This window comes from Bos mutus, chromosome 4, assembly GCF_027580195.1.
Source record: "Bos mutus isolate GX-2022 chromosome 4, NWIPB_WYAK_1.1, whole genome shotgun sequence".
NCBI classification, from domain to species: Eukaryota; Metazoa; Chordata; class Mammalia; order Artiodactyla; family Bovidae; genus Bos; species Bos mutus.
Window position 1 is genome coordinate 90,390,478 of NC_091620.1, and position 144,179 is coordinate 90,534,656.

Genomic DNA, 144,179 nt, shown 5'->3' on the forward strand with positions numbered 1-144,179 from the left:
GCAGCAGCAGCAGTCAAGGGAAGGAAAGAAATGTGTGCACATGGAGGGGCGAGTAGAGTCAAAAAAGTTCCATTGTTTTATTTGAAGATGAAAGACATGAGAACATGTTTGTATACTGATGGGGAAAATCTAGGGCAGTGGCCAAATTTGATGATGTATGAGTGAGAAAGAGGTGCTGCCCTGATGTTCTGAAGTCGATGACAGAAGTAGGAATACAGGGCTCAACTGAAGAGTTTGGCCTTTGTCAAGAGCATAAACAATTCATCTGGTGACACGAGAACAAAGCAGCGTACTAAGGCCAACACAAGCTAGGATACGATGCATGACAGAAGAAATGGATGTCCTCTTCCACCAGACCTTATTGTCTTAGTAGAAAGAAAGTGGTCCTCAGCTAAGACTGGAATGGGAGAGAAGGTGTTGGAAGTTTAAGCAGAGAGGAAAGGGCATGGGTGCAAATGCAAATAGTTAGGGAAATAATTACTGTGATTGACTGAGGATTGGATTAGGTTTAGTGATCAAAAAATTATTGTGTGACTATCTTTTGTCTTACTTCCCACCATACTCAGCTGTTTGGGTGCATTCAAACAATTGACAGCGGAGAAGGCAATGGCACCCCACTCCAGTACTCTTGCCTGGAAAATCCCATGGGCGAAGGAGCCTTGAAGGCTACAGTCCATGGGGTCACAAAGAGTCAGACACAACTGAGCGACTTCACTTTCACTTTTCACTTTCATGCATTGGAGAAGGAAATGGCAACCCACTCCAGTGTTCTTGCCTGGAGAATCCCAGGGACGGGGGAGCCTGGTGGGCTGCCGTCTATGGGGTCCCACAGAGTCGGACACGACTGAAGCGACTTAGCAGCAGCAGCAGTAGCAAACAATTGACAGAAAGTTAAACTTAACTTTAAATGTTCAAGGGACTTAAAATATTTACTGTACTTTTATTTTCAGTTGCACCATCATTTGAAAGTGGCAAGGAGATCCAACCAGTCCATTCTAAAGGAGATCAGCCCTAGGTGTTCTTTGGAAGGAATGATGCTAAAACTGAAACTCCAGGATTTTGGCCACCTCATGAAAAGAGTTGACTCATTGGAAAAGACTCTGATGCTGGGAGGGACTGGGGGCAGGAGGAGAAGGGGATGACAGAGGATGAGATGGCTGGATGGCATCACCGACTTGATGGACATGAGTTTGAGTGAACTCCGGGAGTTGGTGATGGACAGGGAAGCCTGGTGTGTTACGATTCATGGGGTCGCAAGGAGTCGGACACGACTGAGTGACTGAACGGATATGAAATGTTCTTAATGAACATTAATTTCATCTTGATAAAATGTACTTGGTGAGTTATTGCAGTTCTGTAAGTTTTTTAGGCTATAGTTGGATTTGCCTAAGTAAACTGATTTAAATTGTTTCATAATGTAGTATGTCTTAAAACCAGGGCTGGCAACTTTTTTTCTGTAAAGGGCTAGATAATATTTTAGGCTTTGTAGGCCATGTGGTCTTTGTCAAAATCAGCAAGCCATAAGGTTACTGTAACAGTTACTCAACTCTGCTGTTGAGTAAAGTCTAAAGCTGCTATGGACAACATGCACATGAATGGGTGTGGCTATGTTCTAATAAAGCTTTATTTACCAAAAAGGTGGCAGGCAAAAAAGTACAGCCCTGAGGTTGCCAACCTCTCTTTTAAACTATTGTAATATAGCTCACTTAAATCTTCTATGAAAGCAGTTGAAATGTATTCAATAGCTATTAATAAAATATTTACATAAAATTTGTGAAAGCATCTTCAAGTGTGTCCAGCATAAACTAACCTATTTATAACATTCCTTTTCAATGGAACATGTGGTTCGAATCCTTAATACTCAAGAATAGGCCACATTTCAATAGCATCATCACCAGCTGGGAATTTCTTAGAATCATGGGTTCACCTCTGACTTACTAAACCAGAGTCTATGTTTCAGAAAGAGCCTTATGTGTTTTATACACACATTAAAGTTTGAGAAGCACTAGTTCAGAAGCTAAGACTAGGATTTTCCATGTGTGAAATCAAGTAACATATAACAAATATCATAAGGATAACAAAACCCAAAATAACACAAGGCAGAAGGGAGGGAGAAGGAATATAATTTCCCTATCAAATGTCCATAAAATGATGAAGGGATGAATAAAATTGGAATTTCCATACAATGGAATATTATTCAGCCAATATATGAACATTGAAAACATTATCCCTAGTGAAAGAAGCCAGTCACAAAAGGCCACATATTTTAGATTCTACTTATATGAAATGTTCAAAATAGAGACAGCAAGTAGACTAATGGCTTCCAGAGGGGAGAAAGGGGAGTGACTGCTAGTGGGTAAAGGGTTTCTCTATTGGATGATGAGCATGTTCTGGAATTAGACAGTGGTAAAGTTTGCACAACTCTGTGAATATTAAAAAGCACTGAATTGTACACTTTATATGGTGGGTGTTATAGTATGTGAACTATATTTCAAATTTTAAAAGCCAAAAAAATTGGAAAACAAAGGCAATGATTTTAAAAAGTGATGAAAGTTACTTATCAGAACAGTTTTGTGGCAATGGGGTTTAAAGAGTTCAAGGGTTTTGATAAGAAGAGATAATGAGATACTGCAGTTCCTACTAAATTGAATAAAATAAGTGTAATTAGAATGACTTTTTATTTAAACTTCAGGTGGGTTAGACTGGAAGGATGAAAAACTTTAGAGGAATTGTTTTTCTAGTTTACCTAAGGTAATCTACTTTGAGTTACATTGGCAGGAAGGTTAGCTGTCTACTAAGTGAGAGAGAGGGAGCGAGAGAGGGCAGGAAGAATAAAGGGAGGGGAGGGATTTGGGCAGAGGGGATTTTTTTGTGGTAGTTACACTGGATGTAACTTGAGTATCTTCCTATGTTAACTAACACCCTAGTTAGTTACCACCAACTCCATAACACCACATAACACCACACCCCGAAACCACAGACCGCCTTCAGGTTTTCCCTCCCTGTCATCCTAACAGTCTTAGGCCCAACCACATAATGTGAACTGGAAGATCTGGATTGTTTGACTGCGTTCCAAAAGGAATCCCAACTGTTGGGAGTGTTTCGCATAGTTGGGAGTCAGTAATAACACAAACAGGGCGATGATGGAGTGAGTCACATTAGGGAAAACACAGGCTCAAGCTGAATCTAGGTTACAACTTGCAGATGTGCTCTAAAACCCACTTACAGGCAGAATCTCCATTTATTTACAGCCTTTTATCTGTAACTTAACACCCATTCACTTGTAGTCACAAATTAGAAAGCCCATGGGTTTTCCAAGTTGCAAACTGATTCTCAAATCACGCTGAAAATTTACGTAGCAAAGTGCTTATGTTTTGAAAACTATAAGCAGAATATTAATACATTAGATACTAATTTCCATGAGGTGTGATTTTCAGGATTATTTTCTCCCTTAAATCAATAACATCAAAGAGATCTATTTATGAGCAAATATTATTTCTTCTTTTCCTGCACCTACAGTGAAACTTATCAGTAGTATAAACCACAATAACTTCACAGATAAAACCTAAGATCTTACAGAATTTCATTTTTTATTAATTCAAAAGTGGATTAACTTTTTATTACAGTGAACATAAGATGAGCAATAGTGATATAGAAATAAAATAGAAAATATGCTAGGGAAAATTTGATAAAGCATCTTTTCATCATAATGGGTTTATCATTGGGTAGTCCTATAGCTTTAGAAGGAAAGATGAATTATGTCTCTATACATCCTTCCCTAAGGACTCCTTAAGCTAGAGAAGCAGAGAGTGATGCTATCATCTCCATGGAAGAGAGGAAGAATAGGTACTAAAGCTTAGAACATGAATCTATGCAGGATGGCAAATCAATTTCACCATTTGTGCCAGCTTAAGAGCTTAATTGTGGCTGCCTGGAGTGCAGAATCAAGGAAGACTCTGAGGCCACATCCAAGTTCTCTAATCCATTAGTTATATCTATGATGGGCTTCAGAAGTGGAGAAAATGTCAGATTCCTATATGGTGTGGATTGCTCTGGTTATAATTTCAGTTCGTAAAACAATCCCTCTCTATCTAAGTTAGCCCTTGAGAAATTGTCTTCTTAGAAAGTCATACTCCTGGTGAGAACACAGCTTTCAACTGAAAACCGTTTTGTAAGAGAGAGAAATTTCAAGAAACCTAGCAATCATCAAAATGAAAATCTCTTCATCAAACACATGTTTTTAAAAAACTACACATCTGAGAGGTGGGAGCCATCCTGGGAGAAAACCTTCCAGGGAAATGATATGCTTAGTTCATTTATGCATGGTAATGCCTCAGAATGCAAGTCCTTAGAAAAATAATCAGCCATATTGTCCATCTTTATTTACATGTACTCCCTTCTCTTTTCATTCATCTTTTAAGATCCCTAAAATCAAAGTTTTTCTTAATGTTTTTTCTGCTTAGCCATTTTCTCATAAAATTTCCCATTTCTGTTAAGGATTTTTGTCATCTCTCCCAGCAAATCAGTGTTTTTGACATGGAAAAATTATCAATCAAAACTTATGTTTTGGAATACATAATATATAGGCACACATTCTTGGTTGTCTACATAGTGTTATATAGCTGTGGTCACTAACTAACTTAAAATATACATATTTTTGTTTTACTTGTGCAGCATTTGCAATTTTAGTCATTAAATGAGCTTTGCAGGTGTGCAAATACCCTGTTAATCCTGGTGTTTTCTGAAAGACTGCTAGCCACATCAACCAATACTTTGGAAGATTGGCAAAATGGAGAGGCTTTTTCAAAGCCCAACAATAAATTAGTAAGATGAGTTATATAACAAGTGGAACTTTGTTGAGTTAAAAACTAAGACCACCTGAAGTTTTATTTTTTTAAGCCATCAAGGATTGGATTTTTAAATGCAAAACCAGATATGATCATTCTTGTCTGCCTTTTGCTTTTCTTTTCATGTAAACACTATTTTCTTGATATGGGGAGGTGGGGAGGAAGAGTTTCTAACCTGTATTTCTCATTACAAAAAATAACACTGAGTGCTCTGGTGAGATTTAGTCAGGCATATTTCTCTTAAGATCATCCCCATGGAAAAGAAATGCAAAAAAGCAAACTGGCTGTCTGAGGAGGCCTTAAAAATAGCTGTGAAAAGAAGGGAAGTGAAAAGCAAAGGAGAAAAGGAAAGACACAAGCATGGGAATGCAGAGTTCAAAAGAATAGCAAGGAGAGATAAGAAAGCCTTCCTCAGCGATCAATGCAAAGAAATAGAGGAAAACAACAGAATGGGAAAGACTAAAGATCTCCTCAAGAAAATTAGAGATACCAAGGAACATTTCATGCAAAGATGAGCTTGATAAAGGACAGAAATAGTATGGACCTAACAGAAGCAGAAGATACTAAGAAGAGGTGGAAAGAATACACAGAAGAACTGTACAAAAAAGAGCTTCGCGACCCAGATAATCAGCATGGTGTGATCATTCACCTAGAGCCAGACATTCTGGAATGTGAAGTCAAGTGGGCCTTAGAAAGTATCACTACGAATAAAGCTAGTGGCGGTGATGGAATTCCAGTTCAGCTATTTCAAAGCCTGAAAGATAATGCTGTGAAAGTGCTGCGCTCAATATGCCAGCAAATTTGGAAAACTCAGCAGTGGCCACAGGACTGGAAAAGGTCAGTTTTCATTCCAATCCCAAAGAAAGGCAATGCCAAAGAATGCTCAAACTACTGCACAATTGCACTCATCTCACATGCTAGTAAAGTCATGCTCAAAATTCTCCAAGCCAGGCTTCAGCAGTACATGAACCATGAATTTCTAGATGTTCAAGCTGGTTTTAGAAAGGCAGAGGAACCAGAGATCAAATTGCCAACATCCGCTGGATCATCGAAAAAGCAAGAGAGTTCCAGAAAAACATCTATTTCTGCTTTATTGACTATGCCAAAGCCTTTGACTGTGTGGACCACAATAAACTGTGGAAAATTCTGAAAGAGATGGGAATACCAGACCACCTGACCTGCCTCTTGAGAAACCTATATGCAGTTCAGGAAGCAACAGTTAGAACTGGACATGGAACAACAGACTGGTTCCAAATAGGAAAAGGAGTACATCAAGGCTGTATATTGTCACCCAGCTTATTTAACTTATATGCAAAGTACATCATGAGAAACGCTGGGCTGGAAGAATCACAAGCTGGAATCAAGATTGCTGGGAGAAATATCAAGAACCTCAGATATGCAAATGACACCACCCTTATGGCAGAAAGTGAAGAGGAACTCAAAAGCCTCTTGATGAAAGTGAAAGTGGAGAGTGAAAAAGTTGGCTTAAAGCTCAACATTCAGAAAACGAACATCATGGCATCTGGTCCCAGCACTTCATGGGAAATAGATGGGTAAACAGTGGAAACAGTGTCAGACTTTATTTTTCTGGGCTCCAAAATCACTGCAGATGGTGACTGCAGCCATGAAATTAAAAGACGCTTACTCCTTGGAAGGAAGGTTATGACCAACCTAGATAGCCTATTGAAAAGCAGAGATATTACTTTGCCAACAAAGGTCCGTCTAGTCAAGGCTATGGTTTTCCAGTGGTCATGTATGGATGTGAGAGTTGGACTGTGAAGAAAGCTGAGCACCGAAGAAGTGATGCTTTTGAACTGTGGTGTTGGAGAAGACTCTTGAGAGTCCCTTGGACTGCAAGGAGATCCAACCAGTCCATCCTAAAGGAGATCAGTCCTGGGTGTTCATTGGAAGGACTGATGCTGAAGCTGAAACTTCAATACTTTGGCCACCTCATGAAAAGAGTTGACTCATTGGAAAAGACCCTGATGCTGGGAGGGATTGGGGGCAGGAGGAGAAGGGGACGACAGGATGAGATGGCTGGATGGCATCACCGACTCGATGGACATGAGTTTTAGTGAACTCCAGGAGTTGGTGATGGACATGGAGGCCTGGCATGCTCTGATTCATGGGGTCACAAAGAGTGGGACATGACTTAGTGACTGAACTGAACTGATTTCTCTAAAGGGCACTTGTGTGCAGGAGATAGAAACCATCATTACATCTATATACTGATGTGCAGTGCTCAGAAAATGTCAAGGAAACTCTGTAGATGATAAGCGGTAACTAGTCAAAAACTCTCCTACCATCCCAGGGTGTTTTTAAGAGACTTTCCACATATGTTCCAGGTGATAGAGAGCTTTTACAGTAATTTTTCTCTATACCATTTCTACAAGAGAAAAGTAATTTGATACCTAATTCCCATTATAGAGTCAGCCTGAGCTGTGAACTTCCAAAATGTGTCAGTAAGAGAAGTCAGGTTTTATATTACTTTGTAGTAGCTAAGGATACAGGTTATATTTTGGACCCAAATTCTGTGAATTATATAGGGGAATAATTCACTGGGGTCTACACAGGGGCCTCATATTTGGATGTCATGAAAATGACTTGAATGAATAGCAAGTTCTTAAGTATTATTGCCACTGCAATGGTGCCGAGACTTCAATTGTTTTAAAATGATCCCATACATATTAGCTCTTATGAATTTACAATAACTGTCTCACTACAAATTTAGTAACACTTTGTATAAACATTTCTCAAAAGAGAGTATGAACTTAGCACTAAGAAGCATATAGGCATCTTAAACATCCTTTGATGGTCAGCCTAAGAGAATAGTGTTTATTTTTTTGCTACATGTGAAAGTTCATTCTCAGTATCAAGTTTATTTTGTCCACTAACTTTGTTAACCTTTCCAATTTTTCAGTATTTGGTGTCCTTTCACAAAGAGCTGTTAGAACAGTTGCATCAGGGTTAAAGGTCAGAGACGTTAGTGTGCTAACCTGAATCATATATGCTATTCCTTGAGCTCACAATGCGTTTTTGATTACTTTTTAAAAATAAAAAATGCCAACAGAAGGATACAGCAATATATGGGACATTTATGAAACCCATATCTACCATATTTTTGATAAAACACTTAAAATATTTCAGTTTTTAAATTCACTAAGAAGGCCAGGAAAATGCTGTGTTTCATTAAAAGAATCCTTTTTGATGATTTAATTTTAAATAAAAGAGCTAAACTTGTGATAAAACTCAGAAATTTGAACTTTTTCAACAAATAGGATATTATTTCTGATCTTTTAAAATAATATTTATGTAACGACATGGTTACTGAGTGCAACAATATCCATTTTTATTGAAATCATATTGTCATAATAAATAACTGAGAGATATTTTCCTGTAAAGATTTACTGCTAATCCCTTAGTTGAAATTCATTTTACTCGAGACATTCAACCCATCACCTAGAAACAGTATTTGCAGACTTCACCAGGGTAACAGCTCTAATCCTTAAGGTAATCACTGTCCTCTCCAGTTCTTTCTCCTTTTAAGTCCTCACTGGTCTTTTAGAAAAACAGAAAGTAGAAGGCAGCTGTTATTTTCCTCCATGGGACAGTCTACCCTGTTCAGGCAAGTAATATCATTTTCTGTTTGCCCTCATCTACAGCAAGTACACAGGGTCACTGTCTTCATGCTGATTTTCTCCCAGAGTGTAAAGAATGGCAATGTCAGCAGACAGGCAAATCAACAACTATAAGAACCTGAGAAGTAAATTCTATTTGTTTTTTTTAATTTTTGTATTTAACACTCATGGAGGAGGAGAGAGATAAGATGAAGAGGAGAAGAAGTAGGAGAAGGAGAAAGAAGAGGGAAAAGGCCATGTTTCTATGTCAGAATCCAAATCCCAAGTCAGTCTGAATATCTTCTTTTAAGTCTGTTTATATTAACAACATTTCAAAGTGTACCATTGTTGGCAATAAGATTAAAAACAACCACCAAATACCAAACAAAACACCCACCACTTCACTGTTGCTTTCTTTCAATTCCAGCATTTTACAATAGGTCAGGTCAAAGATGTATTAGGACATAAAGAATGGACTAGATCCTTTCATACACTATAGCAAATATCAGGGCTACTTACAGATTGTGTGTTTACTGTGCCAAAGAAACACTCGCCTAATTAATGAAGGGGATTTCACCATTTTGTAACAGAAGTGAGATCTTTAGAACACTGAAACTATTTGGTTTCACATTCATATGTGGCTGAAGGAGTTGAAATCATTGATAGGCATAAATAATATTACACAATTGACTAAAATCATAACGCTTGCAACTTGGTAATGAAAGTTAGATTTTCTCCAGATAATTAGACATCTGTCATCAAAAAGCTGGCTAGATAATACAAAGGTAAAATTTTGATTCTGAATCTCAAATTTGTGTTAGGTTCTGGAAGTTATTTGAATTGCCATTATTAACAACATAAACTTAGTCCATGTAAATTTAGAAAAAAAAATCTCTACCACCAGGAAACTTGTTTGCAAACTACTTCTATATGATACAATAAGAATTCATCTACATTTCAGATTTATCATATGCTTCCAAATGTTGCTTTCTCCTATGGCTTTCATTTTAATTTACCCATGGTTCTAAGCTGCTGCTGCTGCTGCTAAGTTGCTTCAGTCGTGTCCGACTCTGTGCGACCCCATAGACGGCAGCCCACCAGGCTGCCCTGTCCCTGGGATTTTCCAGGCAAGAACACTGGAGTGGGTTGCCATTTCCTTCTCCAATGCATGAAAGTGAAAAGTGAAAGTGAAGTTGCTCAGTTGTGTCCGACTCTAGCGACCCCATGGACTGCAGCCCACCAGGCTTCTCCGTCCATGGGATTTTCCAGGCAAGAGTACTGGAGTGGGGTGCCATTGCCTTCTCCGTGGTTCTAAGCTAGAAACATGCAAATCCCTGACCCTTTCCTCTGCCAGTTAATCACTAACTTCTTTCAACTCTACCTTTTAAAATTTCCTTTGTCTGTGCATCCCCACTGCTATTGCTTTAGTTCAAATCTTGATGGAACACTAGACTACCCAGGTATAGTAAAATCTGTTCTTAGGGTGCCAATAAAAAATATATATAAAATATGAGGAGATTTTATATAAAATTTTTCCAGATTTTAAAAATTCAGAATCTCTGGAAGGAGGTTATAATAATGTTTACATTTTAAGTGTTCTTTTAGTTTCAACATTTGCATATGCTTTCTATATTAATTTGAACTGCATAAAGGGCTCCCACAGAAACTAATGCTTAAATCTTTCAAAAATTCTGATGAAGACTTCATCTGTCCTTCTTACTACCACCAATGCAACTTTTCCAGAAACTTACCAATTCTGTCATTCTGCTGCTTAATTAATTTTACTGAGATCTTAATCTTAGATTATAAGGGGTCCTTACCACCCATATAGAAAGGTTCACAGTCACTGGCTTCATGATAAAGGCCCTCAATATTACATAGCCGGAGCTGTCTTTTAGTCTCATCTTCATACATTGACCCTTTATCCTTTATCAAACCAAACTACAAGTTCTTTAAGCAGAGGGATAAAGCGATTATATTTTATTTCTCTGGAAACTTCCAGTAGGATCTCATATGTAACTCTTCTCCTGAAAGGCAACCATAAAAAAATAACTGTATGGTATTTACTATTGATTAAATTTACATCATTTTTCTTTGGACAGTACTGAAGCCACTTTTGGGTCTTCTCATTTGACATTTCATACTTAGGTTCCCCAATCCCACCTTTAAGTTCAATTCAGTTCAGTTGCTCAGTCGTGTCCAACTCTTTGCGACCCCATGAATTACAGCACGCCAGGCCTCCCTGTCCATCACCAACTCCCGGAGTTCACCCCAACTCATGTCCATTGAGTCGGTGATGCCATCCAGCCATCTCATCCTCTGTCGTCCCCTTCTCCTCCTGCGACCAATTCCTCCCAGCATCAGAGTCTAAAGATAACATTTTAACTCAGATACTTTGTTATTCTAAAGGCAAGGTGTGGCTTCTTCAGCCTGTCCTTTGGACATTCCTATTATTATGCAAGTGAATAAGGAAATTATAAAAATCTACTTATTGACTCACAAGTCAGTTCACCATAAAAGAATCAGCAAAAATATCACCACAACTTCTATGTACCACACCTATTAAGAAGAAACGTCAGGCACCAGCATACTATTAAGTAGCCTCAGAGATCCCTACCGACTGTTCTAATGCTGAGTTCCACAATGAGGTCATGTGAATCAAGACTTCAGATGCCCACAGAGTGTGGTTCTCTCTTGAAGGAAAAGGAACTTTCATTCTCTTGAGTTACTGAGGACCACATGCACAAACCTTAGGAACAAAGACAGACCAAGATCCATGGGTGCTCAAGACTAATAATTGGGCATCTCTTGAAACCTATATTCTTCAAAGTTTGGCTGGCTTCCTATTTGGAAAAGAGGTTGAGAACTCAGTAAGAAAAAGACAGAAAAAGGAGTACTCATGCAGATTCTCTTTCTTTTGTCATGAAAAATCAACACAAAACCAAACCCAAAACATAGAAACTCATTTTATGTATCAATTTGTCTGGGGAACAGATATTTGGTCAATATCTGGTGTGTTGTTTTTAAATCAGATTAACATTTAAATTGTAGAAATTAAAGCAGACTGCTCTCCCTAATGTGATTAAGCTTCATCTAATCAGTCAAAAGTCATATTAGTACAAAATGGCTGACTTTCCCCCTCTATTCCCACCTACCTTGAGTAAAAGAGAATTCTTCCTGCCTGTTGTCCTTCAAACTAGGACCCTGGCTTTTTTTCCTGCCTTCATACTTGAATTGAAACACTGGTTCTTCCTAGGGTTGGAACCCACCAGCCTTCAGAACAAAACTACACCAGCAGCTCTTCTGGGTTTTCAGCTTGCCTACTCACTTTGCACATCTTAGAACTTGTCAGCCTACATGGTCATAAACCATATCTAACCTATATCTATCATCTATCTCTTTGTCTCTACCCATCTCTATCTCACACACATGTATACACACTTCCTACTTATTCTGTTTTTCTGGAGAACCCTAACACAAGACCCTAATCTATAAACTTCACTCAGCAGAACATGAATCTTGTAACTCCTAACCTCAATTCAGAAGTGATTTAGCATATCTCTCTCGTTACTGGGGATAACTGAACCTATGTTCCCAATTCTTCACAGCCTTCTATGTTAGAATTATATATCACACCTTCAGCCCTCAGACTCTCCAATTTCTGCCATTAGACATATAGGATATTTCCTCAAATCATAGACTTGGTACATGACTTGCTTTAGTCAACAAGATACAGAAAGAAGTGACAATGTGAAATTTCCAGGCCAGGACCCCAGAGGAGATGACATGTTTCCTCTTGCTTTCTGGGAAGCAGTGATCATGGCCCTGGCTGTCAATGTCCCTTTCATCTGGGTCCCAAAAGGCATGCATGTTTTGCAGAAGTGAATCCTCAACTTAGAGCCAACCCAGCTGAAGGCCCTCTTATACAGGCTGAACCTCAACTGGAAGACCTCTGAATATAGGAATAGATGCTTGCTGCTTCTAGCCAATAAGGTGTGGGTGGTTTATTATACACCATTTGCAATACCTGCTAATTGTACTTAAGCCTTCCCAGGGCTTGAGGCCTCATTCCAAGGGTTGGAGTGCTTTTGAAAATGCTCTTTCAACAACATACATACAATACTTCATGAAATACAAGTTTAAAAATCATTCTAGATTTCTAATACAGTTTACAGACTGTAGCAATATCCTGGTACTTCTGGTAGAATGATGTCTTGAGCAACAATCTGGACAACCTAACCTTAATTGTGACTATGATTAGAAGATAGGCAGCAACTTTCTCCGTGGTAGGACACGACATCCAAGATTCCCACCAAGACTGACTTTATTTTCCCTACTGACCCAGAAAACTCCATGAAGTTGCCACAACAGTATCTCTTGACTGCAATTAACTTTCTTTTACAAAAGGAGAAGAGGAAGGACAATTATCTGAAGATCTTAAACAAAAACTGAGTTAAATTTAAAATATTTTTTAAAGTCTCCAGCATTTGAATGAAAGTGAAGCAAGCATTTATAAGTTGCAAGTATTAAGAAGAGAAATGAATTATTGTGAGGGGAAATGACCATAAAATGTACAACCAGTATTTATCAAACACCTACATATTTTGTATAGTATTTAGTCTGTTTTTTGTCTTATTGTTTAATCTCTTCCTTCCCCACTCTCAGACTATGTGGTCCTGGCAACTCCTAACTTCAAGGCCTAGGCATGAGCTTAGCCCTAAGTCAGACAGAGTACTCCTGGACATGGCAACATTGACTGGCTGATGGATTGACTATCTGAGGCTAATAAGTCCCTGTAGCAGAACGTTATGGATTGGGTGAAGCTGAAGCTACTGGAGAACTGGACCTGATCCTTCTCTCAAGACTTAAAAACAGAGAGAATATAGCTCTAGAGCTGCTGTTCATTCAACTTGACATTAACACAATGGAAGCAGAGCCAGATTCCTGATTCAAATGATTTGAATTTTACCTTAAGCAATTTCAGGCGGGTTGGTTACATGGTCCAGTTTTGGCTAAATGAATCTTTTACTCACAAATTAAAGAGTTCCAGCTGATATATTGGATATTTAGTTTCTGCTCCCAAAATGGTTACTGTATTGAATCAAAATTATTGTAATAACTTAAAAGTTGATTTGCACTGCTGACTGTAAAGGTGATTAACTGGTTTTTGACTAAGTGGTACATGCAATACTCTTATTCAATTAACAAACATTTTATTGAGCATTTACAATATTCCAAGACCTATGATAGGGATCCAGGATATGGCAGTGAATAAAACAGAAAGAAAAGCCCTTCTCTCATGAGGCTTTTATATTAATAGGGGACATCAGGTGATAGAGTATATTAGAAAGTTAAATACAGCTGTAGAAAAAAACAATGAAGGAAACCAGGGAGACCAAAAGGTGAGAGTAGAGATTGGGAAGATCAATGTTGCTTTTTGAATACTCAGAGAAAATGTCACTGCAAGGGTAACATCTGGGCAGAGAATTGAAGAAGGTGAAGAAGTAAGCCATGAGGAAAGGAATTCTAGCTATAGGGAACAGCAAATGCAAAAGAGGTTTCAAGTCTAAAATAAGTTAGTCATGCTTGAAGAATAACAAAGAAGCCAGTATAGCTGGAGTAGAATGAATGCAGGGCAGGCAAGAAAAACAGGAGACAGGATCACAAAGTTAGTAGGGTGCAGTCCATGTTGTGTCTTGTTGGCTATATTAAGGATAACATCAAAGTCAGTGTGTTTAGATCTAATATAATTTTTTTCATTTTAAAGGTTAAAAGAATATCCAGCAGTATATTTTGGAAACAAATGAATTGTTCATACACTCTTTGTCAAAATAAACATCTAATGCTTTTGAACAACTGAATCAATAAAATGATTAGTGGCATCAATAATTGGTGGAAAATATACTTTAAATTAATGTCCCTCTTTCCCAATTAGTATACTATAATTACTAGGATTGTAATTCTCTTGTTGGTGGAGTTTGGAATTTTGAAAATAAGTTGAATATATTTTGGCTAAAGTAAACAATCTGTTGTGATGTATGTTAAAGTGACTGCTGAGCTAATTAAGTTACATGTCCTATTGTAGAGCTGAGACAGCTTGATGCAAGAAGAGAGGAGCAAGATCATAATTTTATCTTGATATTTATTGCTTAATATCTTCAAAGTGTGCAGTCAAAATTCTATGAATAGAATACTTGACCCCCATGAAAACTTCTGGCTTGAAAATGGAAAAGCCCAATGTTCACCTTTCCTTCACAGAAAATAACATCAAATCAACAAGGACAAAATCAAAGGCAAACAAAATATTTACTGAAACTCAGAGACATCTGCAATTATGAATCACAAGTAAGTGCAAAAGCAGTGAATAGTGCAGAATAAGAAGTGCAGAAAGATTACTAATGGCTGTAGATCTCAGAAAGGGCTGGCAGAATGTACTGCTGCCTGGAGAGGAGAGGCAATCTGAGTCGCATGGCCATAATCTCTTGATTGGAAAAGCAGTAATGGAACACATGGGCTAATGGCTGCAGGGTCCCTGGACCTGGCTTGCTTTTAAGAAACAGAGCAGGCAAGATTCAATTTAGCAATCCCACTGATGTGTAAGCATGGGTCAGTCTATCAGTTAACAGCTAGAAGGAGTGAACTCTCCATTGTGAGCAACCCAACAACTGCCAGGCTCTACTAAGGGGGGTGAAGTAAAGACTCAAAAAACTCTTCAAAAAACTGAGTTATATCAAAATTTCTGCAAGTCTGCAGCATGAGCATGACCCATCCATCATGTTAAACACCTGTAAATTGCTAATCCAGTGACAGAGGGGACTTTCAGAATTTTGAACAATTAAGAGAAACAAGTACAGGATATACTCTCTGGGTATTCCTGGCTGCAGAGAGTTGTTTCATCATTAACTTAGGAGTTTTATCTTCTGTGCTGTATGGATGGAGAAGTCTTGAGGCTACTGTAAGAGAAAGACCAAAAGCCAGAGGCAGGAGGCTTAACTCCAAAACTTTAGAAGATCAGAGAACTCCTGACTCCAGGACACATTAATAGATAAGATCTAACCCACAAGTCTCCATACCTACACTGAAACCAAGCTCCACCCAAGAGCCAACAAGTTCCAGTAAAAGACACACCATGCTAACTCTCCAACAAAACAGGAACACCACTCTGAGCATTAAAAGTTGAACTGCCCAAAGCCATGACAAACTTATAGACACCCCAAGACTCACTACTGGACACTTCATTGCATTCCAGAGAGAAGACGTCTAGCTCCACCCAACAGAACACAGAGGCAAGCTCCTCCAACGAGGAAACCTTAACAAGCCACTACTCCAATCCCACTCACAGGGAGCAGATTCCACAATTAAGAGTAAACACAAACTTCCAGCCTGCAGAAAGGGCTGGAAACATAGTAATCTAAGCAAAATGAAAAGGCAGAGAAATATTTAGCAGGCAAAGGAACATGATAAAAAACCCACCAAACCAAACAAAAGAGGAGGGGATAGGGAGTCTACCTGGGAAAGAATTCAGAATAATGATAGTAAAGATGATTCAAAATCTTGAAAACAAAATGGAGTTACAGATAAGTAGACTAGAGACAAGGACTGAGAAAATGCAAGAAATACTTAACAAGGACCTAGAAGAAATAAAGAAGAGTCAATCAATAATGAACAATGCAATAATAGAATAAAAACACTCTGGAAGGAACTGACAGTAGAATAACTGATGCAGAAGAGCAGATAAGTGAGGTGGACGATAGAATGGTGGAAATAAAAGAAGCAGAGGGGAAAAAAGAATTAAAAGAAATGAGAGCCTCAGAGACCTCTGAAAAAATGTTAAATGCCCCAACACTTGAATCATAGGTGTCCCAGAAAAAGAAGACAAAAAGAAAGGACATAAGAAAATACTTGAGGAGATGATAGTTGAAAACTTTCCTAAAATGGGGAAGGAAATAGCCACCCAAGTTCAAGAATCCTAGAGAGTCCCAAACAGGATAAACCTAAGGCACATATTAATCAAACTAACAAAGATCAAACACAAAGAGCAAATATTAAAATCAGCAAGGGAAAAGCAACAGATAACACACAAGGGGATCTCCATAAGGATAACAGGTGATCTTTGAATAGCAACTCTTCAGACCAGAAGGGAATGACAGGACATAATTAAAAGTGATGAAAGAGAAAAACCTACAACCAAGATTACTCTACCCAGCAAGGATCTCATTCATGATCTTATTTTGATTACTCATTGATGAGGAGTAATCAAAAGCTTTACAGACAAAGCAAAAGCTGAGAGAATTCAGCACCACCAAACCAGCTCTTCAACAAATGCTAAAGGATCTTTTCTAGACAGGAAACACAGAAAAGGTTTATAAAAATGAACCCAAAACAACAAAGTAAATGGTAATGGGATTACACTTATCAATAATTTAAATATAAATGGGTTAAATGCTCCAACCAAAAGACAAAGATGGGGCAAATGGATATAAAAACAAGACCCCTATATAAGCTGTATACAAGAGACTCACCTTAAACCTAGGTACACATAGGGACTGAAAATGGAGGGCTGGAAAAAGATATTTCATGCAAATAGAGACCAGAAGAAAGCAGGAGTAGCAATACTCATATCAGATAAAATAGGCTTTGAAATAAAGACCATGATAAGAGACAAAGAAGGGTACTACACAGTGATCAAAAGATCACTCCAAGAAGATATAGCAATTATAAATATATATGCACCTTAGGAGCACCTCAATATGTAAGTCAAATGCTAAAAAGTATGAAAGGGGAAATTAACAGTAACACAGTAATAGTGGGGGACTTTAATATCCCACTCACACCTATGGATAGATCAACCAAATGGAAAATTAGCAAGGAAACACAGCTTTAAATGATACAATGGACCAGTTAGATCTAACTGCTATCTATAGGGCATTTCACCCATAAACAATGGCTTTCATCTTTTTCTCAAGTGCACACGGAACATTCTCCAAGATAGACCACATCCTGAGCCATAAATCTATCCTTGTTGAATTTTTTAAAAACCTGAAATGATTTCAAGCATCTTTTCTGATCACAATGCGGTAAGATTAGATGTCAATCAACTACAGGGGGGGAAATCTATTAAAAATACAAACATATGGAGGCTAAACAATATGCTTCTGAATAACCAACAGATCATGGAAGACAAAAAAAGGAAATCAAAATATGCATAGAAAGAAATGAAAATGGAAACACGACAACCCAAAACCTGGGATTCAATAAAAGCAGTGCTAAGAGGGAGGTTCAAAGCAATGCAAGCCTACTTGAAGATACAAGAGAAACATCAAATAAACCACCTAACTATACACCTAAACCAACTAGTAAAAGAAGAAAAGAATAACCCCGAAGTTAGGAGAAGAAAAAAAAATCATAAATATTAGAGCAGAAATAAGTGAAAAAGAAAGGAGGGAGACTAGAGCAAAAACCAACAAAATGAAAGCTGGTTCTTTGAAAAGAAAGATAGACAAACCAGAGCCAGACACATCAAGAAAAAAAGGGAGAAGAATCAAATCAATAAAATTATAAATGAAAATGGAGAAGTCACAACAGTCAACACAGAAATACAAAGGATAATAAGAAACTTCTATCACCAACTATATGCCATTAAAATGGACAACTTGGGAGAAACGGACGAATTCTTAGAAAAGTATAACTTTCCCAGACTGAACCAGGAAGAAATAGAAAATCTTAACAGACCCACCACAAGCACAGAAATCAAAACTGTAATAAAAAATCTTCCAACAAACAAAACCCCAGGACCAGACGGCTTCACAGCTGAATTCTACCAAAAATTTAGAAAAGCACTAACACCTATCCTACTCAAATTCTTCCAGAAAATTGCAGAGGAAGGCAAACTCCCAAACTCATTCTATGAGGCCACCATCACCCTAATACCAAAACCAGACAAAGATGCCACACACACACACACACACACACACAAACTACAGGCCGATATAACTGATGAACATAGATGCAAAAATCCTCCCCAAAATTCTAGCAAACAGAATCCAACAGCATATTAAAAAGATCATACATCATGACCAAGTGGATTTTATCCCAGGGATACAAGGATTCTTCGATATTTGCAAATCAATAAATGTGATACACCATATTAACAAATTGAAAAATAAAAACCATATGATTATCTCAATAGATGCAGAGAAAACCTTTGACAAAATTCAACATCCATTTATGATAAAAACTCTCCAGAAAACAGGCATAGAAGGAACATACCTCAACATAGTAAAAGCTATATACCATAAACCCACAGCAAACATTATCCTCAATGGTGAAAAATTGAAAGCATTTTCTCTAAAGTCAGGAACAAGACAAGGGTGCCCACTCTCACCACTACTATTCAACATAGTTTTGGAAGTCCTAGCCACAGCAATCAGAGAAGGAAAATAGATAAAAGGAATCCAGATTGGAAAAGAAGTAAAACTCTCACTGTTTGCAGATGAGATGATCCTCTACATAGAAAACCTTAAAGACACCACCAGAAAATTATGAATCAATGAGTATAGTAAACTTTCAGGATATAAAATTAATACACAGAAATCCCTTGCATTCCAGTACACTAACAATGAGACAGAAAGAGCAGTTAAGGAAAAATTCCCATTCACCATTCCCATGAAAAGAATAAAATATTTGGGAATAAATTTACCTAAAGAAACACAAGACCTATAAACTATAAAACACTGATGAAAGAAATCAAAGATGAAACAAATAAATGGAGAAATATACCATGTTCATGGATTGGAAGAATCAATATCATGAAAATGAGTATACTACCCAAAGCAATCTATAGATTCAATGCAATCCCTCGCAAGCTACCAATAGTATTTTTCACAGAACTAGAACACATAATATCACAATTTGTATGGAAACACAAAAAAACCTCAAATAGCCAAATCAATCTTGAGAAAGAAGAATGGAACTGGAAGAATCAACCTGCCTGACTTCAGACTATACTACAAAGCTACAGTCATCAAGACAGTATGGTATTGGCATAGACAGACATAGTTATCAATGGAACAAAATAGAAAGCCCAGCGATAAATCTGTGCACCTATGGATACCTTATTTTGACAAAGGAGGGAAAAATATACAATGGAAAAAAGACAATCTCTTTAACACGCTGGGAAAACTGGTCAACCACGTGTAAAAAAAATGAAACTAGAACCATACACAAAAATAAACACCACACACAAAAATAACTCAAAATGGATTGAAGATCTAAACATAAGACAAGAGACTATAAAACTCCTAGAAGAAAACATAGGCAGAATACTCTGACATAAATCACAGCAAGATCCTCTGTGACCCACAGAGTAGTGGAAATAAGAACAAAAATAAACAAATGGGACCTAATTAAACTTAAAACCATTTCCACAACAAAAGAAACTATAAGTAAGGTGAAAAGGTGGCCTTCAGGATGCGAGAAAATAATAGCAAATGAAACAGCTTGACAAAGAATCTCAAAAATACACAAGCAGCTCATGCAACTCAAAACCAGAAAAATAAACAACCCAATCAAAAAGTGGGCCAAAGAACTAAACAGACATTTCTCCAAAGAAGACATACAGATGGGCTAACACATGAAAAGATGCTCATCAATCATTATAGAGAAATGCAAATCAAAACCACAATGAGGTACCATCTCACATTGGTCGGATGGCTGCCATCTAAATGCTAGAGAGGGTGTGGAGAAAAGGGAACTGTCTTACACTGTTGGTGGGAATGAAAACTTGTACAGCCACTATGGAGAACAGTGTGGAGATTCCTCAAAAAACTGGAAACAGAACAGCCATATGACCCAGCAATCCCACTGCTGGGCATACACACCAAGGAAACCAGAACTGAAAGAGACACATGTACCCAAATGTTCACTGCAGCACTGTTTACAATTAGCCAGGATATGGAAGCAGCCTAGATCTCCATCAGCAGAGGAATGGATAAGGAAGTTGTGGTACATATACACAATGGCATATTACTCAGTTATACAAAAGAATGCATTTGAGTCAGTTCTGATGAGGTGGATAAAACTGGAGCCTATTATACAGAGTGAAGTAAGCCAGGAAGAGAAACACCAACACAGTATATTAACACATACATATAGAATTTAGAAAGGTGGTAACTACGATCCTATATGCAAAACAGCAAAAGAGACACAGATGTAAAGAACAGACTTCCGGACTATGTGGGGAAAGTGAGGGTGGGATTATTTGAGAGAAGAGCATTGAAACAAGTATATACATAAAATAGATAACCAGTGAAAATTAGATGCATGAAGCAGGGCACTCAAAATTGGTATTCTGGGACAACCCAGAAGGCTAAGGTGGGAAGGGGGTGGGAGAGAGGTTCAGGATTGGGGGACACATGTGCACCCATGGCTGATACATGTCAGTGTATGATAAAAACCACCACAATATTGTAAAGTAATTAGCCTCCAATTAAAATAAATAAATTACTTATAAGAAAAAGGAAAGAAAGAAAAATTAAAAGGCTTGATCTAAAGAAATATATAAACATTGTACCCTACAAAAGAAAAACTATGCTATTTTTTCTTTCAAGGAATATTTATTTAGAAGAACTGATTATATGTTAGATGAAAGCAATGCTCAATAAATTTGAAACATTTAAGGAAAAAAAAGTACAGGATCTACATACACTTCCTGAGGAAAAAAATGAGAAAAGGAAAAGTAAAAAAAACAGCAATCAAACAACATTCACCAGAAATCAGAGGAAATATTGCACAAATACTATACTATATATTTACAAACTTTCAATGAGGTTATTGGCTATATAGAGGAAAATAGAGATAAGAGTTCAGGAGGAACAGGTCTAGATAAAAGAAGATGAAACCTGAGGTAGAAGAGTTTAGGAAAGAATTGGAAGAATTTAAAAATCAAAGAAATGAACATGATGCTATGCAAATTAGTACTAACAATGCTGAAGACACAGTAAAGAATTCAGAATACCAGAATCCTAAAAAAAAAGCACAGAAAATGATAATAAAATGTTTAAAAGTTTGAAAGAAAATGATAGATATTGAATGTAAGCAAAAGACATCCAACATACACATAACTGGCATTCCTATATTAAATTTTGATATGGAAATGGCATAAATATGTTTAAAGTAATTTAAACTTCAGGTATAAATAAATGATTTGAATTTGCAGATTATAACAACAAACTGTGACCCAGAAAAACCTATGCAAAACTGATCACATCAAGAAACAAAACTACTGGATCTAAAAGGTAAATAAACACATCACTGGACACTTTAGAGAAGAATATGAAGTCACATTAGAAGAGAAAAATCATCAAGATGGCCTTATGAATTTCCAAACATTTAACCAATAACACAAGATATTGAAGCAATGCCTGAAAGAATCCTTCAAGAAAGAAGTTAGGATCCAAGAAATGCCTACCAATCCCAAACAACCCAACTATAAAGCCACCTAACAAATATTTCTGAATACGAAGGATCTTCAACTATTAAACCAAATAACCCTTTCTCTAAAACTTACCAGAGGCTTGTTTAACCAATAAAAGATTGAATTAATAAAAAACACAGCAAAAACCTTGGTATCAATGAAAGAGTAATAAAAATAAGTCTAAGGATTTCAAAAAGAAAGAATATATTTGAAAACAAAAAGGAGTAGAATAAATAAATCTAATTGCTGCCTCCCTGGGAAAAATGATAATAATATCAATAATAACAGTAATAGTAACTAACACTGTACTTAAAAACACATTTCTTGTCAACTTAAGCAATCATATACAGTAAGTAGCATACTACTCCTTTTTAGCAATGGGGAAACTGAGGAACACTGAAGCTAAGGAAATTTCTCCAAGGTCTCAGAGATTGAACAATGCTTTTAACCATTGGTTTTGCTTTGTTTTTGCGGTATATTAACATATAGCATTATATTAGTTTCAGGTGTACAACACAGTGCTTCAAAATTTGTGCATATTCTGAAATGACCACAATAATCTTACTTAACACCTGTTACCATACATAAATACAGATTTTTTTTTTCTTGTGATGAGGACTTTTAAGATTTACTCTCTTAGAACTTTCAAATATGCAATACAGTATTATTAACTAGAGATGCCATGCTATACATTACATTGTATATGTAGTGGTGGTGGTGGTTTAGTCGCTAAGTCATGTCTGACTCTTGAGACTCCATGGTTTGTAGCCTGCTAGGATCCTCTGTCAATGGGATTCTCCAGGTAAGAATACTGGAGTGTGTTGCCATTTCCTTCTGTTGGGTATATGCAGTACATGAACCTATTCATACCACTTCACCAACAATATTTTAGCTAGATTAATACTTTTTTAAAGGGGCCATGAGAAAGGAAGGACAGAAAACACACTTTTACGAGCTAAGAAATTCTGAGGAACCAACAAAGTATAGTTACAGGAGAAATAAAAAAATTCTAAAAGTGCTTTGCTCACCCAAGTTTATACAAAAATTCTGGAGAATTTGAATGAGGAAGTCACATTTTTAGGGATGGATAATTTATTTAAGTTTGCTCCAAAAAGAAAAGAAGCTATGAGTGGGCTAATTTTGTTATTAAAAGCAATAGGAAAACTTGTCAAGCAGCTACCTCCAAAGATGTCATCCAAGCCAAGACTATTCACAGTCAAATTCAACTGAACAATTATGGAAAAGAAAATGCCAGTGACATATGTAATTTCACAAAACACAGAAGGAAAAAAAAAAACCTTCTAGTTATTTTAAATTAACTGGAACTGACAGAGTAGAAAGATAAAATCACAATCTCACTTATGAATACAGCTATAAAAATTTAATAACATATTTTAGAAAAAAATACAATGCGATATTAAAAGAATATTACATAATATCAAAGATGTTTATATTAGGAAATCGCCTAATCAGTTAACTTTAATTTATCCTGGATAATCTTCATGACTTGATTGAATCTATTCAGAGGCCAAAAAAAGCAGGGCTGAGATTTCTCTGAGAGAAAAAAGAAATTCCACCTGTGGAAAACAGCTTCTGACTGTGCCTGTGGAGTTCCATTCTTTTCACAATACTCCTTTCCTGACTACTGACAGGCAGTAGTTCCAGCACATACCAGTGAGTTTGAGTCTGCCCATTACATTCCCTTGACTGGTTGCCATAGACATTCTGGGCTTGTTTAGCTGGACTCCACAATCACATAAGAAAATGCCATGTGACAAATCTCTCTATATACATATGTTGCATGGATAATATATATATACACACACACACACAAATATACATAAATATATACAGGGGAGATTTGAGATAGATTATCTTTCTGCCACTATCAGTTTTGCCACTTTGGTTGAACCCTGGCTGATACAGGAGGGTGACTGTGCTTGATGACAGACCTGGGAGGGAAATATTTTTGCAATCTTTAGAATTGGAAAAAATGTGAATATATTACTAGTATACTCCAACAAATAACCAAGTAAATTTAGAAAATGTGCCCTAAACACAAAGTATTAGAACTTATTCATCAATGAATAGAAAGTAAGCCTTTCAAAAAGGACTTACAAATTACTATTTTGCTATTTTATATCAAAATTCTATTTCTCAAGACCTTGTTATTTGTTTGCATACACATGTTTTTATTCCCAATTCTATCCCAAGTGTCCATCATTTTAAAACTATTTGTGTTGGAAATCTGTCATCTCTCTTGGCATGTAAAATTAGCATTGGCTTACGCTAGCACTCTACCCTTCCCTACCAGCATGAATCCGCCCTTCATCTTTCAACTTGTTTTACTCTCCCTAAGCCCACCCCTCTGCCAACAGCAGTACAGAATGGTAGAGAGCCTTGTCTTTAGCGTGGGGACATCTAGGTTTCAATGTAACCATAACATTTAATGATTCAATGATCAATATTTATTTAAACTATTCTGAGTTTCAGGATCATCTTCCATGTAACAGCACTAGTAATAGCTGCTCTGTCCACACCAAGTGACATCAATAAACATGGAAGCTTTTGCAAACCTTAGAATGCTAAGTAAATACAAATTACTGTTCTTACTATTGTTAGTTATTTTACATCTGAGTCTATTTATACTTGAAATTAGGTTGTAAATAAAAATAAAGAGAAAGGAAAGAAAGCATCTTCAGTTACTTGATGAGTATATGATCTGCATAGGCTGCTTTCCATATGTAACTTCGTTTAAGGCAGCAGCCCTGGAGAGTAGATTAACTCTATCAGAGTGCCAGAACTAGTCAGGAGAGAATATGAATTGCAAAAATAAAACTGACTTTAAAGTTGGTATTCCAAAGGAATGACCACACAAAAACTTTCTCTTGCTTATTTATATGCTACAAACCTAAACACATATTAAAAAGTACCAAAATCCTTACATCCAAAGTACTATAAGATTAAAATTAGTTAAAACAAATTTCCACATCAGAACAACTCAATTAATGTTTTACTTTTTTTTTTTAACTGAACCAAGAAGAAATATAAAATTTTAACAGACCCATCACAAGCATGGAAATCAAAACTGTAATCTGAAATCTTCCAACAAAGCCCAGGACCAGGTGGCTTCACAGCTGAATTCTACCAAGAATTTAGAAAAGAGCTAACACCTATCCTACTCAAACTCTTTCAGAAAATTGCAGAGGAAGGTAAGCCTCCAAACTCATTCTATGAGGCCACCATCACCCTAATACAAAAACCTGACAAAGATGCCACCAAAAAAGAAAACTACAGGCCAATATCATTGATGAACATAGATGCAAAAATACTTAACAAAATTCTAGCAAGCAGAATCCAACAACATATTAAAAAGGTCATACATTATAACCAAGTGGGCTTTATCCCAAGGATGCAATGATTCTTCAATATTCACAAATCAATCAATGGGATACCCACATTAACAAATTGAAGGAACATACCTCAACATAATAAAAGCCATATATGATAAACCCACAGCAAACATTATCCTCAATGGTGAAAAATTGAAAGCATTTCCCCTAAAGTCAGGAACACGACAAGGGTGCCCACTCTCACCATTACTATTCAACATAGTTTTGGAAGTTTCAGCCACAGCAATCAGAGAAGAAAAAGAAATAAAAGGAATCCAGACTGGAAAAGAAGTAAAACTCTCACTGTTTGCAGATGACATGATCCTCTACATAGAAAAACCTGAAGACTCCTCACCAGAAAATTACTAGAGCTAATCAATGAATATAGTAAAGTTGCAGGTTATAAAATTAATACCCAGAAATCCCTTGCATTCCTATACACTAAAAATGAGAAAACAGAAAGAGAAATTAAGGAAACAATCCCACTCACCATTGCAATGAAAAGAATAAAATACTTAGGAATAAATCTACCTAAGGAAACAAAAGACCTATATATAGAAAACTATAAAACACTGATGAAAGAAATCAAAGAGGACAAATAGATGGAGAAATATACCATGTTCATGGATCAGAGAATCAATACAGTGAAAATGAGTATACTACCCAAAGCAATCTATAGACTCAATGCAATCCCTAGCAAGCTACCAACGGTATTTTTCAGAGAACTAGAACAAATAATTTCACAATTTGTATGGAAATACAAAAAAACTCAAATAGCCAAAGCAATCTTGAGAAAGAAGAATGGAACTGGAGGAATCAACCTGCCTGACTTCAGACTATGCTACAAAGCTACAGCCATCAAGACAATATGGTACTGGCACAAAGACAGAAATATAGATCAATGGAACAAAATACAAAGCCCAGAGATAAATCCATGCACCTATGGACACCTTATCTTTGACAAAGGAGGCAAGAATATACAATGGAGAAAAGACAATCTCTTTACCAAATGGTGCTGGGAAAATTGGTCAACCACAATAAAGGAATGAAACTAGAACACTTTCTAACACCATACACAAAAATAAACTCAAAATGGATTAAAGATATAAATGTAAGACCAGAAACTATAAAACTCCTAGAGGAAAACATAGGCAAAACACTTCCTGACATAAATCACAGCAGGATATTCTATGACCCACCTCCCAGACTAATGGAAATAAAAGCAAAAATAAATGGGACGTAATTAAACTTAAAAGCTTTTGCACAATGAAGGAAACTATAAGCAAGGCGAAAAGACAGACTTCAGAATGGGAGAAAATAATAGCAAATGAAGCAACTGACAAAGAATTAATCTCAAAGATATATAAGCAGCTCCTGCAGCTCAACTCCAGAAAAATAAATGACCCAATCAAAAAACGGGCCAAAACTAAACAGACATTTCTCCAAAGAAGACATACAGATGGCTAACAAACATGTGAAAAGATGCTCAACATCACTCATTTTTAGAGAAATGCATATCAAAACCACAATGAGGTACCATCTCATGCCAGTCAGAATGGCTGCTATCAAAAAGTCTACAAGTAATAAATGCTGGAGAGGGTGCAGAGAAAAGGGATCCCTCTTACAGTGTTGGTGGGAATGAAAACTTGTACAGCCACTATGGAGAACAGTGTGGAGATTCCTTAGAACATTGGAAATAGAACTGCCATATGATCCAGCAATCCCACCGCTGGGCATACACACCGAGGAAACCAGAATTGAAAGAGACATGTGTATGCCAGTGTTCATCGCACCACTGTTGCCAATAGCCAGGACATGGAAGCAACCTAGATGTCCATTGGCAGAGGAATGGATAAGAAAGCTGTGGTACATATACACAATAGAATATTACTCCTATTAAAAAGAATGCATTTGAGTCAGTTCTAATGAGGTAGGTGAAACTGGAGCCTATTATACAGAGTGAAGTAAGCCAGAAAGAAAAACACCAATACAGTATACTAATGCATATATATGGAATTTAGAAAGACAGTAACAATGACCCTATATTGGAGGCAGCAAAAGAGACACAGAGGTATAGAATAGTCATTTGGACTCTGTAGGAGAAGGTGAGGGTGGGATGATTTGAGAGAATAGCATTTAAACATGTATATTATCATATGTGAAACAGATCGCCAGTCCAGGTTTGATGCATGAGACAGGGTGCTCAGGGCTGGTGCACTGGGATGACCCTGAGGGATGGGCTGGGGAGGGAGGTGGGAGGGGGTTCAGGATGGGGAACACATGTACACCCATGGCTGATTCATGTCAATGTATGGCAAAAACCACTACAGTATTGTAAAGTAATTAGCCTCCAATTTAAATAAATAAATTTATAAATAAATAAAATTTTGTTGTTCTTGTTTTACATATTCAACTGCAAAAAAAATTATTTTTAATTTTTACAGTCTTGTATTTTTGGTTCGATTTGATAAGAAAAGATAAATCAAACTGGCATCCTGAGATTGCAATAAACCTTCTATGGTCAGACAGACAGAAACACTAAACACTTTATTCAAAATGATTCTTCTCACAGCCTTGAGGATTTTCTCAGCAATAAGGTTACTTTAAAAACTGCATGTTAAAAATCCTTCATATTTACTATAGATTCATTCTAATTTGACAAAAATGGAATAATATAAGGCAGGCATCATTTTTTTTTTTCTGAGTGTGACATGATGCTACAGATGTTTATTTTTGTTGAATGTCCATTTCCTCTGGATAACCTTATTATTAACTGAAAATATCTATTCGTTGAAAAACTAACTTTACTTTTGAATCTATATATTAATCTATGATTGTGATTCTTATAATTGGATTTATATTTTAGATTCAGACTAAACTAAGTAATTTGAGTCCCTGTGCTGTGCTAAGTGGTGTCAGCCATGTCCAACTCTTTGAGACCCTAACGACTGCAGCTCGCCAGGCTCCTCTGTCCATGGGATTCTCCAGACAAGAATACTGATGTGGACTGCCATGCCCTCCTCCAGGGGATGTCTCTGATCTAGGGATCAAACCCTTGTCTCTTATGTCTCTAGCACTGGCAGGTGGGTTCTTCACCGCTTGGGTCACTTGGGAAGCCCATTTGAGTGCTGACTATGTGCCATATGATCTTCTATTATTTCATCAATCTTCATTACAACCTTTTGTCATAATGCTAATTTTCTTGGTAAGTAAACAGGCACAGAGTCACAGAGAATAACTAAAGCTGAATCTGCCTCTCTGACTGGATCAGAACTTTTCAATATAATTAGAATGATCTGCTTCTTCTTAACATCTTCAATCTGGGAGACTAGTTCCTTTCCAAGGCAAACCATTCAAAAATGACAGTAATCCCAGTCTATGCCTCAATACTAATGCCAAAGCAGCTGAAGCTGAATGGTTCTATGAAGACCTATAAGATCTTCTGGAACTAACACCCCCAAAAGATGTCCTTTACATCATAAGGGACTGGAATGCAAAAGCAGGAAGTCAAGAGATACCTGGAGTAATAGGCAAGCTTAGCCTTGGAGTACAAAATGAAGCAAGGCAAAGGCTAACAGTGCTCTGCCAAGAGAACACGCTTATCAGAGCAAACACCGTCTTTCAGCAACACAAGAGATGACTCTACACATGGACATTGCCAGATGGTCAATACTGAAATCAGACTGATTATATCCTTTGCAGCCGAAGATTGAGAACCTCTATACAGTCAGCAAAATCAGACCTGGAGCTGACTGTAGCTCAGATCATGAACTCCTCATTGCAAAAGTCACACTTAAATTGAAGAAAGTAGGGAAAAACCACTAGGCCATTCAGGTATGACCTAAATCAAATCCCATGAGACTATACAGTGGACATGACAAATAGATTCAAAGGATTAGATCTGATTCACAGAGTGCCTGAAGAAATATGGACAGAAGCTCATATCATAATACAGGAGGAGGTGATCAAGACTATCTTCAAGAAAAGGAAACGAAAAAAGGCAAAATGGTTGTCAGAGGCGGCCTCACAAATAGTTGAGAAGAGAAATGAAAGGCAAAGGAGAAAAGGTAAAATATACCCAACTGAATGCAGAGTTCCAAAGAGCAAAGAGAGATAAGAAAGGCTTCCTAAGTGATCAGTGCAAAGAAATAGAGGAAAACAATAGAATGGGAAGGACCAGAGATCCTTCAAGAAAATTAGAGATACTAAGGGAGCATTTCATGCAAAGAAGGGCACAATAAAGGACAGAAATGGTATGGACCTAACAGAAGCAGAAGATATTAAGAAGAGGTGGCAAGAATACACAGAAGAACTGTACAAATAAGAGCTTCACAACCCAGATAATCACAATGGTGTGATCACTGACCTAGAGCCAGACATCCTGGAATGTGAAATCAAATGGGCCTTAGGAGGCATCACTACAACAAACAAAGCTAGTGGAGGTGATGGAATTCCAGCTGAGCTACTTCAAATCCTAAAAGATGATGCTGTGAAAGTTCTGCACTCAATATGCCAACAAATTTGGAAAACTCAGCAGTGGCCACAGGACTGGAAAAGGTCAGTTTTCATTCCAATCCCAAAGAAAGGCAATGCCAAAGAGCATTCAAACTATCACACAATTGTACTCATTTCACATGCTAGCAAAGTAATGCTGAAAATTCTTCAAGTTAGGTTTCAACAGTACGTGAACTGAGAACTTCCAGATGTTCAATCTGGATTTAGAAAAGGCAGAGGCACCAGAGATCAAATTACCAAAATCCGTTGAATCATTGAAAAAGCAAAAGAGTTCCAGAAAAACATCTACTTCTGCTTCACTGACTATGCTTAAGCCTTTGACTGTGTGGATCACAACAAACTGTGCAAAATTCTTCAAGAGATGGGAATACCAGACCATCTTACCCACCTCCTGAGAAATCTGTATGCAGGTCAAGAATCAACAGATAGAACCAGACACAGAACAATGGACTGGTTCAAAATTGGGAAAGGAGTACATCAAGGCTCTATTTTATCACCCTGCTTATTTAACTTATATGCAGAGTGCATCATGTGAAATGCTGGGCTGGATGAAGCACAAGCTGGAATCAAGATTGCTGGGAGAAATATCAATAACTCAGATATGCAGATGACACCACCCTTACAGCAGTAGGCGAACAGGAACTAAAGGCCTCTTAATTAAGGTGAAAGACAAGAATGAAAGAGCTGGTTTAAAACTCAACATTCCAAAAACTTAGATCATGGCATCCAGTCCCATTATTTCATGACAAATAGATGGGAAAACAATAGAAACAGTGACAGACTATTTTCTTGGGCTCCAAAATCACTGAAGATGGTGACTGCAGCCCTGAAATTAACACTTTCTCCTTGGAAGAAAAGCTATGACCAAGCTAGACAGCATATTAAAAAGCAGAGACATTACTTTACCAACAAAGGTCCATCTAGTCAAAGCTATGGTTTTTCCAGAAGTCATATATGGATGATGTTGGACCATAAAGAAGGTTGAGCACTGAAGAAGTGATGCTTCTGAACTGTGGTGTTGGAGAAGACTCTTGAGAGTCTTCAGACTGCAAGGAGATCAAACCAGTCCATCCTAAAGGAGATAAATCCTCAATATTCTTTGGAAGGACTGATGCTGAAGCTCATGCTCCAATACTTGCCCACTTGAGGTAAAGAGCTGACTCAGTAGAAAAGACCCTGATGCTGGGTAATACTGAAGGGAGGAGGAGACGGGGATGACAGAGGAGGAGATGGTTGGATGTCATCACTGTCTCAATGGACATGAGTTTGAGCAAGCTCCAGGAAATGGTGAAGGACAGTAAAGCCTGGCTTGCTGTGGTCCATGGAGTCAAAAGAGTCAGACCTTTCTAAGCTACTGAACAATAATAGCTTGCCTCTAGTTTCTTAATCAGTTGTCCTACAAATAGGAGACAACAGAGACCTGTTTAAGTGACTTTTTTTTTTCTAATACTCCCCTTTTCTAAACCTTATGACTGTTCCCAATCTATTTTAAAGTCAATTCTTTGAAGCAGAAAGCCAACAGTTATTTGATTACTATTTGACACTACTTATTTTTCAAATCATATCACTCAGAATTCTGTCCCCTAAAAATACCAAGCCTCCTTGCCTGTTTCCTACCATTCCTTCAGAAATCTGTTTCAAGTTCAAACCTTCCCTAAAGCTATTCCAGATAAGACAAACGCCCCCTCCCAGGCATGTGTAGTCACTCCCTCATGTGCACACATAAATACCTATAACCGATCATGTATGTGTATTGTGGGCTTTTTTTAATTGACGGTGGAGTTGCATTTATTGTACTTCAGTCCTTTGTAAATGCACGTGAACTATTGTAAACTAGAAGGCCTTTGTAAATTTCAGTTGCCATCCTCTTTATTTTCTTGTGATTATAAGCACCTTGAGGGCAGTGTTGCCGTTTTTGGTTCACCACCTGGCTTGTTATAGTTCTTCTAATATGGCAGGTGTTCAATAAATCCCATTGAATGAGGATCTGTGGTTGACTGATTAACTTCTTGGCAAGTGAAACATATTTAATATTCCCCTTGAGTTCACAAATGGTTTATGCACTTCACAAAGGACCATACTCAGAATCATTCTGGCCTTACAAGTATATGACCAACAACTTTTAAGTACTACAATATTAAGGGGCCCTAAAATGAAGACTGCCTCCTATCCACATGGAGTGTTTTCATTTATATTACCCTGTTATTGCACACATATCAGACAGGAATATGGTTTACACACTGGAACCTCCAACCAAGCAGTCTCGCGCTGGTCTTTGTGTGCTCTCTGTTCTTTGCGAATCACGGATTAGAACTGCAGCCTTTCTGACCTGCAATAAAACTCACACGTTTCCTTAAACATATGCTACTATACAATGAATTTCATTGAAGGAGAAAGTGAACGTGAATTCTCCCTGACTGATTCTTTTCAGCTTTGGGGGGCTATGGTTAGTAAGATCAAATAATGCCAGTCATGTCAGGTAGTACCAGGAACTTCAGGTCTCCATAAATTCTGATCCTGGAAACTGCATGACTGAATTAGAAAGAATATTTTTCCCTGTCAAGACTTCAGACTTATTTTAAACTTTGGGCCCTTCTACTCAACTTTCTGTGACTTCTCAGACAAAGCAAAGGCAAAAGCCATATTTAAAGAGAGGAAGTGGCACAACCTAAATGGCTGGAAATAAAGCTCACTACTGGAAAATGCCCTTTAAGAGTTTCCACTAGAATATCACACTGTGTTTTCTTTTTTTTCCTTTTTTATAAGACCAGGTTTTGGAAAATAAGTATCATCTATAAACACACGAACGTATGATAAGGGATGATCTGCATAGACTAATTCTTATTAAGATTACTATACGGGAGAATTCTAAAATCAGCTTCTGTAGATACACTTCTATCATTTTCAAAGTTTTTTAAGAAAAAGGATCTTATTTATCTATCACCAAAAAATACTGCTACAGAGATCAATTTTCTCACCATACAGCAGAGGTATATACATGCAAATATTATTAATCCTGTTTGCCTTTTTCTACACAAAAACCCAGAGAAGGTAGTATCTCAGTTTTAAAATATACATACTTTATATACACTTTCATCCATTTCCTCAAGGAAGTATTTCTGCAAGTTCCATAATGTTCATCTGCTTCTATCCTAAATAGCTTCAAAGCACTTCTAATTTTCTTGACTTAATGACAGCAGACAGTGATGAGGGAAAATAATTTTTTCCCATTATTAATTATGGTATTGATTTTAATGCCTTTAAAAATCATTTAAAAAATCAATCTACTTCAGCTTTTATGAACAGTTTTAGGTTTACAGAAAAATTGTGCAGAAAGTACACCGAGTTCCTATATATTATTCCCTTCCCCAGGTTCTCCCATTATTGACATCTTGCTTTGGTGTGGCAAGTTTCCAATATACTTTTAAAATATGTTTTGGGTAAAGTAAATATTAAGGATTAGGCTACACTTAATAGATACTGAAAGCACATTATTTTTAAAAGAAATTTTTACCTTTATATTAAAAGTACACAAAAGAGACATATATACAGTTGTGACTATATTTTTCTACAAAAGATATAAATAGGACATACATAATCCTTCCCATTTTCATGATGTTTTATAAAATTCTAAGTCTGCTCTGAAGCTTCCTTTTAAAAATATATGCACACAACAGTTTATTTTCTGAGGCCACATGGGCCTTTTACTTCATAATGTGCTAATTGCTCTGACTCTGGCCCAAGCTCTTTGCGGGGCTGCTTGCCTCTCTCTGCCTGCTACATCTGTGTTTACATGTATAACGGGATCACTCAGAGCCCTGCTGCAGATCCTTTCAGCTTCCTTAAAGACTAGACCTCAAGGAATCTAACCTAAGTACAAGTCACCCAGATCAGTTACTCTAAAAACCTTACCCTGATTGGATCTCCCTTCCACTGACATTTTGATGCAAAATCACAGGCAACCTATCCCCTCAACAGGATAGTTCAGTTCAGTTCAGTTCAGTTGCTCAGTCGTGTCCGACTCTTTGCGACCCCATGAATCGCAGCACGCCAGGCCTCCCTGTCCATCACCAACTCCTGGAGTTCACCCAAACTCATGTCCATCGAGTCAGTGATGCCATCCAGCCATCTCATCCTCTGTCTCATCCTCATCCTCCCCTTCTCCTCCTGCCCCCAATCCCTCCCAGCATCAGCGTCTTTTCCAATGAGTCAACTCTTCACATGAGGTGGCCAAAGTACTGGAGTTTCAGCTTTAGCATCAGTCCTTCCAAAGAACACCCAGGACTGATCTCCTTTAGGATGGACTGGTTGGATCTCCTTGCAGTCCAAGGGACTCTCAAGAGTTTTCAATACCACAGTTCAAAAGCATCAATCCTTCGGCACTCAGCTTTCTTCATAGTCCAACTCTCATATCCATACATGACCACTGGAAAAACCATAGCCTTGACTAGACGAACCTTTGTTGGCAAAGTAATGTCTCTGCTTTTGAATATGCTATCTAGGTTGGTCATAACTTTCCTTCCAAGGAGTAAGCGTCTTTTAATTTCATGGCTGCAGTCACCATCTGCAGTGATTTTGGAGCCCAGAAAAATAAAGTCTGACACTGTTTCCCCATCTATTTCCCATGAAGTGATGGGACTGGATGCCATGATCTTCGTTTTCTGAATGTTGAGCTTTAAGCCAACTTTTTCACTCTCCTCTTTCACTTTCATCAACAGGCTTTTTAGTTTCTCTTCACTTTCTGCCATAGATGTGAATTCAAAAGTTTGTTGATAAATTACTGTACAAGACCTTCACTATTAACTTTTATCTGGCGACAGTAAAATAGTAAAGAGTGCTTAACTTTGTTTCAAAAACACATTCTGCTATAGTATATAACTCTGCAGTGCCAGATTGGAATTAATCTTGCTCAGTTGATTACTGAATGCTGCCCCAAATTACTCAGCTGGAGTTAAACACAGATAGTCTTCCTATTTAAAAGCAGAAAACCCAAATTCATATACCAGTGTGTAATGTCAGCAACACAGGTCTGAGACAGAGGAAAGGACAAAATGGTAAAGATTACGAGTCAGATCCACAAACAAAATTAGATTAAAAGTAGTTAGTTGGAGAAGGCAATGGCACCCCACTCCAGTACTCTTGCCTGGGAAATCCCATGGACAGAGAAGCCTGGTGGGCTACAGTTCATGAGGTCACAAAGAGTTAGACATGACTTAGCAACTAAACAAGAATGTGGACTTGTAAGTTTTTGTTATATGAGTACTATAAGAAGCTAAATAATTAAAAGCCTTATTTGTGATTAAAAAAAATAGTAGTTGGTGTCTTATACCTATTCAAATAAATCAAAGACATCACTTATTCCAATATGGAATTCTTTAAAGTAAGAACTTATTTGTCAAAATACATTTAAAGGTAACAATTTTAATTCAAAGAGCTAACTAAAGCATATATAAATTCATAAAATACATTTCACATGAATAGGAAAGAGTCACATTTAAGAAATGATATACATGTATGTTACATTTTTAATCTTTATTAGTTTTTATAAAACTCATCAGGCTTCAGAATTGATTTTGTTAAGTTTATCAATTTGTTTCCTGCCTATTCCTATATAGCAGTGAGATGAAATACATCTTTTGGTAATTGACTTTTGTTTGGGAATCACTTCATTGACTGTTATTTGCTGTCATTGCCAGTGATTCAATATCTGTAGCTTATACATTCTCTTCAACATGTTGCTCAACAAACTTACCTAACCTATATAGAATATCTGAGAATTAAAGAAACATTATTAGTAGTCTTGAAAGTCACTTACTGCTCATTACCATATATTTCCATTAAAATTCAGTGTCATATGGTGGAAACAGCTAACATTATGTCTAGGTGGTAAAATTCCATTCTGTTGAATATTGGTGCCATTTTTGTCAATGGTTTATGCCAATATTAGGGTATCAGAAAGCCCATTTACCTTTAGGACAGCCCAGTGAGGGCTGATCCAAGGCAAGAAGAAAACCTCTCTTTGTTGTGTGTCATGGTGGTACCACATTTATTCTACTGACCAAAAGACTGGGCCTAGCCTGTGCACTTTACAACCCACTGCTCCTCTTACCTGCTCTGCGGAGCATCTGGCTTCTTGGTAGGGCCACTGCTATCATAGGGTCTGACACAATCCAGCTCTCTGAACAGTCCCCAACAACCTGTCTACTCCTGGCTTGTCTAAAGCTGCAGAGCTGTTTTCTCTCACATTAGTTTTCTCTCACCCTTACTTTCACTAGGATCCCACCTATTCTAGCCTTAACTGCAGGCTTCTGATAAGTGACTCAACTAAAAGTATTTATTTTGTGTCTGAAAGTGCAATAAGTATTAGGAAACCAAGAATCATTAAATGTTGATTTTCACTCAAAGAATGCTTCTTTTATAGTGAAAAAGAATGATAACAGAGGACAAGTAATAAATGCTTCATATCATATGAGAATTTACAAGTATCTGAGAAGTTTTTTGTTTTGCTTTTATTCAAAGGAAATCCAAAATCCTGCACATTTCACAAGCAGCTTAGGATGACAATAAAATGAAATAACTACTTTAATCTGCTTTTCTTGAAAACGTCGATAGATACATGATATATGTGCAAAGTTTAAAAACCCTTGGTTAATTCATGCATCTCATTTTGATAGTTTTTCTTTTGAGTTCAAATTTAACCTACTTGCAATGCAGGAGACCCAGGTTAGATCCTTGGGTCAGGAAGATGCCCTGGAGAAGGAAATGGCAACCCACTCCAGTATTCTTGCCTGGGAAATCCCATGTACAAGAGGAGCCTGGCGGGCTACAGTTCATGGGGTCACAAATGGTTGGACATGACTTGAGTGACTGTTTCTTTAATCTACTTGAACAAATTAACTAAATTTACAGTTTTGTTTTTGTTGTAAAGTATTAAGATTCAAATTCTCTTGCCCCAAATAATTTTATAAAAACTCAGTAGAATTCTAAAGAGAAAGAAAAGCATCAAAGGCAAAATTTACAGATATTAGGTACAAGAAGGACTCTGAACAAATTTATATTGATCCGTTGGTGAACTAGGTAATTTTTTTTTGCAAATTCTGTCATCTGCTGAAATAGGGTCATGTTGATACTTCCAAAATAAAATCACTTAAAAGAGGGAAGTTTATTTGTGGGATGAAGCTATATTTTAACCTCAACTCTTTTTTCTTGGTTACTAAAATAACCTCTGATTCTTACTAATGTTTGAGACAGATGAAAATTTTCTCTGTCAGTAAATACATATTTAATACATGAAGGAATAAAATTAAACTGTTCAATGGAACAATGCACAAATGAAGTATTCAATTAACTTTCTCCTTAATTTTCCCATCCAAAGCTCCTTTACTGAGTAAATTCCTCTGGCCATAAAAGTCACTGAATCTACCATAAAACAGTTAAGTTACAAGGATCCCAAATAATTAATTTAGAAGGTTGTTATATTGCTATTAATATTTTGAAAAATTGTGTTCAGTCACTTCTAACCCTTTGAGACCCTATAAACTGCAGCTCAGCAGCCCTTGGGATTTTTCTTCACAGGAATACTGGAATGGGTTGCCATTTCCTCCTCCAGTGATCTTCCTTACCCAGGTATCAAACTCGTGCCTCTCACATCTACTGAATTGCAGGTGGTTTCTTTATTGCTGAGCCACTGGGAAGGCCGTTTTGAAGAATTACTCATTGCTAAAGTCATTAATTTGTTTCAGTCAATAAGGAGACAATAAGAGTAATTAAAGATAATCTTTAGTCATACAGCTGATTTTATACTTGTTTTCTCCATTTTACATTAACTAATTTACTTCCCTCTTAGTTTTATACCATGACCACATTATTCACCTGTTCTTAGCTCTGGTAAAAGTTAATAAAATATTTTTTCCTAAAAGCAATACATGTGTTTGGTAGAATATAAATAGTAGAATGGATAAAGGTATTTTTACCCTCAAGATATTTCCTTACTCTTATTTTTCTTATATATGAAGGGGAAAAAGGTATATCCACACTAGTTTTAAAATTTTTCCTGTACCCTGAAGATCTTCCAGCTGTCTTGAAAGAAGGAAACTTTGGCTTTTGACTCTTTTTCCTGTCTTATGGATAACAGCCCGGCTGCTTTCATAAACAGTGGCCAGCTGTTCGGCTTTTAATACTACTCAACAATCTCCTACTTTTCACAGGGGAAACATCTTGATTGAATTCTTTTCTCCTGCCTAAGAAACTCATTGAGAATTTTGACTATAAAAGCTTCTTAAACCAAGATACTCGAAAACTACTCAGCTGCTGGTCTGAACCTAGAAGAGGCCTGTAAGTTTCAACCACCTCCTTATATGTATTAAGCAGATTGTTCTGAGATGTTTCCAAACTTTTAGAATAAGAAACTATTACAGTAACAGAACAGCTGAAGGACAAGCATTTGCTAGGCACTTACAAGAACTAGCCAAACCACATAAAATTATCACATGCAATTAGCAATGTCATCTATGTAGAAATGTTATGGGAACAGCCAGTGCTTAAAGTCTTCACTATCTGTTCCACCAAGAACAGTAGTACAATTGAACAGGGGGGAAAACTTATTGTCAAGAAAAGTCTGCCTCAAAGAATGATTAGAACACAAGGAATACAACGCCCTAAGTTGATCCATCCCATAGGAATTGAAATGCTTTATTTGTTTAAATGAAGACTTACTGTAAAGTTTGAAAGATAGAAAAGAATGGAAAAAAGGAATAAATAAAAATACAAATAAATTTGTTAAAACAGATAAATATAACTTAATTTTTTCATTAGTTGTTGCAAATTGAAGAATATAAATTATGTTCAAATAAAATATTTATTTTTGTGCAACAACTATCAGGTGAAGAAAATATCACTATTGTAATAGGATAGGACACACACGATGAGGGTAAACATTCTATAAGGATTTATTATTCTTATCAAAGGGTGTTTATGGATATAGAAATGGACATAAACATTGATCTAGAGATAGTTCCATCTTGGTGGTAATTTAGTTGCTAAGTCATGACTGACTCTTGTGCCCCCATGGACTATAACCCACCAGGCCCCTCTGTCTATGAGATTTCTCAGGCAAGAATACTGGAATGGGTTGCAATTTCCTTCTCCAGGGAATCTTCTGCGTTACAGGCAGATTCTTTACTGCTGAGCCACCAGGGAAGCCCGTACACTATCATAGCTAGTGATTACTTTGGGACAGAAGGGGAAATGAGGTCAGAGGGGAAAAATGAAAAAAATTTTTCACATGGTATTTCAAATATTTAATGAATAAAATTCCCAAAAGAAAAACTTTAAATTTTATTCCCTCAATATGATGAATTACTCTTCAATGAAATACATAGAAGTTAAAAAAAAAAAAAAAGAACAACTTTCTAACAGGTAAAGGTGTTACGTGAAGTCTAATGTAATTCAGTCTGTGTCTTGTGATGCTATGGGTATATTTTCTTTACTAAAGCAATGCCTATAAGTTAGCAATTCCATAGGGAGCTTTGAACTAAGGAACTTCAGCAAATGGAAAAATAAGTATCAGAAGGTTTCCTGCAAAGTAATTTAAAATGTCAACAGAGTGAGAAGTTTAAGCATCCTGGAGTGTTTTGAAATAAGATTATGGGCACTTTTTCTGAAAATTTATAACTGGGTCAATTGGATCGACCAATTGATTGGTTTAAAACAGTCTGATTTTTAAAAATTTATAATTCAGGTGTCCTATCATTTGTAAAGGGCTTCCCAGGTAGCTCAGGTGGTAAAGAATCCACCTGCAATGCAGGAGACCTTAGTTAGATTTCTGGGTCAGGAAGATCCTCTGGAGAAGGGATAGGCTACCCACTCCAGTATTCTTGGGCTTCCTTCCTGGCTCAGCTGGTAAAGAATCCACCTGCAAATGCAGGAGACCTGGGTTCTCTTCCTAGGTTGGGAAGATCCCCTGGAGAAGGGAAAGGCTACTCACTCCAGTATTCTGGCCCAGAGAATTCCATGGACTATATAGGCCATTGGGTCACAAAGAGTTGGACACAGCTGAGTGAAAAGACAGAATGCAAACACTACTTTTACAAAAAAAAAACTTGTCTCTTATTTAAATTGCCCTTAAAACTTAGAAAGTACAACTTCCAGCAACTATGGATCTGTCATTAATGTATCCTCTCACAAAGAAAAAGCTGAAATATCAAGAGTAATTCAAAACTTTTGAAAAATACTATTTTATGTTTACATAAGAGTTATCCACTTATGAAATACTTTGACAGCCATCATATTATTTGATTCTCTCATCAGCTCTGTGAAATTGAGAAGTAAATATCATTTTTCCCATTTCCCAGATGAAGAAGCTGAGGCTCCAAATGATTTCATGTCTTGTCTTAGAACAATATGCTAATTAAACTGTGAGACTTGAGTACCAACCAGTCTCATCTAACCTTAATAATCCTTCATTCCTACATTATCTGCCAAAATGGCTACGTAATGGAAGATGAAGGGTGACCAATTATTAAAAATACTGCTTTTAAATTAATGGACTGCGTTTGTTTTCTAAAATTAAAACTTTTCTTTTGGTACAAACAAACAAGATAATTACCAGGCTCCTCCGTCCACGGGATTTTCCAGGCAAGAGTACTGGAGTGGGGTGCCATTGCCTTCTCCAATTTAAGAACAGAACATGTAAAATATTTTTCTTCATTAATTTGATTATTTTCCAATTCAAGGATTTTAATGGAATGGCTGTTGGGAATGATAGTAAACAACTTTCTCTCTCTCTCACACACACACACACACACACACACATATTCATGTCAAACGTATGAGTAAGGTGATAGCCATTGCAGTTTAGAATAGCTGTTTCTTTTCTGGTTAATTAATATGATTTTAAATATTTCATATGGGAGAATTTTTTGGAAAAAAAAATGAAGTGAACATAAGATTGACTGGAATTTACAAGCTCATTTAAAGAAAAGTCTCAACTATTTTTTCTTACAAATGTAATACCTCCCCAGATGGCAGTCTTTGTAGTTCGTGGCACTGATTCAAAAGGCATATTAACTGCCACTCTCCTAGTTGCATCAAGCATTTACAGGCCTCCTCTCAGAATGGGTTCAACAGTAATTAGAATAACACCCTTCAGTCAGGTGAAATTACACTTGAAGAGTTTGAGGATTTTGTGTGTGTGTCTGTGTGTCTTCCTTTGGGTAAATAAGTCCTTTTCAAAAAAAAAAAAAAAAAAGAGAGAGAGAGAAAAGGAAGAGAATGGAGAGACCTAGAAAGAAAGGAGATAGTTGTGTGTCGGGGTTGGGGGAGAAATGTAGGTGGGTGTTCTGGGGTAGGGGGAGATTAAGAGAGAGAGATTCAAAATAATACACCAAAGCAAGAGTCCCATAAACTATGTTGAAATGTGAGTATTTCTTTCATTCCCTACCAGACATTGATAGACAAACAGGTTAAGAAAAAAAAAAAAAAAAAAAAAAGGGGGAAAAATACCATTTACTCACTGTAGCAGCAGGAAATCAAGGAAAGAAAATAAACAGGGTTTGAATTGTGGACCTTTAACCTGCTAGTCAGACAGTTTCATTCTGTATGTATTTGTGTGCTGGTAAATGGCAAAGGGGAGGTAAAAGGACGGGGCCTTGTGGGATTCCTGGGACTCCCACAGCTACCAGCCCAGCTGTACAAACACGCACAAGCTTTGTTAAGGTACAGTGGGCAGAGGCTGAAACTGCTGAGCTATCTGACCTATAAATCCCTCGCAAAAGCTCCACTTGAGGGGAAGCCAGAAGTTATGTGTAAATGTTTCACCCAGCCAGGAGCTAGCAGTGGCCATTTCCGCCTCCTCTTTCTCTCAATGGGTACTCTGACTGGCTGCATTTAAAGTAGTACGTTTAGATACATAAATGACCACATCTTAAATTCTACTTTCCTCTAGGCAAAACAAGAAAGGGAATAATGACTCAGAAGCTCTCTGTTCTTGACTTTACAGCTTGAGGCACAGGTTCCAAAATTATGAGCAATCCACTTAGGCAGAGCAATGGAAATTTCTGTTATTGTTCTTTTCTTTAAGTTTCTTTTTCAAACGCAAGGTAAGTGCATCACTTTAAAATTACCATGAATCTATATAGATATTTTTAATTGACACAGGCTGGAGGGATTTGAGATATTGTCTTCAATATGACACCAATTACACTGCTCCAGTTTTTCATTTTGCACTTAGTCTCATTCACAACAGATAATCTTAGCATGGCATATTATATCTTGAGTGTAAACAATGCTGAGGTTCTAAATTACTAACCACAAGGAGAACCTTCCTGAGATTTTTTTTCTCTTGTCTAAACATTTCTGAACTCTAGGTGACCTCCTTTTATGAAGCTTCCACACAGCATCAAAACACCTTAAATGTACGCACTCAGTAAGGTATATAGACTATTAAAAACACTGTAGAAAATGACATAAAACAATAACAAGTGAAGCAAGCTAAATTTAAGTAGAAATGGCTTTTATAAATATTCATAAAGCTAGAGAAGTCTGTTGAAAATACCTGGAAGCCTTTTTGTATTTTTCTGTCTCTCTAGGATTTCAGAAAGCCCAATCAATGCTAAAAACAAAACAAAACAAACAAAAGAACACACACACCCACCAACACAGAGGTGTTTACTCTGTGCATATGCTGCTCTGAGTTGAATAAGTTTGGTTGCATTTGAATAGTATTAAATATTCAGAGATACTAAGAAAAAGTGGCATTTTTCTGAAATGTCATTCTGTGATAAAGATTTTCTTCACTAACTTCTTACATTACACTAAGCAAGAGACTAATGCTGTGGATAGCAAGATGTACATCATGGCTCTTGCAATTTTACCAGAATATGCACTCAGGTAAAGAGGACAAAACCAGTATGCACACATAAGTAACACACATGACAAAAAGTAACACATATGACAAAAAACACACATGTAACACATATGTGTTACAAGAAGTAACACACATGATGTACTTACTTTACATCAGAAAAGTAAAAATGCCTAACAATGGAAATTCAGAGGGGACAGAAAGTCTCCTACTTACAGACAGGGGAAGTCCATAAAAAGTATACCTTGAACCTTGTCATCTTTCTGAAAATGTCATATGAAAGGAGTGAATAATTAACAGCATATTAAAATAAAATGGATAAATAATAAGAACCCACTGTGTAGCATAGGGAACTCCACTCAACACTATGAAATGACCAATATGGGAAAAGAACCTAAAAAAAGAGCAGATACGTGTATATGTAACTGATGTGCTCAGATATGTGTATATGTAACTGATTTGCTCTACAGCAGAAACTACTACAACACTGTAAATTAATTGAATACTCCAATAAAAGTTAATTAAATCTCCCCCCAAAAGATAATAAAGCAAATAGGGATGACTTGTGGCAAAAGAGATAAAGACTAAATAGAGTGAGTAACTTCCTATTTGAAGGGTTGTAGCTCAGCAAAGGCAACTTACCAGGAGGCAGAATCCTGCTTCCTGGCTCATTCAGGAGGCAGGATCAGCTTCTCTGATGTAGATTCAGTTTTACATGACCTCTAGAAACACAGAAAAGTCTAGTATTGTCAGTGCTGTACATGAGCTTTCTCTAATTAAACTGATACAAAATAATGCAATTTATCTTGCCATCATTTCTTTCTAGTTAGTTGTACAGGTCAATTATCTGTGTTGTCTACATATCACCAATAGTCTGAGAAACAGCAAACTCCCAATATATTCAGACTTTAGTAGTAAAGTATATAGAAATTCCAACATTTGTAAATGAAGATAATGCTGCTGCTGCTGCTAAGTCGCTTCAGTCGTGTCCGACTCTGTGCGACCCCATAGACAGCAGCCCACCAGGCTCTCCCATCCCTGGGATTCTCCAGGCAAGAACACTGGAGTGGGTTGCCATTTCCTTCTCCAATGCATGAAAGTGAAAAGTGAAAGTGAAGTCGCTCAGTCATGTCCAACTCCCAGCGACCCCATGGACTGCAGCCCACCAGGCTCCTCTGTCCATGGGATTTTCCAGGCAAGAGTACTGGAGTGGGTGCCATTGCCTTCTCCACTCTTAATGCTAGTGATCGCTATTTGTGGTGGTTGTGGCTTGACTGGTTTATCTACTGTCTCTTGCCTTGTCTCTATGAAAAAAGAAGAGCACAGACAATATACTGGCCAGGACTCAGGGTAAATCCAGCAGAAAAGTAACAGCACAGTCACCAAGGATAAAGCTCTGACCAATATGACGTTTATCCCAAACTTCAACTAAACTCATGATAGTATGTCACCTCACTGTCATTCATTTGCTTTTCTACACTTAAAAATTTGCTGCTTCAAACCACAAGTATGAGATATAGAATTTTATCTAACTTAAACCACTTTGACGATTTCCATAAAGAAAAAAGTGTACTAATACTCTTAGCTAACCACATAAAAAGGGAAAAACCAAATTTAAAACTATAAATAGAACAGATATATCACAACTAACCCTGGTCTTCAATGGAATAATTACTGACCTGAGATTTCGGATACTAAGTCGCCCCAGTGAATCACTCTGTGACCTACACAAGTTACCCAACTGTGCTTTGCTTTTTCATCTGTAAAACCAGAAAAGCATTGATTTTACTCCCCACCTCATATGGATGTGAAAATATTTTTAAATAAATTGCAAGATTATTATTAACATAATGCCTTGTAAAACTGCAATTGAGGAGTTTCCCTGGTGGTCCAGTGGCTAAGATTCCACATTTCTAATTCAGGAGGCCCATGTTCAGTGCTAGGTCAGGGAACTAGATCCCGCATGCCACAGAGAAGATGCTGCATACCACAGCTAAGATTCAGCACAGCCAAATAAATATTTTTTTTTAAATCACAATTGATTACTAAAATAATAACATAATAACTGAATACATTCAAAAGTTAATAGTCATTCACCTATGCACAAATGTGATTAAGAAACTTTTAAATTACATAAAGTTTATTATTTAGATTCATTAAATATGCCAAAAACCAAAGACAAATTATTATTTGTTATTATTTCAAAATTGATATGCTATTGTTATTGTACTTCTCCTTCCTCTTTTTGTGTCCAACTCTTTGTGACCTCATGAACTGTAGCCAACTAGGCTCCTCTGGAATTTTCCAGGCAAGAATACTGGAGTGGGTTGCTGTTTCCTGCCTCAGGGGATTTTCCCTACCCAGGGGTTGAACCCATGTCTCTTGCGTCTCCTGTTGGCAGGCAGATTCCTTACCACTGTGCCACCTGGGAAGCCCATTAAATTTGATAAGATTTATTATTTAGATACATTAAATATGCCAAAGGCAAAATATTATTTTTTATTATTTCAAAATTGATATAATATTGTACTTCTCCTTCCTCTTTTTATTGCAAACTTTTTGTCAGACACTGCCACATAAGAATATGTAAGAATTCTGATTTAGTGGCTTTAACTTTTTTAATTTACTCATTTTTCTCAACTAAGACGAGTGCAAATTTCAACTGAATAAGCTTTGTTACTCTCACCCTCTTCCTGAAATACAAACAAGGTAAGTGATATCATTTTAATTTTTTAATATTAGAAAATACAGATTAATATTTAATTAGAATAACTGACAAGATACACCATAAACCTCATAATATTAGTATCAATATTTTCAGTGCAACATATATATAGGGATAGTAGTTTTTAAAACCCCTAACTAATAGAATATTCATCTTAAGAAAGCATTTTATTCTAAAGTCTTCCAAAAGATTTAAGAGGAAGAAACACTCCAAAAGATATTCTATGATGTCACCATCACCCTAATACCAAAATCAACACTATCAAAAAAGAAAATTACAAGCCAGTATCTTTGACAAATACAAATGCAAACAAGTGTTCTCAACAAAATATCAGTAAACCAAGTCCAACAACACATAAAAAAGATCACACACCATGATGAAATTGGATTCATGAAAGACAAAGATGGCTCAACATCTGGGAGTATAGGATTAGCAGATGCAAATATACATATACATATACAATGCATAAACATAAAGGTCCTACCTATAGCACAGGCAGATGACACCACACTTCTGGCAGAAAGTAAAGAACTGAAGAGCCTCTTGATGAAAGTGAAAGAGGAGAGTGAAAAAGTTGGCTTAAAAGTCAACATTCAGAAAACTAAGATCATGGCATCTGGTCCCATCACTTCCTGGGAAATAGATGGGGAAACAGTGGAAACAGTGTCAGACTTTTTTTGGGAGGCTCCAAAATCACTGCAGATGGTGACTGCAGCCATTAAATTAAAAGACACTTGCTCCTTGGAAGAAAAGCTATGACCAACCTAGACAGCATATTAAAAAGCAGGGACATTACTTTACCAACAAAGGTCTGTCTAGTCAAAGCTATGGTTTTTCCAGTCGTCATGTATGGATGTGAGAGTTGCACTATAAAGAAAGCTGAGCACTGAAGAATTGATGCCTTTGAACTGTGGTGTTGGAGAAGCCTCTTGAGAGTCCCTTGGACTGCAAGGAGATCCAACTGGTCCATCCTAAAGGAAATCAGTCCTGAATATTCATTGGAAGAACTGACGCTGAAGCTGAAACTACAATACTTTGGCCACCTGATGCAAAGAACTGACTCATTGGAAAAGTCCCTGAGGCTGGGAAAGATTGAAGGTGGGAGGAGAAGGGGATGACAGAGGATGAGATGGTTGGATGGCATAACTGACTCAATGGACATGAGTGAGTAAGCTCCAGGAGTTGGTGATGGACAGAGAAGTCTGACATGCTGCAGTCCATGGGGTTGCAAAGAATTGGACACGACTAAGGGACTGAACTGAGGCTCAGTGGTAAAGAACCCGCCAGCCAACGCAGGAGACATAAGAGATGAGGGTTCGATCCTGGATCAGGAAGATCCCCTGGAGAAGGAAATGGCAACCCATGCCATTATTGTTGCCTGGGAAATCCCACAGATAGAGGAGTATGGCGAGCTACAGCCCAGGAGGTCTCAAAAGAGTTGGACATGACTTATTTACCAAACAACCAATCCTGTGTATTTGTGATTGAAAAAATAGGAAATCACCAAATTCTTACCAACCAATCTACTCTTTCCAGAGGGAAGCAAAATTTTGCTGAAATTATGATTTCCTTGTTTTGGAAATTTTAACTTTGTTGTATGATCCACTTAAAACTTTATGGTAGACAATGCAGACCCTAAATCTGTACTTTCATAAACAATATCCACAGTGTGAAAATGGGAAGACAGAATAAAACACTTGTATGTAAAAATTCATTTGGCTTATTCCCCAAGACCTGTAACACCAGAGTAATCATGAGAAAACCATCAGATAAACCCAAATTGAGGGCTACCAAATATCTGACCAGGATGCCTCAAAGATGATGAGGTCATCAAAACACAGGGAAAGTTTGAGAAACTGTCACAGCCAAGAGAAGCCTAAGGAATTATGACTACTAAATGCAATGTGATATCCTGGATGGGACACTAAAACAGAAGAACACTGGGTGCAAATTGAGGAAATCTCAATAGAGTATAGATTTCAGCTAATAATAATATATCAATATTGATTCCGTGATTGTGTTAACTATACTCTGTACTAATGTAAGATATTAATAACAGGTGAAATTATGGGGAGATATGTTACCTAACAGAAGCAGAAGATATTAAGAGGAGGTGGCAAGAGTACACAGAAGAACTACACAAAAAAGATCTTCATGACCCAGATAACCATGATGGTGTGATCACTCACCAAGAGCCAGACATCCTGGAATGCAAAGTCAAGTGGGTCTTAGGAAGATTTACTACAAACAGAGCTAGTGGAGGTGATGGAATTCCAGCTGACTTATTTCAAATCCTAAAAGATGATGCTGTGAAAGTGCTGCACTCAATATGCCAGCATATCTGGAAAACTCAGCAGTGGTCACAGGACTGGAAAAGGTCAGTTTTCATTCCAATCGCAAAGAAAGACAATGCTAAAGAATGTTCAAACTACACAATTGCACTCATCTCACATGCTAGCAAAGTAATGCTCAAAATTCTCCAAGTCAGGCTTCAACAGTACATGAAGCATGAACATCCTGATGTTCAAGATGGATTTAGAAAAGGCAGAGGAACCAGAGATCAAATTGCCAACAACTGCTGGATCACCGAAAAAGCAAGAGTTCCAGAAGAACATCTACTTCTGCATAATTGACTACACCAAAGCCTTTGACTGTGTGAATTACAACAAACTGGAAAATTCTTAAAGAGACAGGAATACCAGACCACCTGACCTGCCTGAGAAATCTGTATGCAAGTCACAGAGCAACAGTTAGAATTGGACATGAAACAACACATTGGTTCCAAATAGGGAAAGGAGTATGTCAAGGCTGTATATTGTCACCTTGTTATTTAACTTATATGCAGAGTATATCATGAGAAATGCTGGATTGGAAGAAACACAAGCTGGAATCAAGATTGCCGGGAGAAATATCAATAACCTCATCATGCAAAATGCCAGGCTGGATGAAGCACAAGCTGGAATCAAGATCACCAGGAGAAATATCAATAACCTCAGATATGAAGATGACACCACCCTTATGGCAGAAAGTGAAGAACTAAAGAGCCTATTGATGAAAGTGAAAGAGTGAAAAAGTTGCTTAAAACTCAACATTCAGAAAACTAAGATCATGGCATCTGGTCCCATCACTTCATGGCAAATAGATGGGGAAACAATGGAAAGAAACAGTGACAGACTATTTTCTTGGGCTCCAAAATCCCTGGTGACTGCAGCCATTAAATTAAAAGACGCTTGCTCCTTGGAATAAAAGCTATGACCAACCTGCTGCTGCTGCTAAGTCGCTTCAGTCATGTCCTATTCTGTGTGACCCCATAGACGGCAGCCCACCAGGCTCCCCCGTCCCTGGGATTCTCCAGGCAAGAACACTGGAGTGGGTTGCCATTTCCTTCTCCAATGCATGAGAGTGAAAAGTGAAAGTGAAGTCTCTCAGTCGTGTCCGACTCTTAGCGACCCCATGGACTGTGACCCACTAGGCTCCTCCATCCATGGGATTTTCCAGGCAAGAGTACTGGAGTGGGGTGCCATTGTCTTCTCCATGACCAACCTAGATAGCATATTAAAAAGCAGAGATATTACTTTGCCAACAAAGCTCTGTCTAGTCAAAGCTATGGTTTTTCCAGTAGTCATGTATGGATGTGAGATATGGACTATAAAGAAAGCTGAGTACTGAAGAATTAATGCTTTTGAACTGTGGTGTTGGAGAAGACTATTGTAAGTCCCCTGGACACAAGGAGATCCAACTGGTCCATCCTAAAGGAAATCAGTCCTGAATATTCAATGGAAGGACTGATGCTGAAGTTGAAGCTCCAATACTTTGGCTACCAGATGCGAAGAGCTGACTCATTGGAAAAGACCCTGATGCTGGGAAAGATTGAAGGTGGGAGGAGAAGGGAACAACAGAGGATGAAATGGTTGGATGGCATTACCAATGCAATGGACATGAGTTAGAGTAGACTCCGGGAGTTGGTGATTGACAGGGAAGCCTGGTGTGCTGCAGTCCATGGGGTTGCAGAGTCGGAAACGACTGAGGGACTGAACTGAACTGATGTGGCAATTCTCTGTACTATCTTTTTAACTTTTCTATAAAACTTTTCTAGAATAAAAATTTAATTTCTAAAATGTAAATATGCATTTAGTAAAAGGCACACTTAAAAAATGTGATTAATCAGGAATCTGCAGTAACCACATGAAATTCTTATAAGAGAAGGAAAAGTATATTTGCTTAAAAGAAATCAATTGTGAATTACATTTTAGTTCAGAGTAATTTGCTAATTCTTCACTGTACCTGTGTTACCATAAGTGTAAAGATTCCAAATTTATTTTAATTTTTAATGATTCTAACAATGAAGTGAGTAAATTATCTACATTTCATTAAAACACATTTTGGTATTGAGGAGCACCAACTTACTTTCTCAAAATTGGTATTTCTGTATATAAAAGTAATGAAACAAGAACCTGAATATAATAGCCCTAGGTTTAGAGGTACAAAGAAACAACTATTATAAACATATATTTTAAAAATTATGCTTTTGAAAGTGGCATCAGAAAATGATTTTTTTTTAATTTGAAGTATAAAGACATTATTTTCTTATCACATGTCCATGGAATACTCAAACTGGTCAGTCCAAAAAAATGACATGTTTCAAATGGACTATCTCACATCTGATGCAGGGGGTGGGGTGGGTAATATCTTAGTATTCATAAAGTACTCCTGGTGAAGGAAGCTCTTATTTTCTAGGACCCCAGGGAAGGATAAATATATCCAGTAGCCAAAATGAAATTACTTAGTAAACTAACTTTGGAGTGAAACCGATTTTATATGATTGAACAAACTCAAACCTGGAAGGATACACCAGATCTCTTGGGTCACCCTCTGGACATTAGATAAATCATTGCTAAAACATTGAGGGCCAAAAAAAAAAAATCTGTTCTTTTCTCAATATTTCCAACATTGACAATTCATCCCTTTTGGAGGAGTTATCAACCTCAAAGGGTTGCCTCCTTATATCTTTCCAATATCTCTTATTTTCTAATCTATGTCTGCTAGAGTAATTCTCCATTAACAGAGAGCAAAATGATAACTGTTCTTTCTCCAAAATAAGAAAGTAAAAAAGCTATTTTTAAGCCTCAGTACATATTGATGCTTTTGAACTGTGGTGTTGGAGAAGACTCTTGAGAGTCCCTTGGACTGCAAGGAGATCCAACCAGTCCATCCTAAAGGAGATCAGTCCTGGGTATTCATTGGAAGGACTGATGCTAAAGCTGAAACTCCAATACTTTGGCCACCTCATGTGAAGAGTTGACTCATTGGAAAAGACCCTCATGCTGGGAGGGATTGGAGGCAGAAGGAGAAGGGGATGACAGAGGATGAGATGGCTGGATGGCATTGCCAACTTGATGGACATGAGTTTGAGTCAACTCCAGGAGTTGGTGATGGACAGCAAGGCCTGGCATGATGTGACTCATGGGGTAGCAAAGACTGGGACACGACTAAGTGACTGAACTGAACTGTTCATATATAGTAAATGTTAATATTGCATTACTAACAACATAGATTAAACCATGTAAAGGTACCATAGAACAACACTAATGTAATATAACTAACTTTTATGGCAACAGATAGCTCATTACCATTGCAGCAACATTATTGACAGAGTTCTTTGTGTGTTTGATTCACGCACTACCTCATCTTCAGGAATTAATAATTTGTAAAGGTAATCATGAATCCTGGCCTGATATTTTAAAGCCTTCAAGCAACAGGGTTATGAATCCCTCATCACAACAGGCACAGTTTTTGAATGGCTTGTGTCACCTCTTCATTGTTAGTAAGTAAAATAGTTAACAATGGCATGTGAAGCAAAAAAGGTATCTAAAATCCAGCTTCCGTTTAAAGAAGGGGGAAAATGTAGATTCACAGACAAAGTGGTTGGTGTGTGTTTGGGGGTAAAGTACCGAAAAAGGAGAAGCATGAACTTTGAATGACAGAAATGAACATTTTTAAAAAGGAACTAACATCTTTCTTAGAAAAAATATAATTAGAAAACTGGAAAATGCCATAATGGGAAGACATGAATTACTATCCTTTAATCAAGAGGAAAAAGCATACCTCCTTTCTTTGACCTCAAGAAAACAGTCTTTATTTTTGTCTGCCTGGGTCCTTCTTAAACTATCCCTAGCTACTGTCCTAAACTCAGTTATGCACACCTCTGTGGGGGAGACTTCATTCTTTCAAATAAAAAAGGAAACATCTCAACTGCTAGAAATGATGAGCATGCTTTAGAAAGGTGCTGTAGAACAGCAGATAATAAACTGTTCAAGTTCAAAAATATATTAACATTGTTCAGGATCATGTTTCATGTAAGAGATGATGTTTTTCTTGGGGAATTTTAGCTGTTCTCAACCATTCGCACAGTTTGAAGTGCTTTCTGAGAGTCGTCAAGCCAACTCAGCTCGTCTCCTTCCCACTTTGATGTTTCACTATGACGAGACTCCAGGAGTTGCCCAAACAAAAAGATGACACATTCAAATGATGTGTGTGTGTTTTTATGGTAGACTCATAAAATGATGCTGGAAGTAGAATAAAACATATATATGCTTACATTTCTATATTCCTTTTCATGTGTATTTGTGCTTAAGAACATAGTTATGTCTGGCTTTGTCCTGTTGGCAGACACCATTATTTGCCCACCCACCAGGCACTCTTACTGCCTTCTGAGTTCCTGGACTGCTCCACTATTTTGCAGGTATTTACTCTGCTGTAAGTTTAAAGAAGGTCACCCTGCTTCCAGGAATGAATAAAAATTAGTCTTTTCCAGCAATCATGGTTGTGGTAATAAGTTTAAGGGTTAGCATTAGACGCAAGTCAGACCAATGAGACATAAGCAAAATTAAAGAGTTTCTGGGAAAACTTTTCCTTTTTAGAAAACAATTTAATTCTCCAAGATACTTGGATAGTATCCAAGATACTTTGGATAGTATCTGGTGGTATGTTGGAACTAACAAATGCTAATTTATGATTGTGAATCTCTCTTTCCAACACCCCATGCAATGACATCACACTGGAGCTTGCAATTAGCCATGGTTGGCAAATTTACAACATGGAAATCATCAAATGCTGCAAATTAGTATGTTACTTGTTTGTCCAGAGAGTGGGTCATTAAACATTGACCAGAACACCACCAATAGTGTTCTAGGAAGATACGATGTTTGGCTCTAGCGACATTATCTTGTCACCATAAGCACAGAGACCCTTGACACATAGAGACAGTGGGAATAATGGAGCTGGGAGTGTGATTATGATGCAAAACATCTGGGTTCTTTATACCATTCTTCAGCTACTGAACCAATCCTGGAAGCACTTTGCTTTCAGACTTCTAATAGCTAGGAGGCCCTCATAGTTTAAGTCACTACTACTGGACATCTTGTTACTTTACCTGAAGCTAAAAATAACATTTACAGTCACTGGTGGTTCACTCAGGTTCAATTCCTGGGTCGGGAAGATCCCCTAGGGAAGGGAATGGCTACTGACTAGAGTATTCTTGCCTGGAGAATTCTATGGACAGAGGACCATGGTGGGCTGTAGTCCACGGGTCGCAAAGAGTCAGACATGAGTGAGTGACTAACACTTACTTTCAAATTAGAAATAGGATAGACTCAATTTCTCTACTAGAGAAATTCTGAAATTTATATATATATATACACACACACACACAAACACACACACACACACACACACTGTGTGTAATGAATAAAATATTTATTTTTACCAACGGAACTGCTAAATCACTTCAGTCGTGTCCGACTCTGTGCGACCCCATAGACGGCAGCCCACCAGGCTCCCCGTCCCTGGGATTCTCCAGGCAAGAACACTGGAGTGGGATGCCATTTCCTTCTCCAATGCATGAAAGTGAAAAGTGAAAGTGAAGTCACTCAGTCCTGTCCGACCCTCAGCAACCTCATGGACTGCAGCCTACCAGGCTCCTCCATCCACGGGATTTTCCAGGCAAGAGTACTGGAGTGGGGTGCCATTGCCTTCTCCGTACCAACGGAAAGGAGAATATATATTGACAGCATTTTCATTTTATCTGAAGCTTTAAATTTAAAGGGTAGAATTTAGTGAGAATGAAATAAAGCTGTACCCACTATTTCCCTTCCAACTTAGGAATATGATTACCAATATTTTCCTTAATAACATGATTAAGGACATATTTAGTGTTTGTAAAACTAGACGTTCTGAAGGAAATAGAAGAGCCACAGCCAGAGTGGCAGGGTGAGCACAACTAGCCAATGCAGTAATATTATAATAATCTTTCTCACCATGTAAGGACTACCAGGACACAATCAGATCCAATTCACACTAGAATTTAAGTGATGGGATTTCCATGAAGCTGGGATTTTGCCTTGAATACGTCATATTACGTCCTCCAATTCCTTGGGCAGTGAGATGAGGACAGTGTGAAATGAGTTTTCTGGTTTCATCTGAAACCAATTACCATGAGCGGACTCAAACTGCTCAGTCTGCAGCTGAGCAGCCGCATCTCTCGTGCAGCTGCGGATCAGGTGGTAAGGGCCGGCAAGAATGCTCCCTATCAATTGATTCCAGGCCAGGTTGTGATTTCCTTTCACCTCTCAAGCATCACTTTGCCATTGCTCCAAAACTGTTCCAAATGGCAAGAATTTGCAAATATAATTAAGAGAGAGAAGGGAAAGACTGAGAGAGAAAAGAACTTGGAAAAATCAGGAAAAAAAAAAAGAACTTGGCATAGGATTGTAAAGAATTTAGTTTTCTGGTGAATTCTCATTTATCTGGACTCCATTTTACAATGAATGAATTATTCCTCTTCCCACTGCCAAAACAACCCTTCCTTTAGAAGCAGAACTCAATAGGCATTTAAATAAATTCTCTAAGAGCAGTAATAGTTGGTTTCTTAATTATAAATTTGGGCTTCTAATTTTTCTCCCTTGCTCTGGTCACTTTTTAGTCTAAAATAAGTTTCCTTATTCTCATAAATACAGAATCTGCTTCTACAGTACTTGTTGCTTTCATCTCACAAGTATGAATGAAATGCACAAGTTCTGAGTTTTGTTAAAGGTCATCATCAGGCAGTATTTTTTTAGGGACAGTACATTTTAGCATACATTGCAAGAAATAATATTTAAGAAAGACAAAACAAAAATGTTAATTTGCTAGTATATTTAGCAAGGAACAGGATGGTGAGTAACCTAACCAATGCCTGTCATTTTCCAGTGTTTCCCAAATGTTGCTGTACATGGAAATTCCCTGGGGATTTTGACAAACTACTGAGCCTGGTTTCACCTGTATACTTTCAGATTTAATTGGGGATGCTGAGGTTAAATATAATTAACCCAAAATAAACTAGAAAAATAAAGCTGAACAAAGAAATTAATGAAATAGAAGACAACCAACCACTGCCCCATGCAAATTACTTGGAATCCAAAATCTGTTTGAGAATGTTATCTTAAAGCCCAAACCAGAGCTGTTAAAGAAATAGAGGTATGGTAAAGACTTTAAAAAAAAAAAAAAAAATTCCTGCAAAATAAACACAACTTTGCCAATAAATCTGAAAATTTAGCTATAAAAGTGAGTAAGTTTCCTGGAAAGAACTTGAATTACAAAAACAGACTCAAAAATATAAAATACTTCAATGCCGAGATCTTGGTTTCTTTTTTTTTCTTTTCAGTAAAAGAGACATAAACGGTTTAATGGAAGGGGGAGCTTACACGTCTGAAGCCGGGTTCTGGAGTGACACCCTACTGTGTGCAAGAGCCAGCAGGCGGGACATGGCGGCAGTCTTTGTTCCAGCTGGGAAGAGAAGATTAACATTTATAGGGGAATCAGTCAGCTCATCAAATGGGCTCATTAGTAACCAGGGAAATCAGTAGAGGGCCACGCCCCCACTGCCCCTTTGATAAGAACAATCACCAGCTGGGGTCTGGGGCAAGTACACAGGCAGGTTAGTAATGAGAGTAGAGTGTAGGAGAAGCAGGCACTGGGTGGGCAGGGGATGTACGGAGAGCAAAAGAACAGTCATCTTCAGTGGCCTGAAGAGATGCTCCATTCCTACATACCCTGTACAACTCTTACAATTTTGGTCCACCCATCTTTCTGAGATATCCCTAGGGTCAGATACCACGAATATGATACAGACAGCAACAGCCAGAGTATCAAGAGTAAGGCACCCAGTATGCTCAGAACAATCATTTGCCAGGGTATGGGCAAATTTTGGAGTCAAAATTTTAGTTTACTGAATCAGTGAAAAGGGAATCAACAGCAGCACGGCCCTGTTCAGTTACAAGGAAGGGAAGGCCACTCCTGTTTTTCACAAACCCAGAGCCACCCCCATGGGGAGGGGTGGAACCCGGCTGTAAAAGAAGCATCCTGGTGGCCTAGCCAGCAGTCAGCATTTCCAGTACAGATCTGTCTCCCCACGTTATACTAGGTGCCATTAGAGGTGGATCCATCAGGTCTTTCCAAACAATGAACAATTAATTCCATTAACTGGACTTCTGTGTCCAGGAGCCAGCCTACTCCATTCCACATATCATGGTCCAAGGTCGGGGGCACTCATAGGCAGTCATTTGTTCACTGCTGCTCAGTCCTCGAACAAATCTGAAATCTTGCTTTCTAACTACCATTTCTGCCAAATAAGAATCAGGGTTTCTTAGAGTGCTGTTTCCAGGACTGTGTTGCTGCTGCTGCTGCTGCTGCTAAGTCGCTTCAGTCGTGTCCGACCCTGTGCGACCCCATAGACAGCAGCCCACCAGGCTCCCCCGTCCCTGGGATTCTCCAGGCAAGAACACTGGAGTGGGTTGCCATTTCCTTCTCCAATGTATGAAAGTGAAAAGTGAAAGTGAAGTCGCTCAGTCGTGTCCGACTCTAGCGACCCCATGGACTGCAGCCTACCAGACTCCTCCGCCCATGGGATTTTCCAGGCAAAAGTACTGGAGTGGGGTGCCATTGCCTTCTCTGAGGACTGTGTTCAGATCAGATCAGATCAGTCACTCAGTCGTGTCCGACTCTCTGCGACCCCATGAATCACAGCACGCCAGGCCTCCCTGTCCATCACCAACTCCCGGAGTTCACTGAGACTCACGTCCATCGAGTCAGTGATGCCATCCAGCCGTCTCATCCTCTGTCATCCCCTTCTCCTCCTGCCCCCAATCCCTCCCAGCATCAGAGTCTTTTCCAATGAGTTAACTCTTGAATGAGGTGGCCAAAGTACTGGACTTTCAGCTTTAGCATCATTCCTTCCAAAGAAATCCCAGGGCTGATCTCCTTCAGAATGGACTGGTTGGATCTCCTTGTAGTCCAAGGGACTCTCAAGAGTCTTCTCCAACACAACAGTTCAAAAGCATCAATTCTTTGGCGCTCAGCCTTCTTCACAGTCCAACTCTCACATCCATACATGACCACAGGAAAAACCATAGCCTTGACTAGATGAACTTTTGTTGGCAAAGTAATGTCTCTGCTTTTGAATATGGTATCTAGGTTGGTCATAACTTTCCTTCCAAGGAGTAAGCATCTTTTAATTTCATGGCTGCAATCACCATCTGTAGTGATTTTGGAGCCCCCAAAAATAAAGTCAACACTGTTTCCACTGTTTCCCCATCTATTTCCCATGAAGTGGTGGGACCGGATGCAATGATCTTCATTTTCAGAATGTGGAGCTTTAAGCCAACTTTTTCACTCTCCACTTTCACTCTCATCAAGAGTTCCTTTTGAGTTCCTCTTCACTTTCTGCCATAAGGGTGGTGTCATCTGCATATCTGAGGTTATTGATATTTCTCGCGGCAATCTTGATTCCAGTTTGTGTTTCTTCCAGTCCAGCATTTCTCATAATGTACTCTGCATATAAGTTAAATAAACAGGGTGACAATATACAGCCTTGACAAACTCCTTTTCCTATTTGGAACCAGTCTGTTGTTCCATGTCCAGTTCTAACTGTTGCTTCCTGACCTGCATACAAATTTCTCAAGAGGCAGATCAGGTGGTCTGGTATTCCCATCTCTTTCAAAATTTTCCACAGTTTATTGTGATCCACACAGTCAAAGGCTTTGGCATAGTCAATAAAGCAGAAATAAATGTTTTTCTGGAACTCTCTTGCTTTTTCCATGATCCAGCGGATGTTGGCAATTTGATCTCTGGTTCCTCTGCCTTTTCTAAAACCGGCTTGAACATCAAGAAGTTCAGGGTTCACATATTGCTGAAGCCTGGTTTGGAGAATTTTGAGCATTACTTTACTAGCGTGTGAGATGAGTGCAATTGTGTGGTAGTTTGAGCATTTTTTGGCGTTGCCTTTCTTTGGGATTGGAATGAAAACTGACCTTTTCCAGTCCTGTGGCCACTGCTGAGTTTTCCAAATTTGCTGGCATATTGAGCGCAGCACTTCCACAGCATCATCTTTCAGGATTTGGAATAGCTCAGAAGGAATAAATCTATAACATCTTACCAGAGAGTGAAGCGCTCAAAATGATGAGGACATGTCAAAAGGACATACAATTTAGCTCAAAGAGTCTCCTACTCACCAATCTGAGATAATTTGTTTCACCCAGAGACTAAAACTAGCACAGGACAACACTAGAGAACAATATTAAACTAATCTTATTTATAACAATGGTTGGTAAAAAACAGTGCATAAGTTATCAGATTTCAGCAGTATTAAAAGTATATCTCAGTGAACATCTTTCTGACCCTACTCCTCCATTCCTAAAGTTTATTCTTAATGCAGCAGAGTAAGCCTTTTAAAATACAAAATAATGTCACTTTTTTCCTCCTCAAAATACTCCAAAGGCACCCATGTCACTGAATAAAAACAAAACTTTTTCAATGGCCTATAAGACCTTCATGATCTGCTCCCTTCCCCTTTACCCTTTACTTCTCTTATATTTTCTCCTACTTCTTTTCCCTCTCACTCAGCCACTCACTGCACACACCTAGCTATTTCTTGAACACATCAGGCCTTTGCTCTGTTAAGAGTCTGGTAAGTTTTGATACATTTTCTGCTACTGAGCCATCTTTAACTTTTTAAGATAAATCTTATTTTGTAGACATTTAAAATTGCTCTCTCACATTATACATCCCTAATTTACTTCTATCAGTATGCCTGACCTACTGTTTTACTTTTACTGATGTATCTCTGTCCCTTAACATATTGTAACCTCACCATTACATCCACAGCAAAAATACAGTGCCTGGCAACTAATAAGGGTCCCTAATTATTTGTGGATTTTATTATCCTCATTAATGTAAAAGATTTGACTTTCATATGACAGGAGCCCAAAGATCTATAGAAATAATGGGATATGAACATACAATCAAATAGAGATTAATGATACTAGGAATTGAAAGCTGAAGGGCAGAACTGAAATCTGCACTGGAAAAAGCAAAAATCTGCCAAAATAAGTGGCAAACATTTAACTGGTGAAATGCAGAACAAATTAAAAATTCCTCCAGAAAGCAAGAAGAAAGAAAAAGACCTGGTATTATTTAGAGGTTGGATGGTGGAGACTGGATACAGACCTTAGAATCATAGATATAGGTATTTTATTAGAAAAACTGAAATTAACTATATATATATATATATATATAAATCACTTTAAACAATTTAAGAAAATATTTTTGTATTGAAAATAAACAATACTTTGGTACACAGATGGATAAATCTTGCCATCTTCCAAACATATAGAGTAATTTATACATAGACATGGCCTAACAATTTTTTTTTAATATCAAGTATAATAGGGTAGTCTACAAGTATTCTGGGACAAGTGGAACAGACAGAGAAAGGAAAAATGCCAAAATGATTCCAACTTCTCCATTACAATTTATAATAATAATTATAATATATATAAATATATAATAATAGTACATTATTAAATTCCAGAAGTCAACACAGGCAGAATACATCTAAAATGTATGTTAACATATTAGTATCTTTTAATCAGATGGAAAATCTGGCTAGAAAGGAGATACTTTTTTTGGCATATCTCTGCTTTCACACAATTGTTTGTGTTGATGCTATTTCTAACTCTACCCAAATTATTATTTTCTGGCCTTACCTTCAAGTACTCTGAAACAAATGGAGTGGGGTAGACAGGAAGGGAAGAGCATACTGTCATAATCATTCCTGTGCTATGTTACCGAAGTCCATGGGGTCGCTACAGTCGGACACGACTGAGCGACTTCACTTTCACTTTTCACTTTCATGCATTGGAGAAGGAAATGGCAACCCACTCCAGTGTTCTTGCCTGGAGAATCCCAGGGATGGGAAGCCTGGTGGGCTGCCGTCTATGGGGTCACACAGAGTCGGACACGATTGAAGCAACTTAACAGCAGCAGCAGCAGCAGCAAGTTAATGAAGTCATAAACTCAAGCAGAAAGCTACACTCTCTTGGGTCTGCTGCTGCTGCTAAGCTGCTTCAGTTGTGTCAGACCCTGTGCGACCCCATAGACAGCAGCCCACCAGGCTCCCCCGTCCCTGGGATTCTCAAGGCAAGAACACTGGAGTGGGTTGCCATTTCCTTCTCCAATGCATGAAAGTGAAAAGTGAAAGTGAAGTTGCTCAGTCGTGTCTGACTCCTAGTGACCCCATGGACTGCAGCCCACCAGGCTCCTCTGTCCATGGGATTTTCCAGGCAAGAGTACTGGAGTGGGGTGCCATTGCCTTCTCCGTCTCTTGGGTCTAAGGAACCTGAAAAGAAGTTTGGGATTATAAGAATGGCTAGAATTAGAGAGAAAACCTCTTTCAAAGCAAAAAAAGCCACAAAGAAAGCAATATAAAAATATTCACTTAAACTTTCTTCAAATCCTTGATAGACTTTTGAGTTGTACAGAATTTGGAGGCAAGACCCCATGGAGCCAGAGAAGAACAACAGCTTGAAATTTGAGAAAAATAGCAGAAACTTTAGCTTCCATTCTTTGCAGGGGAAACAAGAGTTTGAGTTCAAAGCTTATGAGTTAGAAAGATGTGGTAAATATCACAGGCTATTGAAACTCAAGAACAGCCATGCCACAGGAGTAAACAGAGTACATCCTAGTATTGAAGGGAAAACTAAAACAGACATGCACTAATGAAACCCATAACCAAGCTCATGGACATTAAAAGTAATCCATGAGTAATTAAAATCCTACTAGAACAAACTTCCAGAGAAGGCAATGGCACTCTAGTGCTCTTGCCTGGAAAATCCCATGGATGGAAGAGCCTGGAAGGCTGCAGTCCATGGGGTCGCTGAGGGTCAGACACGACTGAGTGACTTCACTTTCACTTTTCACTTTCATACATTGGAGAAGGAAATGGCAACCCACTCCAGTGTTCTTGCCTGGAGAATCCCAGGGACAGGGGAGCCTGGTGGGCTGCCGTCTATGGGGTCGCACAGAATCGGACATGACTGAAGTGACTTAGCAGAAGCAGCAGAACAAACTTCAACACTATTCAGAGGAAGACAACAGAATCAAGTCTCTATAATGAATATGCCAAAATGTCTAATACGCAGTCAAAACATATGAGTGGAGAAACAAGAAAATGTGACTCATATCAAAGAAAAAAGTCAGTTGAAAGAGACGAACAAATGATTCTGACTTTAGAACTGGAAAACCAAAAAAAGCTATACAGTAACAATTATAAACATGTTAAAGACTATAAATCAGACAGGACAACTGGTGAATAGGTAGTCAATTTCAGGAGAGATTTTTAAACTCTAAATATAAAAATTGCATAATTAAAAGGACAATATTTGAAGATAAATTCAATGATGGAATTTATAGCAGATTGGTCCCAAGAGGAGCAGTGAACCTGAAGAAGGGTCAGTGGAGATCATCCAAACATAAACAAAAGAGGGTAAATAATCAGCAGTGAAATACGGGACAGAATCATCGCTCAGGCACATCACAATCAAATTGTTGAGGCCCAATGGCAAAGACAAAATATTTAAGCACAGAGAAAACAGACATAAATGCTGTGTATACTGTAGAAAGACATAAAAAAAAAAGGCTAGCTTTACAAAAAACACTGGCAGTCAGAAGAAAACGGAGGTACAAAAGGGCAAGGAGAGGGGAGAACAAGATGGCAGAGTAGGTGGACGTGGAGTACATCTCTCTCCACTGACACATCAGGAATACACCATCAGACACAGAAGTGCATGCCGAACACCAGCTGATAGTGGACAGGAGTACCTGACCAGCGGAAAAGAATATATCAGATCAGATCAGATCAGTAGCTCAGTCGTGTCCGACTCTCAGCGACCCCATGAACCGCAGCATGCCAGTCCTCCCTGTCCATCATCAACTCCCTGAGTTCACTGAGACTCACGTTCATCGAGTCAGTGATGCCATCCAGCCATCTCATCCTCTGTCATCCCCTTCTCCTCCTGCCCCCAATCCCTCCCAGCATCAGTCTTTTCCAATGAGTCAACTCTTCACATCCAGTGGCCAAAGTACTGGAGTTTCAGCTTTAGCATCATTCCTTCCAAAGAAATTCCAGGGCTGATCTCCTTCAGAATGGACTGGTTGGATCTCCTTGCAGTCCAAGGGACTCTCAAGAGTCTTCTCCAACACCACAGTTCAAAAGCATCAATTCTTTGGCACTCAGCCTTCTTCACAGTCCAACTCTCACATCCATACATGACCACAGGAAAAACCATAGCCTTGACTAGATGAACCTTTGTTGGCAAAGTAATGTTTCTGCTTTTGAATATGGTATCTAGGTTGGTCATAACTTTCCTTCCAAGGAGTAAGCATCTTTTAATTTCATGGCTGCAGTCACCATCTGTAGTGATTTTGGAGCCCAGAAAAATAAAGTCTGACACTGTTTCCGCTGTTTCCCCATCTATTTCCCATGAAGTGGTGGGACCGGATGCCATGATCTTCGTTTTCTGAATGTTGAGCTTTAAGCCGACTTTTTCACTCTCCACTTTCACCTTCATCAAGAGGCTTTTGAGTTCCTCTTCACTTTCTGCCATAAGGGTGGTGTCATCTGCATATCTGGGGTTATTGATATTTCTCCCGGCAATCTTGATTCCAGCTTGTGTTTCTTCCAGTCCAGAGTTTCTCATGATGTACTCTGCATATAAGTTAAATAAACAGGGTGACAATATACAGCCTTGATGTACTCCTTTTCCTATTTGGAACCAGTCTGTTGTTCCATGTCCAGTTCTAACTGTTGCTTCCTGACTTGCATACAAATTTCTCAAGAGGCAGGTCAGGTGGTCTGGTATTCCCATCTCTTTCAGAATTTTCCACAGTTTATTGTGATCCACACAGTCAAAGGCTTTGGCATAGTCAATAAAGCAGAAATAGATGCTTTTCTGGAACTCTCTTGCTTTTTCCATGATCCAGCAGATGAAACTCGGTAGGATGAAGGAACTAGGGAAAAAGCAGGAGAGTTAGTAGGACTGGACCTGCCTTTGGCCTGTGGGAGAACTGAAGCAAGGGTCCAATCCCCAGATTGGGGCAATTGTTTGAGTCAAAGAGTAAACATTTAAGGCTGAAAGTGAAACAGTTGACCTGTGGCAGCCTAAATAGAATGAGAATCAGACAGTCCTTGCTGCAGCCATACATACTCTGGACAGGGACACTGGTATGAAGGTGCAGCAGCTGGGAGCTGGAGTTTAGGGATTGTGGAGCAATCCCAGAGCAAAGGCTGCTATTGACTATGGAGAGACGATTTGAGGGGATGTAAGGGAGGAGATTGTGGTGGGAAATGCCTGTGGAAGAAAGCTGGGCAGCCATGGAAGCAAGGCGATACTGCTGAGTCACACATAGGAGGTGGAGCCATCACCATAGCCTCTCTCTCCCCACACACGTCAGCATCTGCAGCTTACCAATAGAGAGGCTGGCCCATCAAATGCCTGACACACTGAACTACAGAGTAGGACCCCACCCAGGGTACCCCTTTAAGTGCCTGACATGCCAATCTACAGAGTAGGACCCCAGCCAGGGGGTCCCCTCTATGTGCGTGATGTGCTGAATAACAGAGAAGGACCCCAGGCAAGGGAGCCCTCTAAGTCCTGAAAGGGCGGAGCTACAGAGATAGACTGGTTAAAGAGGCCTTCTGATCACAAGCTATAAGAGGCTTGAAAAAAGACTCTAATAGGGCCATAACTCCTGCAGTGGAGGCAGTCCGTGTCCCTGCACACTTGGTGCCGCCAGAGTCCCCACAAGCCAAGCAGCTGCGCCACCTTCATGCTCAACCCTCACTGGGGCAGATCTGCCACAGGCAAAAAAGTCTCGCGTCTATGCACACAGTGTCATTTCAGTTGTGTCTCAACTCTTTGCAACCCTGTAGACTGTGGCCTGCCAGGTTTCTCTGCCAGGGTGGGGTTCTCCAGGCAAGAATATTGGAGCGTATTGGCCAATACTGGTTGCCATACCCATCGAGAACACTGTATTTCCTGCTGCCCTAGGTGCCGACTCCCCTGAGTACCTGGTGTTGCCAGAATCCCTGCGACCCAAGCAGCTGCACCACCTCCACACCTGGCCCTCACAGGGGCAAACCCAAGTCCTTCAGGGCAGCCTGAGGAGCAAACCCCAGCGGACGACCCACATACAAAGGTGGAAATAAAATCACAGTTGTAACCTAGGGGCAGTGTGACTAAGGAATAAGACACAAAACCTTCCCACCAGCTGTACAAGCTGCCAGTTAAATCTACACAATCAACTAGGCAGACTCTATCTATGGAATACATAAAGGACATTGAGAGATCCCACAAAAGAAAACGCACTAGCTCTGATAGCCGTGGACACTGGAGGCAAGAACACACAGGAGTAGGACTAGATTAGTATTTGAACAGTCCCCACAGCAGGTCCAGAGATCAGCACAGTGTTGGAGGGCACTGTAGAGAGGTGAGGTGGACTATGACTCCCAGTGAGGGAAAGGACTCTGACAGCAGTGACTCAAGAAAAACTTTTATTATTCTTATGTTTTGACTTGTTCTATAGATTCTTTCGGATTTTTTTTTTCCTTTTTTCCCCCTCTTTTGTAGTTGTTGATTTTATTGGCACTATGAGATCTACTTATGGAGAAGGCAATGGCAACCCACTCCAGTATTCTTGCCTGGAAAATCCCATGGATGGAGGAACCTGGTAGGCTGAAGTCCATGGGGTCGCTAGAGTCGGACACGACTGAGCGACTTCACTTTCACTTTTCACTCTCATGCATTGGAGAAGGAAATGGCAACCCACTCCAGTACTCTTGCCTGGAGAATCCTAGGGACGGGGGAGCCTGGTGGGCTGCCGTCTATGGGGTCGCACAGAGTCAGACACAACTGAAGTGACTTAGCAGCATGAGATCTAATTAAGCTTTTGAGCTTTTTTTTTCACCTCAGTCACATTTTCTATAGTTGTTATAAACTGCTGCCTCTACATTGGGCTTTTGCAGTTAAGTGGGGTTTTCCTTTTTTTTTTCTTTTTTCTCTTTTTTTAATTTTAATTTTTAATATTTTAAACCTATTATTTTTCTACATTTATTCCTTTGTTTGCTTTTCTCACTGTGCAGTAAATCTTTGATGTATATAAATCTATATCTACCTCTATTTAACTTTGCATTCTATTCTTTCTTTCTTTCCTCTCCTCCCAACATATTTTTTAGTTTTATTTTCATTGTGCTTTATTCTGCAATTGGCATCTTGCTTTAGTTTTTTTCTCCAGTTTATGCTATAGTTTTGTTCTTAACTAGTAGATATAATTTATGGTTTCCTTGGTTCACCGGGTCAATCTATTGTACTTTCTTTTTGTTAGACTGTTTTAATTTTGCTTATGGGTGTATATGTATATGTGTATTTTCAATCACACTTTTTATTGTTGTTATAAACCTCTGCCTCTACATTGGGCTTTTGCAGTTCTGTGTTTTTCTTTTATCTTTCTTCTTCCTTTTATTTATTTTCTCTTTTTATATTTTTAATTTTTAAAACCTATTATAATTTTTCTACATTTATTTCTTTTTTGGCCTTTCCTATGCTTCTTTTCCCCTTGCAGTTAATCTTTATTGTATATAAATCTTCATCTACCTCTATTTAACTTTGCATATACAGTCTTTCTTTCTTTTCTTTCTTTCCTTTCCTCTCAACATATTTGTTAGTTTTGTTTTTATTGCTTTATTCCCCACGTAGCACCTGCCTTAGTTTTGTTTTCCAGTTTCTGCTTTAGATAGTTTTGCTCTTAACCAGTAAATACAATTTTTGATTTCCTTTGCTCACCAGGTCAATCTACTGTACTTTATTTTTGTTGGATTGTTTTGACTTTGCTTATGGGTATATATGTATATGTGTATATTCCATTATTTTAATTATTATGTCCCCATTTTTGTAACTGCCATTTTTCTGGGGTTCCTCTTTGGCTTCTCATTTTTGGGTATTTGATTTAATCTCACTCAATGCCACAGCAAACCACTTGTTGAATCTTTGTTCCCGACCAGAGATCAAGTCCTGAGCCTTTAGAGTGGGAACAATGACTCCAAGACCCTAGACTACCAGAGAACTAACCCTAGGGAGTATCAGATAGTGAGAACTCACACAAAAGAAATCACATGAGTACAAGATCTGACATCACCCAACCACCAGTGGCACCCTGTGCAGGATGCCTCATCAAACAACAAACAAAACAAAAATACAAACCCAATCATCAGCAGGCAGGATTACCACCTCACTCAGGCTTGCTCAATAGAGGAAAAACAAACAAACAAAAAAAAACTCAGCACAAATCTCACCCGATAGGAACCTCACACAAACCACTGGACCAAGCTTAGGAGGGTGGAAACCAAAGGAAGAAAGAATTCAACCTTGAAGCTTGGGAAACAGAGACCTCAAGCAAAATAAGTTAAAAAAAATAATGAAAAGGCAGAGAAATACTACACAAATGAAGGAATAAACTAGAAACAAAACGTCCAAATAAATGAAGAGGAGATACGCAAACTACCTGAAAAATAATTCAGAACAATGATAGTAAAGATGATCAAAAACCTTGAAAACAAAATGGAGAACATGGAACAATCAATTAACAAAGACCTAGAAGAATTAAAGAATAAACATACACAGACAAACAAAACAATTGCTGAAATTAAAACTACTCTAGAAGGAATTAATAGCAGAATATTTGAAGCAGAAGAATGAATCAATGAACTGGAAGATAAAATGGTGGAAATAACTTCTGAAGAGGAGAATTAAGTAAAAAGGATGAAGAGAACTGAGGATAGTATCAGAGACCTCTAGGACAATATTTGAATTATAGGGGTCCCAGAAAAAGCGAAAAAGAAAGCGTATTGTTGAAGAGATTATAGTTGAAAATTTCCCCAACATGGAAAAGGAAATAGTCAATCAAGTCCAAGAGGCACAAAGAGTCCCATATAGGATAAACCCAAGGAGAAACATGCCAAGACACATACTAATCAAACTAACAAAGACTAAACACAAAGAAAGAATATTAAAAGCAGCAAGGGAAAAGCAACAAGTAACGTACAAGGGAAATCCCTTTTAGCAGAAACTCTGCAGGCTAGAAGAGAATGGCAGGATATATTTAAAGTACTAAAAGGGAAAAATCTACTACCAAGATTTCTGTACCCAGCAAGGATCTCATTCAAAATTGATTGAGAAATCAAAAGCTTTTCAGACAAGTAAAACTTAAGAGAATTCAGTACCACCAAACCAGCTTTACAAGAAATGTTAAAGGGACTTATATAGTCAAGAAATACAATAGAAGAAAAAAGATCTACAAAGTCAACCCCAAACAATTAAGAAAATGGCAATAGGACATATATATCAATAATTACTTTAAATGTAAGTGGATTAAATGCTCCAACCAAAAGACACAGACTGGCTGTATGGATACAAAAACAAGACCTATATATATGCTGTCTACAAGAAACACACTTCAGACCTAAATACACATATAGATTGAAAATGAGAGGAAAAATATAGTCCATGCAAATGGGAAGCAAAAGAAAGCTGGAGTAGTAATCCTCATGTCAGACAAAATAGACCTTAAAATAAAGAAGATTACAAGAGATAAGGAAGGACAATACATAATGATCAAGGGATCAATACAAGAGGAAAATATAACAATTGTAAATATCTATGCACCCAACATCGGAGAAGGCAATGGCATCCCACTCCAGTACTCTTGCCTGGAAAATCCCCTGGACAGAGGAGCCTGGTAGGCTGCGGTCCATGGGGTCGCTAGAGTCGGACACGACTGAGTGACTTCACTTTTACTTTTCACTTTCATGCATTGGAGAAGGAAATGGCAACCCACTCCAGTGTTCTTGCCTGGAGAATCCCAGGGACGGGGAAGCCTGGTGGGCTGCCATCTATGGGGTCACACAGAGTCGGACACGACTGAAGTGACTTAGCAGCATGCACCCAATATAGGAGCACCTCAATGCATAAGACAAACACTAACAGACAAAAAAGGAGAAATTGACAGTAATGCAATAACATAGGATACTTTTTATTACCCCACTCACACCAATGGACAGATCATCAAAACAGAAAATTAATAAGGAAACACAAGTCTTAAATGATGCATTAGATGAGATGGATCTCGTTGATATCTTTGGGACATTCCATCCATATGCACCTTCTTCTCAAGTGCACATGGAACATTCTCCAGGATAGAGCACATCTTGGGTCACAAATCAAACCTCAGTAAGTTAAAGAAAATTGAAATTGTATCAAGCATTATCTCTGACCACAATGCTAAGAGAATAGATATTAGTTACAAGAGAAAAAGCAGAGACATTACTTTGCCAACAAAGGTCCATCTAGTCAAGGCTATGGTTTTTCCAGTAGTCATGTATGAATGTGAGAGTTGGACTATAAAAAAACTGAGCACAGAAGAACTGATGCTTTTGAACTGTGGTGTTTGAAAAGACTCTTGAAACTCCCTTGGACTGCAAGGAGATCTAACCAGTCAATCCTCAAGGAAATCAGTCCTGAATATTCATTGGATGGACTGATGTTGAAGCTGAAACTCCAATAATTTGGCCATCTGATGCAAACAACTGACTCATTTGAAAAGACCCTGATGCTGGGAAAAATTGAAGGTGGGAGGAGAAGGGGACAACAGAGGATGAGATGGTTGGATGGCATCACCGACTCAATGGACATGCATTTGAATAAACTCCAGGAGTTGGTGATAGACAGGGAAGCCTGGCTTGCTGCAGTCCATGGGGTCACAAAGAGTCAGACACGACTGAGCGACTGAACTGAACAAGAAAAAACTGTAAGAGATGTAAACACATGGAGGTTAAACAACACATTTCTAAATAACCAATAGGTTACTGAAAAAAATCAAAAAGGGAAATAAAAAACTTCTAGAAACAAATAACAATGAAAACACTACAACTCAAAACCTATGTGATGCAGCAAAAGCAGTTCTAAGAGGGGCGTTTATAGCAATACAATCCTAACTCCAGAAACCAGAAAAACATCAAATAGACAACCTAACTTTACATGTAAAACAACTGGAAAAAGAAGAGCAAAAAACCCCAAAATTAGTAGAAGGAAAGAAATCATAAAGATCTGAGCAGAAATAAATGAAAACAAAATGAAAGAAACAATAGTAAAAAATTAATAAAACTAAAAGCTGGTTCTTTGAGAAGATAAACAAAATTGACAAACCTTTAGACAGACTCATCAAGAAAACAACAGAGAAGAATCAAATCAACAAAATTAGAAATGAAAAAGGAGAGGTTACAGCAGATAAAGCAGAAACACAAAGGATTATAAGAGACTATTATGAACAATTATATAGTGATAAAATGGATAATCTGGAAGAAATGGACAGATTCTCACAAAAGTTCAATCTTCTAAGATTGAACCAGGAAGAAATAGAAATTATGAACAACCCAATTACAAGCACTGAAATTGAAGCTGTGACCAAAAATCTCCCCAAAAACAAAATCCTGGGACCAGATGGCTTCACAGGAGAATTCTATCAAATATTTAGAGAAGAGCTAATGCCTATCCTTCTAAAACTCTTTCAAAAAGTTGCAGAGAAGGAACACTTCCAAACTCACTCTATGAGGCCACCATCACTCTGATACCAAAACTAGACAAAAACAACACAAAAAAGAAAAGTACAGGCTAATATCACTGATGAACATAGATGCAAAAATCTTCAACAAAATTTTAGCAAACAGAATTCAACAACACATCTACACCATGGTCAAGTTCAGTTTATTCCAGGGATGTAAGGATTCTTCAATATATGCAAATCAATCAATGTGATAAACCATATTAACAAATGGAAAGATAAAAACCATATGATAATCTCAATAGATGCAGAAAAAGCCTTTGACAAAATTCAGTACCCATTTATGATTAAAACTCTCTAAAAAATGGGCATAGAAGGATACCTACCTCAACAGCCATATATGATAAGCCTATGGCAAACATTATTCTCAATGGTGAAAAACTGAAAGTGTTCCCCCTAAGATCAGGAACAAGATAAGTGTGTCCACTTTCACCACTATTCTTCAACATATTTCCAGAAGTCCTAGCTTCAGCAATCAAGGAAGAAAAAGAAATAAAAGAAATCCAGATCGGAAAAGAAGAAGTAAAGCTCTCACTCTTTGCAGATGACATGATACTGTATACGTAGAATACCCTAAAGATAGTATCAGAAAATGACTAGAGCTAATCAGTGAATTTAGCAAAGTTGCAGGATACAAAATCAATACACAGAAGTCACTTGCATTTCTACATACTAACAATCAAAAATAAGAAAGAGAAATAAAGGAATCAATCCCATTCACCATTGCAACAAAAATTTAAATATCTAGGAATAAACTTACCTAAGGAGACAAACGGAGAAGGCAATGGCACCCTACTCCAGTACTCTTGCCTGGAAAATCTCATGGATGGAGGAGCCTGGTAGGCTGCAGTCCATGGGGTTGCTAAGAGTAGGACAAGACTGAGCAACTTCACTTTCACTTTTCACTTTCATACATTGGAGAAGGAAATGGCAACACACTCCAGTGTTCTTGCCTGGAGAATCCCAGGGACGGGGGAGCCTGGTGGGCTGCCATCTATGGGGTCGCACAGAGTCGGACACAACTGAAGCGACTTAGCAGCAGCAGCAGCAGCAAGGAGACAAAAGAACTGTACACAGAAAATTATAACAATTTATGAAAGAAATCAAAGATGACATAAACAGATGGAGAGATATTCCATGTTCCTGGGTAGGAAAAATCAATATTGTGAAAATAACTAAAGTACCAAACACAATCTACAGATTCAATGTGATCCTATCAAATTACTAATGGCATTTTTCACAGAACTAGAACAAAAAATTTCACAATTCATATGGAAACACAAGAGACCCCAAATAGCCTCACACCAGTCAGAATGACCCTCATCAAAAAGTCTACAAACAATAAATGCCAGAGAGAGTGTGGAGTAAAGGGGACGCTCTTGCACTGTTGGTGGGAATGCAAATTGATACAGCCACTATGGAAGATGGTATGGAGATTCCTTAAAAAACTAGGAATAAAACCACCATACGATCCAGGAATCCCACTCCTAGTCATATATGCTGAGGAAACCAAAACTGAACGAGACACATGTATCCCATTTTTCACTGCAGCACTATTTGCAATAGTTAGAACATGGAAGCAACCTAAACATCCATCGACAGATGAATGGATAAAGAAGTTGTGGTACATCTACACAATGGAATATTACTCAGTCATAAAAAGTAATGCATTTGAGTCAGGCCTAAAGAGGTGAACCTAGAACCTATTATACAGAGTGAAGTAAGTAAGAAAGAGAAAGATAAATATCATATTCTAACACATATGTACAGGACTTAGAAAAATGGCACTGAAGAATTTATTTACAAGGCAGCAATGGATAAAGAGATAAAAAGAATAGACTTATGGACATGGGTAGAGGGGAGGAGAGGGTGAGATGTATGGAAAGAATAACAAAAATAGATAGCCAAAGGGAATTTGCTGTATGGCTCAGGAAACTTAAACAGGGTCTCTGTATCAACCTAGAGGGGTGGGATGGGGAGGGACATGGGAGGGAGGTTCAAAAGGGAGGAGATTTATGTATAACTATGGCTGATTTATGTTGAGGTTTGACAGAAAACAATAAAATTCTGTAAAGAAATTATTCTTCAATAAAAAAATAAATTTAAAAAAAAGTGTAAGGAGAAATTTGGGTTGGAGGGGGCAGGTGGGGAATCCTGCTATCTTGGAATTCTGTATTCAGGAAAAAAGCATATGTCAGAAAATAAAAAGCTAAATACCTAAATACAGTAGTTCCTGATGAGATATACAGATAGACTAAGTAGAGGCAAAAAGCAAATTTCTGGAGATTTGGGAATGCTCTGTATTTGGATTGGATCACATGAATGTATTAACTTATATGTGTCCAACTCAACAAATTGGACAATTTAGATATGTACATTTCCATAAATATAAACTTACCTTTTTTTTAAATAAGGGAAATACAATGACATTTTCCATCATACAAAAGGCAAGAGAATTTCTGCCTAAAGATCAAGATAATATGATCTTGCAATATATACAATATATAACAGTATGTTATATATGATAACAGATAAAAATTAGAATCTATAGAAATAAGGAACAGTGAACTTGAACAGCCAAGTGAGGTCAGTCAAACCTAAACCAGAATAAGGGTAGTGCTCTGAAAATGGTAACTATGCTCATTGATACAAAAGACTATTTTTCATTTTTCTTGGATTCTTTAAATGCAAATTCATTTGTTAAAACAAACATAATCCCTACCTCATACATATATTAGTATGAAGTAGACTATAAAAAATTAAGAATGTATTTTGTATCTACTGAAACAATAATTAAAGAACAATATAAAGAGGAATTGCTAAAAAGACAATAGAAGAGGTAAAATAGAAAACAAAAATAATATGACAAATCCAAAGAAAACAAAGGTAGAAACAAAAAGAAAAAAAAATAATGTGGAGCAACTACAATTCCTACACTACTGGTAGAGATAGAAAAGTATGCAATAACTCTGGAAAATAATTTGGTAATTTCTAAGATTAAGGTGAATGTACATTTACCATGCTGCTGCTAAGTCACTTCAGTCGTGTCCGACTCTGTGCGACCCCAGCGATGGCAGCCCACCAGGCTCCCCCGTCCCTGGGATGCCATTTCCTTCTCCAATGCATGAAAGTGAAAAGTGAAAGTGCAGTCGCTCAGTCTTATCCCACCCTCAGCGACCCCATGGACTGCAGCCTTCCAGGCTCCTCCATCCATGGGATTTTCCAGGCAGGAGTACTGGAGTGGGGTGCCATTGCCTTCTCCATATTTACCATAAAACACAGCAATTAATCTATCACAAGACACATGTTTAGGTATTTGCCCAAGAAAAATGAAAACATGTCCATAAAAAAGCTTGTACAAGAATGTTCACAGCATTTTTAATCATAATATAGAAAAACTGGAAATGACTTAAATATCTATTACTAGGAAACTGGATAATCCAATTAATGCATTCTTAAAATTGTGTACTATTAAGCAATAAAAGGGGCTTCCCTGGTGGCTGAGTGGTGAAGAAACCACCTGCCAATGCAGGAGATGCAGGTTTGATCCCTGGGTCTGGAAGATCCCCTGGAGGAGGAAATGGCAACCCTTTCCAGTATTCTTGCCTGGGAAATTCCATGGACAGTGGAGTCTGGCAGGCTACAGTCCATGAGGTCACAAAGATTTGGGCACAACTTAGTGACTGAACAACAACCAAAGCAATAAAAATGTCACACTGCTGATATACACAATGATGTAGATGACTATCAATGGCCTTTGTTGATCCAAAGTAGCCAGTCACAAAATAAGACACAAGGTATGATTCCATATATACGAGTTTTGGGGTCAGCAGACAACATGAACTATAGTGATAGAAATCAGATTACAGGTTGCCAACAGGGAAGTGAGACGGATAGCAAAGGGGACTCGAGATAATTTACTGATGTGATGAAAATTTCTTACATCTTAATTGGTCACACAGATGCATTCATTTATAAAAGTTCTTCAAATTTTCATTTAAAGTCTGCCCACTTATTTTGTTAGAAAATAGTCAACAAAAAAGAAACAAAAGTACTGTACCTCGTTATTTTATTTTACTTTTTCTATTTAAACCTTTCCTGTTATTTATATTCTCACTATCTATAATTATTTCATCATGACCCTCCCTTAAAGATTTTTAATCATTTGATGTGAAAGTCACTCAGTCATGTCTGACTCTTTGCAACTCCATGAACTATACAGTCCATGGAATTCTCCAGGCCAGAATACCAGAGTAGGTAACCTTTCCCTTCTCCAGGGGATCTTCCCAACCCAGGGATCAAACCTAGGTCTCCCTCATTGCAGGCAGAGTCTTTACTAGCTGAGCCACCAAGGAAGCCCCATTTGATTCCACTTTGCAAATAATGCACACTTTCCTCCCAGAAATTTCTTTTCAGAAAAGGTCTTGATAAATATTTGTATATAGTATTCACATTTAACATAGACCAAAACTTTTTTAACATTTGCAGTCTTTAATTTGGATAATTTTTAGTGAATATTTTTTCACTGAAATGTTAGATATCTTAATATATACCTGATTCAAACAAAACTTGGGCAGAGAGGGGTAACTCTAGATTTATTTTGATAAAATTAACAGTAATTTTTAACAGTTCTACAATATATGTGTATCATTCAATGATCTGAAAGTAACAAAAACCAACTCTGGTTTATTTAAGTAGAAAAGGAATGCACTGAAGAAATCATGTGTTAGCCCCCAGAATAACTATTTAAGTTCCAGTCTTCAAAGAAGCAGACACTGAGACACAATAAAAAGTACAGAAATTATTTCATTAGGGGAAACACACCTTGAAAGAAAACTGGGAAGGATCTGGGTCGGTTTGGAGAGCCATCAGACACTGAAGCAATCTGATGTCTGGTGAAGGAAAGAAGTGACGCCAGATTGGATGGAAGCTTCTAGGTACAGTCTAACTAAAGATCATCATAGTCACCAGTCACCCAACAGAGCACCTGTATTAGAATTCTTGTTGATTTCAATTATTGGCTTGGTGCAGCTCATGCAAAGCATACTTGGTGATGGATTTCAGACTATAGACGCTGGACCCTTAGTTGATTAAGGCTTCTATAGCTGGGCTTCCCTGGCAGCTCATGTGGTAAAGAATCTGCCTGAAATTCAGGAGACCAGAGTTCAAACCTTGGGTCTGGAAGATTCCCTGGAGAAGGGAATGGCAACTCACTCCAATTTTCTTGCCTGGAAAATTCTATGGACAGAGGATCCTGGCAGGCTACAGTCCATGGGGTCGTGAAGAGTCAGATACAACTGAACAACTAACACTTACTTACTTAGGGTATAGTTAGTGGAGGTATATGAGCCACACATTCTTCTGGTCACCACAGGTAACAAGAGAAGTACAGAACAAGTCTCAGGGCTATGCAACCAAGAACAACTCTGGAAGTCATACTGCAGAACTGTCCAGTGAAAACACAACTGATTCACCTCTGAGTAGTAGATAAAGCAACTTACATTGCTACTGAAAATACCAAATTCAGGATGCCACCATTAGCAAAACAGTCACTGCTGCTTCTAAGAAGTGAATATTCATGCAACCTCCAACACAGGAGATTCTGCAGTCCTTGCATCACTAACACTGGATTCAAAGCTTGGGACTGGTGAATCTCACTGGTGAAAACAAATCACTAGTCTGTTTCCTACCTATGAAGGAAACTGGGAAAGCAAGTATCAGACATGTTCTACTTCTAAAACTGGGAGGGGGGTGTTATCTCTGACCAATACTCAAAGGTAAAAATATTTGAAAGATATTGCAGGACAGCCAAAAGAATGACAGATTTCTACAACAATATGTCATTAAAAAAGATGGAAATATTTTTTCCGAAAGTGTTCACTATACATATATCATTCAAAACTCTTTTTTTGATGTAAAATCTAAACTACCTACTATATTCATCATTCATTAGGTCAAGGTATTTATTGATGACTAAATATTTTTTAAAAAGAAAAACTGTTGGGAAGAATGAACACGCAGCTTATGACTAAGAAGAATTAGAAGGCAACACATTTGTCAAACATCTGGAATTTTCATTGAAAACTTTTCTGACATGAATACTTTGACTATATCTGTAACCCTAATAACGCCAAAAGAAAATTCCCAGGTGCCAAATATTTCCCAACTTTGCTGATGTGTTTTAAAGACTCTACAGGTTAGTTGTTATACCCTATAGCTTTAAGGCCTTAATTTTAAAAGCTGTATGTAATTTTGCTCAAGGGCGATTTCCACAGCCTATTTGATTAAGTGTAACTTAAAATTTTCAGGCAATATATTTGAATGCACTGATTGAACCAACCACAAAGAGTATACTTGCAAAATGGAACATAATTTTTTACCCTTGAATCTTAAAATTTCCTTCTCATTCAACTCTGTATATTTATTTTTATTTTTCACTTTTGGCTTTATAATACATTAATGGTGTTAACTTTCATAAAAATTCTCAACTAACCTATACTATAAATGGCTTTTCAAACATAACTATTATATATACACAATGAAGATAGAGATTACAGGAGAATGAATTTTCTGTAAATACAACAGAAGCATTTCATATCCATAATAAATTAACTAGACAAATGTAGAATAATTGATAGAACTACATTTTGGAATTCTGAGTGTAAAGAAAGTCTCACAAACACTAACAAATGCAAACACTATAAATACTTTCACGAAATCAGCTACATTTGATTTTTTCTGAAAGTAAGAAATACAACTACAAGAATGTCGTTAAAATTTAAATTAATGTGTTTTAACTTTCTAGCTTTGGATAATTATATGTATCATTAGATTAGATCAGATCAGATCAGATCAGTCGCTCAGTCGTGTCCAACTCTTCACGACCCCATGAATCACAGCACGCCAGGCCTTCCTGTCCACCACCAACTCCCAGAGTTCACTGAGACTCACGTCCATCGAGTCAGTGATGCCATCCAGCCATCTCATCCTCTGTCGTCCCCTTTTCCTCCTGCCTCCAATCCCTCCCAGCATCAGAGTCTTTTCCAATGAGTCAACTCTTCGCATGAGGTGGCCAAAGTACTGGAGTTTCAGCTTTAGCATCATTCCTTCCAAAGAAATCCCAGGGCTGATCTCCTTCATACTATAAGTTAAATAAATTTAATGTATAATATCAATCTCATTCTTATTTATTATCTTCACATTCAACACTTTTTAGTAACGACATGAGAATGTATCTGGTAAGGCTCAGTTTGATGTATATAGTGTTACTTCCTCCTCTTCAGTTGTAGTCATAATAAGCTATGTTTAAAATATTTTAAGTCAAAATGAAGTTCATTGTAACCATCAGACACACAGTTTTTCATCACAAAACAAAATATTCACTTTTTTATTTTGAACTACATAGTCTTATATGATCATCAAACCCTCCAATCCACTCTCTGCATTTGATTTTTACCATCATTATGAGTTTCAGAGAGAGTTAATTTGAAATCTGGGGCTTCCCTCGTGGTTCAGCAGTAAAGAATCCACATGTAATGCAGGAGACGTGGTTTTGATACTTAGGTTAGGAAGATCCCTTGGAGAAGGAAATGACAACCCATGTGAGTATTCCTGCCTGGCAAATCCTATGGACAGAGAAGCCTGGCAGGCTACAATTCTTGGGGTCAAAAAAAGAGTTGGACATTACTTCATGATTAAATAACAGCAACTATAATTTGGACTCTCAGTTCAGTTCAGTTCAGTTGCTCAGTCATGTATGACTGAGCCACCCCAAGGACTGAAGCACGCCAGGCTTCCCTGTCTATCACCAACTCCCAAAGCTTGCTCTAACTCCTGTCTATCAAGTCAGTGATGCCATCCAAACCATCTCATCCTGTCACCCCTTCTCCTGCCTTCAATCTTTCCCAGCATCAGGGTCTTTTCAAATGAGTCAGTTCTTCGCATCCAGTGGCCAAAGTATTGGAGTTTCAGATTCAGCATCGGTCTTTCCAAGGAAAATTCAGTACTGATATCCTTTAGGATGGACTGGTTGGATCTCCTTGCTGTCCAAAGGACTCTCAAAAGTCTTCTCACAACACTAAAGTTTAAAAGCATCAATTCTTCAGTGCTAAGCTTTCTTTATAGTCCAACTCTCACATCCATACATGACTACTGGAAAAACCATAGCTTTGACTAGATGGACCTCTGTCAGCAAAGTAATGTCTCTGCTTTTTAATATGCTGTCTATTGGTCAAAGCCTTTGTTCCAAGGAGCAAGCATCTTTCAATTTTATGGCTGCAGTCACCATCTGCACTGATTCTGGAGCCCAAGAAAGCAAAGTCTCTCACTGTTTCCATTGCTCCCCATCTATTTGCTATGACGTGATGGAACCAGATGCCATGATATTAATTTTTTGAATGTCGAGTTTTAAGCCAACTTTTTCACTCTCCTCTTTCACTTTCATCAAGAGGCTCCTTAGTTATTCTTCACTTTCTGCCATAAGTTTGGTGTCATCTGCGTATTAGAGGTTCTTGATATTTCTCCTGGAAATCTTGATTCCAGCTTCAGCTTCATCCAGCCTGGCATTTTGCATGATGTACTCTGCATATAAGTTAAATTAGCAGGGTGACAATATACAGCCTTGACATACTCCTTTCCCAATTGGGAACCAGTCCATTGTTCCATGTCTGTCTCAAACTGTTGCTTCATGACCTGCATGCAGATTTCTCAGGAGGCAGGTAAGGTGGTCTGGTATTCTCATTTCTTGAAGAATTTTCCACAGTTTGTTGTGATCCACACAATCAAAGGCTTTGGCATAGTCAATAAAACAGAATTAGATGTTTTTCGGGAATTATCTTGCTTTTTTGATGATCCAATGGATATTGGCAATTTGATCTCTGGTGCCTCTGCCTTTTTTAAAACCAGCTTGAATATCTGCAAGTTCTGGGTTCACATACTGTTGAAGCTTCACTTGGAGAATTTTGAGCATTACTTTACTAGCGTGTGAAATGAGTGCAATTGTGTGGTAGTTTGACTGCTCTTTGGTATTGCCTTTCTTTGGGACTGGAATGAAAACAGACTTTTTTTCCAGTCCTGTGGCCACTGCTGAGTTTACCAAATTTGCTGGCATATTGAGTACAACACTTTCACAGCATCATCTTTTAGGATTTGAAATAGCTCAGCTGGAATTCCATCACCTTCACTAGCTTTGTTCGTAAAGATGCTTCCTAAGGTCCATTTGACTTCACACTCCAGGATGTCTGGCTCTAGTTGAGTGAGCACACCATCATGGTTATCTGGGTCATGAAGATCTTTTTTGTACAGTTCTTCTGTGTATTCTTGCCACCTCTTCTTAATCTCTTTTGCTTCTGTTAGGTCCATGCCATTTCTGTTCTTTACTGTGCCCATGTTTGCATAAAATGTTCCCTTGGTATCTCCAATTTTCTTGAAGAGATCTCTAGTCTTTCCCATTCTATTGTGTTCATTTCTTTGCACTTATCTCTGAGAAAGTCTTTCCTATCTCTCCTTGCTACTCTTTGGAACTCTGCATTCAGATGGGTATATCTTTCCTTTTCTCCTTTGACTTTATGTTTTCTTCTTTTCTCAGCTATTTGTAAGGCTTCCTCAGACAACCATTTTGCCTTTTTCATTTCTTTTTTGGGGATAGCCTTGACCTCTGCTTCCTATACAGAGTCAAGAACTTCTGTCCATAGTTCTTCAGGCACTCTGTCTATCAGATCTAATCCCTTGAATCTGTTTGTCACTTCCACTGTATAACTGTAAGGGATTTGATTTAGGTCATACATGAATGGTCTAGTGGTTTTCCCTACTTTCTTCAGTTTAAGTCTGAATTTTGCAATAAGGAGGTCATGATCTGAGCCACAGTCAGCTCCTGGTCTTATTTTTGCTAACTGTGTAAAGCTTCCCCATCTTTGGCTGCAAGGAATATAATCAATCTGATTTCAGTATTGACCATCTGGTGATGTCCATGTGTAGGGTCGTCTCTTGTGTTGCTGGAAGCAGGTGTTTTCTATGACCAGTGCATTCTCTTGGCAAAAGTGTGTTAGCCTTTTCCCTGCTTCATTTTGTATGCCAAGGCAAAACTTGACTGTAACTCTAGGTATCTCTTGACTTCCTACTTTTGCATTCCAGTCCCCTATTATGAAAAGGACACCTTTTTCTTGGTGTTAGTTCTAGAATGTCTTGTAGGTCTTCAAAGAACCTTTCAACTTCAGCTTCTCTGGCATTAGTTGGGGCATAGACTTGGATTACTGTGCTATTGAATGGTTTCCCTTGGAAATGAACAGAAATCATTCTGTTGTTTTTGAGACTGCACCCAAGAATTGCATTTTGACTCTTTTGTTGACTATGAGGGCTATTCCATTTCTTCTAAGGGATTCTTGCCCATGGTAGTAGATGGAATGGTCATCTGAATTAAATTTGCCTATTCCAGTCCATTTTAGTTCACTGATTCCTAACACGTCAATGTTCACTCTTGCCATCTTCTTGTTTGACCGCTTCCAATTTACCTTGATTCATGGACCTAACATTCCAGGTTCCTAGGTAATATTGTTCTTTACAGCATCAGGCTTTACTTCCATCACCAGTCGCATCCACAACTGGATGATATTTTTGCTTTGGCTCCATCTCTTCACTCTTTATGGAGTTATTTTTCCAGAAATTTCTTCTTCAGTAGCATATCAGGCACCTACTTACCTGGGAAGCTCACCTTTCAGTGTCATATCTCTCTGCCTTTTCATACTGTTCATGCATTCTCAAGGCAACAATACAGAAGTGGTTTGCTATTCCCTTCTCCAGTGGACCACATTTTGTCAGAATTCTCCACTATGACCCATCTATCTTGGGTGGCCCTCCATGGCATGGCTAACAGTTTCATTGAATTAGACAAGTCTGTGGTCCATGCCATCAGTTTGACTAGTTTTCTGTGATTGTGGTTTTCATTCTGTCTGTCCTCTGATGGATAAGGATAAGAAGCTTATGGAAGCTTTCTGATGGATGTAAAGCCTGGTGCTGTAAAGAACAATATTACCTAGGAATCTGGACTGACTAAGGGGGAAACTGGGTCTTGTTCTGATGGGCAGAGCTATACTCAGTAAATCCTTAATCCAATTTTCTGTTGATGGGTGGGGTTGTGTTCCTCCCTGTTGTTTGACCTGAGACCAAACTATGGTAAGGGTAGTGAAGACAATGGGGACCTCCTTCAAAAGGATTTGTGCGTGCACTGTTGTGAATTTACTTGTAAGAAATGAACCAGACAGTTTACAGATGTTGTCCTAATCATACTATTCTTTAGTTGTGGGTGTTAGCTAAGATTCCATATATTTTTGACTACGATGTCATTGTTCTCATTGTAACATATTGGTTTTTTTAATCATAATAATTTGATGGTCATTTGTAGTTTTTCAACACTTTACACAGAATTTATATTAACACAGACAAAAAGTCCAAATAGATTCTTATAAGTCTCTAGATTATCAAAGCAGTGCCTTTTTAATCTGCTGCATTATTCATTTATCACTGTGCATATATTTTAGTTATCTAACAGATTATGTAGTAGAGTGTGGCATACATGAGTAAAATTCTGTGTTGAATAAGCATACAGTAGCATCTCATAGAGACAGATGATTTGGAGCAAACTGTGGCACACTCTTACTTGCCTATTCTCCTCTTACTTCCTTGAATCCTAGAAACTTGATTACATTGTGAACAGCCCCTGGCAGTTGTGAATAATCCAAACCAGTCATAATATCCCTGCTCCTTATTGCCAGACACTTGACTTGCCCACTTTCATTACAGCTGTAAGTGGTAATATATATAATTCAGTTCTAGCCAGTAAGGCATAAGGAAAAGTCTGATATGGATGTTTCTTAGAAGCCTCTAATTTTCCTGATAAAAGTGATAGATATGGCTGCAGACATTTGCCTCTCCCTCTCTATACTTTAAATACAGCATGACTCCTAGATCTGGAGGAGCCATTTTGCCATAATAAGGGAAAGACAATGAGAGTGGCAGAGATATCTATCCCAATGAGATTGTGTCTATGACCAACAGTGTCACATCCAAATTCCAATAATGCCACCATCATGTCCTCAGCTACATATGCAAAACTCAGATTAAGACTAAATTATCTGACTAGGTGACACTGGAGTTAATTCACTATTCAGTGACTATTCTGGGGAAAAGCATGGTCTTAGGTTCTGCTCAGGATTCCATGATAGGAACTTCTAGTGTTTTCAACAATGTCTGGATATCCTATCCTTCTAGGCAAATGAAAAGTCAGTAAGCTGTGAAGGGACTGACTTCTGGAATGAGGCATTCAATTATCAAGCATAACCTATGAACCAACATCAGAACTTCTATTTCCAGATTTAAATGCTACATGAAAAAATATGAGCATAAACTCTCCTTTGTGTAAATAATTATAAGTCAGGATTACTGTTATTTTTATCTGAATGCATTTCTAATTGTTGTGCATGCAGTTGTAAATGCTGTTGTACATAAAATGAAAATATTATCATCATTAGGAAGGTTTACTGTTATAATGCTCCCATCCACTAATAGATGTTCAATAATCATCCGATTGACTCTTAAAAATTACTCTGATTTATAGAAAGCATCAAAACTGATAAAGTATCTCTAATCACTATAAAGTAACTGCATTTCTGCTTTTCCTATATCATACAGACAATCCTTATGGAATTATTATTATTGTGTTTGAGTTTACTGATCGTTGTATTTGCCATAAAAACTATTCTGAAGTTGTAGAACAGGCCATACTACCAAGAAATCACTGACATGTTTTATTTTGAATGCCAAATATTGAACTTGACCTTTAAACTGTTGGTTTTTCAAGTAAGACTATAAGCACTGAGACTGTAGTGATTGAGAGGTCCACTATTCAATAAAGCTTCTCTTCCTAAGACCTCCTTAATGCCCAAACGTGCCCTGGGCAGAAGCCATGGGCCCTCTGATTGACACATGAATCCTGTGATCCCACATGGTATCTCCTTATTTGAGGCTCTCTTTTCACAGGTAGGCTGCCCTCAGAAACCTCTAACCATAAGAAATCCAAGAAATGCATCCATTAGGCTATAACTCAGTTCACCTAAGGTAGAGTACCCACTCCACTGACTAAATCTAAGTAGATTAAGTCCCTAAAGAGCATCCTCCTGATCACCTTCTTAGACACCTGTGGGTGAAGCTACAGTGTCCAGCTTAGGCGATTTCCTTCATTTTCTAAATTCATTTCTACCTGTGAATCTACCTCCACTTTGATTTACTCTAAATTCTGCAGTCATAGTACAGCCCCATGCAGTCTGAGCTCATGGAAACAAGCTGAAATAAATGCCTAGCATATCTTTTTCTTGGATTGGGAAGAAGCATAGGATTTTCTAAGATTAGCTGAAAATGTAAATTCCAAAAGGCAAACAGATTAGTTTTCCTGACCAGGCTCTTATGAAAGTGCCATGTGACACAGTGGAGGGGGGAAAGAAAATCTATAATAAATGATGAGTTGAACAACTGAAAAAAAAAAAAACCCTAGATTAAGAGTATGGTGTGTTTTTAAGACAAATATATTGTATTAATTTGTGCTACTATCACACATAAGAAGCACTTAATAAACACTTTTGGTATAGAAATTTCAAAAAATTAACAACCAAATAATAATATCCTATAAAATTTTACTTGTTTATATATATATATATATATATATATATATTAGCTTTAATGTGATCAATACTAAAAGTTCTGAACCCTTAGTATTTGTTCATTTTAGTACTTATATAGAATGTAGAGTACTGTAAAACAATTCTTAAAACTGTGCAAGTAAAAATATTTTTTTAAAGGGGCATGAAGAAATTTTTGGAGAAGGTGGATATAGCTGATTGCAGTAACTGTTTCAATATTATATATTTGGTTAATATTTGAAACAGTTAATATAATATTTGCAGTTTTTGTATAGCAAATATATCTCAATAATGCCATCAAAAGAAGAAAGTTTTTTTTTAATGCCAACAAAGTTTTATGTCAATATACACAAAACCACTCGCTACTAGAACAGTAACTTTAGTTTCCCTGCAAATTCTTTCCCAGGCTATGAAAATCTGAATTTCTAGGAGAGTATTTTTTAAAGCCAAAGTTGACAGAAATTCAATTTGTGGCATACTAAATATAACTATTTTCTATCCCTCTTAGAAAAGTCAAAGGGTGATGCGGCCATATGGGTTACAAATACATCAACGGACTAAATCTATTCCTGGAGCTCATTCATCATTATAACACCCCCTTGACATGGGAGGGTGACAAGGATTATTGTTCTTATTTTAAATCAGATTGAAAAGCCCTGACTGAACTTGGTTTGAGGGTGAGAAAGAAACCGAACTAGACCCATGGCTTTACTTGAATGCAGATCTCTTAACACTGAGCTAAGTGTTCATTGCTACTAGAGCTAGTACTCTGTGGATTAAATGTGAGGCCCATTTTCATTTGAAAAATTCTAAATAATTGAATATTTCATAAAAGACAATCATGTTCTTTTAAATTTATTGTGAAAATTTTCAAAAAATCAACTAAGAAATATATAATAAAACCATATAATTAAAGCTGCAACTTATAAATAGTAAATATTGTGCCATATTTGCTTCATAATTCAATCTAACCTATTCATATTTTTCTTTTGCTTACATATTTTATAGTAAATTATATTCATAATGAGTTTATCTTTCAATAATAAAGTATATTATCTTTAGAAATTAAGATATTTTCCTATACAACCAGGATATTTTATCAGATGCAGTAAAATTATAATAATTCTCTAGTATCATCTAATACCCTGTACGTATTTAAATTTCCCTAAGTGTAGCAGAGCTATGTTTTATAGCTAGTTTATTCAAACTAGGATCAGCCAAGGATATATATTTCACAAGGTTGTTTTCTCTCGAAAATTTCTTTTAATGTGCTATAGGTTCCTTTCCTCTAGCTCTGCTGTGTCTAAAGACATCAGCTTCTTTAAGAGAAAGAGAAAGTATTCCTATATATGGTCTTATTTTGGGGATTCTTTTGATTGGTTGCTCCTTCTGTTATTTGACCTGTTCTTCCATACCTTGTATTCACTGTAAACTGGTCCAGGGAAATGACAGATTAAACATTTTTGGCAAATATACTTATTTAGTGACACTGGAAAGTCCCCAATTATAATGGAAAAATAGTAGAATAAACGTAAGGTTTTAATTTGTTTTTACAGGGATAATATAATCATTCCGGATTTTATGGCAACTAATGGTCTCAAATACTCAGGACTTTGGAAGATTTTCTTATTCATTAGGTGACAATCTGGACCAACCTCTAGGTATTTAAAAACTTTCAGAGGCTGGGATATGGAATAAACTTTGCAAAAGTTCTGATGTCAAGAGGTTTCCATCTCAGTTAATAAAATTAAAAGGATCAAAAAGAGGTTTTGAGAAATCTACAAAACCAGACTTGGAAAACATGCTTCTCGCTCTGGATGACGCATACACTCAATGGACGTTTCATGACTAAGAGACAGAGTCTGGCAAAAAAAAAAAAAAAAAAAATCTGCTTAGTTTGGATATCATATGGGCTTATTCTCCTTGGGGCAGCTACATGCATTCAAGGCAATAGGAAAGTAACCTCGGGGTCCTCTCCTTCTTCAAATTATGCATCTGTTCCCAAAATTATGGTTGCCATGACTCAATTGTTAGAAAATCTTTATTTAGTTGATTTGGAGGCATATAGGGGAATAATTTCTCCACTTTCAGTCCTTTGATTCTAAATAAAATGGATAAAAAGGAAGACTAGAATAATTTTATTCTCATGATGGACAATAGAAGAAATTATCAACAAGCAAAACAGTATAGAAGCAGGGAAGAGGTATTGCTATTCCTCTAAGCACTATGTGATATTTTTGCATTTTTTATTCTTACTGTTTAATTCACATTGTACTTTGCTACCACGCTAATATAGAATTAATAAAATATTTGTAAAGCCAAGAACTCATCCTTGAGAAATGACAAGTCTTTTGAGCATTGTATTTCCTCCAGACCACACAAGACTACATTTTAATCATGCTCTTCATATGCTCTTTTAAATCATCTTCACCAGCATATTTTTAAAGCTAACACTGATGCAGAGTTTATTTATTGTTGTTTCCAATTACTCCCTCAAGGTATTAACAAAATGATGACATCTGCTTTAAGAACTTGCTTCATTATTTTTTTTTTCAAAAGTAAAGGTGGACTTATGGAAAATTACTGGGAACTTAGGTTTAATTCTTGTTTGAATTTCAATTCTATAGACAAACTATACATACATCTGCAACACAGAGAAGAGTTGAGGAATTTTACTACCTGTCTCCAAAATTCTTTCTCATTCCACCAGGACCTCCTGCTTTCATCATTTTTATTTTGATGCAGAGTCACAGAAGAGGCATCTGCCAATGTAAGGGTAAAAAGTGCTTTTTCTTTGCTAGTTACACCAGACCCAGCCTAATGAGTAATTTGTGTTATCCTAATGACAAATGGATGTTACACTACATTTTATCTGTCTGTGCAGAGAGGTATGTTAAATTCTTAAAGGAAAATGGACCAATACTTACTAAAAATTAGCAACATAGATACAAACATAATTATTCATTTGTACTTAACTTTTGTCATGAAAAATATAACAAACATTAAGAAGATAGTTTATTTGAGGGTGCTTATATGAGCTATAGGAGAAGGTAAGGGCACCCCACTCCAGTACTCATGCCTGGAAAATCCCATGGATGGAGGAGCCTGGTAGGCTACAGTCCATAGGGTCGCTAGGAGTTGGACACGACTGCTATGTAAATTCTGTAGACAAATTATACAAATTAAAATAGGCGTTTTAACTAAGCACACATATTCCTGTTTGTCATTCATTTTTAAAACTTTTTTTTTTTTAGCACCTAGCACTATGCCAGGTTCATGGTAAAGATTCTCTAACTTTAGTCTTTTTATGGAAACTTGCTAAGGAAGGAAATTTCCAGCCACATCCTTGAAGACTCTTTCAAGAAGCCCTGGGGTGAGTCCAAACATCTGCATTTCAAACAAACACTTCACTTGTTTCTGGCACATGTGGTCAGTGGCACACACTGCAGAGAAGCACAGTCTATACATATGCAAGGATGTTAGATGCAAAACATAAAAAATAAAAAGAAATGTACACCAGGTAAATAGTCGACACATAAGACACTATGGGACAATGCCATGTTAATGGTAAAAAGTGTGATAGTATTTTAAGAATATTCCAGTTGTATATTATGTCCAATTCTGTTACATAATATGATACTATTCAATAAAATGATGAATTAAAAAATACTGTGATACACAAATATATAAAGACCTTCAATGCTTTATACAAATATATTTAATACTTCTATACTGCCTCTAAACGTGTGATTGTCTAACTCAAATCTGAAGATATTAAATTATATCATGTTTAAGCTTATATAGAAGTACTGCAAGATTCTACTTATTTTCCATCAGGTCCTCCTCAGCTAAGTACTTCATCACACTTGGAATTTCAACTAGTACTCTGAGAAATATACATTGTATTCACTGGACCTAAGGGATTTAACCTCTATTTTTGTCAAAAATAATTGAAATAGTATTATCCCAATCTGTAGCTTTTTCCTGTTTGTAACTGTTTATTCCTTTTGTATCAGCTAGCCTGGATATAAAGAATACTACTTAGTGGCATGAATCAAAAAACATTTATTTAGCTCATAATGCTGTGGGTTGGTCTGAGATGCATATGCTGTTTTTCAGGGGCTGACTCAAATATCTGACCAGCCAGCTGTTGGCTAGAGATTAGATAAGCCAGAGACCTGGGGAGCAGTATCTTGTCAGATAGAGTGAAGGAGTCAACTAGGATTCATGTGGTTTGTGCTAACTGGAACATACAGAAAAGAGTATTTTGAGAAAGTAGTTCAGCATAGCCAGGCTGACACTTTATATAGTACCACAATGCAACAAAGCTACTAAACAATTATTAGTGTGCACAGGACCACAATTAAAAATTTGGGGCCCTAGCTTGAAACAGTTATAAGTCCTAAGTGTTAAATGCCTAAAAACATTGTATAAAACAGGTGTAGCCCCTTAACTGAGCTTCTTGATTCTGGCATAGGTTGGTGTTCTTTTCTATTAGGGTCTGCACTTATAAAAATTAATGCCAGCAGCATCTTCCTACAATTTAGTAAAAAAAATATAGTCTATGGGTACATGAGTGGACAGATGAGTTAGAAATATGGATAGAACTAGAACTGAAAGAGAATGAGACGTGGGGGGCCAAGATAAACATGAAACATAATACTTATTCTCTAGATGTGTTTTAATATTTACCCTTAAAATAAGCGTTAAGAAATCACACATGTGTTGTTTCTTATGCAATTAAAATTTAAATCTTTATGTATTTTCTCCCTTTTATTTACTCTAAGATGACCCATATTGTATATTACAATAACTGACTTACTTCTACAACCACAGTTCTTTGAACAGTGCCTGATCCATATTAATAACAATGATTCATGAACAAATTAATTCCTTTTTTGGAAGCTTTTTTAGAGCAAAAATGAAATAGCTATATAGGGGAAATATGTGCAAGCAATAACATTTGCAAAGAAAAAAATTTAAAAGATTTTTGGATACTCTACCACAAGAATTAACTTGGTTCTCATTTATACTACTTTTCTTTGCTGAACTATTTTATTTCCCAGTAATTGTCATTTGGCCATTGGTAGAAATGACTATGACTGGACAGGGTCTTTTTATTTCTGCCTGTATTTGAAAGGATTTCTCTTTCAGCCAACATAATAATAAGAAAAAAGTATCAAGAGATTCATAAAATTTAAGTTCTCTAATTTTGAAATGTATCAAGCAAATTACGTACTACAACAAAAAGTACTATGACCTGCCTTATTACAAAAGGTGTTTCAGAAGTGGGAATCTGGCAGATCTACCCCTATATTGCTTTCAGGCATTCTTCAAATGTCATCATGTGACATGTCAACTGGATGACCAAAAAATTAGCTTCAAACTTCATAGGTCCTGGGAGCAATCAGAAACTAGCCCAGGCCTCAACAGAATTGTTCCATTTAGCATTCTGAAGATAGAATTTTTAGCAAAGGCTAAAGGAAAATGCTTTGAAGATGGACTTCAAAACTCTTCACTCCTTTCCTCTGATTAAAATATAACTTGACTTCACAAAAATTCCATTACCTAACCCTGATACTGATGCAAGCACATATCATGAGTAGCCTTTTGCTATAAAAATCAAGAAAGACCTTGCTGGTGATAGGGTATTATTTCTCCAAAACAAAAACTGCATACACTCCTACACTTGCAGAAAAAAAAAAAAAAAAATGTAAGCATGTGATTTAATGGCATCTTACAAGTAGATGGTGGCCACACACTAGTTGAGAGAAGTCACTGGTTAATAGCATTTATTGAACAGTCATAAGGTGAGAATTATTCCACATATCTTGGGACATTATGGTGAAAATGAAGTCTAGAAATCAAATGAAGGAGGAAGAATAAACTTATTCAAAATACATGCGAAAAAAGAACTGGACATATAACACATTCAGGCCCCTTTTCCTAAGAATTACTAGAATAATTGCATAAACAGCACGAAGAGAAAGAGGTCAGAAAAGTTTGTCAAAGATTCATAATGAAGTTTGAATGAAGAAAGGAGTCTAAGTGAAATAACTGAAAGCAGTGCTACAAGAGACAGAAGGGAAGAAATAGGGATATTTTGTTATTACAAGGTATTATACTTGTACTGGTATTAATTAGTATAGAATTATTTGAAAGCAGACTTGAATTAGTTGTAAAGGTGTATTGCAACTCTAGAACAATGACTGAAAAAAGCAAAAAAGGAACTATAAGTGATGTATTAAGAAAAGAGATAAAATGGAATCATAAAAAATGTTTATATGAACTATAAAAGGCAGAAAATGTGTGGAAAACAAAAATAGGAACAAAGAACAAGGGGCAAATATAGAAAATAGTAACAAATATGGTAGATATTAATCAATTATATCAATAATTAGCTTAAACATCAATAATCTAAATATGCCATTTAAAAGATAGACTGTCAGCATGGACCAAAAAACAAGACCCAAACCTATATTATCTACAAGAAGTTCACCTGACATATGAAAACAAATATATATTAAAACTAAAGGGCTGGAGAAAGATATACTACAGTAGCATTAAGCTAAGAAAGTAAGAGTACCTATATTAATTACAAAGCGAGGAAAGTTATCAGGGGTAAAGAAGAGATCAGTAATTCAACACCTAACAATTTTTAATGTGTATGTACTTAAGAACAGAGCATCAAACTACATGAGGCAAAACCTGATAGAACTGCAAGCAGAAACATATGAATACGTTAATATAGTGAAGACCTTAATACCTCTGTATCAGAAATAGACAGATAGAGAAGGCATAAAATCAACAAGGACATAGTTGACCTCAATAATACCATCAATCTACAGGGTATAATTGGCATCTACAAACTACTTCATCCAACAACAGCAGAAAATACATTCTTCTCAAGATCACAAGATAGATCACAGATTGAACCATAAAACCCACCTTAAAACTTTAAAGTAGAAATCATACAATGCCTTCTCTCATACCACAATTGAGTTAAACTAGAAATCAATAAGAAAAAGACAACCAGAAAATCTCTGAATAGTTGATGATTAAACAACTTACCTGTGATTGTAGCCATGAAATTAAAAGATGCTTACTCCTTGGAAGGAAAGTTATGACCAACCTAGATAGCATATTATAAAGCAGAGATATTACTTTGCCAACAAAGGTCCGTCTAGTCAAGGCTATGGTTTTTCCAGTAGTCATGTATGGATGTGAGAATTGGACTGTGAAGAAAGCTGAGCACTGAAGAATTGATGCTTTTGAACTGTGGTGTTGGAGAAGACTCTTGAGAGTCCCTTGGACTACAAGGAGATCCAACCAGTCCATTCTAAAGGAGATCAGTCCTGGGTGTTCTTTGGAAGGAATGATGCTAAAGCTAAAACTCCAGTACTTTGGCCACCTCATGCGAAGAGTTGACTCATTGGAAAAGACTCTGATGCTGGGAGGGATTGGGGAAAGGAGGAGAAGGGGACGACAAAGGATGAGATGGCTGGATGGCATCACTGACTCAATGGACGTGGGTTTGGGTGGACTCCGGGAGTTGGTGATGGACAGGGAGGCCTGGCGTGCTGCAATTCATGGGGTCGCAAAGAGTTGGACACGACTGAGCGACTGAACTGTACTGAACTGAAACAACTTACCTCTAAAGAACACCTGAGTCAAAAAAGAAATCTCAAGAGAAATATTTTAAAATATTTTGAACTAAGTGAAAAAAAAATAAAACATCAAAATTTGTGTAATATATCACAGGCAGTGGTTAGCAGGAGATCTATAGCATTGAATGCACAACCTAGAGGGATGAGATGGGATGGGAGGTACAGGGAGGTTCAAGAAGGAGGGGAGTATGTATATCTATGGTTGATTCATGATGATATATGACATAAGCTAACACAATATTGTAAACCAATTATCCTCCAATTAAAAAAAAAGAAAAGAAGTATCTAAAATCAGCAATCTAAGCCACTATCTCAGGAAATTAGAAAAGTCAATGCAAATTAAATTCAAAATAAGCAAAAGAAGTAAATAATAAAAATTAGAGTAGAAACCAATGAAACTAGGACAGGAAACCATTAGAGAAAAAATAAACCGAAAATCTGGCTCTTTGAAAAGATTCATAAAATCAATAAGCCTTTAGTCAAGTTAATGAAGCAAAAAAAAAAAAAGACAAATAATTATGAATACAGAAATGACAGAAGGGAATTTATTACAGATCCCACAGGCAATAAAAGGGTAATACAATAATATTATGAACAACTTCATGCCTCCAAATGTGATAACATAGATGAAACAGATCAATTCTTTGAAAAACACAATATACCAAAACTCACCTAAGAAAAAGACAATCCAAATAGAACTATATCTATTAAAGAGGTGAGTGAGTGAAGTCGCTCAGTCGTGTGTGACTCTTTGCGACCCCATGGACTGTAGCCTACCAGGCTCCTCAGTCCACAGAATTTTCCAGGCAAGAGTACTGGAGTGGATTGCCATTTCCTTCTCTAGGGGATCTTCCCGACCCAGGGATCGAACCTGGTTCACCCACATTGTAGACAGATGTTTTACTCTCTGAGCCACCAGGGAAGTTAATCAACAGGTAATAATCATCCAAAACAGAAAGCACCAGGCTCCAGTGAGTACACTGGTGAATGCTACCAAACATTTAAGGGAGAAATTATACAAATTCTCTACAACCTCTTTAAGAAGATAGACTTAAAGGGAATACTTCCTAACTCATTCTATGAGGCCAGTATTACACTGATACAAAAAAAAAAAAAAAAACTACAGGAAAACTACAGATCAATATTTCTTATTAATATAGATGCAGAAGTCTCAACATATTAGTAAATCAAATCCAACCTTATATAGAAAGAATTAGAAACCACAATCAAATGGGATTTATCTCAGGTATGCCAGTTTGGTTGAACATTCAAAATCAATTGAGTTCAACATTCAGAAAACGAAGATCATGGCATCTGGTCCCATCACTTCATGGGAAATAGATGGGGAAACAGTGGAAACAGTGTCAGACTTTATTTTTCTGGGCTCCAAAATCACTACAGATGGTGACTGCAGCCATGAAATTAAAAGACGCTTACTCCTTGGAAGGAAAGTTATGACCAACCTAGATAGCATATTCAAAAGCAGAGACATTACTTTGCCAACAAAGGTCCATCTAGTCAAGGCTACAGTTTTTCCAGTGGTCATGTATGGATGTGAGAGTTGGACTGTGAAGAAAGCTGAGCACTGAAGAATTGATGCTTTTGAACTGTGGTGTTGGAGAAGACTGTTGAGAGTCCCTTGGACTGCAAGGAGATCCAACCAGTCCATCCTAAAGGAGACCAGTCCTGGGTGTTCATTGGAAGGACTGATGCTAAAGCTGAAACTCCAATACTTTGGCCACCTCATGCAAAGAGTTGACTCATTGGAAAAGACTCTGATGCTGGGAGGTATTGGGGGCAGGAGGAGAAGGGGATGACAGAGTCTGAGATGGCTGGATGGCATCACCGACTTGATGCACATGAGTTTGGGTGAACTCCGGGAGTTGGTGATGGACGGGGAGGCCTGGCGTGCTGCGATTCATGGGGTCGCAAAGAGTCAGGCACAACTGAGTGACTGAATTGAACTGAAAATATTGATAGACTAAAAAAAGAAATTTCACACGATCATATCAATAGATGCCAAAAAAGCATTTTACAAAATCAAACACCTATTCATGGTAAAAGCTCTCAGCAAACAAATAAGGGGGAACTCCCTGGACTTAAAACCAAGGTACAAAAACCCTGCAAAAATCATGAGAATCTCAAAACTTTTCTGCTAAAATCAGGAACAAAGAAATGATGTTCCCTCTCAACACTGCTTTTCAAAATTGTACTGGAAGTCTTAGATAATATATTAACCAAGAAAAGGAAATTAAAGTATACAGATTGGGAAGAAAGAAATAAAACTGTCTTTGTTCACAGAAGACATGATCATTGAAGTAGAAATCTGAAAGGTTCTACACAAAATCTCCTGAAACTAATAAGCAATAATTGCATGACTGCAAGATACAAGGTTAATACACAAGCAAATACGATATATGACAAAATAGTAATATATAAACTAAATGTACAGATGACATCCCCAAGTAAAGGAGAAGAGAAAAAGTTAATAGAGAACTCCAGTACTGCTGGTTAATAAACATAGTAATGGGAGAAAGAAAGATAGTATGGGAAAATCAAAACTCTTTTCAATATTTTCATCTCAAATAATTAATATAAAAAGGCCACATTCTCCATTGCCCTCATGAGTTTTTCTTTCTAGTTGAACTGAGGAATTCCTAAGACTTTATGTAATGATACAGATCAATGAAACTGCTATATATTTTGGTGGTCACTAGCCTGATTAAGTGGAGAAGGAAATGGCAACCCACTTTGGTGTTCTTGCCTGGAGAATCCCAGGGACAGGGGAGCCTGGTGGGCTGCCGTCTATGGGGTCACACAGAGTCGGACACAACTGAAGTGACGCAGCAGCAGCCTGATTAAGAAAAATTTCCTCTTTATTTTCAGATCTAGGCATAATGATTAATTTTGTACATGGAATCTATAATATATTTAGGTTCAAATATCTTATTGTTATGAAAATATGCATTGAAATAGAAGAATCTTTTCCCTCATTTTGGGAAACCCACTTTTGCCATGGTTCCTTCAAGATTTAGTTAAATGGTCAAGTCCTTCAAGGAACTTCCCAAACCAACAGTGGCCAATCATTTCTTTAAAATTTGTTCAAGGTCTGGTGAACCTTTTGTACTATGTCACTCAGCATTTGTATCAGATAATAAGGAAGAGCATGGTCTTCGGGGACAAAGGCTTCAATTTGAATCCTGGCTCTGTTTGACCCAAGTAGGAGAGCTTGGGGAAAGAATTTATACTCTTCAAGCTTCAGTTTTGTCATCCAAAACAATGAGGATAAAATATGCCTTTCTGTAGGTTTGTTATTATAATTAGATTAGATATTTATGCAGTCTTTATCCCAATATCTAGGATATATAGTAAACATTTAATATGCCAGGTCTATGATTATTTAAGTCACATTGATATTTCCAATATCATCAATTCAATCTCAATGTGATTTATATCTGCTACTTATTAACAATAATAGCTATTGGGTATTGACCACTTTACATGAAATGTCTCATTAAAATAAGCAACAGTCCTATGATGTAGTTATTATAACCCTAGTTAATAGATGAGAAAATCAAGTTGTGAAGGCGTTGAGGAACTTACTTAAGGTCACAAGCTATTAAACAGAGAAACTGGATTAAATTCTAAAGCATGTATAACAAACTACAAAACATATCAGAAAGAGCAGAACCTAAGCTTAGTTGTGCTTAGTTCAAACAGACAGCAAGAAATCCTCAGTGGGGCGGGGGCGGGGGGGAAGGGTGGATCAACAATGTATGAGTATTGCTGTTGAAGAAAAAAATGACGTGTGGCAAAGAAGAAAGCTCTCAAAACTGGCCAATAGAATAGAATCAGAGTCCAGATGTGCAGTTCCTCTTATCTCATCAACATGAGTGGCCTCAAGCAAGGCCAATAGCCCTCCTTGATCTCAGCAGTAAGAAGAGCAGTAGAACAGTGCTGTCATAATGGAATGAAATACTATCAAACAGAGAATAGTATAAAAACAATATTGTGTGCATGTATTTCATACAGACAATAGTGAATGTCAACCGAAGCATTGTGAAACAAATTCAAGTTAAAGCATAAGTAACTAAAGGACATACTATTTATGGGAATGCTATTTAACAAAACTTTGCTTTGTGAAAAATGTGAGAGAATAATATTAACAAAGTATGCTGGAAATAAAATTATGGAGAATGAAAATCTAAGGGGGTGCCAGGAGGATCCTGATCTCATAGAAGGCCATGGGGCATTTCCCATTTGCCCATGCATTGAGAAGTCTAAAATATGAAGATAATAGTATTTGGAGTGCAAGAGCTGAGATGCAGGGAAACTTGAAAAGTGATGAGAGGACCCAAAGGAATTACAGAAATGAAAAATTTGTATGAGGATTTTCCTCTTTATATATTTTGCTAAACTTGTTCATAAAATATATGTATTAGTTAAGAGTCTCCTTAAACTTCAGTGGATATATGAATAATAAAGGAGACAATGCAAAAGGAACACTAGAAATATAAACAAGCCTTAGTAAAATGTACATGTTCCTGCTTTCTTAAGATAATGACACTCCATCTACTTAATTGTTTGATTAGGAACATCCTTCTGAAAAGATTAGGAAATTGCTGCATCAAATATAATTTTGACTTGTGTCCTAACCTAAGCAAAAAGAAAAATAATGAGGGGGTGGAAAGGGAAATAGAAAGCCAATTATATGCTGATTTGCTAATGTTATTTTTCAGATTAAATGCCACTTCAAATTACAAAACCTCTGATACTTGAAGCTGTCAGTTTTCTAAGAACTTACTTGAGAAGTCTTGTCTTAGTAAAGAGAATGTTGAAACACAGGGCCCCTCAGGGGGCCAACCAAACTCTGACAGAGGTTTAACAGTGCTTGAAATTATATCCCCAAACCTTAGAAAGCCTGCTGATTCAGTGGGAAAAGACATAAGCTGAGCAAGTTATAAATAAACTCTTTTATCAGAGGCGATGGTGTCATGGTGACTTCAAAGACCAAGCCACGGATAGTAAGTTCTCTGATGTTTTGAAGACAGTAAGAACTTTGTTATATTGGTCAGGCCATTCTTGGACTTAAGTTGAAACTTGATATATTTCCCTCCTATATGAACAATTTTGAATGAATTTCTAATCAATCAAGTTCACTAATATGTATTGTTAAATTTAAAAGTAACAAGATAGCATATATTTTATGGTATATTATTACTCTTTCTGTTTCACAAGACTCAATATAGAGTGCCATTGTGCATGGTGTTCCCCACAGTAAAAATCTCTTTTGGATAGCAAAGTAAATTCTTGAAGAGGCACAGAACAGATTACCTCTAGACTGACCTCAACTTCTTGAAATAATTCAGTGTACCTTTCTTTGTCCCATAATAACCATGAAGGAAATAAGACAAAAGAGGGAATCTTGCTACTGAGGTTTAGAGAATTTAATTCCAGATCAGGTCACTTTAGAGTCTAAGAAGAGAATAATGAAGATAAATGTAATATAGTAATGGTCAACAATTAGTTGGAGGAGGAGATGGCAACCCACTCCAGTATTTTTGCCTGGAGAATCCCAGGGACAAAGGGGCCTTTTGGGCTGCTATCTATGGGGTCGCACAGAGTCAGACACAACTGAAGCGACTTAGCAGCAGCAGCAGCAACAACAAATATATTAATTTCCAAGGTAAATATGGACAGTTATCCTGTGGTCAATATAGAAAGACTTTAACATATTAGCTTCAAAATAATATTTAAAGAACTTTTGGGAAAACATTAAAAGTATACTTTAAAAGTCACTTACATGACAATTTGAAGTCTGGCTACCTCAAAACAAAGTAAGAAAAGTAGAGAATTACACAGAAAGTACGTCACACCGTGCTGAAGATGCTAGCACATAAAGGGACTGACCAGACGTGAGCAATGGTCCTTGTGTGTAAACTTAGAGACACTAGGAATGTGAGGCCAACAACCATTTAAGACATCAGACTTGAGGCTTTTACATCTACGAATATGTATTAGAGAAAAATTAAGACTAGCTTTAACTCTGACATGATGTAGCTGTAGCAATCAGCTACAGTTAAAGATCTGTGTAGCATCTGCTGGTGACTCTTTTACCAACTAGAGTTACATGAACACTTCTGTGTGTGTGTACAAGGATGTACATATGCTGTAAAGGAAACTTCATCAGAAAGCTACCCCCAGTGGAGGCCAAAAATGAAGAATATTGTCATTGGCAAAGGAAAGGAAATAAATTGAAGCTTTGCCAGTATCTGAGGAAACAGGTGGAAGGGGCTTTACTGCAAAGATTCAAAACTTCTGGTATTAGGATCATTTATACAAGACAAAGGGGAAAATAAATAAAATGAAAAGTTGCAACTGTGTCTTATACCAATTTAAGTTTGCACAGTGGTTCCTAAAGTATTGGGGACATACTCATGGTTGCCTACTCTTACACAAGATTCTGAGGGCAGCATACTTTCTGCTAAGTCATGAATCACATGTCATAACATCTCACAAAAAGACAAAATGGACGTAATATTAACACACAGAAAGCAGGCAATTTTTAAAATTAATATTTGTCATTTTTTAGCAAAATAAAAGAGCTGTGTAAGTCATTTCTTTGCTCCTAATTTTTTTTTTGGGGGGGGGCTTTGCTATGAAGTTGGTTTTCTTTTCGTAGACTATCAATATGGCCTGCTGGAGTTTCTAAGCAGAAGATGCATAATATAAATAAATATAATAATGGCAACTGTGATGTTATATGAAGGCAAGTAAACAAGTAATTAAGATTTCTTTAGAAAATTAACAGAACTTAGATAAAACAGTTAGAACTGGACATGGAACAACAGACTGGTTCCAAATAGGAAAAGGAGTTCGTCAAGGCTGTATACTGTCACCCTGTTTATTTAACTTATATGCAGAGTACATCATGAGAAATGCTGGACTGGAAGAAACACAAGCTGGAATCAAGATTGCCGGGAGAAATATCAAGAACCTCAGATATGCAGATGACACCACCCTTATGGCAGAAAATGAAGAGGAACTAAAAAGCCTCTTGATGAAAGTGAAAGTGGAGAGTGAAAAAGTCGGCTTAAAGCTCAACATTCAGAAAGCGAAGATCATGGCATCCGGTCCCACCACTTCATGGGAAATAGATGGGGAAACAGTGGAAACAGTGTCAGACTTTATTTTTCTGGGCTCCAAAATCACTGCAGATGGTGACTTCAGCCATGAAATTAAAAGACGCTTACTCCTTGGAAGGAAAGTTATGACCAACCTAGATAGCATATTCCAAAGCAGAGACATTACTTTGGCAACAAAGGTTCATCTAGTCAAGGCTATGGTTTTTCCTGTGGTCATGTATGGATGTGAGAGTTGGACTGTGAAGAAAGCTGACCGCCGAAGACTTGACGCTTTTGAACTGTGGTGTTGGAGAAGACTCTTGAGAGTCCCTTGGACTCCAAGGAGATCCAAGCAGTCCATTCTGAAGGAGATCAGCCCTGGGATTTCTTTGGAAGGAATGATGCTAAAGCTGAAACTCCAGTACTTTGGCCACCTGATGCGAAGAGTTGACTCATTGGAAAAGACCCTGATGGTGGGAGGGATTGGGGGCAGGAGGAGAAGGGGATGACAGAGGATGAGATGACTGGATGGCATCACTGACTCGATGGATGTGAGTCTGAGTGAACTCTGGGAGTTGGTGATGGACAGGGAGGCCTGGCGTGCTGCGATTCATGGGGTCACAAAGAGTCAGACACAACTGAGTGACTGATCTGATCTGATCTGATCTGAGTTAATAAACATCCTTCTAAAAAAAGTGATAACTTGGGCTAAGACCTTAACATAAAGAAGGTGAGGGGAAGCAGTACAATACAAAGAAGGCGGCAAATTCAAGAAGCAACAAGGCACTTACAGAGCACCCCAGGAGCATTTGGGCTTCCCTGGTGGCTCAGTGGTAAAGAATCCGCCTGCCAATGCAGGACATGTGGGTTCAATCTCTGGAGAAAGAAGATACCCTGGAGAAGGAAATGACAACCCACTCCAGTATTCTTGCCTGGTAAATCCCATGGACAGAGGAGCCTGGTGGGCTATAGTCCACGGGGTCACGAAGAGTAGGACATGACTCAGTGACTAAACCACCACCACTAGGAGCATTTACAAAGAGCTGAAGGCAGAAGGACTGAAAAAGTCCTATTTGGCTGGAATGACGTGAGCTTGAATGAGAGCAGCAGGAGAGCTACACAGGACCCAATTACCCAGTTTTGCAACATATGGTGAAAAGTTAGAACTCTATTCTAGGTGCCAAGGAAAGCCAACGGAGGATTTTACAGAGAGAATGGCATGATCGACTTTACATTTTAAAAATACTTTAATGCTCTACTGAAACCTGATAAAGAGGAAGTGAAAGAGCTGCAAAACAAACTTGTGAATTGGGAGTCATCCAGGGGAGAGAAGTGCTTCTTATCTTTTATCCATGTTAGACTATCCTGCACAGAAGGGCCAATTCAATCTTTCTAAGAATGGAAATTTCCCTGTGCTTAGCTTTCTTTTGGATTAAGTAGGTCATTAGCCTCAGAGCTCTCAACTTGGCAACCACATTTGTTAAAATGCTAATTTCTCAAGACGTTCTCTTAGTTCTGGCAATTGAACTTCTCACCATTCTTTAAGATACTCCTTGACTTTGGCTGTCTCCACAATTCGGATGAATTGCTACTAGTATCTTAGAATTCCTTTCTTCGTCTCTGTCTCTCAGGGGTTTAGTATACTATATAACCCAGGGGGAAAAAAAATCCCTCCTGCATTCAGTTTTTCTAATCTTCTAAACCCGAAGTTTCTTTTCTCTCTGCATTTCTATTCCACATTAATCAATGTGGAATAGAAATGCAGAGAGAGACCATTAAGGTGTACATCATAAATAGACATGTCTTACTCTGAATTTTTTATATAAATGTCATTTTGCTTACTAACATGATGCTATGGGAAAACACACACGCTCTGGGGCCAGAAAGACTCTGGGTCTATATTCTGGGTCTGCAATTCATGAACCGTGTGACCTTTAGTAGCTTATTTATTTACATTGTTTTTATCATCAATAAATAAAGTACAACGATCCATTGTTTCTTGAAATTCTACAAACTAAAAGCTGTCATAAACTTTAAAAATACTATGTAAAATGACACAAGGCAGGTAATTTACTCAAATTATTTATTCTTTCCTTTTGAGATTTCAGATTGTATCATAAATATTTGTTTCCTTGTAGCATTTATTCCATTGCAGGCACATTCTAAGCACCAGTTAAATACTATATGGTAAATAATGTGTCCATTTAATGATTCTTACCTATTGCTTCAAACAATTTTGAGCACATATTATACACAAATTTTATAATGAATCTGATAACCTACTAACTTAAACAGTTTATTATTAGAACAGAAGACCATTTCTACCAAGGAAAACTTATTAGTGTAATCAGGGAAGGGGTACTAACCTTGGTATCGATAGGTTAATATAGTCAACATCAGAGGCCACCTCACTGGGAGGAGACAGGAAGCTGGATTATTGCCCCAAGTCCTTAAAAAATGATCTAGTCCTACTCCTTTATAAAATGAATAAAATAAGGCATGAAAGAATTTCATTCCCAAGTGAAAAATTTAAGGTTCTAATTATTCTGTATCCCAATCCAGTGTTCTTTTAGTAACACCATGATATAAGAGGGAAAGCAAAAATAAGAAATTTCCTGTTTGACAATATGTTATGTGAAAAATTTTAAGGAAAATGCCAGATTCTTGGATTTAACTATCTCAAAGTTATGGTTTCTCCAGTAGTTATGTTCAGATGTGAGAATTGGACCATAAAGAAGGTTGAGCACTGAAGAATCAATGCTTTTTGAATTGTGGTGCTTGAGAAGACTCCTGAGAATCCCCTAGACTGCAAGGAGATCAAACCAGTCAATTCTAAAGGAAATCTACCCTGAATACTCATTAGAAGGACTGACGCTGAAGCTGAATATTTTGGCCACCTGATGTGAAGAGCCAACTCATAAGAAAAGACTCTGATGCTGGGAAAGATTGAGGGAAGGAGAAGGGGACAACAGAGGATGAGATGGATGGATGGTATCACCGACTGAATTTACATGAGTTTGAGCAAACTCCAGGAGATAGTGAAGGACAGGCAAGCCTGGCAGGCCTTGGGGTCACCTGGCAGGTCCATGGGGTCACAAACAGTTGGACACAAGTGACTGAACAACAACAGCAAAAGATATTATATTTAAAACTGCTTTTATTTCCAACTATAGCTATAAAGATGGTATGTCATAAATCCACATATATTTATATAAAATAGAGGCAAAAGCTATGGAAAAAATAGAAATGCATTGCTGTAATTAAGGAAGTTATGACCTAAACAATCCAAGATTAATTTATACTTCTGGATAAATTTCTTCCTCCACTTTCTCCTATCTTCTAAAATCTGAAAGCAACTGTGTTTGTGCCACTGTAGCAACAGTGTCCATGCTTTATGTCCCTTACAATCTCTCAAACTTGAAATAAATTGGGATCAAAAATGTCACTAAGTTGATTCATAACTAATATTTCATTGGACCATGGTACTATTTCTGGCAAAAATCAGTAAGAGATCAAATGGAAATATTCCAGAAGACTTATTTGAGAAAAATACTTATTGCCATTGAAATTATTCCCTGTGAATATGTTGCAAAGTCAAGATTTTCATTCATCTGTCTCTAAAGATATCATTTTTGATACATTCATGCTTTTGTTGAGCTCTCAATTTTCTCCTTACTGGAAGCCTCTATATTCCATCTGTGATAGGAGCCCTATCAGCCTTTCTTCTTTTCAACTTAGGTTGCTAAAGGCCTCTTAATATGATCAATTATCCCAGCTGTCACTTTCTGAACAATACTATTTTTTGTGGCAATTGTCAACTCCATTTAAAGCAACCAAGACAAAAAAAAAAAAAAATCCCTAGAAAAATCTAAGCTGTCGCTCAAAGACAACTCCACCACACTTCTGACAGACTACAGAGAAATTTGATAATTTTGAATTGGTTAATAAAATGGATACATTTTAATACCATCATAAGCAATATGAACTCAGGCGATACAGCAGTCTTCTCTTACTGACAGTTCCACTTTCTGTGGTTTACTTACAGCCAACTGCAGTTTGAAGGTATTAAATGGAAAATTCCAGAAATAAACAATTTATAAGTTTTAAATTGTATGCTGTTCTGAGTAGTGTGATGAAATCTCATGCCATCCTGCTCTGAAATCTCAGGCCAGACAGCTCTATAAATCTTGGTCAAGGTACGAACTCATCATACATTTTCACAGTTTTCATAGGAGGAAAAGCTTTCAAACTGTCCTAAATGGATCTAAACCTCCTAGAGTGTAGGCTAAAATATACCACCTTTCACAATCAAATTAAATAGAATCACAAGCATTCAAATTGTTCCTTTTTTAAAATTTCTCTGCAATACAATCAATGCTGATGAAAGCATCTATTTAACTGGCTCAAAAATGAACCTAGAGCCAAGAGTGAAGTCAGAGAAAAACAAATATTGTATATTAATACATATATGTGGAATCTAGAAAAATGGTACTGATGAATCTATTTGCAGGGCAGGACTAGAGACACAGACACAGAGAACAGACTTGTGGACACAGCTGGGGAAGGAGAGGGCGGGACAAACTGATAGAGAAGCATTGAGACATACACACTACCATATGTTAAACAGAGAGCAAGCGAGAAGTTGCTCTGAAACAAAGGCAGCTCAACCTGTTCTTCCACAACGTGGAGGGGTGGGATGGGGTGGGGCGTGAGAAGGAGGTTCAAGAGGGAAGGGACATGTACATTTGTGGCTGATTCACATTGATGTACAACAGAAACCAACACAACATTGTAAAGCAACTATTCTCCAATTAAAAGTAAATTTTAAAAACACCACAGGATATGTACCAGCTAACAACTGTTAGATAAATTTGAGAGAAAACAATGTAAATTTGGTTGCTCGTTATTTATTTATTTATTTTAGTTCTCTATATATTTTGGATGGATTTCCCAGGTCGCTCAGTGGTAAAGGATATGCCTGCCACTGCAGGAGACATAGGAGATGTGGGTTTGACTCCAGGGTTAGGACTCCTGGAGAAGGGTATGTCAACTGACTTCATTATTTTTGCCTGGAAAATCTCACAGACAGAGAAGCTTGGTGGGTTACAGTCTGAGGGGGTCACAAAGAGTCAAACGTGACTGAGCAACTGAGCATGCATGCGTATATTTTGGGTGACAGTTCTTTATCAGATGTGTCTTTGGAAACTATTTTCTCCAGACTGTGGCTTGTCTTCTCAGTCTCTTGACATTGCCTTTCACAGAGGAGAAGTTGTTAATGTAGTCCAGTTTATCGATTACTTCCTTCATGAATCTTGCTATTGGCATTGTATCTAAATAGTCATTGTCTTACCCAAGATTATCTAGGTTTTCTCCTACATTATCTTCTGGGAGTTTTATAGCTTTTCATTTAACATTTTGGTCTGTGGTCCTTTTTGAGTCTATTTTGAAGGGTATCAGGTTTAGTAGGTAGTTTGTGATGATCGTCCCATGACTGTCATTCATAAACCAGTGAGTCCTTAAGAATATGAACTGACTTCCCCAGGGATTTGCTGTGACTTTTGCAGGTTCATTTTCTTTTTTTTTTTTTTTTGCATTGGATATCCAGTTGTTTCAGGATCATTTGTTGAAGAGACCTATCCTTACTCCATTATGTTGTTTTTGTTCCCTTATCAAAAATTAGTTGTGTATCTTAATAGGGGTCTATTTCTGGGCTATTTCTGATATCAATCTATTTGTCTATTCTTTTGCCAATACTACACCTTCTTGATTACATTTTTACAGTAAGCTTATAATAAGTCTTGAAGTTAGGCAATGCCATCTTCCAACTTCATTCTTCTCTTTCAATATTATGTTGGCTATTCTGGGTCTTTTGCCTTTTCATATAAACTTGAGAATTGTTTGTTGAAATCCATGAAATAACTCGGTGAGAGTTTGATTAAGATTGCACTGAACCTATAGATTATTGAGAAGAACTAACATCTTCATAATATTGAATCTTCCTATCCATGATTACAGAATACCTCTCCAATTATTTAGTTCTTTTTGATTTCATTTAATTCACTTTTATTTTCTATGTTTTCTTTAAAATTATTTATGCTGTGTCCATTTATAGGATTAATGGTTTAGTCATTCAATTATCCATTAGTTCTGTTAGAGAAACAGATACTGCCTATTGAAATGCCAGAATGTAGTTTATTCATCATTATTTTTCTAAAAAATTAAGTAAAAGAGATACTCATGAATGTATTTCTGCTTTAGTCTTCTTTGACAATAAAATACATATTTCTTAACTATGTAGAACTCAGGATTTATATGCAGATACACATAAGGATCAATAGAAAAAGAATGAAATGCTTGGTTTTAATTTTTCAGAAATAAATACAAAGTTAAATTTATATTAAGTAGAAAAAAAATCTTCCACTCTGGTGTTCCAGTGCTGGGTATAATACTCCAGGCTCTTCATTTAGGAAAGAAAATCAATGAAGTCTTTCTAATACCATTATCTATGAAACAAGCTCAAGTTTTACTGTATCTTCAACACTAATTGGACTCTGTCACTGCAATTGTTAGATAATCAAGGTAAAAATTAGAATTTCAGGTAACTGGCATAATTTTAACAATTTTGAAATACCAATTATAGTTGCCAGCTCGCAATGACCATCCTATAGTTGTCATTCATACACCAGTGAGTCTCTTAAGAATATGAAACAACTTCCCCAAGGATTTTCTGTGACTTTTGCAAATTCATAATCACAGGAACTTCTAGAATATAGAGCAGTCACATTCTATAACAAATGTCAACAGCTCCTCACCATAGCGTACATTGAAAACAGAAGATTTCAACCACCCACACCTATTAGGATGGCTACAATGAAGGAAACAAAACAAACAGAAAGTAACAAATGTTGATGAGAATGTTGAGAAATTTTCAGTGGCTGGTGGGAGTATAAAATGGTTCAGCCACTGTGAAAAACAATATGGTAATTCCTCAAAAGATTAAACACAGAATATCTTGGTATAGCAATGCTGGCTACATATCCAAAAGAACTGAAAGCAGGGTCTCAGAGAGACCCAGGTTCACAGCAGCATTACAACAGCCAACAGGTGGAAACAACTCAAGTACACATAAGTGGAAGAATGCATAAGCAAAATGTGGCACATGTATGTGAAGGAAAATTATTCAGACTTAAAAAGGAAGGATATTCTGACACAAGCTACAACACAAAGGAATCTTGAGGACATCATGCTGAAACAGCCCAGTAACAGAAAAGACAAATAATGTATAATTCCACTAATATAAGGTACCTAGAGTAGTAAAATTCATAAAGACAGAAAGTATGGTGGCTGTCAGGGGCTGGGTTGGGATGGAGGAGAATAGAGAGTTCTTGTTTACTAGATATAGAGTTTTAGTTTTGTGAAATGAAAAGACCTCTGGAGATGAGTGCTGGCAATGGCTATACAACATTGTAAATGTACTTAATACCTCTGAATTGTACACTTAGAAATGGTTAAGATAGTAAATCCTGTATTGTATTTTAACAATCAAAAATAAAAGTAAGCTAAAAAAGAGACTTCCTAATTTAGGACTATTTCATGTATCATACATCACTCTCCAGTGATGGGGATATAAAATAATTGGTAGATGATTCTATATTTTAAGGTTGCTAATAATAGTGATCATTATTTGAGTGATTTCTATGTTCAGCACTTAAAAGATCATGTCCTTTGGTTCTCATTTCAGAAGAAGTGAGGACTATTAGTTCCCAAAGTTTACAGGTAGAGAAACTAAATTATAGAGCACTGAGGTGCCTGCCCCAAATCCTACAGTTCAGTGGCTGAAAATGATTTTGCACTCAAGTCTATTTGTCTCTCCAATACATAAGCAAATTATGATTACTTAAGCAATCATTTTTCCCAAGTATAAAATGATACATGTAATTATTTAACAAAACATTGTAATAAACTTTGCATGAAAGGCTTTGTGTATTTAGTTATTAACAAGTATAGTAAAATCTTGCTCACTATTATGCCTGACACTGACAAATGGACATTTGGAAGTTTAAGCATTGTTAATCTAGTATTGGGACCAGCAATCTGGCAGCTTGAGCAACTGATATTTCTGCTTCTTGCTGACACTGAAGTTTTGGACACAGAGTCAAACTTTTCACTAGTAATATTGTATAACTTTCTCTTTTCACTCACAGTGTAGTATATTGGAAAGTGGTTTGCAATGAGGCTTGGTTTTAATTTTAACAGGTGACCCTGCTATGTGACTTGGGAAATATTATTTCTTTAAGTCTAGTTTTCTTAGTATACACAGAGAATTGTGCATCATTCAGAGAGCAGATTCACAACTCTATTTCAATGAAAAAACATAAGAGTTGACAATGCAGCTATTTATCTTGAGTTCTAAGGATCAACATTACAGACTGATCTAAATTAGTATTCAATATTTTCCAAAACTAACTTTAAGGTGTAAGGTTATGTCATATAAGCATGTATAACTGAACAATTATTGCTCTCCAAAATAAAAATAACTAGATAGAATTTGTAAGAAAACATGTTAACCATATTGTTTGTCAAGGGAAGTTTTACATTCTATGTGTATTTATTTCTATCTTTAGGAATATCACCAGGAAAGACAAAGAATCCACAACCACAGTGTTTCCTTTCTTTCGTGTCCTCTTGCACATTGCATTAACCCTCCCCACTCCATCATTCTATCATCATCTTGACAGTTTCCGAGCTATATTTCATCCTTTCCTTTTCATCACCATCCTTATTTGGTACATTCCTTCAAGAAGCAAAAACAACTCTCTCCTCTCAATCACAAATAATTTAAGAAATCCCTAGACATATACCTGTTACTTAAGTCAAGCATCTTGATTTGACTTAAAAAAATATATAAACAAAAAATTAGCCTTAAAATATCCACTCTTTAAAACCATTGTATATAATTTGTTATCAAATTTAACATGTTAATTTTATATTAACATCTATTTACACAAATTCAAAAGTTCATTTTGAGGGGAAATTTTAAATGTGAATAGACCCAGTGCCAACTGAGGACATACTTTGGTGACTCCTATCCATAAAAAGTTACTAACTTGTGGAATTAGTGATTGTAACATATTATTTGGCCCATGCACCTCTGCATAAAAAGGGACCCATGGCATTCTTATTCTTGTGATCTTCCCTCCTACAAAAGAATGAGGTTGGCAGAAATTATCTTTCTTCAAGATGCGAAATGTTGGACCTATGGCTTCAACTACTCTACAAATCCTTTTCCTAGGCTTCCTATAACGAAATTCTCTGAACCACATGCATACAGGTAGATGTCAGAGAATTAATTACATAAAGCAAAATAGGAAGAAGCCTTTGGAGAGTGTTTGACAAAATTTTCTATTACAGATTGGAAATATTTGTATATCAAAAATCTATTGAACTAAGTACTGATTGCAAGTATAAGACTTGAACAAAGTGAACTCTAATATTTTGTCATCTTTAAAGAGTTAGCTAAGCATATCAGTGGATCACAATAAACTGTGGAAAATTCTGAAAGAGATGGGAATACCAGACCACCTGACCTGCCTCCTGAGAAGTTTGTATGCAGGTCAGGAAGCAACAGTTAGAACTGGACATGGAACAACAGACTGGTTCCAAATAGGAAAAGGAGTACATCAAGGCTGTATATTGCCACCCTGCTTATTTAACTTATATGCAGAGTACATCATGAGAAACACTGGGCTGGAAGAAACACAAGCTGGAATCAAGATTGCCGGGAGAAATATCAAGAACTTCAGATATGCAGATGACACCACCCTTATGGCAGAAAGTGAAGAGGAACTCAAAAGCCTCTTGATGAAAGTGAAAGAGGAGAGTAAAAAAGTTGGCTTGAAGCTCAACATTCAGAAAGTGAAGATCATGGCCTCCGGTCCCATCACTTCATGGGAAATAGATGGGGAAACAGTGGAAACAGTGTCAGACTTTGTTTTTTTGGGGCTCCAAAATCACTGCAGATGGTGACTGCAGCCATGAAATTAAAGGACACTTGCTCCTTGGAAGGAAAGTTATGACCAACCTAGATAGCATATTCAAAAGCAGAGACATTACTTTGCCAACAAAGGTTCATCTAGTCAAGGCTGTGGTTTTTCCTGTGGTCATGTATGGATGTGAGAGTTGGACTGTGAAGAAGGCTGAATGCCGAAGAATTAATGCTTTTGAACTGTGGTGTTGGAGAAGACTCTAGAGAGTCCCTTGGACTGCAAGGAGATCCAACCAGTTCATTGTGAAGGAGATCAGCCCTGGGATTTCTTTGGAAGGAATGATGCTAAAGCTGAAACTCCAGTACTTTGGCCACCTCATGAGAAGAGTTGACTCATTGGAAAAGACTCTGATGGTGGGAGGGATTGGGGGCAGGAGGAGGAGGGGATGACAGAGGATGAGATGGCTGGATGGCATCACTGACTCGATGGACGTGAGTCTGAGTGAACTCCGGGAGTTGGTGATGGACCAGGAGGCCTGGAGTGCTGCGATTCATGGGGTCACAAAGAGTCGGACACGACTGAGCAACTGAACTGAACTGAAGTGAAGCATATCAGTGAAAGTGCCAGAATCTTATAAGGATGTTCTTTGATCTCTGTATAAAAGAGCAGAGATAAAAATATAAAAAATGACTATGATGTCATCTATGTGAAAGATCAGAAAAAAGAGAATTCCAGCCACTTAGAAACTGGAACACTGGTCTTTAAGAGGTGCTACGCTATTAAGTTTCCTTCACTTCATTGTACATTTTCACTTGTAAGACTTTATAAAAGATATGTGTGAATAATCCACAGGTATGTTGAATAAATACAAAAACCTTAATAAAAGAAATAAAGACATCTATCTTGTAATAGCCTGCAGATTGTCTCCAATTAGGCAAATCCTCTCATTACAATTCTATTCTTTATAATCTGTTATACAGTAACTTAGAAATTGTTATCAAAACAGGTCTCCTCCTCTTTTGGAAACATAATACTTCATATTTTAACTTTCTTCTAGAACTTTAATTGTCAGCAATTTTTCACTAAATCAACTGCAAATGATATTAGAAAAAAATTTATACAGGAATTTCAGGCAGAATAAGCATTTTAATCAGTTATTCACTTCTCCTTTCAATGACAACATAACTAGGGGATGTGGCTTCCAAATGTTTTAGTCTTATGTCCTCAATGTGAAGCTACTTCATGTTGAGGAAAGCCAAACAAACAAGCACCTAACACATTAAGGTGCAGAAATGTTTTTTAAGAAACTATTTCACAACCTGTTTGCTCTAACTCTCACATGGAATTGACAATATTAAACAATGGTTACAAAACAGAAATTGTTTCTCATACTTCCCCATTTGCAAACCTTTTCCACACATTAAAGTCTTTGTTGCTTAGTATCATTGATTTTTTCCCCTCCATCCACCTTGGCAGTGACCCCATAAGCAATCTGAAGATCCATTATTAGTGTTTTTCTAATTGATACTCAGTTTCACAATTAGGCTTAGAAAATCATGAATAAAAAAGTTATAATTCTCTACAAACTCCAAGTGATATTTAACACAGAATCCTGTGGAAAAAAGTATTTGTTTTCTTGTTATATAAATAACTTGAGAACTAAAAATGCAATGTATTACATAAACAAAGATGGCTTGGGTTAAGAGCAATTATTTTCTAAGAACACATTGCATCTTGTATAAATTCTTTGATGGCCACCAGTCTGTCAGTCTTGGGTGGGTTGCATTCCACTGCTGATGTATTTAAGTTTTTTATTTAATTCAAATATGACCATTAGGGATGTTGGTTTTTCAATGTTTGAGTCTTGGAGGCCCAACAAATCTGCAGCCAATGAAAACTCATTCTTTTAGTTTCATGCCCAAAATATATCATCATGTAACTTTAAAAGATCATACTTTTTATTGCAATATCAGATGGGCTACGTTTGTTACCTCCCGGCAGATTAACCTCCAAGGCTGTACCAATTCATTAAACATGCACATCAGTCACCAGACTGCAGTATAATTTATTGCAATTAAGCACTTCTGTGTTGGGAACCAAAATAAGACTGTCCATTATCAGTGCTGTTAATGGTTTTCTGAACAGTTGCCAGTTCATTCACCCCGCCCACCCTTCAATAATAAAATAATTTTGACAAAGGGCCCATGTTTCAACATTTTTAATAAAAACAAAATAGAAAAACCATCAGTAACTGAGCAGTAAAGTTTCCTTTCTCTTTCTTCTTTGCCAAAACTAACAGAAAGGAAAATGTCAGTCTGGCTTCTTGCCAAAAAAAGAGGAAATTGAATGGTCTCAGTTTTGATTCTTTGACTAGTAGCTTTGTATACATAGAATGCTTGGCTCTTGGTCTCATTTTGACAGAACTGAAACAGATAAGAGGTTTTGAGGACTACATTCTGCAATTTATAGACCTTGATTCTGTTTAAGATCTTTCAATACCACATAACAAATCAATGTGATTTAGAAAATAACGTTGTTTCTGCCATTGACATAAGCCATATGTGAACTGCTAAGCTACTACACAAGCCACAGCCATAAATTTTGGTCACTTGCAGGAGATTCCTTATTATTTGGAGGCTCAAAATAACTCAAACCATTATCATCTTGAGTGATGTCTCACTAAACTGCTGCCTGGTAATGGGCTGAAAGGTCTCTCACACTACAGGCAGATAGAGCTATTCTTAAATAAATTTCCCAGGTAATTCATTTAAAATAATAGGACAGTAGCCTCTTTTAAATATAACAGATTTTGATATATCAAACCATTAAACGTCCCTTTCACAGACACTATGAATGTAATCTACACAAGTCATATATCTGACATAGACAAGGTTTGATCCAGATAGCAGAGTGATTAATCACACACACAAAATTAACAACTAAAGTAAGTGTGGCAATTTGTCTTTCTGCAGAAAACAAAATGTGCTCATGCTATTCTATTAAACTTTGGATGTCTCACTAAGAAGGAAGGGGAATGCTCACTATTTCTGTTGGAAACAGCTGGATTAGCATATGTGGGAAAAAGGATAGCTGAAATGGTAAATTCGTCCACTGGATGGAAATTTTTCTATTTTTTAGCCTCTTTTTACAGTGTATACAATGTGTAGGAGAGAGATTGTTTACTCAGTATGAACCTAATCTCAAATAAAAAATAAATCTAAATCATTAAGACCCTCTTCAGTTCAGTTCAGTTCAGTCGCTCAGTTGTGTCCAACTCTTTGCGAACCCATGAATCACAGCACGTCAGGCCTCCCTGTCCATCACCAACTCCTGGAGTTCACCCAGACCCACGTCCATCGAGTCAGTGATGCCATCCAGCCATCTCATCCTCTGTCGTCCCCTTTTCCTCCTGCCCCCAATCCCTCCCAGCATCAGAGTCATTTTTCCAATGAGTCAACTCTTTGCACCTCTTCAGACTTAATTAATTATTTTGTTTCAAGTATACATATACATTTAGAAAAAAAAAATATTCAGAATCAGTAAGTATTTTTAACATCAAAATCACTATTAAGTTTCCCTTGTAATTGTGGAGGGAAGCACTTATCTGACAAACAAAATGAGATTAGATTATGTTAAGAACAAGTTTCCAAAGACTACGCAGAAGCTATTACTCAAAAGTAGTCTTTAATGGAATTCTAGTTCCTACATTTTTTTCTTTTCTCTTAAATGTTCATTTTTATCCAAAGCTAGTCTCTTATTTTATATTTACAAAGCACCATTCAACTCCTTAGCCAATTTCTGAAATCACTTCAAATCCTCCTTCAAAATAATTACATGAGATATACTTAATCACTTTAGAGAACTTTAATCCATCCATATTCTAGAAAGTTGGTTTCAAAATGCATATCCAGTTAACCCTAAATATTCATATAATATTCACTAAAGCTAAGAACAACCATATTATTGCTATTGTTAACAATACTAATTATTAAGCTAAACAAATTAATTATTTTTTAAAACATTTTCATTCTTCAAAGTTAAATATTTTGAGATAATTGGCTATTTTAAAAGATCTGCTTTATTAAAAAATGATACCATATGAAAACTACAAGAAAGTCTTGGATTTTTGGTGTGAAAAGTAAATACTTTTAAAAGTTAACCATTCGAAATACAAAATATTTATTAAACTAGGATTTGAAATCAACATCTATCTGGTTATCTAAAATATTATTTTTCAAATTTAAGAAGTGCACACAAATACAACTCAAAAATATCAGTTGCTGAAGCTTGAAAATAAAAAAATAAATATTTTTCATTTTATAAACATAAAAGACATATATGCAGATGACACCACTCTTATGGAAGAAAGCAAAGAACTAAAGAGCCTCTTGATGAAAGTGAAAGAGGAGAGTAAAAAAGTTGGCTTAAAACTCAACATTCAGAAAACTAAGATCATGGCATCCAGTCCCATCACTTCATGGCAAATAGATGGGGAAACAGTGGAAACAATGGCAGACGTTATTTATTTATTTTTCTGGACTCCAAAATCACTGCAGATGGTGACTGCAGCCATCAGATTAAAAGATGCTTGCTCCTTGGAAGAAAAGTTATGACCAACCTGCTGCTGCTGCTGCTGCTGCTAAGTCGCTTCAGTTGTGTCCGACTCTGTGCAACCCTATAAATAGCAGCACACCAGGCTCCTCTGTCCACAGGATTCTCAAGGCAAGAATACTGGAGTGGATTGCCATCTCTTTCGCCACATGACCAACCTAGACAGCATATTAAAAAACAGAGACGTTACTTTGCCAACAAAGGTCTGTCTCGTCAAGGCTATGGTTTTTCCAGTAGTCATGTATGGATGTGAGAGTTGGACTAAAGAAAACTGAGTGCTGAAGAATTGATGCTTTTGAACTGTGGTGTTGGAGAAGACTCTCGAGAGTCCCTTGGACTGCAAGGAGATTCAATTAGTCCATGCTCAATGAAGTCAGTCCTTAATATTCACTGGAAGGACTGATGCTGAAGCTGAAACTCCAAGACTTTGGCCACGTGATGCAAAGAATTGACTCATTTGAAAAGACCCTGATGCTGAGAAAGATTGAAGGTGAGAGGAGAAGGGGACGACAGAGGATGAGATGGTTGGATGGCATCACTGATTAAGTGGGCATGAGTAAACTCCAGGAGTTGGTGATGGACAGGCAAACTTGGTGTGCTGCAGTCCATTGGGTCACAAACTGTTTTATGTCTACAGATGGCCCACTGAGTTGAAGGAACTTTCTGCTGTCATTTATCAAAACAGGCCGTTTTCACTTTCTTTGTTTGAGGTTGTGGGATGTGTCAGACATGACTGAGCAACTGAACTGAACTGACTGAAAAGACATATAACATATTATATATGTGTAATATATATAACATTATATTAATGGCATAATTATATGCCATTAATAATTATAACATATTTATGTATATTTTAACATATTATAATTATAACATATTATATATATATGTATATTTTAAACTTGTATATGATACTTTGGGCCTCCCTGGTGACTCAGATGATAAAGAATCTGCTTGCAATATGGGAATCCCAAGTTTAATCCCTGGGTTGGGAAGATCCCCTGGAGAAGGGAATGGCTACCCACTCCAGTATTCTTGCCTGGAGAATTCCATGGACAGAAGAGCCTGGTGGGCTACAGTCTATGGAGTTGCAAAGACATGACTAGTTGTCTGACAAGTTGTCAGACATGACAGGACTAAGGGAGAAATAAAATCTAAGATACAGATCCCAGGACAAAGAATTTATAACATCATTAAGAAAATAAAAGAAATATTCATTAAGGACCCCATCCAGTGGGAAACGGTTTTGGTTTGTTATGGATTACCTTTGTTATGGACTGAGTTTGAAACAAAATGATTTGACTGTCCAAGGTGGAGCAGTTTCCTGGAGTGAAATGTATAGAATGAAAGCAGGAGGGATGAAGGTTTGCCCCATAGGTGAAAGGGAGAGAAGCCAGACAGAGTAGTCAGTAAGGTGAAGACTGGGTCAAGTCACCGATAAAGAAAAGCTGAAATGAAACCTCAGTGTGAAGCCATCATTTCCTAATGAGAAGTATGCTTGGCTAGGATGTAGGGAATGAACTGGCAGAGAAAGGCTAACACTAATTTTGGTGGATGTGTTATAATAAATTGTAGTCCTAAGGAGTTTAGAAAGTCACTATACATTAGAATTATATAAATATATAATGTAACCAATTAAAGATGTGGAAATGGTACGTGATTGCTGAGATTAATATTATCATCTTATTTTCAAATGAATGGTCCAATGTTAATGTTATGTTTGGAAATCAAGGAAGAAAGTGGATACCATGCTTTGTTCATTTCTACTCTGGAGAAAATATAAAGGATGCTGAAGTTATGCTTCTTACATAGCACTGAGTAGCATGTAATCAGAAAATAACCCCCCAAAACTAAGATCCCTTTAATATATAGATGACAGCTTAACGACTACTACCTAAAGGATAGATAGTGATTACCTAAAGGTTAGATATGTGTGTGTGTGTGTGTGTGTGTAGCAAAGGATTGTTTTAAATAAGATACTACTACTGATTGAGAGATTACACTAACATAAGGCAAACACTCGTGATTAGGCCTGCACAATATTCATCTTTACCCTTTTATGCCTCTGGAAACAGAGCTGGGTTCCCTAAACTCTGATTGTCTGACCTTAGCAGACAAGCATAAGAGTAATATACTATAAATTCCAAGAGAATAGGATTTGCAAGACCTGCTTGAGAGTTGGGGTAAGGAGCTGGCATGTTGGAATGGCTTCTAGAATGTGAACTTTGCCGGATGATATGTCTGCAAGTTGGCCGACAGATGGAAAGAGGACTTTCCAGAGGAACAGAACCTCTCAGAGAAAATTAAATAGATGCTTCTTTCTTTTCTGTCCTTCCTTCCTTTTTTCCTTTCTCCCTCCCTCCCTCCTTTCCACTATACCGGGTACATATAACTTTCAAGAAATTGTCAGGAAATGACTTGAATCTGCTGGCATTGAAACACCCCGTTCCTCCCCTGAGGAGAAACTGAATTGACTAACATTTTCACCATGATCAAATGAGGAAACCCAACTAATACCAAAGTCACTGTGATTTTACCTTTTCACTGTCTTTTAACATATCCCCAACACAAGCGAGACAAGGTAGACAGACGTTCTGTTTCCACCAACCTGTAACTAACCTGAGATTTTAGCATTCCCTTGTCTTAAGGCTGCCTCTCGGAGGTTCAGGCCAAGGACACCAGGGTGGATCTGTGGACTTCACAACATCTATGAACTCATTCAAACACTGTAGCACCAATGAGATCTCAAAAACTGAACGGTGCAGAACTTAATTTATATGCCTCAGAGGGATTAAGAATAGAGTTCAGTCTGCCAGGATTCAGGACTCTGGTTCCGTACAGTCTAGGTACTAAAGACCTGGGGCTGAACTGTCTCCCCAGCTATAATTATGGAAGTCGTGTATGGCAGAAAAATGCTATAATTAAAGTCACAAAATGTTTTTTATCGTAATTTTCTTTTATTGGTGTATAACTTTGTGAAAAAATATGCTCTGGTTTGTCTGAAATTTTCTTCTCTGGCATTATACATTTCTTTAAAAAGACTTGTATAAATAGTGGGTCAAGTCCTTTGGAACTAAGATGGTATGAAAAAAATTACAAAATAATTAGAAGAGTGAATGCTTTTATTTTGAAATTGAGCTTTGTCTTACCAAAATGTCTCCTGTCTTCCAGTGATAATATTTCCTGTTCTTAGGTAAGTTCCCTTGAAAAGTTTACCACAATGTTTTCTTGTTGTTAGACTATAATAACTAAAAAGTGGTGTTTGAGGAGAACAACAGACTGTTAATGTGAACACTTTCCTCCAAAGAAGCATTCTGTCTTGCATTTCATAAATTCTGTATCTGCATGTTTTCCTTCTCCAATTTAACTCTAATTCCATGATGCTAAGGTTGGTGTGAAAAGTGTCCTCTTTGTACCGATGACACCTGGAACAATACCCTACATCTGATAGGTCCTTGAACAAATATTATTGATCCCTTCAATCCAGGAGGATGTCTAACTTCCCTGAAAATTCTTATTATTTGTAAGTCAACTGCAATTTTCATAAGCTAAATAATATTCATGGATCTGAACATATAAACTTAAATAACTTAAAGCACATGGGAAATATGACCCTGGGATTTTTGTTGTCAATCTTGTTTGCAGAAATCAAGCAAATCAAATCACCTAATTAATTAAAAGGAAAAATTATAATGTTTCAATAACTATAAACAACTGTCAGTCATTTGTATTAACAGAAGGAAATGGAAGGATGAACAATCCAAGCTGACAGAGTCTCCCAGGACAGCTTACCCTCTGAATCAAGTGATTTTGTTTTTATACTGACATTTGACTAAGATGGAATCTGCTCCTCTGGGGATCCCCTGCAAGGCAAATAATAACATCCTACTGGAACAGCACTACACAGGAGGCTCGATAAAGTTGTTGAGTTTCTTCAACCCTTTACCATCTTCATATCCCACCCCACGCCAGGCGTATATCATCGTGGGACATGTTTTGTAAAATGTTCTCTCTTTCACTTCTCCCCAAAGTACTGCAAGTAGTTGTTTTCAATTTTAAAAGAAAAAAAACAAAACTTTAAAAAGTTAAAGGTGGAAATGACAACAAGAATGCCAAACACAAGATACATGTAGTTAATGATTTTTCCTTGAGGAGTCACATAGTGAATCTAGTGGCTAGCTGTGACTGTAATGCAGATATTTATCCCAAATAAGACATATGAGTGTGTGGCCTAGACTTGGATGTTCACTAGAGTGAAAGTGTTTTTACCCTAGACCCTATTATGGAAAGAGCATTTTATGATCCTACAAATTAAAAAGAAAATCTTAACAGTTTTACTTATTATTAGTGGAGCTAATAATCACAGAAGTTGTAATTTTAAATATTTTTCTCAATTAAACTGTGCTCCAAGAGCTTTCTGGCAGACTCTGAAATATAACAAAGAAGCTTTGTTCATCTTAATGTGCTCAGAAAAATAGAAATTTAATCCCAGAGAAATATGATTACATTTTAAATTTGACATTTCAACCTGTACTATTTAGACCAATAAGGGTATGTGCTCAGTCACTTCAGTCGTGTACAACTCCGTGATCCCATGCACTATAGCTAGCCAGGTTCCTCTGCCCATGGGGATTCTTCAGGCAAGAATACTGGAGTGGGTTGTCATTTGCTCCTCCAGAGGATCTTCAAAACATAGGGATCAAACCCACATCTCTTGCAACTTCTGCACTGGCAGGTTGGTTCTTTACCACTAGCGCCACCCATATGTCATGGTCTAAATATGAAATCAGAACAAATTAATAAAGTAGAGGGTACAAATATCAAGAAAGCAAAATGACATGTCTGTTTTGTTCTCCTCTCCTTCTCAGTGCCCAGAACAATGTCTAATGTGCAGAGTAACTCTCTAAAAAATATTTATGAAATGAATGAATACTCTACAACACATCAACAGGGTTTTCATTCAGAAAAAGGAATAGTTGAAGGGAATTAAAAATCAAGATCCTCTCCCAATATTAAATTATTCTGCCAGTCACTGAAGTCAACCTCTGAAATTCTGAACTATCTGTGTGTGTCGAGGGAGGCTGGGGGGGTGGGGGGGTGCAACGTGTGTGCACACGAATTAATGATGTCAGTCAGGTTGATTGTGACCCAGTTACAACTTCTGACCCTTAAGAGCAAAGAATACATGGTATTCCACTATTGGATACATTTTTCTCCTCACTACATACAAACACACACTGTAATACTGATGATCTTATAAAATAAACAAGCAAACAAAAAAATTCTCTAGATCTTAAATGGTCCCCACAGAAAACTTTCCATTTCTCTGTTTCCCTTTCCAGCAAAGCTCTAATACCTCCTCCTTACTCTGTCCAGTTTCTCACCTTTCATTTTTCATTCACTCAACTCGTCAGCAGCATCAGACATGATGATCACCCATACTCCCACTTTTTGAAACCCTTTTCTCCAAGGGCTCACAGCCCTCCTACCTCAACGGCCACTCCTTCTCAGTCTCATATGCTGTGTTCTCCTCATTAGAGGTGACTGTCTAACATCAAAGCAAAAATGCTGAGTTGAACAAACAACTCCTTTCTATTTCACTCACAAAAACTTACCACAGAGGCCTTTTTGCTCATTCTTGAACTGGCCAAGTTCATTCTAGACTCAGAACCTTGTATCTGCTATCCTATCAGCTTAGAACACTATTCTTATAAGTAGCCCTCACCCCCTGTGTATCTCTACTTCAATATCACTATCATGGAGAGATCTTTTCTCATCATTATTTTATGGAGCCTTTTTCTTCATATTCACTGCTAAACCATGACCCTGCTTTATTTTATTCATAATATTTGCTGAAAATAACATGTCATATATTTATTTATCAATTTGTATACTGTCTCTCTCCCGGACTAGAATGTAATAGCTATGAAGTTAGAATTCTGTTTTGTTCACTCTCTCACTGTTCACTCTCACCTAGAACGGTGCTTGGCCTATTATATGGCTCAATAAATATTTGTTGATTGAATGAATGAAGTACTAGCACCATATTCCAGATGTGTATCATTTTGGTTTCCTACTATCCTACATTTAATTAAATATTCAACAAAAATGTTTTGATATCTACCACCCACCATGGGAATGGTGTGTGTGTGTGTGTGTGCGTGCATGCACACATGATGTGGTGGGGACTAGGGAGGGTGTATCCCAACACTGGAGAAGAAAATGGCAACCCACTCTAGGATTCTTGCCTAGGAAATCCCATGGACAGAGGTCACAAAAGAATCAGACACGACTTTGCAACTAAACAACGATGCCAACATTATACTCCTCAAAGAACTTAGAGTTTGTATATACATAAAAGTTAATAATAACATAAAGCAGCATATGGAAAATGTAAGAAACATATCTCTTTGTTCATTCATTCAACAAATATTTATTAAGCATCTCCAAAGAGCCTGCACTAAGAAAGGCAACAAAAAGCAGAAAGAAACAAAACAGGAAGAAGATAAACCATCGGGGATACATGGCAGTATTCCAGATATAATTAAGACATAAGTGGCAGGTTGAATGTGACTAAATAGTGTTAATATCAGGCAAGATAAGAAAGATACTTGGTGCATTAAAAAAAATAGTAAGAATTAAAAATGTAATGAGTAACATTTCTAAGCAAAAGAACCTGAAAAACTTCAGGCAGTAAAATATCCCATGTAAAGAAGCGCTTGCCTCAGTCACTCCCTAGAGAAGAAAGATATTTTTGTTCTGAATACATAGCATGTAGCAAAGACACAGACTCCAGAAAATTTATTTCAAGCATAAGGGGGAAACAGCCAAATACCAAGAAAAATATGTTCCAGACTATGATGATCAGATCAAATCATATTTTTATGCAATGCTATGTGGGAGCATCCTGCATGGCTTCTTATTCTAAATTTTTTTCAGACATAACGAGCCAAGTGTTCATATGTAATTATTGCCCTGTTTTGAATCTGTAATGGTAGATATTATAGAATTGTCAAAAGAGGTTAACTTCAATTTTTGGCCATTTACATTCTTAGGCATTTTAAGAATCGCTCTCTGGGAATATTTGACATTAACTTTGAAAAGCGTTTCACTGTGAGAAAAGTGTTAGATAGCTTACAAAACCACATGGTTTATTATTTGTGAGTGTAATAGAAATGCTGGGTTCAATATCTATTTTTCATGAGGAATATCTGTTTGCTTGTTTGATTAAATACTAAATTAAAAGGTTCCCAGCATGGTTACCATATGGCTCTGGGATAATACTTACTGTTTAACCACATATGAAGATTTTAGATCAATATTAGTGTTTAAAAATAAATGTGTAGACAATTGTTAAGACAATGGACTGGTTCAAAATGCACTAAAACATTCAGAGGGAAAAAATGTAAGGAAACAGTGTGTCCCTTTTTAAAGTCCTTGCACAGATAAAATGTCATGGGAGCAAGCTCTGAGAGATTGTTCGGTTTGGGCTTTGGTTCTTCCTAATTCATGTGAGCACTGATGTAGCCTCATCAGCTTGCTACAATCTTTTTACAATCTCTGAATAAATTCTCATATTCATTAACTACAAAAATGAAGAAGAACAGTTCTCCACAGTGGTAAAGGATCAGGAAGGGCTGGTCCTTAGCAGACACAAGGAGTGGGCTGAGAAGCAGAACACCTATAAATTCACATTTTATTAGCCTGGTTCACATCCTGCTCGACTCCTCTCTCACCCCACAAGAGAAAATTCCTGTTTACATGTACAATCTCCTTGGGACCATGGAGGAGCATGAACTGTGCTGTATGAAAAAACAGTCATATGTGGGCAAAGTAAGCTTAATAAGACCTGTGAGAGCTGTACATCTCCCAATCTAAATTCCTCTTAAGAGATCGACCATTGCAGTCCAATGAACTCAAACAGGAAACTCCTGCAAGCATCAGTACATTTTAAAAGTTCTACAGTTAATAAACCAATAAAACTGACAGTTGAGTCTAATTGACATTCTTAACAATGAAGATGGACTACCACGACTGAATGAAGGTGGCTCTGGATTCTTAGTATAGCTGTATCGTTTAAAGTAGATATTGTTTTATACCTATTTTGTTATATAAGGAAACATTTCTATTCTTGATTCTGTTCTATAGAAGGCTGAGATTAAATGACTTTTCAAAGTCCCCTAATGGACAAAACATATAATGCCAAAAGAAGCCCAAGTGTTGAAATACTCTGTCCAGTCTGTCACCTGGGATAAAGGTTCTTTAACTGAAATACAAAAATATGAGGATCTTAAAGATGAAGTTGGAAATCAAATAAGATACTACAAACATGCCATGCAACTCCATATTTAGTGGCTTAACTTCTTGTTTTAGGTGAATTGTTTTGTTTGAACCACTCTACTGAGACATGAGAAGCTTTGAGAATAGCAGACTATGGGGGCAGGGAGCTGGACTCTAAACATGGTTCAAAAGGGGTTTTTCTGGAGCCTGTTTTGATGAGCTTTAAAGAAAAGTTTAGGCAGCCATTTACCTTACAGAGTTAGTAATAAATTTGGTTTGAGTTTAAGGCAAAGAGCTTATTTTACTTTTCTAAATCTCTCACAGCTCTTATTATTATATTTAGTTCATTAATGAATATATAACCTGTCTTGCTCCCAAAAGTACTTTCAGTTGCTTATAAAAATCTGCATGATAAAATAAAACTCTAAATCTTTGATTTCTTTGAAATCAAGTAATAGAGAAAATGTGGCTTATATATTGCAAAGAAACTGGAGACTAAGAACTCAGAAATAAATGTGTACATTTCTGCAAAAGGACTAAAGGTGGGCCCTAAATATAGTTCTGAGTACTCTATCAGACAAACTGAAGTGAGAATATAGTTAGTTATAAAATAATTCTGCATAAGATAAAAATATACCCACTGTTTCAGAGAAACACACATTTTCCTACAGTGAAGTCTGCATAAAATTCTTACACAGCAAAAATTTCCCCACAGTTCCTCAGAGAGGGGATAACTGAGGAGCTTTGGGGATGTCATCTTCAGTCATATCCCTATAACACATGGAGAGCTCCACAGAGCTGTTCCTTTCTGCGGTTGTCCCACCGTGTTCAACAGGGAATTCATGCCAAAACACAATTTAATAAGTGCAGTTTGAAAGGATAGCCAAAACCACACCATCTATGCATATAGCTTTCTGATTGGCTAACTTTATCCAGGAATAAATTTCCATGCTATTTAGCAGACTAAATACCCTAGGATGTATATCCTTCAGTCAATATTTTTAAATATTACTTCTCAGAAACCAAGTTTTGATAACACGTCAGGTCATCAAGGTTATCCTTTGTCACATCCAGGAGTGTAGGGATTGCATATGGCTAATCCTGATTGACAGCATTTCCAATCCATATTGGAAACCTATGAGATTCCAGTCTGAATTGTCTCCCACTCCAACTCCACCAAAAAGCATACCAAGGCAACATCTTTAGTTTAGATAGTGACAAGATTACTTTAAAAACAGTTCTGGTTATACTAAAAACACATACATTGTATAATGCAGCCCACATAACCTTAGAGTTTAAGCTCTTCAAAAGTGGGGATCTTTATCCATTTTCTTTATTGCTATTTTCCCAACGAAATAGTGTCTGGCATATAGTTGATATTTAACAAAAAATTGGTAATAATTGGCTAGCAGAGTGATAAGGAATAAAGCTTTTAAGAATCATTGGTGATTAAAAATTGAACTTATATTATTAACAATGCAAATATTTATATGTAATAAATGGTAGTATGCAACATTTTTAGTGTCTACAAATAATGTCTTCTGAACATGTGAACTCAAGAATGTCTTATACTAACTTAGATGTCCCCCAGGAACCCATGATCCATTGGTTGGGCAGTACTGAATAAAAGTTTTGTTTTTATTATTTTGGCCTTGAAATTTGTCTCAAAGGATATCTGAAAATACCTACCAAGTTGCTGAGAAAATGGTGTGATTAAGTACATGGGATATGTACTCTGCTGAGCTACATTTCACTCATGGATCCACTGTGTTCTAGCTGGATGACCTTAGGAAATATACTTTACTTCTCTGAAGTTTTTGAAAAAAGCATAATTACATCTGTACATCTAAGTGTTGTGAGGACAAATGAAATAATATATGTAAAGAGTTTCACACATACTAAGAGCTGTATAAAGTGCTCGCTTTTTTATAGGAAATTCTAGGTGGATAACAAAACTTGTCATAAGACCAATTTTGGTTCCTTACAAGAAATCCATTTCATTGACCTCTTTTTCTGTGTCCTGTATCAAGAGGACTGACAGCCAGAGCATTTGAAAACATTACCTGACCTGCCAGATATTCAATAGGGAATAGGGATATTCAAAATGCAATAGGGAATTTTCTACTAACCCAAATTCTTGCTGTGGCATTAAGCTTCAGTTTCTGAATAAATGTAATATCTGCATTTCTCAAATGATGCTCATGAAGCTCATTGTATAAGCAATGCCCTGAAGTGGCAAGTGGAAAGCAAAGGAGAAATAATTTTTTTTTAAAGGGCTAATAATCTTCTACAGTTGTTACATTTCTCCATAATATTAAATATTTAATACTTGGTGGCCTTCATCCATATCAGACCACATGAACAAATAGCAGGCTTCATAGTTTCCTGGTGAACCACTGACAATCAACATGATACTAATAAATGAGCATTGTTTCAATATTTTTTACTTAATATTTTGTTTGCTGCTGCTAAGTCACTTCAGTCGTGTCCAACTCTGTGCGACCCCATAGACAGCAGTCCACCAGGCTCCGCTGTCCCTGGGATTCTCCAGGCAAGAACACTGGAGTGGGTTGCCATTTCCTTCTCCAATGCATGAAAGTGAAAAGTGAAAGTGAAGTCGCTCAGTCATGTCCGACTCTTTGAGACCTCATGGACTGCAGCCTACCAGACTCCTCCTCCATCCATGAGATTTGCCAGGCAAGAGTACTGGAGTGGGTTGCCATTGCATTCTCCATATTTTGTTTAGGGTTATCCAAAAGAAAAGCTAAATAATCAATGACCCTTTAGTGTGTCTGTAACAAGGATTATGGGGATCTCTTTCATCTTTTCTCTTTTTTGCAACACGAGACAATAGTCTCTTTATTGCAGTTATTACTGACATTAATGCAAATATTTCTGACAAGTGGAAAATCTCCTTGTAATTAAATTTCTGTTGTACTTTAATGTTTGTTCCTTAGAAAGTCCCTGTTAACAGATTTCAAGCTGTGATAATAATATTTTCTTCGTATGTTATCAAAAGTTGTAATCTGTTTTCTTTCCTGGAAGTCATTCAAAATAGCAATAATGGAAAAGCATTTTTTTTTCAACATTAGGGTGAATTGTTCTTGAATGTCAACTTACAGTTTCAATAAAATGAAGAACTGAAAAGAATAAATGTATTTGGAAATTAAAGTCTCAGCAAATGTTACAGTCTAGAAAGTATTGACTTTTCAGAGGTGAATAGGGACACAGGGAGAGAGGTACATTGAAGAAACGGAATTTACAGGCGCTTTTAGAGCTGTAGCCTTTGTTAATTAAGTTGTAATGTTTGAATATGATACAAAGAGATTCTGAAAATAATCTCTCATTGAGCTCAACTTCTCTTTTGGCTTTTGACTAATTTACTTAAACAGAAATGGCCTATCTTAGCTTAAATTTGCAGTAACTAATAGATTTGGGAAAACGAAATTTCAGTTTCCCCAGATAATTACTTCTAAGCAAAGTATGATACCAAATTTCTTCACAAATAACACTAAGTTCAAACAGACAGAAGTCTGTTTTAAATCCTTATATTTGGTGTTCTCACACATCTATTTTGAGCTTTTTATTACTTTTGATTTTTTTTTAAAAAAAGGAGACTCTCAAACAAAACCACCTTTTTTTAACAAATTGAAAAAAAAAAAAAAACTGCCCCAGAGAATTAAATAACTTAATTAAAGTATTAGGCTAGTTTGCCACTGCCCTAGAACAACTTAATTAAGGTTGTTGATTCCCATCTAATAGTCTTTACTCCAGACTGTTCCTCAGTAGAGAACTCATGGTAGAACATTTTTATTCATAGATGTTTTACAGCTATGTGAATGGAGAATCCACATTTCCCAGATGGAAATCTTTTTTTTTTTTTTTTTTAAGTTTTAGCAATTCTTTCTTCTACTACATCTGCAGAACTAAATCATGGCCCCTGCAGAGATAAGCTATCAACTCACTGTGGACATTAGGAAAATGTATCTCTAGAACATTTGATGAAAGGAGGATTTATAGTTTATCACAAGCCACTTACATGCACAAGTGGTAGGATAGTTGAGAGACTCCTGGTTTTCATTAATAGATAAAGTTATAAAACTTGCTCCCATTTCAAAGATGAATTGCTTATTTGTAAATCCTTAAACAAATAAAAATAACTATTAAAAAGACTCAGAGGTTCAACAGACTTCAAATGGACTTGTTTAGGTTATTAGTACTTTAGGCAACAGATGGTCCCTTTCAATGAAGACAGAAAATGAATATCATGGGAGTTCCTGATAAAGGTAAAGGTGAAACAAGAATCAGCAGTCTTTACCACAAATATTTGATAAATTTTAATTTTGCCCCCACAATTATTAATAATCAATTTGTTAAAGAAATAGTGACATGTACTCACCACTAACATTTCCCTCTGCTAACATTTCACTCTCATTCTAGGGAGTTAGTGATTGTCTTTTAAACACAACAATTTAAATTCCCAATCTGTTATTGCCATCAGAGAAAGACAGTCCTTTCCTAAGACAGACTTCAGTGTGCCCCAACCAGTTAATTCCAATCAGAAATCCCAACTCCTATATCATCACACTGAATGATGATCTAAGCCCAAAGATTTGTCTCTGGTACCATATACTTTCCTCCCCAGAGTTCTCAAGGAATCATTCCCAGGGCAAGGAAACCATATTCAGCAGTATTCTGAATATCCCTAGTCTTGAAAATTCACTTCCACTAAAATCCTTTCTCTCTTATCCATCCTATACCCACACCCCCCACGTCACTCCCCCCACCCCCCCACACACACTTTGGTGGTTCGTCTTTAGCAAATTTGGAAAAGATGAAGAACAACAGATTTTCAGTGACTTCCAATGGCACAGAATTAATGTCTCTGACAGAATTAACCAAGAAAGTTGTAGGCCATCAACACTACAGCTTCATGCCAGATAAAAGAAAATTATTTGCTTCCTGAGTGGTTTGTCATATAAGAATGTGGAACTAAAGATTTTAATTACAGTCATATCACTTAATACATAAATTCAGGATAGTTACTTAAGGTTTTGTACCTCATTTTTCTCATCAGTAAAATGGGGATAAAAATAGTTCCTACCTTTATAGTTATTACATGAGCAACTATTCAACTATCATTTATTTACTGTTTGGCACAGTGCTCAGTAAGTAGCGTTTCCCTTAGCTCCCTTTCATTTTTTAAAAAGATTCAAACAATTGAAAACATGAATTTCGAACACATTCACAAATCAGACTCAAGAAAAGAAAAGATATGTGGCTCTCTAAATCACTCTATTTAGAATACATTTTCTTAATGCGGTAGAAGTTACAAGCAGTGTTATTAGAAATATATGTTTATGGCATTAAATCCACAGTTACCTGTACAAAATGATTACATAATGTATTCAAAAATATATAATGTAACTAAAGAGTAAGTAAATAGAAAGGTATAGAGAAAAAACTAACATATGAAAAGAAAGCCTTAAATTTTGTAAACATTTCAGAAGTGGGTTAAATATTTGGCTCTGAGTTTTCTAGCAGCCAATATAAAGAGGGTAATGTTATTATTACATAAACCACAGTGTTTACACAATAGAAACAATAGATATTGAGGATAGCAAAAGTGATTTACACACTAGTGATTACTATAACCATAATAATGCATTGAATCTTAATGGCAAACTGTAAAACTATCTAAGGATAGCAACAAATAATACAAAAGGAATTTACCCAGGGATGAATTAGACCATATTTAGGGAAAGAAAAGACAGTAAATTATTGAATTTGATAAAGCAACTCATAATATTTCTCATTATTATTAACTAATAAATATTTAAATCTAATACTAAAGTGGTTATATAGTATTGTAGTATTTTGATAGGTACAGTATTTTTTAAATAAAGTATCAGATACTTTTATAAGTATCTTCATTTCTCATAATTAATGTCTAATATTTAACTCATGTTATATGCATTCAATCAGAAAATCAAAGGATTCTAACATTTTTGCAAATCATGTTTTTTGTCTGGGCATACCATATTATGTCATATGCTTCAGAAAGCACCTTCTAAAACAGCAACTTCTGAGAAGTAAATTATTTAGCGATATCCTTGGGGAAAATATACTCTTAAATGCTCTCTGTCTCTATCTGTTTTTCTCTCTGTCTCTCTCATTCTAGTTTTCTAGTTAAACTGAGCCCTAAAACCTGAGTTGACTCTATTGATGCATAAATTTTGAAGATTTATGTTGAAGATTTCTAAAGCCTTTAGGAATGCTATGGCTTTACAGTATCAAACAATATAATGATTATAACAACATGACTATTTAGCATTAAACATATCTCTTAATATAATATTTTACATAAAAAGAACTAAGCTAAAAAGGTAAGTTATGTATATTCTGTCGGTTTCTGTCATAGATAAGCTGATCAATAAAACAACCTGTAAATACTTTTCGCTGTTGCTGAGGCAGAGAAATAAGAAGTAAAAATAATTTTCCACATCATTTTAAATCTAAACTCACAGACAAATTGTCAGTATACATGAGTTACTTCAACTAAATTCTCTGTTACTTTAAGTAGAACATAACACTGTAGATGTTTACTAAGAATTCATCTTTTCATCATGTAGCTCCTTCTTTAATGCTGTTTAAGTTTGGACCAATCAGGATAACTTTAGGACATCTCAAAATAGAGATACTGTTCCTTGATCTTTTACTGCCCAAACTCTCCTTTTATTTACTTATTTTGAGTGAAGGGTTTGGAGAAAAGGACTAATCATCCCTAATGAATTTGGTGCTGGTGAAAAATGCCAGATGGGCAGTCACAGAAACTACAGTTCTTTTATTCACAGGCTAAAACAGAACATTTCCCCCTGTACTTTGCTTTCAGATGCAACCTGGAGTACAAAGCTATCTTGCATTCCCAGACCTGTCCAATCTCTTCTTCCTTAATCAGCATTTTCACATTTCATCAAGTATCATTTCTGATAGAAATATCCCAGCTACATGGAAATCACCATTTCTCATTATTCATTTCTCAGACAGCTTTGCAAAAATAGAGGCTTCACATCAGCAATGCCTTTTGACAGGCGGGTTATATAGTGCTGAAGGAAAATTAACTTTGGCAAAACAAAATAATATATGTGATGATCTTCTTTGTTCTTTCAGTCATCTAATTTACGACAGATTCATACAAAACAATAGATGGTTTTACAGGTATTCAGCCAAACTATCCACCTTAGAGCATTCTTGGTTTAAAAAAAAAATAGAAAATTCATATTGGCTCATCATGGTGTTCCTAATTATTATGCCAAGGATAATGTTCAATTAGGATGAAATAGCAAGGAGATGCCACAATTAATTTTCTATAATTGTTATTTCTCTAGAATAATTAACATTTTAATTGTGTCTACAAATTGCTGGCCACAAAATTCTGAAATACAGATTTAAAAATGCTAAGATCCCAAGGATTTACATAAGTTGCTTGAGGTCACCCAGATAATAAAAAGAATCATAATAACCACTGAGTTTGTATGAATATAAAGTCTGCTGCTGCTGCTAAATCGCTTCAGTCGTGTCCAACTCTGTGCGACCCCATAGATGGCAGCCCACCAGGCTCCCCCGTCCTTGGGATTCTCCAGGCAAGAACACTGGAGTGGGTTGCCATTTCCTTCTCCAATGCATGGAAGTGAAAAATGAAAGTGTACCCCTTACTATTTCTCCACCATCAAAGCTACATCTCCAGACCAGAACTGTAGTCTCAGGTGTCCAACTGTCTCCGAAATATTTTCAACTTCTATCAGTATATCCAAAATTGAATTTTAATATTTATTCACTAACCAGCTCTCATTCTGCTATTTGTGCCACTGTTACAAATTCTTTTGGGGGTCACACTTAATTTTTGCATCATTTACATCCCCAGTGTTCGAGTATTCAATTTTACTTTTTTATTCAAAATTTATTTTGGTTCTTAGCAATAATGATAACTTTAAATATATATAGATGTGTATATATATATATATACACACACACACACAAAAAACTACACACACACACACTATTACAAGAAAAAATTTTAATTATATACCTCTTTTAATACCATTAATGTCCACATACAAATACCCATCAAGACTGGAAGGTCATGCTTAAAAATGAAAATTATTGTATTTGAGTAGAACAATTAAAAGTGCTAGTTCTTTTTTCATAATAATCTTTAACATGATTTCATCCCAAAAATATGGAAAAGAAAAATGGTGTCACAAAATGGTGTCCGTATTTCTCCTTCTATTGCCACTAACCTTAGGGCACTAAATCTTCAAGCTCTTGTCATTCAAGTTTGCCACATACTGTGTTCCCTCCCCAAGTCATTCTGCAAAACTTTATGCAACTGATCTTCTTCAAACAAACCATTTAAGAATAGCTCCTATCTGGAACACTCCAGTAAGTTGTTCCAAGTCTAAAACACTAGAGGGAAATTAAAGACTCTCCATAACCTTGGCTTAATTTCTATATCCAGTATCACTTCTCTAAAATGAGCACTTCACTACTGCTAGCCATCACACATTCGTACTTCCATTCTTTATGTCTGAAAAGCAGTTGCCACCTTTCGTCACATAATACCTTTTGCTGAGCATTTAGTTAACATGCCAATTCCTTTATAAATCCTTCTCAAGCCCTACTTTCTGCTTCCTTCATGTCTTGGGAATCAAGTATGTACTATATATTTAAACACTTGTTTATTTAATGCTGTGTTATTTAAATTGTTGCTTTATTATCTATTTTTGAGGGTTTTTTTTTTCTGTATTTGTTTTCTTGAGACCAAGAGTTGGGTCTTATCACTCTTCTCTTGAGTATTCAGAGCATACAGTAACAGTATACAGTAAAAGCATACAGTAAGCAGAAAAAGATTAGTAAACTCTGGCTGATTTATTGATTGGGATTAATGCTAAGTTCTACAGCAGACATTTATTTCAAAACACAAAAAAGGCGACTTTTTTAAGACCGTGTGAATTTAGTCTGAACTCAAATATTAGCATATTAGAAAATTTAAAAGACACTCAGGAATGAATAAAGAGCAATTTCTTAAGCTTAGTAAATTAGGTTTTGGATTTGTGAACATATACAGTAATTTCTTATCCAGACATCTTCTATGGTTAACAGGAATTATACTTATATTTTAAATTCTTCATTATTAATAAAATAAAACCTCAGTAATTTAGCTGGTGTTTGGATGGTGCTTAAACTGAACCCCAAACCCTATCATTAAAATGTATGATTCTGGAATCAGACTCTTAGAAAACTTATATTACCATTTAAAGTAACTGTTAAATATATTCACTGCATAACAAACACAGGTCCTGTTCTTATATATTTAATTCTACTGAAGTTATTACAAACTATTGACATTACAAATTTAAACACTTATTACCAAATATTAGCACCCTATGTGTGTGTGTGTGTGTGTGTATTAAAGGTTTGCAAAACTTTAAGAAAAAGAAATGTGAAAACAGAAAAACATGAAAAATGAACAAGACCAACTCTGCTGCTAAGTCACTTCAGTTGTGTCTGACTCTGTGCGACCCCATAGACTGCAGCCCAACTCTAACCTTTGACAAATGTTATCAAAAGTAACAAAGCTTTATAACTCATTACCTGACTTTCTATTCTGGACTATAAATATTTTAACGGAATAATATATAAAACAATGATACAAATACCTGGCATTTATCCAAGCAAATAGTTCAAATCTATTTCTACTGTTAATAGGTATGTACCAGATCTACTGTCAATAGTTATGGACAAGTTCATTAACATCACTGAATTTCCAGTTTCTTCATCTGAAAAATAGGAATAATAATTATCTGTAATTACTATGAGAATTAAATGTGACAATGCACATGAACTGGAATAGTGAATCGATGTATATGAATCGTTAATATTCTTATTGTCTTTACCTCATCAATGAGATTCTGGAATAACCAGTGACCGAAAACTGAGGCTGACTTTTAACTTCTCAGTCTTCCTTTTCAGATATTTTTATACACTTCCCTGACTTTATTTGTTCAGCTCTGCATACTTACCTAGACCCTACATGAAGCATGAACATTATTTCTTGGTGGTCAGAACACAGCCTCTTTTTCCAGGTTACCCTTCATCTAAGTCAACCTCCTTGCTCCCTAGCATGGCTTTCTCATCTGCTATGACCTTACCAGTTTCTAGGTTCTTCAGTCCTAAGAGCTTAACTCTCCTGTTTCTCAAACTCTGTTTGTATTTGTTTTCTCTCCAGTGAGATAAGGCATCTCCCTGTATCTTCCCTTGGATTCCTTAAAACCAGAACCCAGCTTGACCTTTATCCACATAATTCTTTCAGTTCAGTTCAGTCGCTCAGTCGTATCCGACTCTTTGCGACACCATGAATCACAGCACGCCAGGCTTCCCTGTCCATCACCAACTCCCAGAGTTCACCCAGACTCACATCCATCAAGTCAGTGATGCCATCCAGCCATCTCATCCTTGGTCGTCCCCTTCTCCTCCTGCCCCCAATCCCTCCCAGCATCAGAGTCTTTTCCAATTAGTCAACTCTTCACATGAGGTGGCCAAAGTACTGGAGTTTCAGCTTTAGCATTATTCCTTCCAAAGAAATCCCAGGGCTGATCTCCTTCAGAATGGACTGGTTGGATCTCCTTGCAGCCCAAGGGACTCTCAAGAGTCTTCTCCAACACCACAGTTCAAAAGCATCAAGTCTTTGGCACTCAGCCTTCTTCACAGTCCAACTCTCACATCCATATATGACTACAGGAAAAACCATAGCCTTGACTAGACGGACCTTTGTTGGCAAAGTAATGTCTCTGCTTTTGAATATTCTATCTAGGTTGGTCATAACTTTCCTTCCAAGGAGTAAGCATCTTTTAATTTCATGGCTGCAGTCACCATCTGTAGTGATTTTGGAGCCCAGAAAAATAAAGTCTGACACTGTTTCCACCGTTTCCCCATCTATTTCCCATGAAGTGGTGGGACCAGATGCCATGATCTTCGTTTTCTGAATGTTGAGCTTTAAGCCAACTTTTTCACTCTCCACTTTCACTTTCATCAAGAGGCTTTTGAGTTCCTCTTCACTTTCTGCCATAAGGGTGGTGTCATCTGCATATCTGAGGTTCTTGATATTTCTCCCAGCAATCTTGATTCCAGCTTGTGCTTCTTCCAGTCCAGCATTTCTCATGATGTACTCTGCATATAAGTTAAATAATCAGGGTGACAATATACAGCCTTGATGTACTCCTTTTCCTATTTGGAACCAGTCTGTTGTTCCATGTCCAGTTCTAACTGTTGCTTCCTGACCTGCATACAGATTTCTCAAGAGGCAGATCAGGTGGTCTCTTTCAGAATTTTCCACAGTTTATTATGATCCACACAGTCAAAGGCTTTGGCATAGTCAATAAAGCAGTAATAGATGTTTTTATGGAACTCTCTTGCTTTTTCCATGATCCAGCGGATGTTGGCAATTTGATCTCTGGTTCCTCTGCCTTTTCTAAAACCAGCTTGAACATCAGGAAGTTCACGGTTCACGTATTGCTGAAGCCTGGTTTGGAGAATTTTGAGCATTACTTTACTAGCATGTGAGAGGAGTGCAATTGTGTGGTAGTTTGAGCATTCTTTGGCATTGCCTTTCTTTGGGATTGGAATGAAAACTGACCTTTTCCAGTCCTGTGGCCACTGCTGAGTTTTCCAAATTTGCTGGCATATTGAGTACAGCACTTTCACAGCATCATCTTCCAGGATTTGAAATAGCTCAACTGGAATTCCATCACCTCCACTAGTTTTGTTCGTAGTAATGCTTTCTAAGGCCCACTTGGCTTCACATTCCAGGATGTCTGGCTCTAGGTCAGTGATCACACCATCGTGATTATCTGGGTCATGAATACCAGGTTTTATGATCTGCACTGCAATTTACCACTTTCAAGTGACCAGTTCAATAGAATTTAGAGTTCGTTTTCTCCCTTATCTACCGTGGCATAGCTGCAGGGATTAACAGGCAAAATCAGAGTGACCAGATTCCGGAGGTATCCAGGAGGTTTAACGCATTATTTATGTTTTAAGAGCTACAAACATTCTGATCTCTGTCTACTTGAAAAAAACAGTCACTTCAGTAGAAGAAATATCACCTTAACAACTAGAAGTAGATAAAAGACGCTAAAACACATCAGAGTGGACATGAGATTCACCTAGGGAGATTTTATAAAATGCTTCTGCTTGATCCTAGCCCAAACAGTTAAATAAGAATGAGTTGGAACCCGGTGTCCTGAAGAGCACACGACCATCTGCATCTGCTCGCGGAGGCATTCGTGCATTCTTACTGACGTGGCCACCTGACTGGCTTCCATCTAAGCAGAGTAAGGTTTCAGAACCTCAGTTAACAGACTTAAAAGTTCCTGGGCAATACCATTATATATGCCTGTTTTCTGTGCTATGAAGAAAACTTCTTGGCAATGACTTTGCCACATGCTAGGCCAATAGATAATGTAACACTCTGCACTTTTGAATGACTTTATTTCAAGACAAAGTGACTCAAGAAAATGCATTTTGGAAGATTAATCCATGTTTTGTTCATTGAGAAAATAAAACCTTATCTGAGAATTGCTATGAAAATTTTGTGGGTTCCTCTGATCATTTTGAAACTTCAGTAAAGTAGAAAACGACACCACTTATTTACCAGAGTGATAAAACAGCCAAGCTTCACGTGTAGTCTCTATATAGTTTTTATTTAAACAACCTAATGGTTTCTTTAAGTTGCAATTTAAGGAACTGATATCAATTCATGTTACTTGAGCTGTGTTTACATTAAGATTTCGTTTCCTTTCTTAAGTACTTTAAACATAGTAGGTTCAATGATGCTCAGTACAACCAGACACTCAATAAATGCTTTTTGATGATAATGATGAAGTTATTTTAACGTGGGTGTTCTTTCTCTTTACTTACATTCAATATCTTACTGAAATTCAGACCATAGGTTGTCTTACTGATTTTTTTCCTTAAAATTACATAATGTGGGTGGTATTGAAGTCTTTTTCTTCTTGGCTTCATTTTAAGTTTTTTTTCTTTATTTAAACCAAAAAAAGACTGCATTTTCTAAAACCAAGCTGAGGTCTTCTATCAGTAAGACAGGTAACATAGAGAAACCACCGTGCTGTTTTATGTTCTATGCCTTGTTTTTCTTTGCCTCACTCCCCTAATCTTCCTAAATAGTTGCAAATCGTTGCTCTTCTGGTTGAGACAGTGTTCCCACAGGTAGTGCTATGAAGTGGGGGGTTTGGGATCAGAGGTCAATGAGCTTGCTTTCATGTATATAGCTCTACTGTAACCCAATGCATCCCTTTCCCCTGAGCAAAGCATTTGTCTTCTCAGCGTGAACTGTCTACATGCAGAGCAGGGTAGGACATTGCAGACTGACTGAGGATTGACCTTCAAAGAGTTAAAACCCACAATAGGGGTTTAATTGTAATACAGCTGATGACAAAAGAAATGGTGAACCACAGCTCCCACCTCATTATACTTTGAAAAATCTGAAAAGACTAATTGTCTTCATTTCCCAAAAGTAGATCTCAAACGTCTTACTTGACTACAGACTGCAGGCAAGAACGAGTCATGCAAAGCTATTTGTTGTAGGGGCTTCCCCATAAAACAAAGAATAGCCCAAAACACTACACAGACCCTTTCCAATCAAAGAGACTGAGCTTTAAACGTTAACTTTACTGCCTGATTCTGAAGTTTTCATTTTCCTTGCCAGACAGGTTCAAAAAGAATGTCTGTTTTCATTTCATCAAGCTTAATCCATACATAACATCCTTTCCCACTATTTACTAGACTACAGCTATCAAATGAAGATATGATGTCTGTGTTTGGGTTAGTTACTTTAAATTCTAATGACCATGATGTAATCACTGTAATCAAGAAAAGCTTGTCTGTCTTTAGATTTAGGTCCTTTGCCATTGGCCTGGCACACTTTCCAGTCTTTTCATTAAGCTAACCACAATTTTGCCAAATTTGTAGTTATCAGTCAGTTTGCTTTACACAGCCTTGGGGTGCCAAATTCAAGTTTATTCCACTGGTTTTGTTGCGGTGTTTGTCATTCTTCTAGCAAAACAGTTTACAAATATTTGGATAAGAAAACTTTATCAGCAATACATTTTTTACTATACTGATATGTTTGTATATTTGAGTCCTTTTTTGTTTTTTTTTTTACATTTATATCTAAAGTGGAGATTCTCCTCTGCCCAAGTAAACATTTAGAGCAACTTGGAAGTTTAGAAAGAATTAAGTTTTTTTAAAAAAGATGAAAACTGTACATGAAGATGTAAATTTTTTAAAATATTAATGTCTTTGTGTTTTGTAAACTAAAAGTTTTCATAAATAAAATGGAAATCATACACAGTTTCCTTGTTTAAGTTTAGCTCTTGTAAAAAAAAAATGCCACTATATTCCTATTCTAGGTACCAACTTTTAAGAATTTTCCTTTTTAACTATTCACTAAAAAGTAGCCACAAGATCCTCTTTTCCCCCGCCCCCAAGGAAAAATACTTCCTAATGAGTCTGGAAATCAAGAAGTATTAAATAAATAATTTTTTACAAAAATTACCATCCCAGTTGACAGAATTTTGCTACTCAAACTCACTTAAAGCCCACTTCACCACAGTTACCCTGGATAGCATTCAAATTTACCTACTCTCCTGACATGTCCCTAAACCTATGAAATTCCTGTGAATCTGGTTGTCCCTATGCTTACTTTGCATATATAGGATAATTTTTTCAGTCTTTTAGGTTGCAAGGTGAGCAGACCAAATGGGAAAGGAGAGGATGATTTAGTTGCTAAGCAACAGACTGTTAAGGATCAGGCATATCTTAATTAAGCTCTGATAAGCTTACAGTAGTGTCTTCGGAAAGAGAGAAAGGAAACATTCATGAACTTCATGTGCCTTTTTTTCCATTTCTTTTAAGCTGACAGGGATGATTTATTAAGACAGGAACATGAATCATTTTTGCTTCCCAGTGTGTCAGTATTGGAGGGAGACTCTAAACCTTCCACTTCCTGGTAATGTCTTTATTCCTCTGCCTCAGTAATGACAGAAGTGCAGATGGATGGTCTTAATTAACCCCCACAAGAGAGCATCCAATAAGACTAATTAATTAACATATTAATTATTCATTTAAATGGCTGAAATAAATGGATTGTCATGTTTTAGTACAATAATATTTTGGTAGACGCTATTTCATTTGCACCAATTAAAGAAATTCACTGAGACCAATAAAAATGAGCAGAGTTAATCCCACTTATTTAAATAAATTATCTTAATATTTTGTTACATATAATTAAAATTTACATTTTAATTAAATAGTCATTTAAAAGCCTGATGTGATTATCATCAATAAAGAGAACTAATTTCAGAATGATGACAGTGACTTAGTTTCAGGAATTTAAAGGAACAATAATTTTCTTAGGCAGGAATGGTGAAAAATGAAATAAAATATAACCGAAAATGACAGATACAATAGGGCATTCAGGTTAATAGGTGCAATGCATGTCTATTATAAAAAGTTGTTGTTGAAGCCATGCCTGTTAACCTTTAACCCTAGAGCTTTATTCAGCAGTTAACTTGCTTACCAGCAGGATATCTTTGTGATTTCTTTAACTAGCTCTAAGCATAGAGAAGTAAGTCCTGACAGAGCGACAGGAAAGAAGGAAACAATTCCTCCTGTTTCCTAAAAGAATATATTTCTCACATTTCTTTCAGGAGAATTTTGATACACTAAGAAAAAAATCATGATTTCAACTTTAATAAGTGATAAGAAAACTGTATCTATTTAACATCATCAATTTTAAAATGCAAAATTTTTGAAGAACCATGGACCAAGAAATTCAGAGAATGATGAAATTTACATGCATGCTGTTAATCTTTATTAACTTCTAACAAATGTTCATTATGTATTTTTGTGTGTGTTTACATGCCTGAAACTTAGGTGGAAATTGATGTTAATGGCTTAGTTCTTCGTTTCCAATTTAAATGAATGATTTTTTAATTGAGATTTTAATGACACCCTTGAAGTAAATGGAGTTACTTTCCCATGACACAAAACTAGGATCCTAATTCTGTATCTTGAAGAGATACAGAGGATGTGGGCATCTCACAGATTTCCATGGCACCACTGGTTATACTGCTACATCATATCTTTTATATCATTCTGCTGCTAAGTCACTTCAGTCATGTCCGACTCTGTGTGACCCCATAGACGGCAGCCCACCAGGCTCCCCTGTCCCTGGGATTCTCCAGGCAAGGACACTGGAGTGGGTTGCCATTTCCTTCTCCAATGCAGGAAAGTGAAAAGTGAAAGTGAAGTCGCTCAGTCGTGTCCGACCCACAGCGACCCCATGGACTGCAGCCTACCAGGCTCCTCCATCCATGGGATTTTCCAGGCAGGAGTACTAGAGTGGGGTGCCATTGCCTTCTCCGAAATACTGGGTTAAACAAAGTTATATCATTCTAGTGATCTGTTATTTAATGCTCCATATAGTTAACTTTTACGTGTTATACTCCCAAAGACCTTTGTGAAGTCCCTATGGGACTGTATTCCAGCAGCATGCAACACAAGGCCCCATATACAGTAGCATCTTAAGGTAACATCTGTGGACTTGGTTTGACTTAACTCTTACTGAGAAGGGGCAATTAGGCTAAAAAGAAACAGGGTGTGTGTGTGTGTGTGTGTGTGTGTGTGCTGGCAACAGGGAGAGGTAGGGTTCAAACACCACGAGGAAGGGAATGGAGAAAGGCAAACACAAGTGAGGAATTAGCCGCTGTGCTTGAAGAAGAGGCAACTGATAAGGACATAATGAATACAGGCTCAGGGACCACTGAAGTGAGGCTCAGGTACTGCACGAAAGCACGCGTTTACCCTTTGTACGCAGCCGCACAAGACCAATGTGAAAGAGCGCCAGGGAGCAAAAGGTCATGAGTGAAGCTCACCTAGTGGGGACAGTGGGAGAGCAGAGGCAGAATGGAGCACATGGTCCCTGAAATGGGCACCTCACACTCAGCTCTAGCAATGAGTGAAGTTTAGGAATCCAGGCCCTGTGCTGGCAGACTGCCAAATCTTTTCAGTAACAGCCAGAAACCTATTATTTTCTGACATACCCTAATTTTAATTACAACATTAAAAAAATCATATAGGTCCAATAAAATACAAGTTTCACTGATAACCTAGAAATCAACAGTCTGTGACTTTTAATATTTGCAAAGAGGAGTTATGGAAAGTTTTATTATTTTGTTTTTTAAAAGCACAAAAAGTGACATTTTTACTGCTGCTTTCCTATATAGTAAAAGACGTGAGATGACATCACATGACACACTTGGGAATTCAGAAGTGGTGATGCTGCTCAATGGACATCTAGCAATTTTAGCAATTTGTACAGAGCACTACTCATTCTATCGGTGGGTCAGTGATCCTTGAATATGCTGAGCAAATGGAGTTGCTTTACTCAGCTGATTCTCTTCTTAAACTTCTACCTAGTAGGCGGCTGGGAAGGAGGAAGGAGATGAGAGACTCTGGCTTTTTATCCAGTTTAACACTCAGTTTGATGCACACATGTAAACAGTCTCTAGGAAGTAAAGTAGTTCCTATCTCATATGACTCTTGGGCACCACACCTCCCAGCCCCCATGCCAACCCTCTCCATAAAGTGACTTCCTTACACACAATGGCTGTATCTACTTGTTTCTGGCCCTTGCCCCACTATCTTCAGCCTGAGTTTTGTCTTTGGAAAAACTTTAGCCAAAGAATAAGTTTAATCAAAGAAGTGAGAAAATGCAGAAACAAAGGAAAACAATCCGACAAGACTAAATAATAATAGTCATTCAGCAGAGTCAAGGACCTTTAGTTCCTTTTCAAGGGCTATAGATAATATTCTGAGCCATATCCTGTGAGCTGTCCTGTAAATACTGAAACTTCCACCTGGTGGAGGAAGTTAACTACATGATGACCAGACTACAGCCATGACATAAGCTGCCACAATTCCAAGAATTTGCATCAAAGAATGGAAACAAAAGACCCTGGAACTGAAGACTTACTGTACCTAAAACAATCAAGATGACATTGATCAGATCATCACCTGACCAATGTCAAGATGGCTGTCAGAGCTGACTGTGCTGATTCTACATGAAATCCCCTCCCTCTATCTATAAAAGCTCTTGCCCAGTGTATGTCATTGGGAGGGAGGGTGGCAGAGAGTCAGCCTTTGAATGTGAGAGTTGGACTGTGAAGAAAGCTCAGCGCCAAAGAACTGATGCTTTTGAACTGTGGTGTTGGAGAAGACTCTTGAGAGGCCCTTGGACTGCAAGGAGGTACAACCAGTCCATCCTAAAGGAGATCAGTCCTGGGTGTTCACTGGAAGGACTGATGCTAAAGCTGAAACTCCAATACTTTGGCCACCTCATGCGAAGAGTTGACTCATTGGAAAAGACCCTGATGCTGGGAGGGATTGGGGGCAGGAGGAGAAGCGGACGACAGAGGATGAGATGGCAGGATGGCATCACTGACTCAATGGACATAAGTTTGAGTAAACTCTGGGAGTTGGTGATGGACAGGAAGGCCTGGTATGCTGCGATTCATGGGATCACAAAGGGTCAGACATGACTGAGTGACTGAACTGAACTGCCCTCTCTGCCTCAGTTGCCAGCATCCAAAATAAAGCAAACTTTCCTTTCCAACTACCTTGCATCTTTAGTAGCTTTTGAGTGGCAAACAGTCAGACCCCCACTTTGGGTTACAATGTGAGCTAAAAAAATCTGGACAATCCTTTATCTTCCCTCAAACTCAGCTCTCAAGCCTATTATCTTCTTGCAAAAATGTAGCTAAATAATGACTAAGCCTCTCTCTCTCTTTAGAAATGTGTTGAAACTGCATACCACCCTCCACCTCAAGCCCAATGTCCAGAGACAGAGAAATGCTCAAACGTAATATGCATAAAAGTCACGCATCCATAAATACAAAAGGGAAAACCATATCAGAACATTTAAAATATGATCTGTGCTAGCTAACTTTTGTGGAGAAGAATAGAAATCAAAATTAAATGAAGCCAGATTATCTTCATCCTAAAACCCTTCATACTAAAACCCTTTTGCAAATCCCAAATCTCCAGTTTGATTTCAAAGCAATATTTAAACACTCAAGGCTTATACACTGCAAATCTGATATAAATAAGCCATGAACTTTTTCTGATACCAGGAACGTGGATTCTGAAGTTTTTAGACATATTGAACAATTTATCTTTTCACTCTAATTTCTACTCTCTGAATCTAGAAGGCCCTCAAAACACAAAATGATTTAATACAAATGATGTAATGTCGTGTATATATTTGGGCTTTTCTGTGCCAAAGTTCCATTCAAAAAAAAAAAAAAAAGGGAAGAAGAAAGAAAAAGAAATTACTCTCAGAAGACACTGCACCCGATGTAAGCTATTTATATCCCACCATCCCTCCATTGTTCAAAATGAAACCTCCTCTTAAAAGCTTGTCAATAAATGTTTCAGTATGGTGTAGTAAAGAATCCTTGTTTTTAATGTGTCACAGTTAATAACAATGCTTGAATTTATTGCCTTCATAAAAAAACAAATATTCTTTGATTATGTAAACCAAATAAAAGTTTGAACCCCAGTGTTTTCTGTTGTCTCAGGAATATACCAGCAAACCAAGATTATATGTTGAAGGATTTGAAGTTAATGTACTTCATTCAAGTCCATTCAAGTATAGATTTTGATTAGGTGGAAAATTAGTGTATAATCTGTACTAATTTAAGGATGTAGAGTCATCTGCACAGTGGTATGTAAAATCAGTTTTACTTTTAAAGGAGGAAAGGAAACAGAATTTCAATACTCATTCCCCCAAACTTAACAAACTGCTGTTGAAATGAAAACTGTGATGTTATGAAGAACTGTAACTATTGAATGAACATAAAAATAGAAAATAGCAATGTTTAAGACATTTGCTGTTCTTATTTTGGAAGATGACTACACAAAGCCAACCTAAAGAGGGGGATAAGATTTCACATTTTATTGGCGTTCGGGGAAACGTTATACCCTGTCTCTGGAAAATCAGAAAGGGAAGTGGTTATAAGGAATCCACATAATAATGTATGGGAAAGCCAACTAGAATTTACAAGGGAGGGGACTCCGCTGGTGAATCGAAGAGCTGCCAAGTCACATGTTGCACAATTTATTAATCGTGAGCTGCTTCACCAGCCAGCAGTTTCTCCATTTTCTCCTCATTTATGACTCTATTCCCACTAAGCCACTAAATTATTTTTGGTGCAAAATATGTGTTATGAGTAAAAACACAACACAGGACCAAATGAGAAGAAAGTAAACATTTGGCAGCTTTCAAAAGCAGGTGGAATGGGTCCAGACTGTACATTGTCTACATTTTGAGACTCGGATTTGGCCAGGGAGTATTATTTTGTTAAATGCTACAAAAGCCCCAGTTTGGTCTTCAAGGAACATGGACTCAGCACCATTTGAAGTCCAATTACTGGGGATCCAAGGGACTAAGAAATGGTAGGTGCCCTTGATCCTGCTCCAAGTAAAGGAAGTTTATAGTAGTCACTGACAGGATGCTTTTAAGAGAGCTCTTAAAAGACTTCACTCACTTTGAAAAAGGCTAAATGTTGCATGTTATACCTGTGCATGAAATTTCTAATTTAAAAAATATATAAAGTTACCTATATAATCTCCATGTTTGAGGAAAAAATATCTTTCTTTGTGGCCAATATTTTAAGATATTTCATCTCTTAAATGCAGGAGAGTATATCAGTTCAGTCGCTCAGTCGTGTTCAACACTTTGCCACACCATGGACTGCAGCATGCCAGGCCTCCCCGTCCATCACCAACTCCTAGAGCCTGCTCAAACTCATGTCCATCGAGTTGGTGATGAGAGTCTATAAACCTGGATAATGGAAGAGGCTTGGCTTGGGGCATCTCACCTGCATGTTAAGATGCTGCTGACTATGGTAATTTGGGCTAGGATGATGGTGCTGAGGAAAATCCTAATAACTTATCTATATGTGCTCCTCTAAATAAAATGCAATAGATCACAGAAACATTATCTTCCTGCCAAGAGATATCAAATACCTTCTGCCCCATGACAGGCTTGCAGGACACTGTGCTCTTTAGCCTTAATGAAGAGAGCTATGGAAAGAGATGTCCACCTATCCCTACACTCAGCAGAAACAGTATTTTTAAACAGTTTGAGCTTTCACTGTCTGCCTAAGTGAAAACATAATATAGATAGCTCATGCAGGCAAAAACAAATGCAGACACAAAGTAATTTACGCCTTCACGGCTGTGTGGCAAATTTCATTACATCTCCTCTCTCTGTTGCATTTCTTAGCAGTACTTGCAGATATTCTTCAGATCCCTCTAGTTTCCTCTCCACATCCCTTCATTTCCAGAAGAGGAACCTCACTTGTTTACTGCAGTCTGAGCCCAACCTAATACACTACCTCAAATACCTTCTATACCCCTCCTTACCTTTATCCATCTTCTTCCCTCACTCCTACCAACCATGCCAACTTACCTTAGCAAACGTCCCTATCTCTGCTTTACCTTCCTCCATCTGAGGAGTCCTGAACCATCATCACTTCTATTTTACCTCATCATTATCTCTACTCCTGCTGACCAATGGCCTCTACACAAATGCCATCAAGTCATCCTCATATACAACACCTCTATAGTCACTCACTAATCTCTGGAGTTTTTAAGATTCATTGAATTTTAGACTTCAACAACATTAGAGTAAGAAATTTAAAAATATTTGTTCTGATTAAATCATGTTACAGTTCAGTTCAGTTGCTCAGTCGTGTTCGACTCTTTGCGACCCCATGAATCTCAGCACGCCAGGCCTCCCTGTCCATCACCAATTCCCGGACTTCACCCAACTCACGTCCATCGAGTCAGTGATGCCATCCAGCCATCTCATCCTCGGTCATCCCCTTCTCCTCCTGCCCGCAATCCCTCCCAGCATCAGAGTCTTTTCCAATGAGTCAACTCTTCGCATCAGGTGGCCAAAGTACTGGACTTTCAGCTTTAGTACCATTCCTTCCAAAGAAATCCCAGGGCTGATCTTCAGAATGGACTGGTTGGATCTCCTTGCAGTCCAAGGGACTCTCAAGAGTCTTCTCCAACACCATCGTTCAAAAGCATCAAGTCTTCGGTGCTCAGCCTTCTTCACAGTCCACTTCTCACATCCATACATGACCACAGGAAAAACCATAGCCTTGACTAGAAGAAACTTTGTTGCCAAAGTAATGTCTCTGCTTTTCAATATGCTATCTAGGTTGGTCATAACTTTCCTTCCAAGGAGTAAGCGTCTTTTAATTTCATGGCTGCAGTCACCATCTGCAGTGATTTTGGAGCCCAGAAAAATAAAGTCTGACACTGTTTCCACTGTTTCCCCATCTATTTCCCATGAAATGATGGGACCAGATGCCATGATCTTCGTTTTCTGAATGTTGTGCTTCAAGCCAACTTTTTCACTCTCCACTTTCACTCTCATCAAGAGGCTTTTGAGTTCCTCTTCACTTTCTGCCATAAGGATGGTATCATCTGCATATCTGAGGTTATTGATATTTCTCCTAGAAATCTTGATTCCAGCTTGTGCTTCTTCCAGTCCAGCGTTTCTCATGATGGACTCTGCATATAAGTTAAATAAGCAGGGTGACAATATACAGCCTTGACGTATTCCTTTTCCTATTTGGAACCAGTCTGTTATTCCATGTCCAGTTCTAACTGTTGCTTCCTGACCTGCATACAAATTTCTCAAGAGGCAGATCAGGTGGCCTGATATTCCCATCTCTTTCAGAATTCTCCACGGTTTATTGTGATCCACACAGTCAAAGGCTTTGGCATAGTCAATAAAGCAGAAATAGATGTTTTTCTGGAACTCTCTTGCTTTTTCCATGATCCAGCAGATGTTGGCAATTTGATCTCTGGTTCCTCTGCCTTTTCTAAAACCAGCTTGAACATCAGGAAGTTCACGATTCACATATTGCTGAAGCCTGGCTTGGAGAATTTTGAGCATTACTTTACTAGCGTGTGAGATGAGTGCAATTGTGCAGTAGTTTGAGCATTCTTTGGGATTGGAATGAAAACTGACCTTTTCCAGTCCTGTGGCCACTGCTGAGTTTTCCAAATTTGCTGGCATATTGAGTGCAGCACTTTCACAGCATCATCTTTCAGGATTTGGAATAGCTCAACTGGAATTCCATCACCTCCACTAGCTTTGTTTGTAGTGATGCTTTCTAAGGCTCA